Consider the following 144,179-nt stretch of genomic DNA (forward strand, 5'->3'; position numbering starts at 1 on the left):
TTGTGGCCCTGGCATAAGAAAAAAACAGATAAAAATAGGACCTCAGTTCTCCAAATTTGCCTTACTATTGTATTTTTTTAATAAGCATTTAAACAATGTTTTTAACCACAGAAATCAGATACCAAGAAAACTTTCATCTTATTCCTGCAAAAGCAAAATGGAGTTTCTAAGTCATAGCACAGCGTGGGAGAAAGTGTGTTTCATGCTCAGTGGAGGAAGTTATTTTAGAATGTGAATTTCACTGGTATTTCTCCTGTTAAGGTGCCCTGACCCTCTTGACTAAGAGCTGCCCCTGTTAACAGAGCTACCCCCTCTCTGCAGCCAGGCTTAATGAAGCCATAGGCACATGGAAATAGTGGTGGTTGCATGGCCCACACACAGGGCTTCATGCCCACATTTTGGGACTGGAGTCAAGGGAATATGGAAGGAAGCAGGTCCCAAAGCTGCTGCCATGTTGTGCTCCACTGCCCAGGATGTTGAAATGAGCTGTGCCACCCTTCTGACTGTCGTGACTTGGTGCTGCACCATCATTTCCAGAGCTGGTGCTGCGTGTGCAAAACAAAATCAGTCATATCATGCAGAAGCAGATTTCAGCTGCTTTGTTATTCAGTATTTCCCACTTAGATTTAGAGCCAGAGTAGGTTTCAAACATATCAAAACTCCAGTAATTGTTTTCTTCAGATTTTTATCACAAATTGGTAGGTATCTTCAGATTTTTATTCATCTACAATTCCCATCATATCAAGTTGAAGCATCTAAAACATTGTTCTCCCCACACAGTTGCTGTTAGTGAATGGTACAGATGAATGTCAAAATCAGGGATTCTCCTAATTTCTGCTCTACTGCCAGATGAGTAATGGTGACCTGGGATGCAGGGGCTGAGCTGTGGAAAATCCCTGCCTGTTTCTTCAAAACTGAAAGTACCTGGAGATTTTTGTGTCTACACTCAAAACTTCCTGAAAATGTTTTGCACTAGAAGGGAGAAAATGTAACCAAAGCCAGTGGGGAAAGCAAAAAGGGAGAGGCAATGATGATACAATGGAAAGGGGAGGCACAAACTTTCTGCTGTCTCTCTGTGAAGGGGCTGTTACCTCATTTGTTATGCTGCCTTGCTCTCAGAAAGTCCAGCTCCAAATCATCTCTCAACTCTGGGAAATCCCAGCAGATATAAACAGCTACCTGAGGGTGGCTTTGCACCCGAAGAAGCAGCCCTGGAGGAAGCGCAGTGATGGATCTCCTGGCACGTGCCTGCCGGTGCGGCTCCTTCTGAGCTTCCCTCGCCAGCCACAGCCACATCACGGCTGGGCTCACCTGATGGCCTCAAGGACCTGATCCCAGAGGAGCTGCAGCCTGGCTTTTCTGCTGGGCTGGGAAGCAACATCCATGGCAAGGTCTCCAGCAGCAAAAGGAGGCTGCAGGGAGCCTTCATGGGATGGCAGAGAGTGGTGTGCTCTGAGGATGATGTGAGAAGAGCCACAGTGACTCTGAGGTGCACATCTGTTCTGAAATACCCAACATCTGGCTCTGGATGTAGCATGTGGTGGCTGCCAGGGTTAAGGACCATGATGCACATTTCAGGAGAGAGACCCTCCATGCTAAGTGTCTGCACAGGACTCCCCCAGAAGGTGTCCCCTGTGCTCTGGCTGGGTCCCTGGCAGCAGGGACACCCTGGGACAGCAGGTCCCGCTCACGCTGGATGGATACCTGGGCTGTGGGACTCTGCTTGCTTCCTGCCAGGCCCAAGGAGGTGTCATTATGCAAACATGGACACAACAGAAGAAAGCTTAGACCCAGCTTTGAAGTTGAATCTCACTCTTCAAATCCCACACTTCATTCCACTGGGCTCAGTTAAGGGCAGTATTTCTTAAATGAGATAGCTGCAAACTGGGGTGGACAGGGCTTCTCTACCCTGTCTGAGGGGAGATCTCGTTTCAGCTCACCCAGTGTTGCAGAGGCAGGGAGCAGATCCCCCCAGGTGGGAAGAGGATCCCCTCAGTCCCTTGCCCCATCCGAAAGGGCCTTGCTGCTGTGCAGTGTGGAGTGGTGCAGCCGTGCTGGGCTTGCTGGAGCCGTGCAAACGGGTGGAGCTGGGCTGCACTCCCGTAGCGCAGCACCTGCTGCACACAGGGCAGGAGCGTGTTTTGCACAAAAGAAGAACCCACTTCCTTTGTTCTGCACTGCAAAAAGAAAAATAAAATCAGGTGGAGAGCATTGCTTTCCCTCTGTCTTATTCCCAAGGCAGTGTGCACAGTTGTCACCCTGGACATGGCTGTCACCCAGAACTTTGAGCTCTTCCATCTGTTTTCGAGGCTGGTGGTGCCACTTGGGTCATCTCCCTCCTCTGCGCAGGGGCTGGGACCTCGCCGACCCTCCTTTATCCAGGCCCCCTTTGACACAGCGCCGGCACTTCCCCACTCCCTTGGGCTCCATGAGAAGTCTTCCATCCCCAGGCAGGTGGCAGCTGCTGGGCCATCAGGACGTGATTGCTCTTCTGGGAACTGCAGCTCTCTTTTCAGAGCCTGCGTGAGCGCAGAGCCCAGGGGACAGGAGGGGTTGTACAAAGGGCCCGTTTGACTGCTCGGAAAAGTCCTGGGCATGAATTTGCATCACGAACCTCCCCGTCCATCCCTGCCAAGCACTGGTGATTCCGACCGGTCCGAGGCGCTGTGGGCGCCTGGGTGGAAGCCAATGGCATTTTGCTGAGCTTCATCCAAATTTATTTCCTTGACAGTGTTAATTTGTGGAGATAAAACTCTCATGTGGGAGACTGTTATGAGGGTGGGCAGGAGCTTTGCACGGTCAGTGCCACAGTGCCCCGAATCGATGAGACCAGTATTTGTCTCAGATGCAGCTGTTTGTCGTGCAGTGCTTTAGGGAGATTAAAGGATCCACTCGCTGGTGTGGGCTCAGGATTTCTGTAGACGTGACACTTCTCTAATGTTAAATCCATTGGCTGTTTTCACCATCACGATGAAACAGCTCAAGAACATTTGAACCCCACGCAAGTCTGATTAGCTTAACTCTTGACAGATGTGCAAGTAGAAAACCCCTATTTTACTAGGGAATATTTTTAATAATTTACTCAGCAGCTATTCTGTTATTAGCTGACCTTTCCCTCCGTGTAATATAAACCCTCGAGCAACAAAAGTATCTTCATTAACAGATGCTTGTTAGCCAATTTTCACTATTAGTCTTGCTAGGTACCTTCAACTTCTAGTAAATTCATGACAATAATGTGTAATTTCTATACAGATGACTCACAGTACATGAGTACACAGATTAGTACTGAGTCTAATGTCGCTGTTTTAAAACATTAGAAATATTATGCAATTAAATAATTAGTTGAGCTTTACCCACCCAGAGGGAAATATGGAAGTTTAACTTAACTGTAATCTTAGCCTTTGTATTTTTTGGCTTTAGTTTTTCAGTAGCATCCCAAACGCCCCGTGATGGGAATTTCCTGGTTTATTGGGAATTTTTTTTGAGGGATAAAACCAGACACCAGCAAGATCATCAACCACCACCACCACAAAAAAAAAAACCAAAAAAAAACAAAAAAAACACCAAAAAAAACCCTGCAAACCTTAGAACCATTTTAAAAAGCATAAAAATTCCTCTTGGGATTTGAAAACCCTAGTGGTCTCCAGTAAAAAAACCACCATGGTCATAGGTGCTGCTGGTCATAGGGCAGGCTGCGCTTCTGCAAACATTTTGGGAGGTGCTGGGAAGGAAAGTACTCTCTCCATGCTGTAAGACACACACATACGGGGCTGAGGGATAAATCACAGCCCTCCACTGCTCAGCACTCTGTGGGAACAGAGCCCGCTGTGACAGTTCCAGCTGGGACAAGGGGCTTTGCCCCACTTTCACCACACAATATGTCATCTTAATAACAAAAATATTCTTCCATTAAGGGCAAATTGTTTCATTGAACTCAATCTCTGCTCTAAGGAGCCGTGCCTGGTGATGTCTCCATGTGTATGTGAAAGGCAAATCTGGGTTTCACCATAAGCACAGCATGGATTGCACTGGCCACAAGCACAATAAGCTCCTTTGAAAATTTGCCACAACTTTATTGTAAAATCTGCCGTGGTCCGATCGTGCTGCCGTGGCCATGTGCGTGTGCCCGGGCTGAGCACTCTGGACCGCACGTGAACCAGAGCTGAAGTTGTTTTCATCGCTCAGTTGCATTTTACATCCTTGTAGAAGTTTTCAGAGTAAAACCCCAAGTCGGCTCAGATGTCGGGAGCGATTGCCGCGCAGGTACAGTCATTTATCTTCTCCAGTACAGCCACTACTGAGAATATCCCCCACGGCGGCAGTGTGCCTCTCACATACCGAAAGAAAAAAAAAAAAAAAAAGCCCCACCCAGAAAGAACATAGTTTTACTAACCCTAAGGAAAAAAAAAACCCAACAAAAAACAACAAACAAAAAAACCCCAAATCTCACAGTGCTTTTATAATGTGAGCGAATCCCGGGAGGCGCTCACACGGCCGGGGAGCCCGAGTGCCGGACGCGGGCAGGAGGCTCCGCGCTCGCCGCCCCCCAAAAGTCGGGCGAGAGGAGGAGGAGGAAGAGGAGGAAGAGAAGAAGGCGGCAGCACCGCCGCACTCAGGTTGGAGCCCCTGACCTCCCTTTCGTGCTTTGACCGTCCCAGTCCCTCGGGGTCCGCGCCGCCGGGGACGAGAGGCAGCGCTGCGCCCGTCCCGTCCCGACCCGTCCCGGTGCGGCGGTGCTCGGAGCGGAGCCCGGCGGCGGGAAGCGGCAGCGTGCGGTGAGCGGCGTGGAGGACACGCGTCCCGGGAGCTGCTGCAGCCCCGCAGCCGAGGGGACACCGCTGTCACCAGGCATGAGCGCGGATCTCGTGCCCAAAGAGGGGCGAGCGGCGGGAGAGCGTGCGGGGACCGGGGATTCGGTGCTGGAGTGTTCCCAGCTCCCTGATCGGACGAGCATGGGTCACGGGATTTTTGGGGAAGGTTGGGGATTTTTTTGTGGAAGGCTAGGTTCTTTCCTCTCTTTGAATTTTTTTCAGTTTTGCTGCTGCTTTGGTCCTGCCCGAGGGTTACGAAAGTGCTCCTCAGCACTTCTGCCCGCCGGTCCCCCAGCCCTCCCAGTCCCCGGCCCCTCCATTTTTTCTCAATGAAGCTCCAGATTCCCCTCGCAGTAACGAGTAAATGATATCATTGCCACCAGATGAGTTTGGGACCTTCCTCGTGTGACAGGCAATTCCCCTCCCAGCACCTCCAGTCCTTTCTCATATTGATTGGACTTGTGAAAAAACAAAATTAAGAGCAGCCCGTGATAAGAAAAGGAGAATGAGTCACAGCCACTGTTGAGATGCTCTCACCAAAATCACAAGAGAAGCGTTTTTCCAAATGACTCGAGCTGTGTGCTGCTGGGGGGTGGGGGGGGGGGGGAGGCTGGCTGGAGTAGGGGACAGTGCTTTTGCTTTGTGATGAGGGCCAGCTCTAAGGGTGCCACTCCTGTTATCAATAAGCTGCAAGTTTCATGTCTATTCTTATTCCAAGGGAGAGAGCAAGAGCTCGTGAGGCACCGTGGAAATGGCTCTTGTGGAAGACGTGTTCCTGTCCACCAACCTCACCTCCAGCAACCAGAGCAGCTGCAACGTGCACAACCACCACTTCTCAACCAAAGTCACCTTCTCCCTTTTCTACATCATCCTGCTGGTGTTTGGTGCCTGTGGGAATGTCCTGGCCCTCTATATCACCTTCCAGCGTAGGAAGAAGAAACTCAACTCCACCAACCTCTACCTGGTGAACCTGGCCCTCTCTGATGCCCTCTTCACCCTGGCACTGCCAGGCAGGATTGCCTACTACATCCTGGAGTCTGACTGGCCCTTTGGGGACTGGTTCTGCCGGATCACAGCTTTTATTTTCTACATGAACACCTATGTGAGCATCTACTTCATGACCTGCGTGAGCGTGGACCGCTACATTGCCGTGGTGCGCACCAGGCACCCCGGCAGGATTCGGAAGATGAGCCGTGCCAGGGGCATCTGTGTCCTCATCTGGTCCTTGGTGTTCCTGCAGACGGCTCCGCTGCTCCTGCGGCCCATGACGCGAAGGATGGGAGACAAGCTGACATGCATGGAGTACTTCAACTTTGAGGAGATTCCCAATCTGCCCTACCTGCTCCTGGTGGCCTGCATGCTTGGCTTCTTCCTGCCTGTGGGCATCATCTTGGTGTGCTATGTGAGGATCAACCTCAAGCTCTGCCAGACAGCCAAGGAGAACCCGCTGACAGTGAAGAATGGGCACCACCACAGGGCCTTCACTGTCATCCTGGTGGTTCTGCTGGCTGTCCTGCTCTGCTTCAGTCCCTACCACCTCAACATTGTCCAATTCATGGTCAGGAAAATCCTCTACCAGCCATCCTGCCGTGAGCAGCAAGCCTTCAAGATGTCCCTGCAAATCACTGTGGCGTTCATGAACCTCAACTGCTGCATCGATCCCATCATCTACTTCTTCGCCTTCCGGGGCTACAAGCGGAGGCTGCTCCGCCTCTTCAGGAACAGCGGCTCCCTGGCCACCTCCTCCACTGCCAAGACCCCCTCGGAGAGCAACAGCAACAGCCAGCCGCCCGGCTCCAGCTCCGTCTAGCAGCACTAGCCCCTCCCTTTTGCCCTGGCCGGTGACTTATGGACCATCCCTGATGGCGGGAGGCGGAGTCGAGCTGCAGGACCAGCACCTTCAACAGGCTCTATCACTTCCCTGCCTGGAGCCAGGGGCTCTCTCAAAGCCAACCCGTCAGGGACAAAGCCCTGCCTGGCTCAGCATGCCTGGCTCTGTGCTCAGCGCTGCTGCACCTGCCAGCCTGGAGCACGGAGAGGCACCTTTTCATCCCAGCCCCAGAGGAGGCAGCTCGTGCAGCTGCTCTGTCTGGCAAACCCAGCTGGAGGTTTCCCAGCACTGCACTGCACCTCTCTCCCATGCCTGTCTGCACCCCCTGTGGGGCTGAGGTGTGCTGGTAACCCCATGGATGTCCCTCTGTCCCCTTCCCCTGCACTGCCCCTGGAGCACTACAGCAGCATCCCTGCATGCTTCAGGGCAGACAGCATGGAGGAGATGGACTCAGGACTCCAGGAAAAGGCTGGGATGTTATTTGCATGCAGAAGATGGCCTATAGCTCCTTCTCCACACCAACAAACAGCAGCTCTGTTGTCTGCCTGCCCAGCATCCCGCTCCTGCACCAGGGCTCTGCATGGGGCAAGCAGTAAGTGTGGGGTGTGTAGGAGATGCTGGAAAAGTCCTCTTCTAAGGAAGAGGTGTCAGGATGTGAATCTGTAGAGCTCCTGGATGTGCTGCTGCCTACATTCACCATTTGGGTGACTGCTTTTTCCCCAGGGGGCCCTTCCTCACACTTGACCACACTGCAGTTGCCCTGGGACCCACTGCTAAGAAGGGGATCATAGGGATGGCCTGGATCCCAGCCCAGCTCTAAGGCTGCAAACCTCCTCTGGATGTACTCATGGGGCAAGCCTTCCCATTACTCCTTAATTTGAAGGGAGTAGAGAAATAGGGACAAGAACTGAGGGTGGCCTTTTGTGACCTTGACCGACCTTGAAGCTGGTGCACTGAGGAGTCTGAGAGCCCTGCTAAGGGAGGTTGCTTGTGATTATTGCTAGAGCAAGAGAAGGAGCCCTAGGACATCAGGTTCCTGCTGAGGTTTGTGCCTCTCAGATGAGGAGAAAGTTGGCAGGAGCCGAGGAGCAGGAGCCTCCTCAGTTCTTTGCTGAAATCACTAGACTATGATAAAAAACCCACACATGGGATTTCACAGTTCCTGGCATATCTAGTCTTTTGTTTGAAGTTGGAAGGGACAGATACACACTGAGACATTAAAAGGAAAAAAAACTGCTTATTTTACTGAAAAGTATACCTGAAAAGGTTTCATGAACAGACACTTTTGGTTAATACAAATAATTCTTTAAGGTTATAACCTTTTTTATGCCTAGAAAGTTAGTAATAGTCACATACAGCCCTTTATTGTTTTAAATGCACATGAACGAGCTTTTGGACAGTGATGGTTTTACTTATGGTATGGGTCTGAAGGCTAAAGGCATGCAGAAGGCTGACTAAGAGGGATGTCTCAAATAACTCAGGTGGGAAACAAACTCCAGTAGGTCCTTTCTGGAGGCTGAGCCCTCTTCAAAGCAGGTTCAACCTCAGTGCTGACCTGCAGAGGGCCTTTGTCCTGAAAAGCATATTACAGTGGACAAGAAAGAGCTGGGAGGATATCAGTGGTCTGAACACCCTTGAAGGAGTCTGGCTAGGTTGGTAGTTGCTTTACAGTTACATTGCCCTATTAATATGTCTGGGAAGTGATGGCTGGAAGGGAATCTCTGCATCACTTCATCCAACAGCCCTCCCAAAGCAGGACTGTGGCTGGCACAACGTCAGGCTGGACATGGCTTCATGCAGACAAGGCTTAGAAACTCCAGGCAAGGTGGGTCCCCTTGCTGAGGTGACAGTTCCCACTCTGCATTGCCCTCTGGATAAAAACATTTTTCCCACTGTCATGTCTGAACCTCCCCATCCACAGGTGGTGGCTGTTGCCCCTAACATCACCTACTCATGCTATGAAGAGCTCTGCCATCTTTGTAACTCAAATTCCACAGGACTGTGTTGGGGGCTGCCAGTGGTTCGTAGCTATTGGTTTCCATGTGAACACCAGAGCAGGGGTCTGCAGCAATGGCCAACTCCTACTCTAGATCAAGACATTGAGACATTTTGCCAAGCTGCAGCCCACAGCTGAGAAAAAGCCAATCTATGACCAAGCCTTCTCAGGAAAAGGTGAAGTATAAACATAACCATTTGCTCCTTATTGGACTCTGTTTTTCTCAGAAGTACTTTATTAAGAAAGGTACCTCCACCTCTTGCCACCAGTAGGAGCCTTTGGAGTTGGGTGCAGTGCTGCAAAATGCAGGAGGGATCTGGCCTTCCTCCTCTGGATGGATACCAGCCTCGGCTACTTTGCTTCTGAAAGTACCAGCCTGGGGACAGCAGGCAATTAGCTGGAGCTGAGGGAATATCCACAAGATGGAGAAGGGAGGGACTTGGGCAGAGTGGTCAAGAGGAATCTGGGCAAAGGAGAACTCTAATGAACCCTCTCTTGTCCAGATTAGCTTGCCCACCTGCAGGTGATCCCTGTCTGCTTGAAAAGGAGCATTTCTCTAAAACTGAAGAGAAAGCATACACAGCATTTTGTCTAGAGGCACAGTAACATTTTCCTACACTTTGCCATTCACTTGTTCAGTCCAAGATCCTCGCATGATTCTTGCTGTACCCTGCTAGCCCAGCAGCTACCGTCCGCTGCCATGCTTCAACCCACCAGCGATCCCTTGGAATCACAAAAACGCAGAAGCACAGAATCATTTAGGTCGGAAAAGACCTCTGAGATAATTGGGACCAGCCATTAACCCAGCACTGCCAAGGCCACCGTTAAACCATGTCCACAAGTGCAGCACCTGCCTGTCTTTTAAATACCTCTCGACCGGCTCCGCCTGGCCGCTGCTCCTGCCTTGCCCCCGGCTCCCCGGGCGCAGACCCCCGAAGCCCCCGGCTGGGGGTACCCGTGGCGGAGGGAGCCCCTAGGGCGCAGTGCCCGCCCCGATGGTGCCTCCGGGCGAGAGGGGCAGCGCCGGTTCCCGCCAAAAGAGGGAGTCGGAACCTTTGCTCGGTGTTAAAAATACGCCCACGAATCTAAGAAGACGGTGACAGATGAGGCTGTGCTTCCCCCACGCGTCTGCTGCCGCGTAGGAATGTGGCGCCTTTCGCAAGGCGGGTGGTGGTGGCGTGTATGGGAAGCACACGACAGCACACTGGGATCGAAGGCGTTCCGTGCAGAGCTGTAACTGCACAGTATGCAGGTAATTCTAGCTTTTCTGCAGCCTATTGATGCTGTACTGTCTTCTAAGAGAAGATTGCACTTTTATCTGAGGGCAGAGAATACACTTTGTGGACACACAACAATAGGTAATACATGCACAGATATAGGATATAGTATATACTGTCTGCATCAGAAGAATATCCTGGACTGCGTCAAAAGCAGTGTGACCAGCAGTTCAAGGGAGATGATTTTGTCCCTGTATTCAACTTCGGTGCAATCCCACCTGGAACACTGCATCTGGGGTCTCCAGCACAGGAACAACATAGACCTGTTGGAGCAAGTCCAGAAGACGGCCACCAAGATAATCCAGGTTGTGGAGCACCTCTTCTTTGAAGACAGGATGAGAGCCTTGGGATTGCTCAGCCTGGAGAAGGATCCAGGGACACCTTAGAGCACTGAAAATCTAGGTACCTAAAGCCTCCAAGGCAGCTGGAGAGGGACTTTTGACAAGGGCCTGTTTTGACAAGAGCCTGTAGTGACAGGACAAGGGGGAATGTCTTCAAACTGAAAGAGGGCAGGTTTAGATGAGATATAAAGACAAAGTTCTTTACAGCGGTGAGACACTGGAACAGGTTGCCGAGAGAAGTGTGGATGACCCATCCCTGGAAGTGTTCCAGGGTTGGGTTTCATGGAGCTTTGAGCAACCTGGTCTAGTGAAAGGTGTCCCTGCCCTTGGCAGGGGGGCTGGAGAGAGCCCAAACAGAACAGCTTTTTTCCCTTAGCAGTGGTTCCCAACTTACACACCTCTTAAGTCTGTGCTTCAAATTGTCCTGAACTGAAACTATTGCATATCATACATAATATTTGTAAGCCATCTTTGTAAGCCGGTAAAATATTGTGATATAATAACGCACATGTCTACTAAAAATAAAAGCTTCTCATGGCCAAGTAACAAGCTCCAGTGTGATTGACCAGGCCAGAAGATGCAGGCAACTGTTTTCTCCTCAGAGGTGCACCCGTGCCTCTGCCCCACCACCGCAAGCAAATGCCCAGAAGCAGTGAGGGGCAAGCACAAGCTCTCAATCCAATTCCCTTACACAGGTGGTGTGCTCTCATGGAACAGGGAATTGTAAATCACCTGCTGTGGGAAAAGCTGCAGAATCTGCAAGGAGCTGTGTCCTTTCTGAAGGAGGTCTCTCCACAGCTGGGATGGAGAGGTGCCAGGAGAAGTCAGGTTGGCAGGGCTAACTGCTTTGGAAGCCAGAAGCATCTGCATTCTCACATATGAGTGGCTCCAGGGTTTGCTGCACTGCCCAACTGCTGGGATTACACTGCTTTCTCACTTGCCACATGTACCACCTCCTGCAAACTGACCAAAAAAATGTGAGGATTCCCCTATCAGACACCCCTAAAAAAAAGAGTGGATTTTCAGTACGAGATTAGCCATAACCTTGCATATTTTCATTTTCCACATGAAATCCTGTGAATTCTTTTAAAACTGAATTAAGCGCAATGCAACACTCTGTCCCCTTTCTCTCAGCAGGTCTTCTCTTTCTGTCCTCAGTTCTACTTTGCTCCTCTTTCTTAAACTCTCTGGGTTTGCTCAGTTCCACCTGCCTCATCAGTCTCAAGTCCTTTCCTTTGCTAATCTTACGTGACACTTATGGTCCCTACCTATCCTCAGTCAAAAGGTCAGATTCTGCTTTCACTTCATCCATGATCCTGGAATTTTTCACCCGCTTTTAATGTATATTCCTGCTTTCCCCACTGCAACCATTCAGGTTTAGAAACAGCCCCCTACATAAAGGAATGAGTCAAACTAACTTCTCCTTCCTCTTGAAACTCTCCTTTGGAAAACAAATAATGACAGCTGAACTACCAATGTGTTGAGATTCTCAACAGTCGCACCCATTTGTCCAGTTCAACATTCCTCTGCTCCCACTGCTGGTGTCTCACCTCATGTTTGCACCAAACACTGCTGGAAGCACACACCCTCTTTGTTTCAGAGTGGACTTTCTGTGGTGAAAGAATCCCTTTATATATGGAAACAGGAGGAATGTAATCCTACTGAAAATTAAACCAGTATTTTTTAAGTAAATGCACACACATTTTACATATATATATATATATATATATATATATGTATGTATGTATGTGTGCATATATATAAACACATACAGTGTTTGTGTGTTCATGTGAATCTCCGAGTAAAACAATTCATTTGTTCAAAACATGCTCATTTATATTAAATACTGATTACTGTGGCCACACAGTTAAAGAAAGCTAATCGCACGTAGGTTTTTCTTGTGGAAGAATACACAAGAATTTAATTGCACTTTTGTATCAAATCCCTCTATTAGTTCAAATAATGCATTTATTTATCAAACAGATGCAGTTCTCCTCATGGGAATTGTAGTTTGGAGTGTTTCCAAAGCTTGGTGCCTTTGCAATTGCACAGATACTCCAAATACACACGTTTGAGAGAGGGGGGTCTTTGAATATAGACTTTTAATTTTCTTTTAACAAACTCTTAGCTCCACTTAAATTCATTGAACCAATACATAAATATTCTCACTCACTCTCTGTATATATACACATGCATACACACATATATATGTATATATATAATCATATATATACATATACATACAAACAGGAGAGCAAGAAACTTTGTCCTTTGCCCAGTGCCTTGCAGTAAGTTTTTCTGGCTTGTTCTTCTCTTCCAGACAAAAATAACAAGACCTTTTCTCCACCACATATTCCAAAAGGCACTGGTAAGTGCTAGACAGCACAGGCTGGTGCGTGAACCAGCTGCAACAGTCCCTGTGCTCGCTCAGTAACAGGCAGCCTTTAATGCTTGTTTTGAGGGAGGAAAATGTTTTTGGTAGGTGTTGAGACCAATCAATCTCCGTCTTGGCAAAAAGTTAAGGCTTGAGAACCTGAGCCTGGTGGCTTATCAGTTAGATTTACACAAGTATCAACCTCACTGTGGGTGTATTTCAAAGTGTCGCATACCTGTCTAGGAAAGTCCCCCAATAAGTTACTCCAGTGCTGTCTCACAAGATTATATTCCCTGTCTAGTAGGGAAATTTTAACAGCAGCAACTACTTTTATTTCAAAATATCACATCTTGGCTTTACTAGAATTAGACTCAATTTTCTAGGGACTTGAAATCCAATACGTAAAAAAGTATTCTGTCTTTTTCATGCTGCCCAAAAAACATGGCTTGTGTCACACACAGATTAGAAACTGTGTGATGAGACATTCAAAACCGTATCAGACAAACCCAGTGTAGGCTGTGAAGAACATGTTCCTCACATTCCCAGAAACAGTTCATGAGAATTTCACCATCAAATGGAAACTGAGTTGTTTTCCAGCTCTAACGTATGGTTCTTGCATGAAACAGGAACCATTTTCAACAGCATCTCAGACCCTTCTTTTACCACTTTTTTTTTTTTTTAATTGGAAAGCACAACCCTGGAAGCATTTTAAACACAAACTTTTCTCATAATCAAGTAGAATTTTCAATTGACATCACCAAGACCTGCATTTTACCCCTTAGGTTTAACCATGTTTTGCAGAATGCAAAATGGGATTTTCCAGGCAATCATGACATTTGAATCCCCCTGTACAGGCAACAGTGAGGAAGGATTTAGTCTTGGAGAATATCCACTTACATACCCCATATGCTGCTCAACATGTTTTAAAATTCCAAGAAACAAATACTCTTTCTGCTTGTCCCTACAGCAGGGCAATGTCTGAAAAGGGCACGTTTATTTACTCTGGGATAGGTATTTTATTTCCTACAGACAAAATTTGATTTCTGAATTAATTTACCAGTCTTTATTGCTATTTTTGGATAAAATATTTGTGAAGGAAGAATCAGTATGTTTCAAAATTAAAACCTGTACTTGTTTCAAAACATTTAAGTAGTCTGCATATACACGTTATGGTAGGACTTCTTTTTCTTACATGTATCCTTTGCTTTCCAAGACAGCAGGTTTCCAGAGTTCCCTGGGTACAGAAGTGTCTGTGGTCTACACACACATAGCTTCAGCTTCACACAAACAAAACTTTTCAACCTTTTTAAAAAAGTAGACCCTCCCTAAATAATATGATCACAGAAACAAGCCAAACCCTGAAGGAGATTGACCAAAGCCCAAGAGAACACATTGTCTTTCCAAAACCCCCTTACTTAACCCACTGCAAAATACCAAAGAAATACATACAGAATATTGACTTAATTAAAAATTATGTCATGTGCTGAAAGCGGCATAAATTAGATGCAATTTCTAGATAAAGACATGAATGCCCAAAGGACTTTTTTCAGTTTTATCAGTCAATTTAAAAAGGAAAGAGAATTATCTCTCTCTCGCCCTAAAGCTTGTCCGGCAATTTCCTGATATGCTTTCCAGACCAAGTGAGACTGCAATGATCTGTGCTGTGGTACAGAGTGTTCATCTAGATTTCCAAAACATCCCCTATACACCTGTTATTGCCACTGTTACACTTCTTACGACCTACACCTTATTCTAAATGTATGCATGTATTAAATATGCCTGTGTGTATATAAACAGACACATATACACACGCTGCACACACACAAGTACAGACAGAAACACACATGAAATGCATAAGATACCTGTGTAGACTGGTTCCATGGAGTTGCACTTTGGAATCTTGTATTCCTTCAGATTGCTTTTATAGAGATGTTCCCCTCTCTGCACCCCATCTCCTGCAACTCCTAAGCTGCTAATACTGAGCACTTCTGAGAGTCAAGCCAAGCAAGCTGACTGAGGAATCAATCTAAGCTTCAAACCCAGCATGCCACAAACTTGGCACATCTGTCCTGTTGCCTCCTGCACCAGCCTGGGTCACCCCTAATGTGAATGTTCCAGTGGTCAACACTAAGTTGACCAGACAGTGAGGATTCAGCAAATGCAGGGCCATCCTCATCTCTGACACTAGAAAACTAGACTTTTATGTAGAAAGGTTAGCTTTCTGTAATTTTCTTTTAAGACAGTATGTAGCCAGCTGAAAAAACTGAAAGCAGCACATAGGATACTACATACAGCCATTGTTACAGAAGTCACGTCTGAGTTAGCCATGGAAGTCATTCACATCAATCATTCCACTTCTGATCTTATTGCATCATTCGATTCACCTTTATTGCTTCCAGTGAGTATCTTCATGACCCGTATTTCAACAGCAATTCACTCAGTTTGTAAAAATTCAAATTTACAGAGGTCTCTTGCCATAGCTCACCATACACATATGAATTTTCTCTCACCCTATCTGTCTATGATGTACTGAATGACAACTTTTATTCAAAAAGAAATTTGAGAAATAAAATATTACAGGCATTAACAAAACTTTGCAAAGAATGACATAATAGTCCCATAACCCTTTATTGAGTTGAAAATTAAGTGATCTTCAAACCTCTTATTACTGTAATAAAAAATCAAGTACTGTAAAATAACATTTAAGCTTGAGAAATTAGACTTGTAAATGAAGAAAATATGATTTTTCTTGACAGGTAAATCTAGCTCTTATAGTTGCTGGAGCTTTTTTTTCCCTAGTCATTAAGTCTGATAATGTCTAACAAAGATTTACAAGAAGAAACCCACCTATTTTATTTAAAAATAAATTTAGGTGATATCCAGTAACAAGTAGAAACTAAAGTTAATTTGAAGAGGATAACCAGACTAGAAACCACCAAGTGATCCGAAGGCTTGGGAACAGTTCATATAATTTCTTAACATCGCTCTGAGTCACCCATCACGTGGAGCCGTGTCTCTCTTGCTCTTGCTGGCTGACCTTGGTGAGTTTGCCCAGCAGGTGGCTTTGATCCTCTCCCAGGCATGTACAAACCCATTGGGTGAAGTTCCTTCACACACAAAACCATCAATGCTGCAGTAGAAAATTAGTGGCTACATTTAAGTCATTATTTGAAGCCCTCAGAGCTTCTAGAGCATCTCCTCTGGAAAACCCCATTTCCATAAGTCGTGCAACCTGGAAAAGAAATGAAGTAACATCACTTTAAAACCAGAGTTTTATTCACACTGCGTGCACATTAGTCAATAATGTCGGAAATCACTCTTCCACTGATCAAAGACCTATTTGGGACAGTGTGCTTCAAAACCTTGCCACAGAGATGACCACTTTCCGCCACTTAGTTCAAAGCTGATTGCAGAAAATGCCACACCTGCATTTTCCTGGCTGGTCCAGTTTTGAAAGAAGAGTAAAATCCAAAGTCTGGTACCACACATGAAAATTACAGTCTGGCCTGGGGGCTTGCTGCTCTCAACAAGAACAGGATCTCAAGAAACCAACACTGACTAAAACACAGAATTACAGAGCAGATGAGAAAACCTACCCAGAATGAATATTCAGCTCTTCTCCTTCAGAAGATCTACTTCTCCAGAGGGCATTAAAAAAACTCTCAAAACTATTCATTCCAGGTGTTGAGCTTTTTTGAAAGTTAGTCCTAACATAGAGGCAGTACAATACTTTAATTAGTTTAGTAAAATTCTTGGAGGGCTTCTACATATACTCAAAAAAGCAATTTTTTTGCCAAAAACCTCTGCAAAGCAAAAATAAATGACACCTGATGGAAGAAAAACATGGAAAAGGGCACATTAAGATAGTGATTTTGTTAAACCAATAAGCACTTGACCAGCCCTCTTTATAATATCACGTACTTGACACCTAATCTTTGTGTTCTGTGTTAACAGATATTAAAAGCACGATGTGTAAAAAGACTATGCAAATTTAATTTATGGTTAAATACAAATTTAAAATACATTTAAAATCTATAAGTCTCACTTTGGTATGACTGAAAGTCACAATATAACTCATTTACTTTTATAATTAATCTTCCAGAAGTGGAAAAACAAGGTGCGGGAGGGCAGAGAATGGCATGTAAAAGTAACTGTGGCTGCTGGCAGCATAAATCATTCCTCATCCTCCTTCAAAGGGAAGCAAGACCAGACACCACAACTCCTGAACCTGGAAGTCCTGGGCTACAGAAGCTGTCAGAGAGCTACTGCTACTCCTCCTCCTCTGCCTGCAGTGAGCCTGCAGCAGCAGAGTGAAGCAGGAACGCAGAAGAGGCTGTACACAGCTTGAGAGGAATTTTCCCAGGGTGCAAGACCAATGTGCAGCACTAGCACTGAAAGTATTTTTAAAAGAAAGTTGCCACCAAAAGCAGCTTTTCTTTCCTCTAAGACACCTCCAGAACTTTCAGTATTTTTAGTCATCTCAGCTTTGGTGACTTACTGAGAAATATACAAGTGCCAAGTTTGCCCAGAGGCACAGGTCCTCCTTTTCTTAATATAAATACACCACCACAACACATTTGAGAACAGCTACCTTGGATGTCAGAACACCAACCTTACAATCCACTGCACGTTTTTTCACCTTCTTGTAGGGAGAGAGATGAATTGTTACTTTTGACACTTCTGCAACAACAACTTAAGTCCAAACTCAATTTTGTAACCTGTAACTCTTATTTTTCATCTAAGATTGTGGGTTTTTTTATGAGAAAAAGGGCAGGCAGTGCAATAAAAGCTAACCACAGAAACATACTTCAGAAGTAAAGTTTTTATTCCAGTTGCCATGAATTCTAACTTTAAGAAATGGTGGATGGAATTGCAAAATTACTATTTGCAGAAATATTCATCAAGCACCACAGGGAATAGTAATAACAAAAGCCTCTTTTCATCTGAGCATATTTTAACCACAGGAAAAGAATCCAGCTCCAGGAAACAGTGTATAAATGGCAACAGTAACTAAAGGTGCTAAAGCTCCACAAGAAATGCAGAGATTTTTTGTACCACAAGCATTGCAAATGCTCACAAAATTTAATGTGATGAACGGATGAAACCCTTGCATTTCTGCCATTTTAAGACAACTTGTGTCATTATTAGTACAGTCTTGAAAAACTAAAGGTGCTTTAATGAGTTCTTTGCAGGATAACCAGAGAGCCTTGCAAATGACAGCAATCAAGTAAGCCCTACATCCTTAATGCATCAGAAAATATAAGTATATATTGCTTTCATAAATCTGAGCCTTGGGTAAGAATCCAGACTAGCAACTATTTCATTAGTTTTGGCCCAGAAATAGAAGTCTCCATAAGCAGAATTTGCCAATAATTAAAGAAGAAAGCCAACCCAGCAGGGAAAGCTTTTGGTCCATCCCATACTGGCACTGAGTAGGCTTTCAGGACAGCCAAAACCAGGTTTCTGGGCTTTGTCTCAGAATGTGCTTTTTGATGTGCAGTTTTTATTATTATTTTCTTTTTGTTTGTTAGTTGGGGTTTTGTTGATTTTTTGGGAGTTTTTTTTGTTGTTGGGTTTCCCCCCACCCTTTCTAGATGTAGCCCAGGAAGTTTGCAGTCAAAAGTACAGTTAAAAATTTTGAACATTTTGAACACAATCTAACATCCAGTCAAAGCTAGAAATCAGATCATAGAAAAGACTTCTGTTTGAGAGAAGCTCAGTTTAAACTAAAAATGACATTGCTGCTACCAAGTGTTGACTTATCTCCTTATAAAAAAGAAGAAAAGGAAAGAAACCTAATTTTGTTCAAGGGTAGCAGAGACCTTAAACTATAAAATGGCCAATACAGCTAACTGCAGGTAGGCTACAGGCTGGAGAACTTGACTGCATGCAATCAATCCTGAATGCAGGAATAGACTAATATTAAATTCTTAAATTTCTGAGTAAATAATCATCTCTTTTGAGAATAAAACAATCAAAAAAAAAGTCTAGAAGTCTAAATCTATACTTGATAGAAAGGACATAAACTTCTATGTGGTATCAGTATAAGGAATTAGTCGACCACACTATTGAAGGAAACATCCAAGTTTTAGCCCAAGTGTGTTTTACAGTCCACAGCTGGCATAACATTTTTATTAAAAAAACCCAAAATGACTGAATTGGAAACTTAAGCTGGAGACTTCAGCGAAGATGATTTCTACATGACAAATAATGAAATTTATTTATCATTCTTCCTTCTTTGAAACATTTATTTTATCAGATTTGAATAGTTTCCACTACTGAAACCATCAACATATTTAAATACAAAATACAAGCAGTAACACATAAAAGTAAAACTCCCAAGTAGCTCTGTAACTCTGGTTTGGATTGTAATGACAATATGCTGTCTCTGTATTGCGACCATTACCTTATATTCTCATTTTTGCTGCTATAGAAATCATTAGAGAAACTGTGTAAACAGATGACAAAAAAAAAAGTAGAGATTAATTCCTAACCATTTAAAATGCTATTTTAAAATACAAAGTGTTTACCTGCTCTTCAGAAACCTCAGTAGGTGGAGGTATGCCTTGTTCAGATGGGTGATCTTGATAATTTGCATTATGTCTATGACGTAAAGGAGGAAACAGTCTATTCCAGTTAATCATCCCACCCTGAAAGCAGACACTACTGTCAGTCTTTGCAAAAAGAACTACAAATGTTTTAAACAAAAAGATCATCCATACCACATTACATGAAAGTAGATGTTAAGTAAAGTACTTTATTTTAAACAACAAAAACTGCTGTAGTCTCCTATGAAGCAAAAATTGGACTGGTTACTTCTTTACTTGTTAATTGAAGTAATCACTGCAAACTAAGGAAAAGTGCTAACAGAAGGAGGAAAGGATGTTTCAAATCCATTGGGATAGATCTGGTTTAGTACAGTCCTAGGTTTCTGAAGTTGAAAGACAGATGTCTTTACTAACAGGGGTTCGCCTGGCAAGAGGTGCAACAGCAGGTCCCGCAATACTTCACAAAATTGCAGCTGAAGTTAACGAGGGAAAAAGAGTACAAGAAATAAGTGAGGGGAAAAAAGCAAAAGGGGTTTCTCAGTGCATCAGTAAAATCACATCAGGAAACTCAGAATAAACCCAACCTTCAGAACACCTGGGACTTTCATGCAAGTGACTACTTCTGTGACACCGGTGTGACTTGCAGACCCACCACATTTACCTCACTTCCATGTATGAAATATTGTGGCCATGTTCCAGTGCCAAAACATCATGTAACTACATAGTAATAATGCAAATACACAGCAGTAACATAGGCATGGTGCAAGTCACAGAACTGAAACTTCATCTTAACAACCAAGCTTCAACTCTTGTAATAGTAAGATATTTGGAACATAAAGAAGAAATACTAAAATATAAGTTTTATAATTGTCCATAAATAATGAATCCTCATTTCATTAGCTTAAACGGACATTTTGGAAGGGATTTTGTATCACACAAAGCCCATAGATCCTGTGAGCAGATAAGAGTAAACCCCACTCTGTATTTTCTATAGTTGAGACATCTTTTGCAGTCTGTCAGTCTGTGTTGTCCTTTTCCTCCTCCCCTGCTCTCCCTGTTACTATGGAGAAGATCCCCCTCCCTTTCTGTATATATGGGACATGGCCTTCCTTCCTCTAGTTGCTCTATTTTAGTTCAGTAACATTGTTTCTCAGAAGGCCTTCCTCTTACAAGAGTTTTCTCTTTTCTTCTCTCAGATTGCTCTTCCTGCCTTTATGTTCCCTTAGAGCATTAAATACCCTCTGCTCAATCAGATCATCAGCAGCAGCTAAATGTGCTCACCAAAAAAAAAAAAAAAAAAAAAAAAAAAAAAAAAAAAAAAAAAATTTAGCATTCCTGCCCTTTCCTTTGTTTCCTTCCGTTCTGTCCAGAAGAGACCCAACCAGCCCAGACACCACAGGGGGCAGTACAATGGCACACTTAAAAAAAGCATTTGAAGAGTCATGAAGCTTGAAACATCAGCTTGAGAAATATTTTAGTCCCTTCTATACTAGAGTACATGTGAAGATGTAAAATCTCCCGTTTTCAAGACATATATTGCACTGTTAGTGAATTTGAATTTTAAAAAGTATGCGTCTACATTTCCCATAAAATACTTGCTTAACATTCATGGCATTTTGATCAAAGGATTCTGTGTAAGTCTCATGTTAGTCAAACAGCACAGTGTAGTAAAAAGGAGAACTGGTTTGGAGCATAAGCCTAAAGAGAAAGAGGGATCAGATCTTCTACTGACACTACTGCACTACCTTGTGGTCTTGGGGAATCGCATTCTGTACTTCCCCAATTATAATTTCCCAAAACTCAGAATTACGTTACATTTGAACTTTGAATTTCTCACAGTCTACTAAGCTCTACAGTTCAGTGAGAGCACTGCACTAATGCTGCTTTACCTGTTTTTACTATTTAGAGATGACTTGAGGAGAAGAAAGTAATGCTGCCACAAGTCATTCACACTGAATTGGTAAAAATACTAACTGGACTATGACACATTCCTTTGAGGCACCGTAAGTCATACACAATAATATATAGCAAATACAAAATCTGCAATATACATTAATTTACCTTTATCTCAGTGTATCTGAAGACCAAAATAAATGTACCTTTCCAGCAGTGCCCTGAGCTTCAATATTGAGCTGCCTATTCCAGTTTGGTTTTGCATCCTCTCTGTCCTGTGCTCTCTTACCTAACACTACAGACTTGTCTACTTCCTTATCTTTTAAGCTTACAATACAGTTTGCATTAATATACACAGAATTCATTATTTTCAATGAGAACTGCCATTTCCTTACAAATATAACTATTCAGTTTTGAAGGTTTACAGCAGATACCTTAATAAATTACAGATGTTGACTGAAGCATTCAAAAGAGTTTCACATGAAGATCCCTTCCCAGAGAAAAGAGACTAGACAAATTAGATCAAAACTGAGTATTTCAATTACCTTTGGAAACTGTGGTAAACATAATGTATCAGTTCTTAACTATATTAATGAGAGGAAAATATCCAACATTTAATGGTCTGTGAACACTGATGGTTAGGATTAATCCCGACATTGTGGTGCACTTCTCATCTGCGTAGTATTTTAAACTTCACCAAAACTGGGTGCATTAGGATTCTTTATCTTAACTGAAAGAAAATAGTTTTCCTTCACAGTCTTGCTTCTAATTAGATGACACACATCCACAAGGTCAGGCTCAAAAGAGCAGGGATTCAAGGAACTGCAGCAGGAACTATGGAACTGGTAATGTGGTCAGTCTCATAAAGGAAAGGGAAAACTGGGAAGTGCAGTTAATGTCTTAAATCCACAGAAGACGGAGATCAAGGCTATGGATTTAGAGTATAGATGGTGACTGTGCAAAGACCTTCAGACAACCTTAACTATCATAGCAGAAACATGAAGATCTGTTTTAAATTGAGCCATACCAAGCACCAAATAATGTCTTAACATCACAAATTCCAGTTTAAAAAATGCACAGAAGAAGATTTCCAAATCAATATTCATTCTTGCCTTACAGAAATTATTTTGCAGACCTCCCCTTCATAATTTCATGATAATTTCTGTAGTGCAGTGGTTTTACACTGTGCCACCAGACTTACTTGTGAGAAGTCAAGAAGATTTCACATGAAGATATCCAGTATGATTAATTTATGTAAGTGAAGCTTCTAAACAATCTGAGACTCCCTCCTGGGAAATCAGCAAACCATATTTAAGCATTTCACAACATACTTGACCCTCAGCATCAGCACCCAACAGCACAGAGGAGCTCACATCAATCTCCTCACTCTCCACAGAAGCCTTGTCTTAGATAACAAAGCTCTCTGTTACTATTCAAAACTGTTCAAAAACCAATAAGCAGTGGGGATGCTCCAGGGTCCACTGTGTAACTTCCTTTCCTGAGCAGCACTTTCAGTGACAAGTGTGTGCCAGTCTAATCCATTTAGTGAAATCCAGGCAGTTCTGTGATTCCGGATGGCAGTTTGTTATAGTAAGAATTAAGTTCAACACTACATGGTTCGGGGGCTGAGACAACATGAGCCAGCACTACGTAAGGAGGATGCCTTAAACCTCTTGCATCCAGAGCTAGATTCAACAGCTGATAGACTTGGGCTATCTTGCACTGAGATCATCTCAGGCAGTATTGTTCTTGGTCCTGATCTTTGGTGTCAGGGAGCAGCCGGTGCAGGTGTACTGCTGGAGAATGAGGAGCATGGAAAAATTCTAGACTATGATTCATAAAAATGCTGTGCACAATTTGGCGCCTGGGCCCTTGTCTCTGTTCACAACACAGACTTTGACATGTCATCAGGAAAAAGATTTGACAAAAGCACTGCTTCATTAATTATTTGACTAGAAGGGTGACAAGAGAAACCTAAGAGAGGCCCATAAGCCTTTCTTCCTCCTTTAATACTATGCCATAATTTTTTAGAAAAAGTCAGAAGTTTCCTTTAGTTTAAGCAGCACAGACGGGGTGAATCAGCTGATTTTAAGTTCTTTGTTACTGCCTGATGGGACACAAACATACTAAGGAAGTAATTTTACTGGTCTCTAATAAATCACTATTGGAAATGGATTAGAAGAACACTGGTAATGTTGGAACTTCCGTTACAGGAAGACAACAAACTCGTCACAAGTTTAGATGACCAAAGAATGAGATTTATAAATGGAGTGAACTAAAGAAATGGGGAAATGAGCAGCTCTTCATTACAGAAAAGGTTTTAAGGAAATGCCATATTGATTATTTACTCCTGGATAGCTGCCAAGGCTTTACATACAGAAGTTGTGCCTTCTGAAGTCACATCCTTGATTTTGTTGGTTTTTTTTTTTTTGGTTAGTTTTCTGTTTGTTTGTTTGTTTTTTCAATTTGGGTTGTTGTTTTTTCTTTCAGTGGTGCCTGGGCCAATTCTGTTTACAAGAAAGAAGTATCCTCCTTTCCTACAGAATAAGGAAGAAATATCTGGAGCTAGCAAACGTCTCTGATTGTACAGCCTGCTAAAATCTTGTTAAACCACTTCTTTTCAGATAATCTTCTCTGTTTTGAAAAACAGCTCAACCTGTTTCCTACATACATATCTGCCATGGCATATTTTGTAAAAGCATTTCTTATCCAAAGCTTCACAAATGAAAGTGTTGCATTATGGACAATTAACAAATATCCAGTTATGTAGTCTTCAGATATCACATATTTTAATTACATTAATTTCAGAAGAAATGAAAGGCTTTATAAAAATCCTCTTGAAAGTGATACATGTGATTAAGATATTTTGATAATGTTATCTCCTGCAGATGGTTAATGCCAACTTGTCATCTACTTGCACAAACAGGAAGGACCTCCTGGTATGTCCTGTTCACCTTTTTTTAACATAACAACCACTGTGAGAAAAAAAATAGGAAATTGCTTTGCATTTCACCTTTTAAAGTTACATTTGTCAAATATTTCACTCTGTATAGGAGCCTTTACTTGATAAAGACAAAATACTCTCATACTTTTTTTCATATAAAGCTTCATAACAAAATTTACTGAAAACAAGAAACATTGACTTGCTTTTCTGGCATAAATTTTTCAACAATGTATTGACTACAAAGTCCACATACTGATGATATAAATAAACAAACAAACAAAAAGCATAGCCTTGGATGACATGGTATCTGATGCCCTAAACATTGCATAAGAGAGAAAAATGGTGAAATTTCCACTACACTTACTCAAAGTCTAGCCTGCCTCTATTTGTGAGGAAAAAACTCTTCTGGTTTTTGGTTGTTTGGGGAGACTTTTTTTTTTTTGTGTTTTGTTTTCCTCTTACTTTAATAACTTCCCTCTTTTAAAAGGGGTAGAAACGTAACAGTATTAATGTTGTAAGTGTTGTTCTTAACGACAGAAAGAATTTTTCACCAAGTAAAGCACTCCAGCAATTTCTAGTGATATTCTAATTTCCTGGAAACTTATCCTACAGACAAGTCTATTCAGCCAAAAGGCTCTGTCTCCAGCTCTTAGTTTCTGCATCCTGAACTTTGATGCCTGCATTGTCCCTGAGGAGCTCATATGTCACACAAGTTCAGAAATCCACATGTGGTCTTTTCTGAAGCCTGATCAGCTATTTCCTTTGTAATCTAGAAGGAACACCTTAATCTGGCTTCTGAAGCTGCCTGAGAGACAATGGAAGGGATTTCAGTACTGGCATGACACTGGGAGTATCCAGTGTTCTAACTGCTGAAGGCAGGTCCACCAGCATGAGTATGGAGTCTGTACTTGAGGAAATAACTGTACTTCTGTTTTAGACATTTTGCACAAAACAGAGTCAGTTTTAATCCTTACCCCATGGCTCTTTGGATCTGGACTTGTGACACTGAACTGGTACTGAAGCACGACGATTAGACAGGTAATTCTTCACTCACCTCCTATGCAAAAACCTTTTCAAAGAGTAATAAGGAATAAGAAAAGACTGGAAACAAAGTGAGAAATCAGAATTTTAAAATTTGTTCGGATTTTACAAGCTGAGATAACAAACTCTTGGCACAAAGCAAACTCAAACCTAAATCCTCCAAAATACTACATAAGCACATTCCTTAGTATATAAAAGGCTAGTTTGTGATGACATAGGGAAAAAAGCAGATCAGCATCCCATTCTGGGATGTGAAGGTTCATGTACTGTCTTAGGCTGCAAATAGGATTAGCTTCCATTTATTAACATCTCAAAGTCAATATACAAGGGGTCCTATGCAACACTTTGCACCTGCAGCATCTCTTAAGGTATCTGTCCTGATTTCAGCTGGGATAGAGTTCATTTCTTCTCAGTAGCTGGTAGTGCTGTATTTTGGATTCAGTATAATGGTGGTAACACACTGATATTTGGGGGTTAGCTAAGCTGTATTTATCTTAAGTCATGGACTATTTTTTGTGTGTCTCATGCGCTGACAGTGAGGAGGTACACAAAAAAAGGCTGGAAGGCTACATAGCTGGGACAGGTGAACTGAATTGGACAAAAGGACATTCCACACCATAGAATACCATGCCCAGTATTTAAAACTGTTTGAGCTAACCAAAAGGAGGACTGATCCAGGTTAAGGAATGGACTCTGGCCTCTGTCAGCCAGTGGTGAGCAATTTATTGCACAGCACGTTTGTGGGTTTTTAAAAAAATTACTTTATTATTATTATTACTACTACTACTACTACTACTACTACTACTACAAGTACAATTTACTTTGTTTCAATTATTACAGTGTTCTTATCTCAACCTAGTTTTGATTCTCCTTGCTACTCCACCAGGGTGGTGGGGGAGGTGAGAGTGGCTGTGTGGTGCTTAGTTGCTGGCTGGGCTTAAGCTACCACAGCAGCACGTTAAGGAACAAGGTGTGGAACCAGCTCGCAGTTGTTATGTGCGAGTATCAAGAGTTCAAACCAGAAACCCTATGTATTAAGGAGGACCAGGTACTATCTGAACCACAGGCTTCTTTTTTACTACATACAATGGAAAATGGCACTCTAGAAGAAGAAATGGCCCGTCAAGGCTCTCTAAGTGCAGATTGGAAGGACAGTAGAAGCAGACCTGGAATCCAGTAACTGACTGCCCCCAAAACAGATGCCTTATTTGCCCCATGTTCATTAGAAATGAAGGGACAGATACACCTAAAAAAATCCTGCCTTCTGTAAACAGAACTTGATTCAACAACAGTGAATTAAATACTCTGGAAATGTCTGGGGTGATTTGTTACATCATAAGCTTTTTATAAGAAATTTCCTCTAGTTAAATTGCCAGAGGAAGGGAATATAGACTACTCACATAGGAGAATATTATATAAAATATTCTATTTCCCAAACAATTTATTTCCTTTGAAATAAGCAGTGTTTTGCTTTATAAAGTTGTCCAATCGCTGCTTCTCTAAGAAAGATGATTACAAATATTAAACCAAATTCAAAGGCTACGGCTCAAAAGCTGAGTCAAAACAAAAGAGAATTTCATAATTCCAGTCCAAGAGAAAAAAGGGTTGTTCAATATATGAGCAGGGTGCTACCAATGAGTAGGAGATAGAGAAACTCAATCTTGTGATTGTGACAGCTGGCTGTTAATGAGACACACTCAGCTTATTCTAGTTGTACCAGTGTCTGCTGACTCTAGTTCTGTCAGCTTGTGGAATTGCCAACTTCCATAAAAAAGACAGAAATCTGAAGTTTCTGTGGCAGTCTGTAGAGGAAATAGTAATGAATTGTTCATTACCTGGAAATTCATTACCTGTGAAATTTTAAATTTCACACCTAGAAGCCATGAAAGAAATCATACAGCAAAATAATCCAGAATGTTTAGATAGCAATGGGTTATCAGTCGCTCAAATACATTACTGAAATGAAACAGTTAAAAACCAGAGATCTGGAATGCCAACATCGGCAGCATATGCAGTTTTTACACCAAATAAACTCTTGATATAAATCCAAGTTTATTTTCAACACAAAGAAAATAGTTTTTAACAACTACAGAGAATAACCAAGGCTTGAAAATTCCAGAAGAGTGCAAAAAAGCAAAGGATGAGTTTAAGAAACACAGGCCTGAAGGAAAATATATTGTTTTCTCTACAAAAATGGAAGCTGTTATTTCAAAATGTGTCCACACGTGTACATTGGCATGCAGAGGAAGGGAAGAGTGATGGAACACTGAGTCTAAATTTAGCCACAGTCATTACTGCTGCAGCATACAAGCTTCATTCATGGGCTGAAATGAATCTGTAAATCACTCACTGGTTAACACAATTCTTTAAAAATATGATGTCAAATCCTGTGCACACATATCCCAGGAGTCTAGGCACAAAAGCTTTTTTATCCTATTGGTACCCTACATATTTGGAGTTTATGGAAGTGTTGCTAAAGGCAGTTTCTATTCAAATATGTCACAAAATCCCAAAGAAGCCTTAGTAACACAGATTGATTGGAATGGAAATCCAATTAAAAAAAGACACTTGGCTGAAAGTCTCACCCATTTATTCAGGTAAAGCAGTCAGGTAGTTTCCTTCCTGGCAATGATACATAAATTTGTGGAACAAAACAGAAAAGCTGCTTCCATCCAAAGTCCTGGCTGTGAGAGCAAGGGGTTTTGTGGACTTGGCAGTGTATAAAGGTTGCAGAAGGTCTTCATGGTTCAAAATATCTGTTTGAAGGACTTCTTGTTGGTCCTCAAACTTGTGAAATTATTCAAGAAAACTTCAGTGAAGTGCCACCTCAGTACCAGTAGGAGAGCTAAAAAATATTCCCAGGTCTAGCTCTTCACTTTGAAAAAGCAGAATTGGGCTGTCTGGGAGTATATTCACTGGGGGACTTCTTTTCTACCATCATGAATGAGGATAACATTCCTGAGGAAGAATTCTTGAGCCAGGGAAACCTCTGCTCCATTAATCTACTTTTTCCAAGGTCAGGAGTTTATTGCTTAGATATAACCAGAAGGTAAATTACCAATCTAGACAGACAGTCCTTAGTTGACAAAATATGAAACTTGCAAATTGCTCAGGATATGAGGCTCCCCATAATAATAAAGACACTCAGTTTGCCTACCCACAGAACATCTCTCCTGTGTCCCAGGAGAAAGATATCTAATGAATGAACAATTAGAGGATGTCCCTTTGTTATAGAAGTCTAGACTTTGCAAGCAGAAGAATCTCATATATGATGAAGATGGGATATACATATGAGATACCATGTGGTATGAATCTTAGGAGATTCTGGCCTCAGTGAAAATTAATGGCAGCTGGAAGAGAAGAACAAAAAGACAGGAGGGGAAAGACAACACAAGCTTGAAGTGGCCAACAGGGTAGAAAGAGAGGTAGTGTAATTAAGATTTTCATATATGACTGTAGGCTTGTTACAGTCTGGAGCAACCTGGTGAAGCTCTTCCCTGATCCAAGACACTTAAGAGAATCCAAGAAGAAGGCAATATGATGTCCTTAACATGCTCAGCAAAAATGCTTTGCAGATACAAACCCCATTCTTTCAAGATGAAGGGACTGAGGTTGATACACTGCCCATCCTGAATGGGCACAGCAAGCAGTGCTCCAAGAAGCTGTATTTAATGCCAACAAATGGTGCTTCCCACCTTTATACAACCTTCCACCACCTTCCAGATAACAGTCTGTAGTGACATCAGAGCAGCCAATACCACCTAGGCACGGAATCTTCCCTATCTATTCACAACTTGGCTCTCTGCCAGCCTCCCTCCACAATTCTCAATGGGAAGTGAAAGTCAAGTTGACGCCCTGATACCCACACTGGTGCACAGATGCTGCAGTTGCTTCCCTTTTCCCACCAGGGTTTTATTTGGGTTACAGAAAGATAAACTTTACAAAAATGCTGAGAAATAAAGAGATCTAGAAATATAAATATCAGGAGAGGAAGACCAAACTTTTATCAATATTACAGTAGCAAAAGGATAAAATAGCAAATTATTACTGGTGGTCAGACATGACAGGAGAGGACTTCCCCCAAAGTGAAGAAGCATTTTATATAGGAGCAAATACAAAGTATGGAAAACAAGAGAGATGAAGGTGAAGAGGTGACAAAAATGTGGGAGGAAAATGGCACAGTGGGGAATGAAAATGTGACAGTGATATGAAGGGGAACAGAAGATCAGATAATGAGAAAAAAAGAAAAACAGCACAAACTATTTACAAAATAGGAGAGATAAAAGAGTGTGAAAGAAAATAACTACAAAAGTGAAGTTTAAAAAGCAGCAACAAAATGGCAAGCTGATATTTTTAGGGAATAAATACATATGGCATACATTTTATTCTACTGCATTTAAAGGTGAATATAGGTGGTGCTAAGTAATTAATTTAGACAAGATCGTAATTTCTCAGCAATATGCAGAAGAGTAAATAAAGAACACAGTAAGATCTAGAAAGTTTTCTAGATGAACACTACCATGTGTTTAAGGGCTGTATCCACAGCAACTAGAAACCAACACAAAACCAGTCACCATTTAACCACACTCCCCTGAGAAACTATCAGCATAACAGTTTCTAGCAACATATTCAGACACCATGACCACTGAATATTTAAGAACTACAGTGAGGTACATCAAATAACAAACTTGGTGGGTTTATTTTCAAATTCTACCACATGCTCAATCAACTCATTGAAGTCAAGGGTGTTTGACAACCCAGTACTCACACAGAGTTCCATGCTTCAGGTTCCTCCAGACTAGAAGATTTCAGCTAGAAAAAGACTGGGAAAAGTAAAGCTCAAAGAATTGCCAGCAAAGAAATTCTGGGGTGATTGTTCCTTGCTTTTTATTTTTTGTAGAAAGCATCCAGAGTGAATTCTGCTTTGGATAAAAGGCCTTAGTGAACAGCAAGGAAAAAAACCAGAATTATTTACATCTCAGTATCATAGAGGTATACTAAAAACAACTTTTGAGAAAGGCTTTCCTCCCAATTTCTTCCCTCCCCCCCCTTTTTAATTTTTTTTTAATTTAATTTTTTTATGTTGGTTTGCATAACCTGTCAAGCTCATGTTCTTCAGAATGTCTTGTGAAGACTCGAAAGAATAAACTTACTACAAAAAGCATCTATTTAAGAGAGGGGTCTCCCTTATGAGAGGCTGCCAACATTGCCTAGACAATGGAGCCCCAATTAGAAGCACTGATCTCCTTCCATAATGCTACCAACATTCTGGGAAACTGCATTGTCTCATTTCTCAGATAGATGAGCTGAAGAGTAAAGGAGTGGGAGGAATGAGCAGAGCACCTTCTCAAGGGGTAGCTGAACAAAATTGTTGCACAATGGCATAGAGAAGAAAGTTAAAGTTCACTTCCCTCACCAAGCAAAGCAGAAAGTGTAAGAGAAAATGTTAATTTATCTCACCTATGGCACTCTACCTACAGACAGCATATCAGGACTTCAGAAATCCAAACAACATTTACCCAGAATATAATTCAAAGCCCGTTCTGATGGCTGACATGTACTTCACAGCTTTTATTATTTTCAATTTCAAAAAAAAAACTGTCTAAGAAACTGATCTGCATTCTTTATAGCTTCACTCCCACAGGTAAAATTATCATCTAAATTCCTTTCATCTGCAGCATGATCTGTTCCACTCTACTGTCTTCAAATTACACCTTGCCAAATTTTTAAAGGCAAAATAACTGCCCAAATACACCAATCCAGAAAATGGTTTTCAACTTTTCAAATATTATTTTGAGATTGAAAATAGTCTGTTTTTCATTTTTACCACTATACAGCAACATTTGTGAGTGATGCTTTTTCCGATTTAGCTGATGACCAGTAAATTCTGTGAGTGAGTCATTAAAAAACACCATGGGTGGGTCAAAAGCTTTCATGACACACCTTTTCTGAAGAGCCTCTATGGAACATTCATACATTGATCCAATGGCCTTCTGATCACGGGTTTCACAGATTAGCACTACCAGTTAAATAAATGCTCTGCTCAAGTTAAAGGCTAAACATGAAGGTAACTTGAAAGTGTTTCAGCAACTTGTAAAGGGAAGCATCTTACTGATGTTCAAACAGTGTTCCTGCATTTTAGTCAAACCCCTCCACCTTTTTAAAGAATTCTATTTGAAGTCAAACATGAAAAGACATTTTTCCACTTTCATTGTTCACAGCCTAGGGAAAGGACAAGATGAGAAGAAAATGTTATCAACAGCTCTTTTATCATTTACCATTCTGAACTTATTTACCACTTTTTGTAATTACAGAGATATTAGAAAGACTGTCCTTCCTAACTGGAAGTGGCTTCATTCTCACATCTGAAGAAACCTGGCTGCACTCCTCACAACTGCTTGTAGCCCAACTTACAGTTTCAATTCATTTTCTATTACAATGGCAACATTCAAGAATTGAGTAATTTCTATTTCAGTTCTTATGTTATAACTGATTAGCATTTTAATAGGAATGGAGAAAAATAGATTAGAAGTTTCTGCCTGAGGAATAATTTCATCATATTGAAATGTTAAGGAAACAAGAAAAACAGAATTGTGTTATCAGGTACTGGAAACAAAGATTCATACTCCAGTTGCAGGCCAAAGCTTTATGCCATCATACCTCTAATTCTGGGAATGCATTAAGGGTAACACAACTATATTTGTTTGCACTACACCACCCCCAACACAAGAAGATCTCATGTATCAGTACAGAGCTGGGTTTCAGGCAAAGAAAACTCACTGAAGATAGTGAACACATCTAAGACACAGGAATTGAGACACCACTTGCCTTGTCCTGCTGCCCTACAACACTAAGTCTGAGAATATCTGGATTTGTTGGTTTGTATAAAACAGAGAAAATAAAAAAACTTTGCTACTCTGTTCAGTAAGGAAATAAGCCAAGAAGATTAAACATGGCAAATAGAAAGTCACTTGTGGTTTACCTCTGTAAGTTAGAGAATTTAATTTCTGCCCTTAAGAAACAACATATACATCCACAAACAAAGGAATTTCATAGAAAATTTTCAACCTGTCTGAAAAGGCTGCCAACCAGACAGATAGACAGAAGAGTGAGGAGCATTTTGACTTCCTAACTTTACACAATGGCTTTCATTAAAGACCACCAAGAAGTAATCACTTTACCTTTCAGCCTCATTTTTTGTGACAGAATGCCTGGAGTACCACAAGATCCCCACAAGACTGACATCTTTCTCACACCTTGTGAAGCAGTTTTAACTAAGCTATACAAACCACTTAAATGGCTATCAGCAGTACAACAGTGTATGAAAGACTGATGGAGAAAAATTTAAAAATGCATGACTTTTAAGAAACAGGAACAATCCAAGATCTACGAACTAAAAAAATATATATTTCTTATGTAATCCTTAAAGAATGCATAGCAATACCTGCTGCTGTCTTTGCCGCCTCATTTGGGCAACCTGAGACATCATGATTTGACGATCCAGTAACTCCATTCTCTGCTGCCTCTGGATGTCAACTGTTGCTCCCATTCCCACTCGAACTTCATTCGTTGGTTCCGCAGATGAAAAGACTGGTTCAAGAGTCCAAGAAAATATCTTTGCTACCCATCTGGGTACACAAAGAATTTGATGAACTTTTAAGATACTGCTATTGTAGCAAATCCCAGAAATCTAAAATCAAAAACGAAAATGTTAAAAAAACCCTGAAAACCAAAAAACTTAAGTACACCACATTTACTTTGAATTTGGCTGCAGGTAACAGTTGGTCTTTCTGGTTTTCAAAGCACTTTTACTGTATTTACTCATAGTTCTCAGTCAAGAATCAGAGAAGAAAAAGGGGATTTCTTTACTTCCCTACAACTACAAATTGCTTTTTAAAATCTGTGTGGTGCATTGCCTGTGACTCATAAAGCTGCAAAGGGCTTTTTGTTTGTTTTGGAATCTGAGCCCAGGCCAAGTGACCTTTTCTAAAATTGGTCAAAATTAAAATAAAATTTTAATTTCTAGTAAAAGAGCTAGTCAGGGTATGCTGCACGCTGACCTGAGAAGATTAAGACAGCTCTTGAGGATGCTGAAGCACCCTACACACCCCTTCAAAAAAAAAAAAAACCAACCCCCCTTAAAACTTCCTGTCCCCACCACCTGAATCTCTCCTTCTAGTAAAGTTAAAAGCAAACCAGCAGAACTGAAGTTAATTCTAAGACTATGCACACACTCATTCCAAAAGAAGCCCACCTGCCTTACAGGAGGGAAAAAAACCATTTGAAAACCAATACATTAAAAACTGTGATACTGAAAAAGTCAGTTTTTGAGAGGCCCTTCTCCTGCCCATAAGAAAAAAACACATTCTCTGTGTTCATGCTTGCATTAGGGCTTTATTTAATTTCGGATTCTGCAGGAGAAAAAGAGAAATCATGAGCCCCATAAATGGAATTACAGTCATCACTCAGCCATTATTTTGAATGCCATTGTGAAATCACAGCACTTGAGCCCCAAGTGGTCCCATCTGCATTCTGCTTTATGCCACATTTCAGCATTCGTGACTCTCTATTGTCTGTTATGCCACAAGAAATATGCTGTCACATCAGAGTGAAATGAACAGGAAGAGATGTGAATCTCAACAATTCTGTAAACATACCCCAGAAATGAAATTACGCTAAAAGCAATGTAGAAACTCTGCATCTAATGTATCTATTTATTTATTTATTTGGGGCTATTTGTTGTATCTCACTGACATTTGTATAAAGATATGAAATACATTGCTGATTATACAAAGGGAGACAGTATAGGAAAAAACAACATTCTTTAGGAGGGGGGATATTTTTCAGATTATTAACAAGATTATTGTTAAATATCCAATGAGGTAGTGAGACTTCTGGCAAAAACACATTCTGCTTTTGGAAACAATGATTTTTGTTTTATTCTACTTTCATTTTATGACTCATGGTTGGATTTACAGCCCAAGCTGTTGGTTGCTTGACAGCCCAAGTATGGGCTGTCATTCTAAGATGAGAAAGAACAGTTTTAAACTACTCTTAACCTCTTCAGTCTTTCAGTCATGCTATGAGAAAGGAGGTAAATACTATAAAGGCCATAATCACATCAGACTGAAGGCTGCCTTTATTAATATTTTCTGTATTCAAAAAAAGGTCCTAACTGGACAGGGCACTGTAACAGCTTTTTCCTGATCTCAGAGATCCTTTCCTCAGCTCTAGTGAAACTGTTCCAGATGACTGTAAACTCATGACTAAAACTGTGCACATCAACTGGAAACTAAGGTGTAACTATAATCACCAAGGAACAAGAGGAAGAAAATTTGTATCACTTCTGCAATTCACCTGTTTTTAGTATGTACTGCTTGAGGTGTCTGCCTAGCAAGAAGGTCCCCCAGAAGCAAACCCCTTAATCCTGAGGGCGTTAGGTAGATAGGCCACTCACTCAAGAAAACCTAGATTGCACAGCAACAGAGAAAGCAGTTTTTGGGGAGCGAGAATTACTGAACCAGATTGCAAGTATTACATAGACATTTAATCTGATGTTTTCTTCAATGCAAAATGCACAAGCAGCACCAGAACATACAGATTATCTCCCTTCCTTCAACCTTGCTAGGTGTAGGTATAGGTAGTATCATTAGGCTATGGAGCCAGGACCCCTCTTTCATTCCAGGGATTCTGCACACCTGATTGTACAGGTGTTAACTAGGCAGAGAAAGAAGTCCCACTCAAAATACTTTGTCCAACATCACACCAACATTCCTTCACTTCATTCAAATGGCCCTCCTAGATACTGATCTCTGCTCTCTCTTGCCACCTTTGAAAAGGTCTAATGTTTTCAAAAATCTTGAACAGGTTCAAAAAGTCACAAGAACAAAACAAAGGAAGTGGTGATAGGAAAATTTACATCTCCCTGAATATATGACAAATCTTGGCACGTGTCTGAACATACCAACCACAAACAGAATCATTATTTATCAATAATGATATAGCTTGGAAAAGGCCTTTAAGATCATCAAGTCCAATTGTTAACCCACTACTGCCAAGTCCACCATGTATTTAACTGCCACATCTACATGTCTTTTAAACGCCTATAGAGATAGTGACTCAACCTCTTTCTGCCCTGGGCAGCCTGTTCCAGTGCTGGATGAACTTTTTGGTGAATAATTTTTCCTAATATTCAATCTAAACCTTCCAAGGATATTTCCATTTATCTTACTTGGAAAAAGAAATTGACCCTCACCTCATCACAATCTCCTTTTAGGTAGTTGCAGAGAGCAAGTCATTCCAGAGCACTTAACCAGAAGAAAAAGGCTTTATAAGGCTAAAAGTTTATGGACATGCTAAAATGAAGAGCTATTATATGGAAGTATAAGAAACTTTAAAACGCTGCGGTCAGTTATAACCAATTTTCAATAAGTTTTAACTAGTGAGGACGAGATAGCTATTTCTGTATTTCCAATAAACTGAGAATGGAGACATTTGTAGTTAAAAAAGGTCTTGTGATTCAGTCTGGCTCAGTGTCATACTCTCATCTTAATGTCAAGTATTTCCAAAGAACTTCCTCTATAGCTGGTTCATATGCAGAACCTAATTGATATCATTTTAAAAATCATAAGCTTTGACAAAGTATAAAGCAACTTTTTACACTGTTTTTGTTACTGACATTGAGTGAATGTCTAGTGTTTAAGAACATAAAGCAACATTGTTTATTCAATGAAAATAAAATGACCTCAATATATTCCAACTTCAGCACTGTACATCAGATTAAAGGGCTACTTCCCCCAAACAGAGGAGCCTCCACTGTATTTTACTCGCCAAAAGTCACCACAAAAAGACGTTGTGGTTATGTTCACACTGTTAAAATGGAGAATTTGTGGCTAGCAACATAAGGTGCATCTTAATTTCTGTTAGTCACAGCATCTTCCACCATATTGTATGTGGCACAGTGCTAAGAAGAAGAAATGGAGGATGCTGGAAACTCTCTGGCACACTGCAGCATAAAAGTGTGCTTAGATATTTTCAATTTCTTAATGCCATGACTTACTACTGGTACTTCACATGAAGTTTCCTAACCTCCTCCTGCCCCCATATAAAGCCTAACTTCCCCTCCCCTTCCCTCATGTCCTTTCAAAGTTGTACATTTTCAAGAAAAAGGAAGTAGATGTATTTTCTCTGTAATTAGGTAGACCAAACATGGAAGCTCTCCAGTATTTTATATTGCAAAGACCCATATGCTCCACAAGTAGCTGGAGTAGTATTTAAGTATTTAAATATTTAAATTTACTGTACTTGATTAACACCAAAAAAAAAGGAAATGAAACAGAAAAAAAAGTAGACAGCCTGGTGTAGAAAATGATGTTGAAAATTATTTTAACTATCAGAACTTGACATCAAATACTCAATTATTTTGTTCTGAAAAATGTAAATACCTTCATCATATGTACTCAAGACTTGGCTATTTTCAGATACCAACAAATGAAAAGTAAACAGTTTTCTTAAGGTGAAGTGACATTTTTATACCTTTTTTATCTGCTTAATCCTTAGTATGTTCTAAATTGCATACAAGTAGAATCAAAAAATGGGTTGAAGTTTGTGCCAGGATTCTGTATTTATCTTCATTAGAGAAAGCATTTATCAAAACAAGAGAGATTGTGTGAAAACCACCCAAGAAACAAAACTACCCAACAAATAAACCCCACTACACCTGTATTTTCAACATCTGTTAAAATTCTAACAGATTCTTTTGTTTGCATTTCCTTTTTGGAAATTGTTGCAAATACTATAAACAGCCTTTTGCAAGAGTTACTTTGAGAGAAAAATAAGATTATAGTATTTCTAAAGTATTTCTCTTCAATTTTGTTTCCAGTTGATTTGCCTCACAAATTTTCCAGGTACCTTGAAACTTTTTTCTTCGGAGTTCATCAGTGCTTCATTGGTCAGAAGGAATCACTATCAGTAAAGAACATTGTGTATGTGCAAGCATGACTGTACTGCCATTTCAGCGCAGTACAACTATTCTTAACTTTTACTGGTGTCCTAAGCATAGGCTCCCTTGGTCTCTGCCAGTGTTCTGTAGGTGATAATTATCACATTATTAACCAAATCTCTTTAATTAAAAGATCAGGATTTGATTAATCTGATCCAACATAAATATCTGTAATTTAAAAGCCTACTTAATAAGCTGGTTGTTTAAAGTTGGTGTCATAGTCAACAGAGAGAAATGGGCACTCTCAGGATGTAACTCATCCTTTGGCAGATGTCTCCAAAGTAAATACACAGCTGAATTACTCTCATGGATTCCCTCTCTGAAAAATGGTAATGCTGCTGCCAAAAAAGCAAATATTGACAGCACAATCTAATTCCTAATGAACCAGTTGGTATAGCTGACCAAAGAGACCATATTTTGGACACAGAAACTCTTCTTCAGATCTAAGAGAGAAATTCAGAAGTGAAATACAAACTGAAAACCAATATCCATTTTTCTACAGATATTAAGGAGAAAGTACCTTACGACATGTTATTACCTTTTCCTGTCCTTTCTCACTACTTTCTCCTTCTTCCAGACTTGGAAATATCTGCATTTCCCTCCTCCCCAGACAATTACAACCTCACTTCCAAACCAACATCCTCTGTATTCCAGATGAACCAATTCCTTTTTTTCTCAGATGCATTAACTGATGCAGGAATAAGTGCTGGCAGCTTAGTCAGTTGTCATGTGTTCACACCTTGATGTGGGCAGGGTGTCAAATCTCCCACCACAGGGGACATTAGGTCAATAAAGTCAGTAAAATGTAGTGACGCAGATCAAGTCACTTACAGTCACTCAGCTGAACACTGAGCACTGTCCACACACAAATACTGCGTGTTAGCTTTGGGCAGGATTCAGCACATGTGTTAATGTACACGGACTTGCTTGAGGAAGTCCAGTGCAAGGCCACAGAGATGATCAAAGGACTGTGGGAGCATCTTTTACATGAGGAGAGGCTGAGAGAAGTGGGGCTGTTTGGCCTGGAGAAGAGAAGGCCCAGGGGATTTTACCAAAGTAAAGAAATGCTTGAAGGCAAATGAAGAGGACGAAACCAGGCTTTTCTCAGCAACAGGAAAAGGAGAAATGGGCACAAACTGAAACATGGGAGGCTCCCTCTGAGGATCAGGAAACACTTCACTGTGAGGTTGATTGAACACTAGCACCGGTTGCCCAGGGAGGTGGTAGAGTCTGCATCCTTGGAGATACTCAAAAGCCATCAGAACATGGTTGTGGGGCAAGCTGCTCTGGGTGGCCCTGCCTGAGCAGGGAGGCTGGACCAGGTGTTACCCTCAGTGCTTCTGTGAACTGAGTACGTGCTCTTTGGTAGGTATTCTATCAGGAAAGGGGAATCACATCCATTACACACAAAACACATGGTTTTACTAGGTAACTACTTAAGCATAGCCAGAAATTTTTAGTAAATGAGTAGTCTCACTGATATTAGCAACACTACTGATATTTATACTGTAATACCAATGTCAAATATTCAGAAATAAACTAGATCCAACATTTAGCTAACATTTACCTGAATCCACTTACAATCACAGTTACAAAGTGTTCAAAAAGCATCATACTTTGACTAAAGTCCTGCACCAGACTAAATGTGGATGACTGAAGGATATCCAGACTAATTGGAGGATGAAGGACAATGCACAGCCGGACATGAATGTGGAGGCAACTGCATACATCAACAGACTCTGATCAAAGATTCTCTTTGAGAAAGCATATATTTAATATTAATTTTAAGTATGTAGAAGGGATGGTATTTTAAATGAGAACACTATACTATGGGGTAATACAAATGTAAATACAAAATGTTTTAAAACATATTTTAAAACAACAAAAAATTCAGCATGCTTTGTTCAAAATCACTTAAGAAAGATTTGAAAGAGGAAGAAAGACAACAAGAAAATCAATGATTCCTAGGTCTGATCAGATATTAGCTACATAATACTATTTTTAAGACAGGAACTAAACCAATGAAAGTTCAGTTTAATTATTTTGCTCCCCCAGCTGAATCACGTTTCATCCTATATGTGCCAATTCCAAAGGACATGAATTCACTATACAAAAACACCTCAGCTGATTGAACAACTAACAGATAGGATGGATAAAGTTCTTAATAAACAGAGCTCAAAAGTACAATCCAAATACACTTGGGAGCATTTAACAGTATCTGTAGTGTGTGTAAAACTAAGTTAGCCACTTCAAAATTATGAATAATAACTAATGTACTCAAAAAAACAGAACTGAAATTAAAATCATGCACTCAACACAGTCTGAACTTTCTATGTTAACCTTAAGCCGTTAAAGTACAAGCTCTAAATTACAGATTCTCTACATTTTCCAATATCTAAATATAAAAAGCACAACTTTTCATACAATCTGAGAAAAGTAAATTCCAGCATAGCAGAGTAACAATGCAGAAAACTGTTGCATTCAGCTTAGTGAAATCTCCAAGTCAAGCAGTGTTTTAGAAACTTCTCAATTTCAGTTTCCTAAGGTTTGAACTGAACTCTACATAAATTCAAGGCAGCTCACAGAAGACTTGATGGGTTCCAAATTTTGAACTTTATGCAGTGCAGGTCATCTTGCAAACAAATAAAAAACTAACAGGAGGTAAGAAGAAAGGCTAGAACACTAAAATCACAAAAAGGGCCTGAAAGATACCTTCCCCCTATCAAATATAGCCCTAAGCCACTCAGAAAAACTCATGGCATGTGATCTGTCTGATGACATTATCCTAGAAAGTGGAGGGAACTGCATGTCTTTGTGGGACATGTCTTCTGCCAGTCACCAACGTGAGCTTACTTCTTTAAGCAGATGAGCTCTAGCTACGATGGAACCTTGACACATCTCTCAAATTTCAATCCTACCAGAGTATGGCGAGGAAAAATGTAAAGTGGGAATCCAAGAGCTTTTAAAGGGGTGGGGAAAAAAAAAAGGGAGAGAAGATTTCTACATCCAATGAAACATGAATACCACTTCCTAAGGTGCTTTGACTATTTTAAAGGAAAAAAAAAATAGTGAAGAAACTGTTTCAAGCCTTCACTAAACTGAGTAATATGCACTATATGGAAGCACTTCTGTAAACAACTGCTGAAAGAATTTTGGGCATCTCTAGTATGTTTCCTAATTTTATGACACAAACCCCAAAAAACTCCTATCATAAGAAACAAATTTGGTCTGGGTATGCACCAGGCATCATATATTCCTGGCAAAATAAATCACAAGAAACGAAACTAGTCTTATCAATCGTAAGATGATTATAGATTAGTGATTACTAAATTAGTGATTTGTAAATTTCTTTACAATCTACTACATAATTTTTCTCTTCCTTATACATAAGCATCATGGATTTAAACAGCATGTCTTATACAACATACCAGCAACTGATATACCAAAAGTAAAATAATTGATTGTCCAGTTTCATGTGGACAGTAAAGAAACTGCCTTTAAGACTGTAATCCTGTGCTGGTTAAAATTAGATCTAGCAAGATATACCTTATCACAAAGACAGACACAGCAGACCTTCTGTATTCCAATAACAAAACATGAGTTGTAATTACTGCACCTGAAAAAAATTCACCATCAAAACTACAAATTGTCAAAAATTCCCTATCACCAGGCACACTACATCAATGCCTACCTGCCCACATAGACTCATACACTCATTTCTGTAATGATGGCATCACTCAAAACCACTGAAAACAAGAACTCAAGGCAGTATAGTTCCCAGTACCTCTATACCCTGCCTAGAATTCACATAGAAGTTCTAATGATATTTGCAAAAATGTAACTAGAAAGTCAGATCCCATTTAGTCATGTTCAAATATAGGCTGTGAGAATTTAAAAAAACCTAAACCAGGAACACAGTGAAGACAAAGTGGAAACTGACAACAACTCAGAAATTGTGCTGGCACCATCCATTTTAATATTCCACATAAGCAGAAGTGCAACAAAAGCTAAATTACAGAACAGCATCATAACACACTCAATGTGAGTCCCTAAGTGATCTTCAGTGCTTAAAATACAGTGAAGTGGCTACCAGGCAATAAACTAGCAACTAAATATCACACCTGACTTGATGTTTGTGCATTTACTTATCGTTTTTGTACAAATACCTGAAAATTTGAGTCCACAAAGACTAAGGTAGTAAGCTAGAAAAATGTTAAGAGTAGTAAGAATTACATAACATAGGTTGTCAGAATGACTTAACATTAATTTGACAATCTATTTATTTCTGTAACTGTACATATAAATATGTTATCAACCAACTACACTTGCAGTGATAAAAGGCACCTTTATAGTGTTGCATATCCTTCTTCAGATTATTTAATACACTGTGAAACTTTATTCCTTTACCAAGTTTTCTCAAAAGACACCAAATCATAATTTCTAACAGAGAAGAAAAAGAGACTTCTTAATCACAGAAGTGTGGCAGATACGCTATGCAAAAGAAATGGCTGAAAATCCTAACATGAGTTTCTTTTCAAATTACTGCACTTATTACAAAGTCGTGGAGTGCAGCTCTCTGCTTGCTGCATAAAAAAACTGAGACTGAAAACACATTGTAATTAATGATGACTTAATTCATGCTGACTGAAGCCAATAGGAAAACTTGAAATTATTTTTTAGCCATCCTGTGACACAGAAGTAACTCAATTTAATCCTATAGATTTACACCTAAGTAAAACATACTGTTAGCTTGAAATTTAAAAAAAAAGCTAATTTATAAAAAAGATTACTAAGAAAGTTCAGCAAGTTTCATTATATAGAAGAATAAAATTTTATATTAAGAGGGAATTAAAATAAGAACTGCATAACGTATTATGAAAAAAAAAATTGACCTACTCTTTATATGTCTATATAATCAAGTATAGACAGAGCTTCTGTCATCAGGAAAGAGGGAGTTAAAATGCCTTTCCATTTCTTTCCTTTCCTTCCCTCTCTAATGAACACCTGTTTGAAAGGAAGGGCTATTAAAAGAGCCAGCAGTGTAACAGGAAGGGTAGTGTGTTTGGAGGAAGTCACAGATCCTTCACTGGGCACAGAGGCTTGGGCTGATTGCCAGGGGAGATAGATTCTGATTTGTAGTTGCACTGCTTTCATCGATATTTATAGCAAGATCAAATCATGAACAGGCATCACTATTTGCTGCTCCGTCACTCTTGTTATTACTTATCCTAGAAATTCACAGAATATTTTGCAACAGTCAATGCAAATGATAAGAGATCAAACTACTAAGTTGTAGCAGCATTTCCCTCTGAGCTCAACCCAAATTCAAATTAGTGGGTTCTATACAGCAAGGGCATAATTTGAGTTCTCCACCAACTTAATAATGAGCTCCCTTGGAAGTGGTGGCACTCCCGCTGTTGGAAAAGGTTACAATCTTTTGGGCCAAGAAATCAGTCCAAGCTCCTAATTTCTGAGTTTGTAAAATTTAAAAATAAGCTTATCAGTATCTAAAAATCTGACATATTTAGCACAATCTGTTTCAGCACTAAGTGCCTTACTATCAACAACAGAGTCAGAAAGGAAAAAGACAGATCACACCCCCCTTTATCTGACTGATGTGACAAACGTGATTTTGTGCCCCTACTGCCATTGCCATTGTGAGAAACAGCTATACTACAGATCTCCTTGGAGAATAGCAAAGCTTGAAAAGCCCTCACAGCAAAGTTATTAAAACCTGAGTTTTGGAATCAAAGCTTGAGGCTTGCTGAAATCTGAAAAAACAAACCTCAACCCAGGGTACGCATTTTTACCATTTCCTCAGCAATCTCATTTATAGTTCTAGGTGTATGGCTATATCCATGGCAACAGAATTAAATTTATGCAGGGAGCAGTGGTACCCAGAAAATATCAACCACCAATTTTGTCGTCTATCAGTTTATCACCAGCTAGTCAGTGCTTTACATATTTGGAAGTTGAAGAGGAAAACTTTCTACTTGACAACACAAAATGTTACTTAGTAATTTCTGTTCTTTTTGAGTCCAAATATACTGTGCTGATCCCACACATAACAGAGTTTTAAGCAACATATGATTTTTATAACAGTAAGACTTACCAATCCACTTAAGGCTAAAATCCAGATGTAGGAACCAGACGTTAAGAGCTAAAAGACAAGAGCAGTGATTGAAATTTTTATTTTACGAAGTTGTTGCTATATGAACCACTAAGTTGCAATATGGTATAGTTTATGCACTCATCATGACAATGGGAGACGTCAGACTTTTACCTCTGTTAAAATTCAGTTTACCATTAAAAAAGAAAAAGTATTCCAGAAGGAGTAAGTGGAAAAAACACAAGGATCCAACAATTGTTCTCCTTCTACAGAACAATACATTTTATTTTCATATAGCTTACTAAGTATAACAGGATGTCGGTTATAGGCTGCACAGAAAAACAGGTCTGAAAGACAGACTGAAGCAAAGGAAATGACTCAGCAGCAAGAGGAGAAGAGTTCCAAGCAGGCAGGCACTCCAAGTGAAGCTCTCAGACATGCAGTCACAGACAGACTAAGCACCAGCATCAAAATTAAGGAAATAAAGTTCTTACCCAGTGACATATTTGCTGACATGAAATCACAGAAATAAATTGGAGCAAATTTTTTTTTAAATCCTGATAAGTCAACATGGCAGCCCATAGTTTCTAGCAAAGTATGTGACTAGTCACCTGGAGAAGGTTATTACCAACTGGAAAAATGGACTGAAAATGGTAACTAAAATGTTTCCGTGTGATGCTGACTGAATCGTGAGAACACCTTCCCTCTAGAGTTCTGACTACGGAAAGAGTGATTTGAGATAAGGGCAGAGTTTACAAATGAGGAGAAGGCAAATGAGTCTTCCCTCAGGCTCTGTGTGATGGCAGCAACCGTTCAGCACTCAGCAGGGAGAGATCCCGCAGAGATACGGGGCTCAGTGACAGCACTGATCCGCACTGGATCCGTGCTGTGTGTACGAAAGCAAAAGGTAAAAGACATGATGGAAAACAGCCCACACAATATCATGGCTTTCCCAAAGACTGCAATAATAGTGGAACTGATGGGTTCAGAAGAGAGGAAACAAGATTTCTGAGTGATCAAGAAAATAAGGTGCTGGAGCAGAAAGTGAAGGAAACCAAAGGCTGAACAGGAAAGAGGATGAATTAAATGTTCATGTGGAGCACAAGTCAATATTCTGAAACTGACTACTTATTCAAAAATACTCTCTACCACATTTGGTACAGAGTAACTACCATAACTATGGTGGTTTTCCATTGCTCGTGCCAGAGCTACTTTTGAATCCCTAGAAAGTATAGATGTGAGCCTAATTTCTCATAAATTTGCAAATCTCCTATTTCACCATTCAGGTTGTGACACAAGTGTCCATTCATTTCTAAGCTGCTGGATTTGGGGTTTTTAATTGTTTTTTGAATCATTACTACCTTCCTATACCAAGTAGCTATATTTTTTCACTCATATTTCACAGAATAATACATGGTGTTGCTGTGCTCTATGTGACACTATTCTAAATTACCTGTCACATGGTAATGCATCATATACAAATTAGATTAATTTATATAAAAGTGAAATTTAGCCAAAACCTTGATTATTTACTAACAGGCTTACCATAAAAAACCACTGTATTCTACAGCTTTGTTTGAATTCTAATAGACAAGGGAAAAATAAGCAAATTCAAGAATATAAGCAAAACAGAAAGGTGAAAGATAACAATGCTTTAGGATCAGGTTCCATTTTAATCTATTTTCGTCTAACTCATTTTACTGACCAAAAAAACCAAAACTGTGGAATTGTCTATTATATTTTCCCATGTAAGACAAGGTAAGAAAAGATCACTTGCTAACCACTTCAGCATACTAGAAACATATGTATCTCTATGTTTTAGCTGATGGGATAGTTACTAGCTAAATGTATGTTGAATCATGCATGTGGAAACATCAAAATTCATAGACAAACAGAAATACTAACTACATTAGTAGTTTATTAAAAGATGAACAAGCAAGTACATACCATACCTGTAAACCCAGTATGTAGACCAGAGACTTGTTTGTTATAGAAAAGTGGCCCAATACTTGTGTCACCTGCACTCTTGGAATGGAGGAATAAAATGGAACAAACAGCGCAAACACAGGACCCAAGCTGCAAAAAGAAAGGTACAGATGGTTATTAGAATGATACTAACAACAGTAGTGTCAAACAATCAAAAGGAGTTAATTTTAAGTACATAACAATCAAAATGTTACACCACCTTGCAAACAAAGATCTTCCTTGGGAACCCACACTAGGTAACTTCTGGCATTCTAGGTAATAGATTCATTAGCAAATAAGAACAAGTGACAAAAAGTATTTTATTTCCCAATGTTTAGGACTGGAGGCAGAAGAAAAGGCAACATATTTCATCTAATAGCAGATTCTTTACATAAGGCACAGCACACAACAAGAACAGCAGTAATCTCCTACATCAGAACAAATATGATTCAAATGAACAAATCGTAAGAATTTACCTTTCCCAAAAGGTTAAGGAAGCCACTCCACTTATGAAGCCAAGCTCCTGGTATACTCAGACTTAATGTGTTAGAGGGTTGCCAATAGAGTACAGCATCTAAGATGGGAATACTGACAGTTTGATTTAACTTCCCTTTGCCAGTGACTTCCATGGCCCTACAAATAAAACTTCCTTTAGGATCCTCATCTTAATCACAACACAAGATGTTTTTTTAAGTTTTTAAGCCATCACTGGAAGGAGATTCATAGAATCTAAGACTTCAAGCACTTTTTACAATGACCAGATGCCTAGACTGATCTTGTGAATACGAGTCAGTGCATTTCATTCAGACACTCAATTTTGCATATAATCCTTTTTACACAAACAAAATACACCTGTATAAATACACGCAACACATTTTTGAAATAAACTGAAATTATTGAAGTTTTAAGAGTCAAAATGCTATAAGAAAGCAACATGCAAAAATTATTCTTAATCTGAATTTATTCCATTGTAGATAACATTCACTGAATAAATCAGGTTTTATAAGTGAAGATAGAAGAAAAACAAAGAAAAAATATCTTTTCTCTTCTTAGAGAAAAGTAATTTTAAATTATTTATTTCTACTCTGACCAAATTGAGAGAATACCACAACTGTGGCATGCTTTTCAGGTTTTAATGATCCTGTGATAAACAGTGACTCAGACACAGAGATTTCACATGCAAGAATGCACTCAATCGTAAGATGGGAAAGTACAAAAAGGAATTTCCCAATACTGCAAGTGCATTTTAAAGAGATTAGAGAATGCTAAAAGGTTCCCTAAATGTTAATATACATTTATGTCAACAGAGACCACAGAAAGCACCACCCCAGTCCAGAGTAGCTATCAGCTTAATTTAAATTCCAGTGTCTGACATTGCTCAGTACCCAAAAACCTAGAGGAGCTGGAGGAAATTTAGTGATGGGCCTTTTCTCTTAAAACAGTAAGTTCATAGGCACTACAGAGGTATGCTCCTAAAGGCATCAGTGTTTGTTTTTTAGACAGAGTTCACATCTAATATTAATAGGTATTACTCAAAGATCCATTCAGATATCTTTTTTTAAAATGTCAAAACTGGTGCCCTCCAAAATGCTGTGTACAGGCAATTCCACTGTGTGAAAAGTCATTCCAATTAATTTTAAACTTTCGCTCTCAACTTTCTTTATATAATTCTGTACTTTGAAAATTTCCCTTTATTTTCTGTTGCCTTCAGTATTTTCAATAGTTTACTAATGCCTTTTTTTAGAATATCTATATGGGGATGCTGCTTATCTACAGCAGGTCTGTCAGACAAGTTATCCACAGAATAATACTACAATATGGCTGACACAGTAAAGTACAACAAAAGGATGGTCAAGGAAAATCTGGACCCACTAGTGAAAAAAGGGACCCAGTGACAAAGGACAAGAAAAAAGCCAGGGCACTCAATGTCTTTTTTGTGTCAGTTTTCAGTGGTTAGTTTTGCCCTCAGGCCTTGCAAGTCACTGAGCATCCTGTGGGACTGGAGCAACGCCTGCTGTGAAGGAAGACATTTTGGATGCTCTTGAGCCCAGCTGATCACACAGGAGGCAAAAGGACCAGACAGGCTGCACCCCAGGGTTCTCAGGGAGGTGCCAATGCTACCTCACTGAAACAGCATGGTGATTAAGGCAGGTTCCTGACTGGATAACTGCAAATTGTCACACCCATCTTCAAGGAGAGCAAGAAGAGGATCCTGATAGCTACAAAGCTCACCTCTATCCCCGGGAAAGTTACAGAGCAAAGCTCCTAGGAGCCATTGCCAGCTACATGATGGACAAGGCAGCTACTAATATCCCATATGGATTTACCAAGAGTGACTCTGGTGCTGTGGATAAGGAAGGGGAAGATTGCAAATATTGTACACTCTGATTTTAGGATGGCCTTTGACTTGTTTTCTTCTTCAGTCCTTAAAGAAAAACAGGGAAGATATGCACTGCATAAGCAGATTTGAGGGAATCTGGCTACACTGCTGGACTCAAAGGGTTCTGATCAGCAGCACCAACTTTAACAGCAAACACTTACTAGCAGCTTCCCCCAGGGATCCATACTGGGATAAGCACTAGTTATTGTCTTTATTAAACAACCTGGATGATGGGACAGAGTGCACTCCCAACAAGCTAGTGAGTGAAATCAAACTGGAAGGAGCAGCCAATACTTTGGAGAGCAGGATCACATTCAGGTATTCCTTGATGGACTTGAGAAATGGGCCGACATTAGGAATGTTAGGGAGTTCAACAGAAGTAACAGTGGAGTCTTCCATCTGAGTTGGAACAACCTTGTGCAGTGGCATAGACTGGCTAGAAAACAGACTTGCAGATAAGGAGCTGGAGAATCCTTTGAGTGTTAGTCCAGCCTTTGAGTGCCACTTTATCTTTGCAGGAAGTGTCAATCACACACAGGGCAGCATTATCAATATGTTGTCATCAGACCAAGAGAAGTAATTGCTCAGTGCTTCTGAGCCTAAATGTAAATAATTGTGTCCAATTTTAGGCTTCATGCTTCAAGAAAGGTATTAATATACTAGAGCAACTCCAGACAGGATAATGATGGTCCGGTATTTTACCAGGCTGCACAGAGCTACAATCTCCATCCTCAGAGATACAACCTGGACACACCACCCAAAATAACCCATTCTCATTGGACATGTTTTGAACCCAGGGTTGAACTAGCTGACTGCCCGAGATCCTGTCAAACCTAAGCTACCCTATTGCTCTGTGAAAAATCAAAGCCTTATTCATGAAGCTCATGATCACTGGAGGAATTTCTGTTCCTGTATTTCACTGGACAGGTACAAACATCCAACCACATACCGTAAATAAAATTACTGGTTCTTAACTCTTTTAATTATGTTAATTAGTTGTTTGGTACCATATATCAGACTCAACATCTAAAAGTGGAAAACATATTCTTATTGAAGGACTACTTCAGTGTTTTCTTTTCCTTCACTTCTTTCTTATCCTCTTGTATTTGATTTTCCTCTCATCTCTTTTAGTCTCCTTTTCTGTGCTTTCTCTCCTTTTGCAGAGACCTTCACCCCAGCCCTTTGTTCATTATACTATGAGAATATCAGGAACATCCTTTCGTGTGCCATGATTAACTACTACTAGAAATCTGTGATATCTGTGTGCAAAGAAGGGCTATAGACACAAGCATTTTTTGAACTGGGTTTTGGCCCACTTCATATTCAGAAAGCTAATTTGAGTCACATTTTCATAGAAAATGAAACTTTCAAACAACCCAGAAAACTCTAAAACCTGAAAACTGAATTCTAGAGCTTGAACATTCTACATGTCCATCCCAAAGACATACTATAGTAGCCATCTCTACAATAACTATATCCTCCTTTTGAAGAGCACATTAAATTTCAACATTTGAAGTGAAACAGAAACACAGTGACAAGATAGGAACATTCTACATCATATGAATCTATGAGATTGGCTTTGTACAAAGAAATTAAAAAATACATATACAAACAATATCCTTGAAAAAAAATAAATCAGAGATGTAAAAATTGTCTGAGAATAAAAAATCAGGGGCATCTTACAAGAGAAATACACTATTTAAAGTCTAAAAGGGTGACTATTAAATGCAGATTAAAATAAAACATTAGCACTAGCAAATATATGCACACAACAGGAAAATGGTTCTAAAATGCATGAACAAAGGGTTAGAAAGTTAAATAAATGTAGCTTCTGTAAAAATGCTTGCTGCTGTCAATAGTTCTGTGGGATTAAGTTTGCAGAAATAACCTATTTTATTCAGAATGACTCACTGCACTTACTAACTGTGGTGCTGTGTTTTTCTTCATTCAAGTTCTCCAAAAAAACATTAAACTGACAAATTCACAACCATGTATTTTTTAGGGGACTAAAAATATCACTTATAAAAAACAGCTGCAGATAATACAGGCACGCAGGTAGTGCACTTACAATTCAAGTTATTATGTCATTTCAGTGACCTGTGTTCCTACAGTCAGCCCAAACACTGCCATATTACACTTAAGGTTCCAGCCTTTATTCTGAACATGCTAAACATTCACAATAACATTCCTTAAAATTAAGTAACTCTGTGGAATGTGACTACCCTTGATGGTTGTGTTCCTCTACCTGCTGGAGCCCTGGACTCAAAGGACCCTCCTACTGCACCCAATCCTTTTGCTACACATAAGCAGGACAGCCCATTGCCTGAGGTCTCTCAATAGCAGCAAAAGCATTAGGCTTTGTTACCTAATACTCACTAGCTAACGCTAATATTTCACAGGAAAGCAGCAAGAAAGCAGAGAAAAATTTAAAAATGCATCTGGAGGTGAAAAGAAAGGCTCTTCCTGTCCATGGATATCCCCATGCAGAATCCATGCAACTTGCACGTTCATTAAAATTTGAGACTAACCATCTAACCAACAGTTTACAATCCCCTCATGAAGGCAGAAGTCAGACACCTATCCGAAAGTAAGCTTTAGTTTTTAATGCCAAGACTATCCAACAATGTATTTTGTAACCTGTGGGGTTCCATGTTTCTCATCTTGTCTGCCAAAATCTGAACAGTGTTTGTACATATATGGTAAACACAAATGTATGTCGGTACATATATGGTAAACACAAACACCTTCTGACACACAGCAATTTTTTAATTTACATTAATTTAATGTCCAAATCCTGGAGCAGTCAAACAGATATTGGACCAACAGCAGCTGCATCAGAACAGAAAACAAACAGCTAGAAGGATAAATAGTTAGTGAAAGAATGCAACCTGCACCATTTAGCTCAAGCAATTAGCTTGAGCTAATTTTTCATCATGGCTGGATTGGTAGCTAATATACCAGTGTGACTCAAAGGGTACAATCTAGTAGTGTATCTTAATCAAAGGAAGGCAATATTTTATCAGATCAAAGCAGGAAACATATAGTGGTGTTGTTTTATAATGATACAACAATTCTGAAACAAACATTTCCTTTACTAAGAAGCTGGGGTACTAATGTCAGCCCTTGAGCAAAGACATGTCTGCGTATCTCAAAATTTCCCATTTCTACAGCAGACCTTAGGTGCTGGACACAGAACCACACTGTGGTATTACTTTGCGTACATATGAAGCAAGTTCCCTGTGCAATTTCCTTTTAAGCGGTCCTGAATTCTCATTACTTCATTTAAAGCAATTTTACTCTCTGATGAAGCTGAATAATTAAAAAATTATTCAAAAACAAGTAAGGAAAAACTAATCCAGAATAAAAACAATCCAGAATAAAACTGGTAAGTTTTCCCAAAGACTTTCTGAATGTGATGCTAGAAGATGAATGCTCCATTAAGACTGAGGAGCTGAAAGCCCTAGATAGAGCCCTTCAGCTCTTTGGCATCTAAGGGGAATCAAGTCATGTGTACAGTGGGAGTTCAACATAAGAAAAATCAGTTTATAGTGTCAACCAAGTGCTCCAAGTAGGTACAACAGTAGCTCACAAGGCTTTGTGTTCTGCTATAGGAAAAATATTTCCTAGAATACAAAGTAACTTTGCCATTAGGTCTGCATTTACTTGAGGCTTTCTGATGAGATGGACGTGTTAGCAGAGATCCTATCTCTTTACACACCTTCACCACTACAATGTCAGCCAACACCTGTGCTGTGAACACAGCCCTAACATTTCCAAAGAGGCATCCTGCACTCTGCATGGGTTGGACCCGCCAAAAATACCCTTATCATGCCTTGTTGGTTGTTTAAAATCAGGCCACTAAATGAGGTCATGAAACAGTCCTTTGCTGTCATGAATGATCAGTATCAGGTTTTGGGGAAAAGCCCAGGTAGCTCTCAACCACAGCCTCTAAGAGCAAACAAAATGATTTTCCATCTACCTCTAATCTCCAAAACCCTCTTAACAAACACACAATTTAAGTTTTACATTAAAAGTTCTTCACCCAGAAACAAGATTATTTCAGGTACAAATGGGTTAACTCACAATCTGACATCCATTCCCTTCCTACTCCCTAGCCACTCATTCTTGTCAATATTATTTTAGGGGAATCAAATTTGTGTTTTAGAAGCTTTTTATCTTTCATGTATTTACCTTACATTTTTCACTATCATTATTATTACCACTGCTTAAAATGTAATAAACAGCTTACAAAGGCAGACATTTTTACTAATCTCTCAAAGTCCCAGAGTTCTTTAACTCCCTCATACATTTTTGACAGGCATTTCTGTAAATCCTCATCATTATGATACTAAAACCGAACTGGGAATGTCCACAGGCATTTGAGACGTCTGCTTTAACACCACATCTCAGTATGTCTCAGTTTTGAGGTTTCCTCGTGCTGCATCAGATCTCGTTGGTAAGAAGAAGTTCTAAGTATGTACTGATTACACAGCTTTTTGCTGTAATTAAGGTGTTTTTAAATGCAGATGGCATATAAACAAAGTTTTTCTCATATGAGAGGGATTTTCGCTGGTCAACAATTAGTCAAGTAAACCTCTGGGTGAAGTCCCTTCTGCAAAAGTCAGTAGTGCGTAACTTCAGGGGGGAGGTGGAAGTGTTGTTTCTAATTACTCTCTTCGAGCAGACTAATTGTAAAAGGATCAAAAATAGATGCTTTCACATCCCATAAAACAGTAGGCAGCAAATCAAGACCGGCATACAAACAGGGCTGGGACTTTTTTAAGCACTTGAAAAAACCCTACCCCTCCCACAAAAGACTCACGTAATCACTCTTGAGAACAATGTGCAAGGGTAAACCTTCTCAGTCAAGCCATCCTGTTAATGCCCTTAACTGCTCAGAGGATCCAAGAAGCTACAGAGATGTAAGTACAGAAAAGAACTAACTTTTTACTTTTTTCCTTTGCCACTGAGCAATAGCAAACAATTCCAGAAATATCTCCTTTTTTTGCATTATACTGGGTATTTTCATGTGGTAGTAAGGATAAATGATCTTTGTATGGGAAAGGCCCATGGAAGAAATTATCTGATATTTTATATTCCCATATCAATATGCTGCTAGTTAGTTTCCACTTAAAGGATCTGTTGATCTACAGTATCAACAAGTTATTCCAATTCCTTTCTTATAATACAGCCTTCTGACATCCACAGGGAAACATTTCATACTGCCTTAACTTAGACAATTTTTTAGCAACTAATTAAAATTATACTGGTGCAGAAGTAACTACTGTAGAAGTAGTAAGGGAAGCACTGAAGCTCTGAAGTCACTGAACCTCACAGAATAATAGTAAGAGGGAGCCTTAAAACAAATCCATGCTGTGGTTGTGCATGCATAGCTTTCTTTTATCACATGCATTCCTTGTCTATGAAAACAGCCTTTATTATCAGCTCAAAAACTTCTCACTCTTCTCATGTCTGAACATTGCAACAGAGCATTTTAAGAGTTCAAAGCTTTATGAGCTAATTCCTCTTTTAACTTCTAGTGCACATTTCTTTAAAGGTTTTTAGAAGGCATTCTTCTTCTGAATTGCAATGACCAAACATCTCTCTCTTTATTACTGATCTTTAGACATATTACAAATGGTATGATTTTTATACCGCTTCCCAATTTAAAAGGATACATTTTTCCTATTATACTGGCAAAACAAGACAGAGTGTTCTACAGACAATAACTCAACTATCTTTTATCTAAAAAAATAAGAGAGAGTACATGCCTTTGAGCACAAAATACAAGAGATCTGTCTAACATCTTCATGGCTGCTCCTGAAGAGACAAGGCTATTGAAAATTTACCTGGTAATTAGTCTTTAAGAGCTCAAGTCTCATTTCTTTCTGATCAAAAGACTCAGGAGCATGTATAGAGAATGATAATATAGAAGCTGTAGTCTGAAGCTGTAAACCCTAAAATTAAATACTATACCTGTATGGGTTTAATGTAACTTAGAAAAAAAAACCCGAACTCAAATAGGTGTGCATGTTTTCAAGTACTAAAATACAAATCCTCATTTGATTACTTTTTTCTTCTGCTAGAAAGAAAGTAATTTTCAGTGGCTCACACTTTTATTTTGCTTATTTGCTCTAGTTTTAGGCTCTCTCCTTTTTACATTTGGTACACCTAAGCAAGTATAAATTGAAGGGAAGTTAATCATCTTAGCATCAGTACAGCTCTTCATGTCAGTATGAGTTTTTTGGCAGAGATTATTTATGTTAGATAGGTCTCACACTTGTAGAATCCATCACCCTGGTAGAGAGATCCAACAGATAAGACCAGGGTGTACCCTTCAAACTACTTCCACTTTTTCTTTAATTAGTTATGCACTTCAACTCAACTTCTTTTATTTCCATCTCACTTACAGTAGTTTCTACTATTTTTTAGCACCAAATATAACTGTCATACAACAACTGTCATGCAAAATCTATAGTAGTAGACAAAAGCAGGACCATAAAGATCCCACAGTCTTGTGCACTTGCATATTCTGTTAAGCAGTTAAAGAATATTCTAATTCTTTATAGCCACTGTTAAGACAATTTAAGACGCTGTTAAGACAATATTTGGGATTCTCTGACGTGTACATTACAAATTTGGGTTTACTATGCCAACAAATTTGGATCTATACCAAAGAGGGATAAAAGCACTAGCCTGGAAACTCTCTCATCAAAATTAACTGTGGGTTGTGACCTGAGGACTCAATCTTCAGGTCATTAGGCTGACTCACCAGCCTTTAGAACACAAAACTCAGCAGCTTTTGAAAAGAAATTAACAAAAAGCACTAGAAGCATGAGTGATGTGTTAGAAAGAAAGAGGAAGCTTTACGACGTGCCTGTCTCTCATCTCAGCTTTTATTAAACTACATGCAGTCCCCAGTTGCCAGTCCACACACTGTATTATGCACCTTAGGTATATATTCTTTCTATTTTAACAAAGTGTTTTACTATGCAACTTAGCACACACACTTTTTAATATACATAACTTAGTTGAATCAAGCCTTTTTCTCAAACAGAGGAAACACTCTACAATAGAGATCACCTGAACAGTAAAATAGAAATACTAACAGTAAATATGTCTGGTCAATAGAAAAAAATAATTTTGAGATTAAGGAAAAAATTAAACCTACAAAACCAGAGCACTGCGTATTTGCAATCTTCTACTGTTTTAAAACAATGTAAGACCTACACAGATTATATCTATAGAGGACTGTAAGATCAGTGAATCTTGCACAGAAGTCTTTTTCCTGACCATTCTTTTAAAATAATCTATACTCTTTATGCACAGAAAAACAACATTAACCCCCAATATGGTTTGTTAAAGAAATATTGTCCATCTCACAGTGATTAAACCATATTATGTGTAGAGAGCCAGGAGAGATCTTTCTAATGAATTGCTGTGCCTTTTCAAGAATATAATTAGTATCCTTAAATTAGCAACTGGACCAGGGACAAATGGACCAGGGATTCATCTTCAAAGAGTGAAAATTATGAAGAGGCACAGAGAAATCACACGTTAGATTACAATACAAAGTAAAAACCTTCTACGTGTCCCCTGTTCTGTTAGAAAGACAGACAGTGCTCCTCAGCAAAAGCAGGAGATTGTAACAAGAAGAAATTTGATTTAGCATTCAGAGAGCACTTTGTACCACTGCTTGGTACAAAGTACCAAGTACACAATCCCAACCCATGTAATCTAAGGTGTAATACTGCAACTGCTGGCTCACAGCTTAAGTCTATGCTTCTTAACAGTTAAATGTATGTAATATTATGATACTACATATAAAGCTCATCACATACGAACATGTCTGTGAAAGAGAGCTTTGGATTACACAGTACTTCCAGACTGGGGTCACCATCCTGTTCATCAAACACCTTTTGCTGTGGGGATTAAACACAATACAAATGTATAAACATAAAACAAATTACTAATGCCAGTCAAATGTTTTCACACAACATGGATCTCCTACACAAGCTATTTTTCCTTCTTTGATGAGATTACAATGTTGGTTTAGAAAGACACTTGCATAGATTTCAGACATGCTAGATTTTGTAAGCAGTTTGCCATTGTGCTGGGATTTTTTCCCCCAGATGGATGCTATTGCTGTGAAATATCAAGATGCACAGAGAATAGACTAGCAGCTGCCTAGCTAACAAACCTTGTAAGGTAATTGACCAAAGAAACTTGCTGGTCAAAAAGCAAACATAGTGCTAAGACTTGAAAATGGCAAGGGAAAGAACATTATAAAACAACCTGCACTGATTGCAAGCCTGGGCATAGTATTTAACAGTAAAATTAATTTTAAACTCTCCCAGGCATAAGGTCCTCCCAGGTCAAAGCAGAGAGCAATGGCCATGCCCTTACACTGGAGATACCGTGTGACAGAGTGAATCAGAGAAATACTCCTGGATCACAGTGAACTAACTTCACAAACTCCCAGTGCAATGCTACACATGTCTATCTTGCATACATAATCCACTGAGCAGAAAAAGCAGGGATGTAGTGGTGAGTTTGCCTCCAGGCACAGTAATACCAAGAGGCATCTGAAACCCCAAGTCCTGTGTGGGACACAGCTGGGGTTAGAACAGACATCACAGGATCATTTCACCTTGCAGTGAAATATTTGAGAAGCTTACCTCAAATTGCCCAAACCATGAGATTGTGTAAAGGTAGAGACTCAATGAAAACAGCAATTGCAAATTAATTTTTGAGACATTCAAGAGAGAGACACACACTTTTTAACATGGAGGTTGACTGACCAAAGACTAGAGTACAAATAGGCAATTTGCTTTCTCTTCAGTTCTTCAAGACAAACAGCATTTTAGAAAGTATGCTTTAAATGGAAAGTTACCGGAATTCATACACAATAACTAAAATAATATAATCTGAACTATACAGAAGATTACATTAAGTGAGTAAGTGATCTGTGTCACTGAGTGTTTATAGACTCAGAAAATATGAAAACCTTAACAACCTTCTTTACAATACACATATACAGACAGGAATTTTCAATACTTTATACCTTAACATTTTGGCATGTAACTCTAAGCCAAAAACCTCTGGTACTGTTTTCTTAAATTATTTAATTGGTAAGGGAAATTAATATTATCTTTCTTCCAAGTATATGCTTCAAAGTAATATCATTAATAAACCTGGAAAGCCACTGGAAAGGTCTTTAATCCAACAATCTAGAAGAGCAAAAGTTTTAGTAGTGATTCTAGAGGGTAAATTCATTGGTGCATCTGGATTTGGGACAGTAAATGGCCACGTTCTCATGAGTTATTCAGGCACACAGCTCATTAAAATAGAATAATGTCCAGCTAGTCTGAGGTTTGCAGCAGTAAGGATGTAACATTTTCCATTTATTCTCCAATAATGGAAAACTCACAAAAAGTATTCAAAACATTCTTTTTTCAGATACATTCTGTAGAGGATATCATATGATGTATGTATAAGTGGATCACTCAGGACTGCTGCCAAGAAATAAACAGCAACCTGACACAAGGAATAGGGTTTTTTAAAATATATCTTATCTTACTTAATAGTCCAGATACTTTTCAGGAAGAAAATGTTATTTTTAATTAAGCCCTCTCCAAGATTGCCAAGAAAATGTGAAATACCTGCTGAGGTCAGTGGAGTTCATCCAACAACAATTAGAGTTCAGAAGTACAAAGAAGTCACCACAGCTTCAGTGATGCACATTATGGTGGAAGGTATCAACTTTATCATCTGTTTGGGCCACAAAAGAGATAAAATCTCTCTCTCTCTTTTTTTTTTTTTTTTTTTTTTTAATGAATATATTCAGATACTGTAGCACCTAAACACCTTGGTGACTCTCAAAATGTCCCTACATACCCACAGGTAGACAAAACACTAATACTCATCTACAGCATTGTAAAATTGTTCGCTACAGCAACAGTCAAAATAACAGAGGATCAAAAAGAATACTTTTTGCCCTCTGGGCTGACTCACACAGCAAGCAGAAGAGCCTGCCAAGGAGCATAGCTTGGCTGACTGCACATTGATCCATGAGCTGTGCTCCTCCAGCTTTCTCCTCATCCATTTGTGGCCAGTTTGTCCTGCCAGGGAACTGCTCCCAGTATATATCCATGCTAGCACCTTGGATAGACACAAACACTGTCTTAGCTAGGACTCCTTCTCAATATAGCCACAGTTATATGTGAGGATGAACATCCTATTTTGAACAAGTTCTAGATTAATTTATTACATTAAAGATCCAACTTCACAGCACAAAATTAGGTAACATGCAATTTATGAAATTCTACTATTGATGTAAAAGACTATATATTTTAATGAATATACAGGTTTTTTCCTAAACTACAGTTCAATGTGTTTGTATAATAGATATTCTACATTTCACTAATGTTTATACAAAGACATATGAATGGATGTGACAATTATGTGCCCTATTTTTGAACCGAAACTATTACAATTTTAAAGGAAAAAAAAGCTCTTAATATGCTGTATCTAGTTACTGCAATTGAACTGTTTATCACAAATCTTAGATTTTCCTTTCCTAAATATGTTGACAAAATTATTTTACCTGCATTGCAAGAAAGAGATTAATAGAAGATAGACATGATGCTGGGAGTGTGAACAAGAATTAGAAGCATTTAAATATGAGAAACAAAACAAAATACCTCACTGACTCATATACAGGCGCCTACACAAACCCACACCATTTTATGCAAAGCCTGTTACACTTAGGTAAAACAAAATCCATCCTAAGCACTTCTACAAGGGAAAAGATGGGAGGAAATAATACCATAACTATCCTCAGGATAATAACTACTGCATTAATTAATCACCAAACACATTAACAACAAGACAGCATGAACAATGCAGACTTAACTAATATAAAATTACTGACATTCTTAAATATGCACTACAGCTGGAGTTATTATTTACTAGACTAGTTCCTTTATTCAAGGCACAGAACTCCCACTTCAGATTTGACATACAACCCTGAATGCAGTATTCCCATATCTTGAAAGACAGCACTTACTTCACAAATATCTAAGAATCAGAACATTGTACATCTGTCAGTCAGAAATTACTCACCTGTCTTCTATCTATGGAATGCAGCAAACACAGACTTAATGTACTACCCGGGAGACAAATTTCTTCCTTAAACATGTAATGTAACTAATTTACATCTTTTAATACACATCATCCATATCCATTACCGTTTACAGGGAATCATTAATTGTGGACACCCTGAAATAAGCAGAACAATCTCCTCAAATCATGAAAGAAAATACTAACCTTTAAATGCTTTCACAAGTTAATAAATGAATAATAAATACTTTCTAAAATGTGTGGTTTAAATCCCTTAAAACTGAGAGGTATTTCCCAGAAAGACTTTTTGGAAGTAGAACAGGCTGCAGTTGCTTGTAAATATTGTCTGTTGAATGACAAATCTTCAGAAATAGCATAGACATGTTAATTAAAGGTACAAGACAGACCTAAAATTCCAAATACAACAGCTTTTATCTTCAGGTAGTATTCTTTGTTAAATAGAAGCAATCTTGTTTTGATTGCTGTTTAAATTCATAAATGGTGCCTCTAAGAGGCACCCTTTTTTATAACAGCTGCCTGAGGAGTAACATGAAATGCCCCATCCTTTCTGAGCTTCATGCTTACATTACACAACTGTCAGGGAACAGCAGACCTAGGAAATGTTTGCACGGTGAGCAGTATCAACAGAATGGGGTTCTTCCCATTTCTGAAATTCTGCTGGATCATTTTAAAATATTTTTAAGCCCCCCCAAATCACTGCCACTTTGCAACTCTTCTATGCTACTTATGAGTGGGCAGATGAAACAATTTCTAAAATCTACTAAATTAACAAAGTGTAAAATAGTTCACCTGCACTACCTCTCTTTAGCAGGGTCATTAAAGAATGATTAAAGTAGTAGTCTTAATAATTTATGTATGCAAAAAATATTTGAATTAGATTACAAAAGCCAATTCTTAGAACTAGAATTAAACAAGTTATTATGGTTGGAATCTATGATCTTAAAGGTCTTTTCCAACCTAAATGAATCTATGATTTTATTATAATGTCAATATGATAAGAATGCCGAGAAAAAAAATTCTCTAAACAAGTTAAAGCATCACAGTGTGAATTGTCAGGAACAAAAATTCCCTTAAAATTAACTAAAGCACGTTTAAAACATTTTGTCTGCTTATCTGATTCTTGGAGACCTCATTTGATGCTTTATCATGTGGTTTCTTCAGACTCTTTTTTCCCCTCAGGTTGTTGACTCAGGGAGTCTCCCACCTCCTGAGCATCTACAGACTTCACTTTCCAAATATATTACATCCCTGGTTTATTATACTTCCCATTGTCCAATTTTCTTTATTAGAGAAGCAATTGGGATCAAAGTAGAAAAGCCAAAAGGAGGCATCTATTTGTTTGTTTTCAGATAGAGTCTTGAAAAGTATTTCACAGCAATGAAGTTTCATTTCATTTTTTAGTCTTATTTTGCAACAGAGGCTGTCCATTTTTACACAGATGCAGTTTATCTACATTTCTAACAAAATGTTCCCTTTCGTTGGTTTTTTTCCTCATGTTAGGTCTACTGAGCTTCCTGTAACAACAGTGGTTGCAGAAATGGACCCTTTCACAGCCTCTGAGACCAACATTTCCACTTGTGACTTATACGAGCACAAAGACACAGCACGGATATTACTGTCTGTCTTCTACGGCTCCATCCTGATTCTTGGGGTGCTTGGAAACACCATTGCCCTCACTGTCATTTTTAAAAACAGAAAGAAGATCAACTCCACTACCCTCTATTCAACAAATCTCGTCTTCTCTGACCTGCTGTTCTGCATTGCCTTGCCAACCAGGATCGCCTACTACGCCCTGGGATTCCACTGGCCATTTGGAGAAGCGCTGTGTCGAATCACCGCGCTCTTGTTCTACATCAACACCTACGCAGGTGTGAACTTCATGACGTGCCTGAGCATTGACAGGTTCTTCGCTGTAGTCCACCCTTTCCGATACAAGATCAGAAGGATTAAATATGCCAAGGGCATTTGTGTCTTTGTCTGGTTTCTTGTATTCAGTCAAACGTTCCCATTACTTATACAATCCATGTCACAGGAAGAAAATGAAAGGACTACATGTATGGAATATCCAAACTTTGAGAAAATTGAACATCTACCATTTATACTACTTGCCGCCTGTTTAATAGGGTACCTTATTCCCCTGGGGATTATTCTATTTTGCTACTCTCAAATCAGCTGCAAACTTTTTCAAACAGCCAAGGAAAATCCACTGACTGAAAAATCAGGGATAAACAAAAAAGCCATCAATACAATCATATTTGTAATTATAGTGTTCATCATCTGCTTTACTCCTTATCACGTTGCAATCATACAACACATGATTAAGAAACTTCAGCAAGAACCCTTGTGCACTGAAAAGAAAATTTTCCAGAAGTCACTCCACTATACTGTATTTCTGATGAATTTTAACTGCTGCCTAGATCCTTTCATCTATTTCTTTGCATGCAAAGGATACAAGAGAACTGTACTGAAAATACTGAGACGACAAGTGAGTGTATCAATTTCAAGTGCTGCCAGGTCACATCATGAAGAAAGCTCACGTGACGCAGGAGAAACGCAAATGACGGTACTTGCTAAATCTTCCAATGGAAAGCTACCAGAAAAATAAAGTCTGTAGTACACCACAGTGAACCAAGACTAAAAATCCACAGTCCATAGCAAAACCTCTTAGTGCTCCCCTACAGCAGCTTAAGTAAAAATCTGTTTCTCAGGATGTCAGGGAATCAAGGAGTGATGACTAAAAAAGATTTGTCACAGGACAGCAAGAAAACTCAGCATTATCATCTTCTTGCTGTATCCTTTTGACTGATCTCTTATTTTTTCCGGGAAATATGCACCATTGCGGATGTTCAGATTCCATGCAGCACATACATATGCCCGGATGTTACTAACTCAAGCAGAGCCGAATTACAGTTAGGATTGAGCACAAATATAGCTTACAATTCAGACCAACTACAACCAGAACATCTGAAAATTTCAAGATCTCTAGCTGAGTTCCAATTGCAGCAATGGTTTTGTTGGTCCAGTCACACAAACAGAGGAAATAAAATTTTGATATAAAATGGACAACTTCTTTGCTCATTTGACTATTACAAGTACTTAGTTTATAGCTCTTTGGAGGTGAAACTACATTTTACAATGTGTGGAGCACAAATGCCTTATTGGACAATTCACATAGAAAACATTGTCAAATATAACACATGAAAAGCTAATTAACTGTTTGGTTCTCCCCAACATTGAACATCTCCTGTATGTAAAATTACTCATCTTCACAAGGTGTATTATCACTTTAATCCTTTTCCTAAAGGAAAACTTTCCCTTTTAGTGTTTATTGTAAAAAGTCTCTCTCTACTTCTGTTGTATATAGATTATTTATGAACACGAATTGAAGCAAGAGACTGTAATATGAAAACTGCACCATTTCAGTTAAAAAACAGTGATACAGTGTTCTTCAGAACTTCTGCTGAAGTCAGACATGGACATAAGACAAACACTTTAGAAACATGAATAACGTTCATAGTTGAGACCATTCAAAAAGTAAATTAATGGATTAATTCTGATGGTGTGAGATGGCTACCTCTCTTTAAGCACTGTTTACCTGAGAGATCAATAAATGAGAAGAGCAGAATTGGCTGGGAAAGAACAAGTTTTCCCATCATGCCTTCATACAGCATATCTGGGATCCCTTTAGGCATGCTGAAATTGGCTCAGGAAATAGACCAAATGACTTAAACACATCCTGCTGGAATCAGCTCAATACCAGCTGAGAATCCAGGATGTAAGCCCTGGGTTCCTGCTGATGTGTGCCCTTCCGTCACGTTTCAGTTTCCTTCCCTACTTTATTCCTGGCCCCTCTATCTTTTTTTTAGTGTTCTATCTTATTAATATGCCCTCACTGGCCAACACAACTTGGTAACTCAACCACAAGGTTGTGATGGAAAATTAAAGAGTGCCTGATAATCATCAGTAAAAGCTATGATACATGTGAGAACAAATGTTATTTATTTCAGCTGTATATCTCTGACATTGAGATTGTACTGAAAGTCAAACAAACATATTACATTTGTCATCTTTGCAATTCCTTCCTTCCTCACATGCTGACCTCTACCTACCTGCAAACACAGAAGGATCATACCTGATGAGCAGTACGGAAACATTAAATTAACAATTAATTTTTTATGCCAAAGAAACCACAAAACCCCCCATATTTCATACCACTTAGACTGCCAAAATTGAGTTTCTAATTCTAAAATACTAATTCTCTCTTTTCTAATTCTAAAAGACACTATGCAGCTTCAGAAAAGCAGTGTAAGAAGAACAACTTTTATCAGGAGAAGTTCTACTTAATTCTGTATGTTCTAGCGGTTCTGTTCTTGTCAGCTTTTTAAATAAACTATTTTAAAACATTATTTAAGAATGTATTCCTATTGAATTGAGCAAATGGTAAACAGATAAAATCATAGACAGACCACTTATGAATACCTAGAAATGGTAGAAATAAAATATATGTATTGTTAACATCTCACTAGTACAAGCTGATTTTATTCTACTAAATTCTACTAATTTATTCTACTAATCTAAAAAAGCCTACTATTCTAGGCTTTTTTGAGTTTTTAGTATGCATTTCATCTGTGATTATAAAATCTTAAAGAAGCCTTTTTTATATTTGTCTGTAAAATATAACTTAAATATGTATTAAAACATTATATACTGCAGGTAACTACACTCTTCTAAGTGGAAGCAAAGTGAAGATTTCTACTGAACATCCTTCTCTATCCCCATTTTCTCACGTTAGCAATTCTGTTATTTTCAATATTGGATTTTGTTTCTAAATCACATTAGCATTCCCAAATAGCTAACTTTACATCAAAATACTGCTCTAGCATGATTCCAGTTAGCTTTATGTTTGAGAAAAGCAACTTTTTTCTCATTATTGAAATACTTCTCAAATGCAGAAGAAACCAATAAAATAAAAACTTTGAAAAGCTAAGATAAGCTCAGTTCCCTGAAAAAGTCCTGCAAGCACTGACACAAATGGACAATGACAATTTATATCTGTGGCAGCTGATGCCACTGCTTCTCCTCACTCCTTGTCACGATGCACTCGCAGCTCAAGCACACTGGTGTCAATGAGGAGACTCTTTTCTGTTATCTGCCAAAAGCAGCAGTTAGGGATTCACTGGGTTTGGGACACTGCACTGAAGCAAAACATTTAGAGAGCATCTGTCCTTTTCCTTGTACCAGCTGTGGCATGGGGCTGGCAGCCATCACCAGAGAGATGGTAACAACCTGCTGCATGGGACCAAAGGAGAACAGTGAGAGTAAAAAGTTACAGCTGTTCTCAAATAACTGGTTTCCTCCGTGATGCCCTTATCCAACTTGTGGCTTGAAGTAGTGTGAGCTTTGCAAGAAGAAATAAGCTTTTTCTTTGGGGGAAGCTTTTCATACATTCGAAGTAATGTTCCTTTCTGTGTGAAAGGCTGGTAAATGGTCACACAGACCTGGGACTCTTTCATGCTTTTCACATACAAATTAAGCAGCTGCCAAGTAGCTGTAGGTGTAAATGGCATGCTCATTGTGGGGATCTGACTGGAGCATTTCAGAAAAACTGGGTCTGTATTTGGAGGGTGAAGCCTAGTCAGGATCTTGAAACACATGCTCTTGAAAAAACAACAGAATCTCTTTTATCTCTAAACTTTGGAGTGTCAGGCCGGGCAGTTGCTAAGAGGACTCCAACTATGTGGAGTCCCAGTTCTAGTACTAACACTGCATGTCCACTGCTGACATCTCTCTCAAATCCTACCTGGTAGGGAATGTGACAGAGCATATAGGAAGCAAAAATTATTACGGTGGCCAGTTGGTACATTTTGGCTGTCTCTGTCCAAGTCCAGAAAAGAAAGCTGGATAGACATCTACTGTCAAACACATGATCAAGTAAAGGTGCACCATGTGAAAAATCCCAAAACACACACACTTCCAGCAGAAGAGCATCTAGTGCCTTCTTTTCTTTCACTGAGAACACAAAACTAAACAGTAATAGTGCAAGTACCCTCAGCTGCCTTGGACTCTAAGGTATTGAAGACTAACAGACCGTGGAGATAAAGAAGGTAGTCTTCTGTGGCTTACAGTCCCAGCAGAAGAGGACAGGTATTTCGCAGGGGATTGCTGTCTGACTGTGTGGAATGTGGCTCTGAAAGCTATATAGATGAGGAATCTGTAAGCAGCATGTTCATCTAGCAAAAGACAGTGACAGCAACTGTCTGAAGTTGTATACATGCTACCACAAATAACACAGTTCTTGAAAGTGGTTAGTGACTCCTTTTAAATCAGCAAACTCATTAGTGTAAAATAAAGGAATGTTTTGAGCTTTATAAAATAGATATTCCATTTAAGACTAACATTGTTCTGAAATTTAAAAGCTTTTACATAAGCAAGGAAAGAAGAGACTCCAATAAAACGATGAGACAGCCTGCAACACAGGAAAAATAAATAGCATGCAGCTGAAGAGAAAGAGAAGAAAAGCTTTGCCTTATACGACCACTTCTGGAGGAACTGAAAAGCAGTGACATACTCTGTTCTCTTCTATCACCACATCTGTGGTACAGAGCAGGGGAACAACTGAAGATAAACTAATGCTTGTATTCAGAAGTATCCCACTGCGCTGGCTCAATACAGAACCAGTGTGTCAACAGACACACAAATTATTTGAAAAACAACAAATTCATCTGAGTGCAATATTTCCTAATACAGTCTTGGCTAATCTGCAGCCTGCAGACTAAGACTGTAGTACAAAAGAGATACAAAAAATCTGCCACGCTGTAACACTTTTCTGAAGAAAAATGGCAATTACTGTTTGTGTAGTAAATGCTAAGATATATTTCCTCAATTTTTTTCCCCTCAGAATACTCCCTTGGCTTCCTGCAATGTCTAACTTTGGACTTCCTGAGGCAGATGTCTCATCTTCGCACATGACAGCTCTCAATCAATGTTTTCTTCCATCAGTCTGTCTGGTCCCTTTTTGAACTCAAATAAAATACCTCAGACTGCAGTGTTTTGCAGCAAGAAGTTGCACAGAATAACTACCCATGGTGTCTGGAGCCATTTTTGTTCACTTGTGACACCTGTTAGTTTCATCTGAAGTCCCTTGCTTCTTGTACCAGAAAAGAGTGAACACAGTGACTCCCTATTTACCCTGCCCACAGTACTTGTGATTTTACAGACCTGCATCAAATCCCTTTCCTTCAAGTTATCTTGTCTCTTCTCCTGTGAACAGTCAGATAAAAGCTGTTCACCACTTCATTCAAACTCTAAAAGAAGGAAAGAAGGCAAGTATAAATAAAGAATGGGAATCCAGCTGTATTTGTGCTGTGTGGCAGAAGAGAACAGGGTATCTCTATACACACAAGATCAACAGCATGCTGATCTACTTTTCTTACCATATTAGCGTAAAGGTTCTCTAAACTAGGATCTTACCCCATGACTGACAAATTTGGATAACCTTGCTCCAAGGCACTAAATAAGGAAGAACTAGACCTCAATGGGTTGGAAAAATGGACTCACATGAACCTCATGAAGTTCAGCCAGCCAAATGAAGAACTGAGCTAGAATAACCCCACGCAATAGTGGAGGCTGGGCATGACCTGGTTAGAAAGCAGATTGGCAAAAAATTCTGGGCTCTGGTAGACAGGTTAAAGATGGGCTAATAGTGTTACTTCATAGCCAAACATGTATGGGACTGTGTTTTAAAAGATTTCTTTCCCCTCCATTTGGTACTGAGATCACACCTGGAATTCTGTACCAAGTTTTGGGTTTCCCAGTAGAAGAAAGATACTTGGCATACAGGAACAAGCCCAGCAGACTGCCATCAAGAATGTGGAAGGAGCTTGCAGCGCATGTTACCAGAGGAGAGGCAGAGGGAACTGAGATGGTTCAGACTGAGAGATGTAACTGCTATCTGCAACTGCCTAATGGGGAGGGATACAGAAAAGATGGGAACACCCAGTAACAGGCAAAAGTTGCATCAAGGACCAATTAAACATTAAGATGCATTTTTTCATCATGAGGTTAGTCAGACATTAGGAAAGCTTTTGATATATCTGTCCTTAGAGATACTCCAAACTTGATTTGACACAGCCATGCTGAAATTGGTACTTCTAGGGCAGGGCAACATAATCCCCCAGTGGCTCCTTTCTACCTGCATTCTTTTACGACTAGCAAATAGGTGCAAGTTATACAGGAAAGCAACATGAAACTCAATGGCCTTGCAGTAAAACTAGCAAATTACATAACTTTAAAATCTTCTGGTCTTGTCCTCTATGAATGCCCTTAGCAAAATGCTGTCATTAGCATCCTCCCAAAATACAAGAAAGGTCAAAGCATGGCATAGATTTCTTTTCACAAAACTGCATTCATTTTCCCTCACTGCAAAAGTATGAATTTCTCCTCTTCCTCTTTTGTTTTCCTCAGTTGTGACAGATGTTGTGCAAAAAGCTAAACTAAAAAAAGAAAGTTTTGCACCTGTTGTAAGGCAGCAACATTGTGGTTATCCTATCCCCTCCAGAAAAGTATGCATTGTCTTATACCATGCAAAAGGAGAGCTGTGTTCCTCCCTCTAATCAGCTAAGCTTAGCAATTTCATCCTTCCTGTGGCACATAACTTTCAAGGGAAGTTGTGGTTAGTTTAACTCCAAGGCAGCCTATTTTAAATATAGAGATGCTGATTATTCTCAACTCACCAGCCTCAAGAGCAGCCACATAGTGTTTTATTGGTAGCTACTAAGTACTAGATATCTTAGTATCACAACTCTGAAGTTGGACAGTTACAGCAACTTTGTCTAGAAGTAACAATGACAGATCATTGTCCCCAGTGGGATAGGGAGAGGTGAAGCTCCCCAGCTAGCTGCATGTGCGAGGCATTTTTGACAAAAAGGGACAACTGAAGATTCCTCACAAGTTATCAGACTATAAAGATAACTCTAAGCCAATTCTTTATTTTTTGTCTTTCAAAAAAATTAATACATTGTATTCTCAATGCCAGCTGTTTGAAACAGCCTGAACACCCACCAGAACCGTACTTCATTCACTCAGATGGGGGCAAACCAACTATTTTAAATTTGCAAGGAGTAGCTACCAGGATAATCAAGTAATCTGAAATTACTGACATAATAGATTACATTGTATTAATATAATTAAGCAAAGGTGATTCACACTTCAACTCCTTTTAAGCCAAAAGCTAGAACAGAAGCTCTGAAACTAACATACTCAGATACTAGCACCAGAACTAATGACCACAAACACCAGGGGTGACTGCAAGATGAGCAGCTCACAACTCCAGGTACAGCCAGGGTACCACTGCCCCTCCTTGCTGTTCTCCTGCACCATTTCAGCTGTTCAGCCAGACCCAAATCCCAGGCCCTCAGCCATACCCAAGAGCACAGGGAGAGCTGCCCACAGCTGGCAAACATAGAGGCCAAGCTCATGGCTGAGACTACTGCAGATGGAGAGCCCAGGGTCAGGGAAATGCCTCCTCATGTCTGAACTGGTTTTACTGCCCCACAAAATGTCTCACTACATTTCCTCCAATGCATGAGGAAGCTGAACTTGGAAAAATTAATTCCTCTGGCTACAGCCCTGCCTTCCTAATAGTGTGGCTGCTGGTGGCATGGAGGCACTTAACTGTACAGATCAGCGTCTCTATTGAAGTAGTGAAGCACAACTGCCATCACAATCCCCTTGCAGCACTTCTTGTGCTGCAGCTTGCAAACTCCTGCTGAAATTCTGTGATTAATTATCAGATTTGTAATTTTAAAATGCCCACAAAAATTTTTTTGGAACAGAAATCAATAAAGAGCTAATACCATAAGTACTATTTTATGATAGCATTTTAACTACAGATGAAGTCTCATTTTTATATGGTTCAGATAAGGTCTTCATAACACACAAAAAAAGGAAAAAAAATTCTCAGAAATCTGATTCTAATGCTCTTTCAAGAAGTACCACTTTCTAGTCCCAAACAAAAACAGGAAACAAGTGTGCCTCACTGGCCACAGACCCACGAGCAGAAAAACGTTTTATTACTCTCTTTTCACAATGTTACTCAACTTTGTGAACACGTCAAAAAAGGTCTAAGCAACTAAGAACTATGACTTATACTCCATTTCATCTGATCATACAACACAACTGCTCACAGCAGGATTCCTCCATATACCGGATGCTGACAGCACTAGCCTGGGAAGAATGTACCTGGGAAGAATGTCAAGTTGTACCAGCAAGACACACCAAGAATTGCAGAGCACCTCAGAACTACAAAGAAAATTTTATTTTAGTTAAGCAACCTTTGCTTAGAACAGCAATACTTCTTCAATTGGTAAGAAAACATAAAATCAGCTGTATTTTGGACCAAAATGTTGGCAGTTGCAGAAATAACCTTATAAATAATGATTTACCTACTGTACCAGACAGCAGTGGATGACTATTTTGTGAAGAGGCAGTGACCCACATAACTACTGGTTGAGGTGCAGGCCTCTGTATCATGCATACTACATGATCACTACTTAATCAAGACACACCTAATCAATGGTATAATTAATCATTATATACACAGTCAATACATAATTACCCAATGTGCACTCAATGCACATTGGGTAAATGTGTATAATGTAATGTCTCATTCATATGAATTATTATCTGCAACAGTTTTATGACTGCAGCTTTATTAATGATATGAGTGCATATTGCTCAAGGGGGTCTTGAAAGCCATGTCCTTACTCCATGCTGGGTTCTGCCAGTGACTGATCAATCTGTATCGTGAGAAGACCCTGAAGGAATACAAGTGATGTCAGAGCTGGTGAACCTCACCACAGATGGGATCTGCACTGTGTGCTGCCCCTGACCCGAGGTCCAGCCAGTGCTGTAACATCTCGTTGTTCCCAGCATTGGAAAAGATGTAGGATTTCAAAACTTGCTATTGGCTTTTCTAGGCTATTAATGAACAGTGATCTGCCTTGCAAGTGTTTGTGCCTTTCTTACAGGGATTCAGTCCTTTCCTTGGTGCAAAAGACCTCCTTGGTCTTTTATTTATCACCTTTCCAACTGCAAATACCAGGAGGATAAGGGATGAGTTGTAATTCCTTTTCTCCAAGAAGTATTCTATCAAATCAAAAAGACCAAAGCCACTGTCATGGGTTGGCATTTTTCTGAGAAAAAAACGCTGAGTTTTCACCTCCCTGTCAACCTGTGATAGCCAATAAGTTGAAAAACTTAAATAAATTAATTTTTGTTATGAGCAAAATGAAAAAACAAACTAATGATAAGACTTTGTGGGGAATGAAAAAGGAATAAAAACATAAGCAAATTACTAGTCATGGAAAACCAGCGAGTGATCTTAAAATCTGTGAGAGAATCAAGCAGTGCTCTCTCTGAGAAAAACTGTAATCAAGCAGTGGTTGAAAGAAAACAAGGAATATGAATTTGAAAAAATTCCACCTTTTATGGTCTAGGGATGGTAAAGAACACACAAAAATGAAACCACCAATTAAAGCTACATAAACTTGGGAAAAAATGGCTAAAATTTTTTATGATTCCTGTGCTTCATATGTAAAAGCTTAAATATTGGTGTAAAAAATTCACAAACACATCAGAAGCTAAATAAACTTGTGTTTTATTTGTTCAAAACAAACGAGTGAAATAAAAAGCTCCTTAAATATAAAAATTTAGATTTTACTATTTGAGAACTCTTATCTGTGCTTCCCAAAAAACCCTACTTGCTGGTCTTTGTAACAACACCAAGCAAATGAAATACTGTGGGCAACGTCACAATTTGCTCTCCCCACTTGGTTTCAGTTTTAAGCTTTTAATACTTTTCAATAAGCAAAGATTGCCAGCAGAATGGTTAAAATTATCTTCAAATTAATGTTTTCCACTCTTAATATCTACCTCCCTCTTACAAAAACTGTTTGTATAGAGAAACAATTTCTGACTAAAATGTCAGGTTTTTATTTTAAGTATGTTATTACAGAAAAAAAGTCTGCTTTTATTTTTTTCAAGTTTTGTTGAAATACAAATACAGCAATTTATCTTTTCCCTTCTTTTAATTTTTTTTAGTAAGTTCATAATGTTGGGACATGATGCAACTCTCAGCAGCAACATTCCCCCCTCCAGCCAACTCAACCCAAACTTCATTATCATTTCTGCTTGCTCACATATAACAAGAAAAAATCGAAACCACCTCACCAAAGCACATTTCTTTCTAATCTGCTACCCTCATTTTAACAGACAAATACTAAATTGTTCAGAGACATGCAATATCTCATCATAATATGCCTTCTGTGGAGTTTATTCATAACAACTACTGCTTCTAATAGCCCTTGTTTAAAATTATCCACTGAAGAAATCCCATTACAGCTCATTTATCTTCAAAAAGAGTCAAGACACCTGGCATTATTTAGCCAGGTTGGCAGAGACACATGTAATGTTTACCTCCATAAAATGCTCACGGAGTACTGACCACAGAGACTAATCTTGCTGCAGGGCAGACCAGTTTTCAATTGGAATAATTAGTTCTCAGATCTCTAACCATGCTTGGTACTTTCCACCTAAGAAAAGCAACTAAACAGTAAGTGTGAAAGTGATCAGTGCTTGCAATTACAATTGCCACTCAATACTCTGAATTTTAAAAGCACAGCTCATTTCAGGGAAGCCTTTCAAAGATGTATCATCTTATTTCCAGACATATTCAATCACTGGTAATTTTTTTTTACTTTTTGCCAAATTACCTCCCACTGCTTTCATCCTCTAAATACTGTCACTGAACATGAGTGTGCCTATCTGAAAGGTACAATAGCAGATAGACTTCACATCCCAGCTGCAAGGCAGAGGTAAGTATCCTAATTAATGTGGAAATTGCCACATTTCAAGCTCACCCTCAAAATCCTCAGCAAATCTTGACACCACTTAAAAAACACCTGATTATGCATTTGTTATTACATCTGATATGCTGAATGGCACAACTTCGTATAGGGTAGAGCTTTTGGATGATAATGACTCCTCTTACAATCACTAAAATCAGGGCTTGTGATACACCACAGAGAACCCCAGGTCAGAGGTTATGATCTTCTGCCTCATCTACCCTCATCCTCTTCAGGGGTTGCCGACTCTGCAGCAATGCATGCCTTAACATCAGGCACCCGAAGCTGGGCTGATGTAATCAACTGTGAATCTTGTGGTACAAAACAATGAAAAGAGAAAGTCCCATTTTATCTCCCAGCTACATGTTTCCATCACTTTCCTTGCTCTGGTGTTAGTATGCATCCACCCCAGAAGTGAGCAGGTTTAAAAATTTAAGCTGGTGGGAAATGATCCCTGACAAAACATAAGCATATATATGTTTTATTTTCAAACATTATCTCCTGATAACCACTGCCTGTAAGAAGTCAGATGACTCGTGCTTCAAGTGGTAGATAGTAAAGTACAGGTGAGAGCCAATTGGTTGCTCTGTAAGCAGCAGCCTACACTTCAACCAGCTCAGCCCTGCTACAAAACTGCACCTTCAGCAGGTGAAACTAAGCCACGTGTGCTTGTTCTTGCTGCCTCCTGTGCAAGGCACTGGCAGAGGAGTGGAGAACACGGCTGGGAACCATGGTTATGGTTTGAATGAGTTCCACTCTTTCCATTAGTTGAATGCAAGTCAGAGCCCTCTGTTCAGGTGCCTCAGACTCCCTTACACTGACCAAGTGTCACTTTGCAATTGATATGGGTATTTTTTGTCTACCATTGCTCTGTCTCTTCTGCCCCATATGTTAAGATCTTCCTATTTCCCTCAAGAGTCTAAATGTTTGGTCTCATTTTCTGATCCTGTCCCCTTACTTTTTCAGCTCTTTTCACAGTCAGTCCTATATTAAGCAGAAATTAATTTAAATGAGTCCCTGCTATACATATTTGGTGCAAGATTTTTTTTTTTTTAATGGGATTAATCAATGACAGCCTGGAAGTGCATTACTTAAGCACTTAAGGACAAAGACATTTCAGCTTAATGCCAAAAAGGTGGGACTCCTGACTGTCTACTCCTCTTGTTGGTTAAACATAGTGTGGAAGGAGTGAAACAACCCTAACTTTTCCATTTGCTTATCTCAAACTTCCGATACACAGAAGGAGTTCAGAAGCAGATCTGAAGATAGAGATATGCAGATGGATAGTACAACCCTGTCTGCAGTTATAAGCACAAGTCCTTTTTTTCCTTTGAATGAATATTCGCAGGAGCATTCACTGGGATTACTGCAAACACTCACTTCTTTTAACCACAGCCCCAAAAAAAGTTATTTGAAGAAGGAACGTAGTGATCCCACTGTGCAGCCCCAGCCTTGTGTTTGCCCTGAGCTCCCTTGTCACCTCACAGTCTGCTGTTTACTACGGCAGTCAGTACAGAGATAGTTATTGCACTGAAGAAGCAAAAAACACTCCTGAACAACCTTTAGAAATATAAAAATAGAAAAGTGGTTAATGTCCAGGAGGTGAAGAAATGCCCCAGTTCTAAAAAAAAGAAGGGTTTAAATGAAACACCAGCAGGTTGATTTTCTGACAAGTGATACAGGAATGTGGGATGAATTCTGAGGAGAATCTTTAAAAAGAAAAGAGGAAAAGTACAGGATGTTCTACTGTTTCAGCCACACAGGCTTCAATATTCTTTCAAGCTTGTGGCAAAGCACACAATGACCAAAACACTATCAAAAGGTGAAAAAAGCTGGTGACCACAGGTTCAAAGAGCTGTGGTGTGAGGAAAGACTGCATCAAACAAACATCTCACTAAGAAAAAGGATCATTAAGTGAAGGCAAAACAAACAAAACCACCTCTCATCAAGCCCTTGCTAAAACCCCTGGTGACAAGAAATAGAAAAGCTCTCCACAGAAAGGCACAGAGATTAATGCTGAGTATTGCTTTATGGAATCAATTTTATTAAGTGTACAAGACAGAGAAATAAAAAAGTAAAAAAACTGAACAAAAGTTTTAAAATTGAGAAATGTATTTTGTCTCATACCAATGGGAAATCAGCTCATTTACGAACTGCAAAGGAGTAAGTGCTTCTTCTTGACTGTTTCTCACTTAAGGACTTAGTGGACATGCTTTACCAAACCCAAAAGCTATCCCCAGGCCAGAAAAAAAAAAAATAAAAATAAAAAGCAAAGAAGTAGACGTGGTGTGACTGCCTTGTTAGCTGAGATAGTCCTGAACAAAAGCTCCCTCTCAGATGGAATGCTGTCATCACGGCTAACTCATCTACATCCTGACCAATCTCTGTATTGTCAGAAAACTGGAAAAGGTCCCCACATATCTGACTGGTTCCAGAAGAGAGGAAAACATTTTTAAAACAGCTCTGAGAAACTGTCTCAGATTTCCTGCTCATGACACACCCAACTGAAACACTCGAAGTCCCACTCAGTAATTTGTCAATACATAAACTCAGTTCCACCAAATGATCAGTATCCCTCACCAAAGCAGGAGAGTGATGTGTCACCCTTCACGCCTGTGTAATACACCAAGGTACTGCCGGCTTTAAGCTGTACCTGGATGGACGAAGGGACCACCCAGCCAAAGGTGTCTGCCTAGCTGATATACAGATAGGCAAACTAAAGACACATGGTCTCTGTTCCTCAAAAGATGTCAGAGGAGGTGCCTGATTTAGGCCATAGAAATCTGTGACTACACACCTGGTAATGATGACAATAGGCTAAAATCCCATGGGCACTGGTTTTACCACCACTGTAAACTCTGTCTCTCTCAAACTATGCCCGTGTACAAGGCAAGCAATGAGCAAAGCACCACGTACGGACATGCTGCCAAGGGGCTCGCTGAAGGCACTCACATACAGAAGGCTCTGAGGCTGCACACCCCAGCCTGCCCTCCAGGCCTGGACAGGGATAGCCTGGAAGCAAACTCATGCTTCTGTGGCAGACAGCCAAGCCTTTTATAATCTTTCTGAATCTAAAAGAGAGCTGTCTAGCAGATCTTAAGGATCTTGACACTTACTCTGGTAAACTGCCATTTGTGAGGCACTCTACTGAATCAAGAAGAGAGGGCAACCTCATTTAAGATAAGCACCTACTTCAAGAGGCCCTTCAGATACATATAACCTCAAAAGTGGAACCTTATACTCGGAATGATCCAACTTGTAATGGAGATTAGCTTTTAACTCTAATATATATATGTTTTTATTCTGCAAACTTCTTGCCTTAGAGAAAACATATTTGGTAAGTAGTGATCCAAGACCCTGGCATGTTACACACCTGAATTTCAAGGGTTATGATTTCATTGACTTGCTTTTCAACATTATTAGTTTCACAGCTGTTCTTACTTCACCTGAGAAATACTTTCAAAACATGCAGATGCTACCTGAACTTACAGCTCCCATAACTTCACCTGTTTAATATTTCCTGGAGTAAAGGAAGTGCAAAAAACCACCTGGGTAGCATCAGTCTCCCAGAATTCTTTGCATGGACAAGTCTGGCTACATGACAACTGCCTGTGCTGGGGAGGGAGAGGTGGGCACCACACATGAATGAGAGCTGTAGCCTTTCCTACCATGTCCTGATGTCTGATCCTCCACTGCACTATGAGCTCCAACATTTCAGCACAGAAATCCTGCTTCTCTCTACTCTACTGATCCCACAAATGGCCCACCTCAGTATGTGATGGGATGAAGAGGGTCTTCACTCCCAGCTCCCATCAGATATAAGCATTACATGATCTTATCAGGATCTGTATTTAGTATAATGCTTGGGCAGAGTGGAGCCAAAGTGGAGCAATTAATGTTGACCTACATGGCAAAGCACACAAGCTATTTTTGCCTCATTTACTATGACCTATTTTCATGGTAGAGACAATAAGTTGAAGCTAAATAGAGAATGTGACTCATACATCCCCTGTTCAATATTTTAAGTGTAATTCTGTACAACAGTTGAGTTATTGGCTACTCCTCAGTCCTCTTCTGCAGTAAATATTATTTGTAAATGTTGTGCTATTTTTTAGCTGAGCCATTTTTTAACTACTTTTGTATTCTTGGTAAAAAAAATCAAATTTCTTCTAACCACATTATGATGAGGATATTGTAACAGACATCATAAAGGGAGGTTTTAATCTTTATCTTATTCACACAGTTTGGCTTACTTCACAATACTTGAACATTAAAATGCTTCCCACCATTTTAGGGCTTTTTGGTCAAGAAACCATTCACACCTCCTTGTGATTCATGGCTGTAGTTTGACTTTTCCAATGAGTAAGTACTGTAAGGCACAAATTGCTGGCAGGAAACCCTTTAGTTTGTTCATGATAAAACAGAAACAAAATAGAAAAGCTGTAGCAGAGAAAGTGATTTCTTTGCAAAACAAACTTCCCCATTAAGACCCCCATATAACCCTTTTTCTCAACTACAGAGCAAGGTATTTGAAGCAAAGTGATGACTAAACAAAAGGAGAGTATTCAGTAAGCATAAAATAAAAGCAAAGAGGAAATTTTAAAAGATCTTTTTACTTATACCGAAAGTCTTCAAGGTCATTTAACTCTGAAAAAGAGACATTTTTATTTCTGAATTCTTTAGTGAAACAATTGCAGTACTTTTTTTACTAACTGTACACAATACTTTCTGTTTCATGCACATTTGTTTTTTAAAGTCTCAGTCATACAACTGTATCTTCTCAGATACCACTGGACTTACTGAACCAATTTCTGTTCATTACTTTGGTAAATCAAGAGGGGTTTCTTTAAAGCATCAGTCACTGCAAGACCCCCTTTGTGAAGTTACTTCATTAACCTCCTCATCTGTCCTAGGAGAGCAATCATAGCACCACACTATTTTGCACAAGGCTACAACAGGCAGAGTATCTCCTCACACTAATGATGTCTTCAACTGCTCTGAAGAATTATTCATTAATTTTTCTTCCTTCTTCCTCCACTGCAAACAAATAATTAACTGCTCTACAAATACAGGGAGAGGGAAGAGATTCGAAGAACTTCACTGGAATGGAAACAGTTAATTCTGTGATGGAGGAGGATATCATTTACATGAAAGGATAACAGATCCTTCAAACAAAATGTAGCAATCTATGCTTGTAGCAGAACTAGACAGGAGACAACTGATGTTTCTAGGATGCAATGACTCCTTTAAGCTTGTTTCCCTTCAGATCAAATGACAGAGGGCACTGCAGTGAGCCAATTTGCAAACAATAGCTGAAATGATAACTTGTACAGAATTATTTGGCACAGACATCTACAGTTAGATGCAGGATTTCCTTTTAAATTCCAAAGGGACTTCCACATCCCTGTCTTTCTTTACTACGGCTAAACATGACGAACAAACAAGGTGTTCCTAACTCCGGAAAGAGGAAGAGAAGAGAGGGGAAAAAACCCCCAAGCTGCCAGTAAAGACAGAAAGAAAGCTTGATCATGCCCACGTGGACCGAAAATAACCTTCAAGGGTCAACTGCTAAGTTAAAAAGGAGGCCCCTATTCCCACATAGGAAAGAAATCATTGTTTATTCTCATGAAATAATTTAATAATAAAACTTTCAGAACACTCCTTCTGAAAAAACAGAATGCTGTGCAAAGAAAGTCGTTGCTATTGTGCCTTATTTTAATGAAGACATATCAGACAAATACAACAACAAAATCAGGAAGAGGGTAGCTTAAAAACCACAGAGTTTCTTAATTTGTATTATTAGTTTATATCCCTGTGCTATATGACAAAGCCAAAAGAAGAATGGTACATATTTCCAGTCTTTCTTCTCTTCCTCCACTAGGTGTCTTCTAATTCTTCACTTTTTCAGGGTAAACTCAGACTATGCACAGTAAGAATGTCTTTGCTTACAACTCATTCTCAGAATTTTATCTTAATGTACAGAATTAATTAAACAGAAATGCAAAGGGAAGACCTGTATGAATGTAACTATTTGAGAAATAACAGAATTTGAAGTTCCACAACTATGGGAACAATCACAGCTTCCATGTTCACGTGGTATGTCCCTTTCATAAGAGAGACAAAGTGGCTTTCATTCTTTATAATCAGTTTTCCTGAAAAACTGGCTAAGTAGTGCAGGTGTATAAAGGAATTAATCCATCAGCCATTTCTGCTGTTCCAAAGATGAGTTGCTATGCTTGCTGAAGATCCGCAGATGGCAGCATTGATGCAGTAATTAGTCCTCACCACAGCCGAGGCCAAAACCATTTCACCCAACCGTTTCTTATTTGAGGCTAAACCCCATTTTTCAGAGTCAGAAATCTTAGCACCAGGCAGTACAAGCACTGGGCCAGGAACTGTCAGGCAGTTAAAGAGAAGTGAGATCCAGGATCACTACTACAAGACACTGTGTCAATCACTCATTCAATAACTGTGACATGTTAGGCCCCATTACCTTGGAAATAAACTACATCATCCAGTCAGTAATGAACGCTGTGAACCATGGGCTGCTGGTACAGTTCTTATGGTTACCTCCATATACTGCCAAATTTGAAAGAAGAAGGAATACAGAGATGTCCAACATCCTGCCGCCTTTACTGCCCTTTCTTCTCTCACTGTTCCTTGTTCAAAACAAGCTTTGCACTCCCTCTCATTTCTGCTATTTGGGTAAATGATATGAATTTGGTGGCCTCAATCATCAGACAGCACATGGCTCAGTTACAAGCAAATGAAGGCAATGTCCCAGATGTTCTAAGACTAAAATAAAAAAGCATTGACAGGCAGTATGATTTGGAGGCAAAGGATGAAAGAAAATGGATGAAAGAGGCAAAGGCAGAGAATACAGAACACACAAGTCCCAGTTCAGTTTCACTGCTCCAAACTATCTTAAAACCACTTTTACCAACACAATCTCTACATAAGGAAAACAGCTGCTTAAATTATTGAACTTCAGATTTATGCCCTGACTTACTCTCCTAGGCCTCTTGTCATGATAAACCTCAGGATTTTCAGCCCCTTCCCTTTAATGTGCACGTGTGTATATGTGTGTGTAAAACCAGATATAATTTTTGTAGCTGAACGGTTCGTTGGTAAATAGAGTCCTCTGACTGGACCTAGCTCCATACTTGAAAAGACAGTGACTCTGAAATCACCTGCTTGCAGCCAGCTCTGCTGTCCACCATAGCCAGCTCAAAGCACAAGCTGGCCTTGTCCTGATGCTCTGGTGCACTGAGCACTCACACTCAGCAGCTCTTTCATTTCCATCCAAGGACAATGCTGAGCCTACACAGCAAGCAAACTGGCCCAGCAGAGCTCCTAACCAACCAGATTCACTGCTGTGCAGCAGGCACCGGGCTGCTTTGTCCCAGTCTGGATTATGTCAGCCCCTTTATCATCCTGATGCTCCTCTCGTGTCACCTCAACTCCACCACAGCCCACCAAGCTTCACAACCCCAACACACTGCTGCTTGTTCATCTCTGCCAGGGACAGGTGGTGCAGGCAGAACAGCATTAGAAGACTGTCACTTCTGCAAAGCAAGCTACCTGCCAGGGCTGGGCAACACATTGTAAAGCACCCTTGATTTTAAGTGCTTATTCCAATTCACACAGCCCACTCTCACTTCAGGTACTTTTGATGAAACCCTTCACTGGTCTGCTAAAGCCTATGTAGCAATTTTTAATGGTTTAATTCCTGATAACATCTACTTTGGCTAGTTACTGACAGAGCTTGTCCAAACTCCTGAACTCTGGAGGAGTCAGAACAACTCTCCCTACTCCTGCACTTGACTTCATCAAAGGAATCTAGTACATTCAGCTCCAAATAAAGACATTTCTTTTGAAACACTAACTCTATTCCTGGGAGGCGTATCAAGTTTCAGAACAATACTGCTTATGCACCTGAGACCTTTAAGAGCAGTTTAATAGTAAAAACATCACATACCACATACTTAGTAAGGAAAGAGTATGTGAAAACAAAAACTCTCCTAGACACTTCCAAACTCAAACTAACTAGTTCCTGACAATGCAGGTTAAAAAAAAGAAAATAAACAAGTTGAGCATTCATGTAGGTTTAAAAAACTATGAAATATCTGTCATGAGAATGATGCACTTTTTGAATTAGTAAAGCTGCTTCCCAAAAAACAGAACACAGGAATTTGTCAAAGGCAACATAGGGTCATCAATGAGCATGGAGCTTTGTTGGTATTTGCCATGAGCTAATATTAGACTATGGACATTAAGATTGCTGGTGTGTAAAAGACCACTGTCTCCAGTCCACTACCCCACTGTCACAGACATCTCAGAGATTCAGATTTTCATTAATTTTTGAAGTATTTCAGAGTATTTCAAAGGCTGACTGACAGTGATAAACAGATGAACTACAGGCCAGATGTATATTTTTAGGCTATTTAGTGACACAGGGTGTGTCCTGGCTGTACGAGAGGTGGTGCAGGGGGGTGAGGGAAGGGAGGAGGGGTAGGAAAAAAACCCAGATGAACCCAGGAGAAGAAACATGGAATGTTGATTTTTTTTTTTTTTTTTTTAGGGAAAAACCAAGATCTCCTTCCTCAAACCATACCATGCACTAACAAAACAGGGAAGAGAAAGCAAACTATGACAGTAAATCAAGACATGTCAGGTACAGCTAACCAGGCTGCAGTTCTCTTAAGCTGCTCCCTTTTCCATTCCTTCAGCTCTGCTGCAACTGCATTTACACCTCCTCACACAGACGAGTGGGAGAGGAGGAACAGCTATGCCATGACGCAGCCTCTGAGCAACACAAGCAAAACTGGAAACAACTGCAATAACTTTATGCATTCAGTGCCAACTTTCAACCAGTAGTTTATTCTTCAGTATTCACTATGGTGAACACAGGATGGGAATAAAAAATGAAGCCAGTTTTCATCAAGGTTGAGAACAGTAAACCAAAAGTGCATGTGAACTCACCCACACCAGCAAGCCGGTAAGTTAACAAATTGACATGGGAGAGTTGCTTCCTGCACCACTGGTGCAGTGAACCATGCAAGAAGCTTCAGTTCTTTCTTTTCAATAGAACCCAACAGTGGAAAGTTTGAAAGGAGAAAAAGAACATGAGCTCAAGCCAACTCCTTACCAAACTGAGGCAGAGGGTAATCCTTCTGTCCCACTGTGTGCAGAACTTCTCTGTATCAGCTGGACAAAGCTTACATTACACAGTAAGTGAACAGGAAAAACAGACTTTTCTGTACCATGACTAAACCACTGAAAGACCCAGCAGTACATTAATTCTGCAAAAGCAACAGCATGAAGGCAATCTATTCAGTCCTGCACTTCGAGGTTGTTGCAAGTGATCAAACTCATTTCTTCTGAGGCTTACTGCCAGTTAGTGAAGACACCAGAACAGACCACATGCACTCTGCCTTATCCCCAGACAGGAAGTACATTGGCTTAGCTTTTAACTAATTAAAACCAGCTTTAGCACAACATAATGCAATGACAATTACCTTGTCTACTGCTCAAACTTCAGAATAGCAAAAGAAGACCCCAGATGGAATTGAGAATTTAATCAGCAGAAGCTGGAGTAGAGGAAGTACTCACCCATCTGTGGGAAACCAATGCAAGGCACTCATTTCTAGCTGATAGAACAGCAAAGGAAATAAGAATAGAGCCAGGTGCTTCCTACAGCAGAAACCAAAGTAACAGGGGAATGCGGCACTGCAGAAGCAGCCCACTGCCTCTCACAAACCACAGGCAGTGCAACTTTTGACTTGGGTGTTCACCTCCAAATGCTTATCACCCTGCAGCTGCAGCCAGCTGAGCACCTAGACAAGGACAATGCAACTGCTGGTACTGCAAACACCTCTTTTCAGCCTCCTGCTGCCAAACAGAGCTACTGCTCCACTCCTGGGGGAAGGCCTGCCAGCCTACAAGCAGCAGAGAGGTTTGGCTGCCTCTTCTCCACCAGCAAGGCTGTGAAAAGCCTGAGTGAAAGCAGAACACACACTGACATGCTGCAGCAAACCACATGGATAGCTAACCTGCCAGCAAACTCAACTGGGCTGCTGTCAACCACCTCTGTAAACTGTGGGATTTGATTCCAGCTGCCCTCGCAAGGCATGACTTCCTTTGCAGGGTCAGAACATCAGCCACCCTCCAGAAAAAATGACACAGCTACAAGAGGTCACACTTTCCACCCTCCCCCAAGCAGACAACAAACCAAGAGACAACTCACAGTATACAGGTTCTCTGATCCCAAACGTAACATCTTCCTGCTTTCCATTAAACCCAGAATCACTTGTGTACTTTCTCTTTTGCTAAGGGAGGCACTAGCTGTCCACTTGCCCGTTTTGGCATAAACATAAACTGCATAAACATAAATGCATAAACTGTATTCACAGTGCAGATCAGCTTGGAAGGTACCTCCACATGGAAGGTACCTCCACACTTCTGTATTTTTTCCCAAAATAAAATACTCTTGCCTAGGAGAGTTCAAAAGAACAGTTCTCTTCCAGAAGATATACATATGGCACTGAATTTCACTGAACTGTTGAAAACAGTGCTTTGTTCTGCTGAAGCATGCTCTGGAGTTGCTTTACTAATGATAAAGCCACTGAAGAGTTTTCAGCACTGGTTAGTCCTTTTAAGACACTCCTTAGTCATAAAATATTAAGCACTTTAAAATAGATTTCTATTTCTCTAGGGTGATCTGGGTAGGACTTGCAGCTCACTGCATTTAAAAGGCCTTTGGAATGATCATAAAAAAACAAGTTGCATATTAGTTCACCTGAACAGAAAAAAACCCTAAATATTTAAAGGTAATCTACACACCAAAAATCATATCCAGGTCCCTCCCTCTAATTACTTTAACCATCACACTGACCTATGCAGACACCTACATGCTAACACAAACCCATTCAGCTGAGATAAATTACATTACTCCAGTAGAGAGGGGCTTCTTTTCCCTGAAGTTATCTTGAGCACTAAGTGAGGATCTAGATTAGATCTACTAAGTGACCTATCTACATTAGTTTTATAGTCAGTGAAGAAAGATGTTCCCACAAAGAAACCTGATTCTGGCTATTTCTGAACTGCAGGACTTTGTTGCTTCTGACACCAAGTGAACATCCTGGCAAATTCTTGACAACATGTCAGGTGGAGACCAAAACATTATTGCTCCCCTACTCAACACAGAACTCTCTGCTACCACCTCCCAAAGACTGCCAGCCAGAGACCTGAAGCAGGAAGCACTCTACAGAGAATACAGAATGAGCTCCTTCTCTGAATTGCCTTTCTAAAGGGTGGATCTTTTCGCAAGTTGAGAAAGAGAAAACATAGGAAGTTAGTTTTATTTTTCTATAATCATTTGTGAATACTCCCATCCCACCTAAGGTATCTGTTGCAGTGACACAGCTGAGAGATTTTACTCCATTTTAACACAGGCTATAACCTCTCTTCATACAGCATTTTTCAGCAAAGCTCTTGAATAAGCATGTTATTAATTTAGACAGCAAATAACATATAGAAATATTGCTGCTGAGTTAATAAAATGTTGTAAGGACAGGCATAAACAAAGCTGTGAAGCTGTATATTCAAGTGAATCAAACTTCTCATTTCAAATGCAGTGACTTTCTGTCACTTTCAGACTGACTACTATCCAAGGCAATATAAATAAAATGGGGATTTCCACAAAAAATCCACTAGACTGTAGTCTACTAAAAACACATTTACACTGTGCTTATTAGAAACTTTTGCATAACCAAGATGTGTATTCTTGCAGATACCTTTCTATGGAAACTTTAACGTAAAATATATTTTCACTATACCACAAACATGTAAAAGTTGAAAATATAACTAGTACAACAGCCCAGTCTGACCACACTGGAAATAATACAAAAGTTTGACTGATGAAAGGTAATAGAATACTAGTTTACAGACACCACACCTATGTGAAATAGTAACTTTTAAGTATGACCAATAAAAGAGCTCAAAACCAGTGAGATTACGTCATTGTTTCCTGCCTGAGAAGAGCAGCTATTTTAGCTAAGTGAAGCTGAGCAAAGAAGAGGAAGTCTAAACCTTCTTCAGATTTGAGGCCATGAAAAAAGCATCTCTGAAGAAATTTTGTAGAGCACAAAAGGTGAGTAACAATCCCTTATGTTATGCTAACAAAGTAACTTGGATGTTCATACATGTTGCTAATAGATTTTGTTCAGAAGCAGAACATGGGCATTAATTCTAGAACTAATGAAAAGATATTTAATTTTTAATGGACTTTCAAAATATCAGCAGCATTCTATAAATAACATTTAAAGAAAAATAACTGCATTTGTAATAGCATAGTACCATAAACACTGTTGTTTAGAATTTTAACTAAAATTTTAAAAGTATGCAATAAATGAAAACATTGGTAAGTATATTTATCACTAAAAGAAAAATGTTTGTTTTCATGAAACAAAAACCAGGAGATCATGTTACTTGGTATCTCTGTGCTTCACTGAAAGCCAAGTTTTCCTCAGGGAAATGCAAGCAAATATAAGGGACAGACAAAGTAAAAAGGGGGATTGGGAAGAGAGATACACACATGGCCCTTTAAATGGAACCACTGTGACCTAATTCGCATTAAGAATCTGGAGGAAAAGATTTAATTGTGATTTTGCTGTGAACGTCTTGCTCTCATACAGGGCACGTGGCTGGCCTTCACAATTCACATTAGACATTCAGAATGTCAGTCATCATTAAAAAAATTAAAAGATTGATAAAACATACAGACAAACAACAGAGGAATCATTCAGAATTAACACAGACAAGTCTTCCAGCAGCCAGTGACTCCAAGGGCCCTTCAGCAAGTGCTTTAATCAATATCAGTAAATAAATGTTCCCATTATGAAAAATGGCAACTAGGGCAAAACTACCCACCCAGAGGCACCCAAAGATCTGCTTGGGCTGACCTGGGAGATATCAACCTGAACTCCAAGCAGACAAGTACCAACGAAAAAGCAAAATATCTCAAATTGTGTATAAATGCAGACAGGTAACACCTGCTTTTTAAAAACCTCAATATTTCTTCTGTAAATAAATGTTACATTTTAGGTTCTTAAAAATTAACTGGCATGCATTTAAACTCACAAAGTTGGGAAACAGTCTCCAACAACCAAGCAAAAAAAAAAAAACAAAAACCAAAACCCAACAAACGCCTTCTGTTACAGCAGGTCAGTTCTTTGATATATCTCAAAACCGTCACAAACTTGAAATAACCAGCAAACAAGGCATGAAAAGAAGATCACACCAGATTCAGCTTCCTCTCTTCCCATCAACATCAGGCTACTGGTTATTTTGAAAACATGACCTGACCAGAAATAATTACAGTCACTGCAAGTCCGAAGGAGACAAGAGCAAAATCAAAACTAAAACCATGATGTTTCTTAATATTCAAGTGAATTATTCTACCTGTCTTACACATTACTACTCAATTCACCTGCCAAATCACTCAGGGTATTGGTAGTTCTGAACTGTCAAACACAATCACTAGCAAGAAAGAAAAAATAACAGAACAAAAGAGAAAAAAAGCCCACTTACAATGTGCAAGGGCAGGGGGGAGGTGTATATTAAGCAACATTTGGACAATTTTGTGCAACAGTACTGAAAGTGGAACAGTGTGCCAGATAATATTTTAACTATGCTGCTAGCACATGCACAACACTTTTTAGCATATGCCATCTAACTTTCAACAAGGTTTGCTAGCATTCTTTAATTATTTTATTTTTCTTATTTTTAGAGTTCTTCATGCAATGAGGAATTTGAGAGGCATCTATACAGACGCCCTCCAAACCTCCTTTTTGTATTACATACATGGCTTTTCCCATACAAAACATAAATTCTGTTGCATGTTCTAATGTCCTCATCTGAGCACAAAACACACCTTTTTTGTTTTGTACAGCCAAAAAAAGAAGACCTTGAAGTTAAGGGTTAAATATTTCTATGCATAACTTTAATGTATCTGTAAACTGGAGAACTGTAAGAAAATTAGAAGCCCAAACTTTATATTTCAAGGCAGAAACTAACCTATATAAAGATTTAACAGGTCATATTTAAGTTAGTTACTCCATGGCACTCTTCTCAAAAGCAACTGGTATTTGCCAGTGTCAAACCAGGATGCCAGATTAATAAACACTGGTTAAATCCCCTATGCATTCCTGTAGCACTGAGAAAGTACTTGGTAACATTACAGAGAAATCATTAACCAGATGGGCAGTAGCAATAAACCTGGTTTTTAATGCATTCTTCACATCTGGAGATAAAACACACAGGAACTATGCACCCTTCTGCTCTTGAGAGCCATTCTGGTGCCTAACAGATACTGTAGAACTTCCTTGGCTGTTTGTCACAAGTGGGAAGATCAGACAAACAACTAACTTGTTCCTCCTCCTCCTCTTCACAAAGCTGCCACAAGACTGGGTAAAAGGCCAGAGAAGAAGAACCCTCCCACATAAAATCATGAAACTGTGATCACACCAAAAGCCAGGAAAGTGCTGGGGGCGAGGGTTAAACAAAGCACTCATGCAAACACCAGGTAAGGTCTGCCATCCTTATGGGCTCCAGAGAAAACCAGGGATCCTCTCCTTCAGCTCTCATCACCTCAGCCTGCACAGTGGCATTTCAGATGTCCAATTCCTATGACCAGGAAGCTGGATGAAGGAACATAACTGTGCTCTGGGGTAGCTGGCTACCAGACAGCAACCTTTTCCTCCAAACTAATACTGTTCCCATATGACCAGTGCTGCTTCCCTCCTTTTTACTTTTTTTAAACAGGAAGTCTATTAATCTATTAATTTTATTTGTCTGTTGGGTGGGGGATTCTCATGTCCTAGGATTAAATACTGTATTAGAAGCCATACAGATACTCAAAGAGTTTTTTTTAAGTGTCTTTAATAAGCAAGCACCTCTTCTTTTGGGAGTTAAGTAGGTCCTACACAGATAAAAGGCAAAGTCAATACTCTTTGCATATCCAAATGTCACTACGTGCCATGCTGACTTGTTTCTATTAATAACTAGTTTTAGTAAAAAAAATTTTTTAACAGAGACAGCTTGAAGAAATATTTTCTTTAGAAAGTAGCTGTCGTAGCTCAAATACAACTATTTCAATCTAATTACCAGCTACTGATGCACGCCTGAAATGCCAATCTTGACTTTTTGATTCCTTATATTAAAAGGCCCTGTAAGTAATTAAAGTATTTTATTAAAACATGCTTATAAATACTATTTTCACAAGTCTGACAATACATATGTTTCCCTCAGAGCATGATAATGTATTTGCAGTCAGAAAAAGCAATAAAACTAGCACATTTCAGAGCTAAACAATAGTTTCATCACTAAACACCATCCTAAAACAATCTTCCTATTTGTTTTAAAGACAGATTTTATCTGACTGAGAATAACTTCCCATATTTTATCTAATTTTAGGGGATTTATGGAGTGCAATAACTACTCTTAAGTTTAATTAAACTATGACACCAGAAAATTCCCACCCAGAAGAATACAGGATTTCATCACTGGTCTTCTACAGCTTTGTGTTCACAGTGGGATTGTTGGTGAATGCCACTGCACTATGGGTGTTCAGCTGCACTACCAAGAAGAGAACAACTATAACTGTATATATGATGAATGTCGCATTACTTGACCTGTTTTTTATATTTTCCTTGCCTTTTCGGATAATCTACCACGGGACAGAAACGTGGACTTTTGGAGATACATTCTGCCGGATCCTCGGCGCTTTCACTGTGTTTTATCCAGCCATTGCTCTGTGGCTGCTCGCTTTTATCAGCGTAGACAGATTTATGGCTATTGTCCAGCCGAAACATGTCAAAGAACTAAAAAATACAAAAAAAGCTGTGCTGGCTTGCACTGGAATCTGGATAATGACCCTCTCAACAACATCCCCATTGGTGTTTTTAAGGTCTGATCCAGATCAAGCCTCAAATTTCACCACCTGCATGAAAATGCTAGATATCATCCATTTGAAGGAAGTAAATACACTGAATTTTTGTCGCTTGATTTTTTTCTTTTTGATCCCCTTGCTTATCATGATGGGGTGTTACCTAGTCATTATTTATAATTTTATTCACGGCAAGACTTCCAAACTGAAGCCTAAGGCCAAGGAGAGATCCATAAGAATTATAGTTACTCTCATTGCCCAGGTACTCATCTGCTTTGTACCATTCCACATTTGCTTTGCCTTCCTGATGTTGCAAGATGAAAATACAAGTTACAATCCCTGGGCAGCCTTTACCACCTTTCTCATGAATCTCAGTACATGTTTGGATGTTATACTGTACTACATTGTTTCCAAACAATTCCAGGCAAGAGTCATCAGTGTAATCCTTTATCGCAATTACCTTCGAAGCGTGCGCAGGAAAAGTTTTCGAACTGGAAGTGTAAGATCACTCAATAATATGAACAGTGAAATGATATAAAAAGAGAAAAAACATCAGGGGACTTTTACAATGTAAACAAGGAATTCTTTTTCCAAATTCTAGCACTTGGCTACACAGAAGGATGTTCTATAACCAAAGGTAACATATGTATTTGTTGCATTGTAAATATGACAGAAGCAGAATAATAATTACACTTCTTTTTATTTGCTCAACATCGTTTGTTGTTGCACCTGAAATGAACTAAAACCTAGCATCAGTGTTAAACTTTCCAATGCTTTTATCACCTCAAATGACTGTGAATATTGTGAGATATGAAAGTGACTATTAATATAATAATATTAATAAACAACACTGAAGAATTATGATGCAATGCATATATGAATTTTTATATCTGCATAATCAAATGCTCCTGAAATACTGTATATCTCACATTTGATGACCATCAAAGGGTAAAATGGTCAAACTACCTGTGGGTATGATGTGCTCATTTATGACACCTTACTTTTGCACGAAGTATCTTTTTACATATAGGAAAATATTAATTTCTCCAGACACATTAGCAGCCTATGTCCTGGCAACAAACTCTAGGTAACAAACACGAGTAACTGCAGTAGCTACTCAGCTACTCTTTTGAATACTCACACACTACAAAAAATGTATTTTTATAATATCAAACACGTGCTTTTTGTCCCTTATAAATCAGTCTTTAGATACTTTCAACAGATGCTCTGGAAAAGCAGAAATAAAAAAAAGGTCTAATATGGTGTTTAATATTAACAATCTTACTCCAAGAGCTTTTATTATTACTTCAGAGTGTGAAACACATGGAAACTGAAATCTGTGTGATCTCACCTGCCAGAAGCTTAACCATAAAGGGTTGCAAGCTCTGTGGTTCTATTGTAATATGCAGATCTTTTATTAAGTGCAGAAATCTCAAACATAGGCTATACAAAACTGAACCACTGAACACCTTAAAGCTGTAAGAACTTCAGCTGCAAGCACGAAATGGCGTAACAAGCTCTGGCACTCAATTTTTGAAAAACATACAAAAAACCAATGCAAAATGCATATGAATTTAGAAGTGAACATAAAGCACATGACTTACAGCTCTGTTGCCTTTCTAATTTAAGACAGAAATCAGCACCACCTGATTCCAGTTTTTACAAATTGAATGGATCCAAACAATTTAGACTGAACAAATACAGAAAGAATTCATGTGCTGCAAGCCATGTTGCAATCATGTTAACAGAGGAAATGAGACTAACGTATTGGAAACTAACCATCGGATGGATAAATTATAAATTAAACACAAGTCATAGCTAAGAAATAAATGTTTGAAATTACAATAGTTGTGCCAAGAATGTTTACACTTCAGTTCGAAAGAGGATTAAATTAATTTGAAGTGTTACATGAAGAAAGCTTTTTTAAAATAAAATCTTCAGAAAACAATCTCTTGATAATATATCTAAAATAACCAATTCATTAGAAGCTACTTACAAACCAGAAGGCAAGCTGTTGATGGTGATGCCAAATATGTACTGAGTGATTTCTACAAGGAGAAGATCAAACAAAGCTGAGAGCATCCAAGCGCCCAGTAAAAAAGACTGGAAAGAAAAAGCTTAATTTGAATCAATTCAGCAGTTTCAAAATAAGGTTTTAATACACCTCTAAATATAAGAAAAAATAAGAAAACCTCTATACTAGTTCAATTAAGATAAATTCAATCTTTAACACAATGTAATTCCAGGTCTACTTTTCTGGATAATGAAGAATCAAGAGTAAGATTGTTGCCAAAATTAAATTCAATGGGTCTGATATCTTACAACTGATACAACTGCAAATAGAAATTAGAATAATCCACCAACTGCAAGGTATTATCAATATAAATTTAAATTTATTAAAACCAAATTATCTTTAAAACCCTCTAACATATATTTCTATACAACATACTAGAAATAAAACTGCAGTATTCATCAAAAAGTACATGATTGAACTATATAAAGAAGTTTCTATTAAAAACCCTCAAAACTAGAACTTACTGAAAATTTTCTGCTGCCATATCTTCTTTCAAATATTCGGAAGTTGTAAATGAGCAGACTGCTGCAGAATGTGTCTTTCAAATCAAGACATATTGTTCTTCCACATACAAGTCTCCAAATCTGGAAGGTTAATATCATCATGTTAAGCCACTCCTCCTTCACGAAAATTCTTTACAGAATTTGTGCTCAGAGAGAATTCAATACTGGAGGCAGGTAAGAGAATTGCAGCACAGTTAAGGAGGCAAATACAGAGAATAGAATGTTATGAAGAGTCTCTTTAAAATATTTTCAAAGCAGATGTCTAACTGTTAAAATAAATAAACAATTGAAATTAACTCAAAATACACTTTGAGTTTCCTAGTTTACACTTAGAAATAAAAATGTAAATCACAACCCTAGTGAATTTAGACTTATAAAAAAAATTTTTGAAGCAACCTCTGGATACAAACTAGTACATTGTAACTGTTCTAAGAAGGTCTAATCAGATCAGCTTGCTGAGGCCGTGTCAAGCTGAGTCTTGAAAATCTCTAAGGATGGAAACTGTTCCTCAGTTCCATCAGTCTTACAGTAAAAACCTTTATCTTCAAATGGGATTTCTTGTATTTCAATTCTTGCCCATTGCCTCTTGTCCTTTCACTGGGCCTGGCTCTGCCTTTTTTGCTCCCTCCCATTAGGTATTTACATGGACTGATAAGATCTACCCTAAACCTTCTCTACCCCAGGTTAAATAATCCCAGCTCTCTCAGTCTCTCCTCATACGCCAAATGCTCCAGCCCCTGACCAGCCTGGTGGCCCTCCACGGGATTCTCTGAAACATGCCAAAGTCAATTTTGTACTCAGGAGCCCAGCACAAGGGACAACGCTTCAGACTGCTCTCACTGAGAGTAGAGATGATCACCATCCAGGCCTCCTTGTCAGGCTCGTCCTACCTAATGCAGCCCAGGATGCTGTTTGGCTTCTGAGCCACAATGCTGCATCACTGCTTCATGTTCTATTTAAGCCTCCACCAGGACCCTCAGGGCTTTTCCTGTGATTTCCAGCTGCTCAGCCCACAGCCTGTACTGGTGCATGGTGTTACTCCTCTCTGATGCAAGAGTTTGCATTTGCCTTTGCTGAACCAAGGTTCCTACTGACCCTTTTCTCTCTCTAAATGGCTGCAGAACTAACAGGTGTAACAACTACAAATCCAAGTTTTACATCACCCATGGAACTGTTGAGAGAACGCTATGTCCTACTGTCCAAGTTATGAAGACACTAAACAGTATTGGCCCCAATCCACTTCACTCACCATTCTCACTACCCCATGTCAACATGCCCATTTTTAAATCCTAGCCTGAGCACCACCCCTCCTGAAGCCAAGACTGGCAGGGCTATGACCTTGCAGCTGAGTTATTTCATGACACGCACTGACTGAGCAGCTCTCACAGACTATGAGCCTTACTGCTCTTTGCTTCAGCCAGCTTAAAATATACACAGATATGATGTAATGAAGATCTTTTACACACAGCATCTTCACTGCTCTTGAGGGCCCTCTGTATGGAGACAAGGACCTTTTGGTTTTAGACAGCACATATTTTGCCTTCCAAATCAAATGTATTCTTCAACTGTTCACTTTAATTCGTGTGCTCTCTACCAGTTTTAATAACTGTAAAAATTCAACATCCAAAATGTCTGTTCATTCCTTGAAAAAATTCCTTTCCATTAAACACATCCTTGAAGGTGAATTTATTCTAAACAAATTTTGTTTTAAGAATTCTCATTTGAATATTAGCACCAGAGAGGAGTTAAACAATCTGCTCTCTCTGATCTCAGAGGTACTCAGTGATATAGTACATAGCTTGCTCCAAAGGCTGTGGAACGATCTCATGAAATAAAAAATCCAAACTCACAAATTCCCCAAAGCACGACAATAAAAGTATCATAGTTTTTACAGATACTTGCAGGTGTTTATGGTTAAGACACAGTAGAGATGTTTTCTTTGAATAAAATGCAGCTACTACTGTTTTTCAGCAGATCAAACATATGGAAAGAGAGGATTCCTCTGAAGACAAATCTCAAAACAAACAAAAAAAACAAACCTCATACCCACATAATTTCCATTTAAAACTTGAATGGTTTCTCAGACTTTTTCATTCCCCTCCTCAAACACTTGGCTGTAACACTTTTAAAAGGCAGACATCATTTATGTATTTTCACTGCACAGCATCAGCAAGACACTTGGAAAATATGAGTAGTGCTCTTGCAGAGTTATAATTTATTATTACAATAAAGCTCTTGTTCTTGACAAGAAAGATTACAGAGAGTACAACAGCACAGAGCATCACTAGCTAGGTCTAATAATCTTTTAAAGCTTACAGGCTACAGCTGGCATCCTCAAAGACAATAATTTGACTACATACCTTTTGTTTGATGCAATTGTAAAATCTGTGGGGTAAGATAAACACAGAGGCATTTGCTGACCTTTCTCTATTGAGCAGTAGTTTCCACTTCCAAAAATTAAAAACACCCCAAAACAAATAACCACAGAACTAATCTAATCGCTTTTAAGTGCATTATTTCAACATTTAGAGCTGATACTATAGGATCCTTGATTAAATTTAAAATAAAATGTTACAAGATACAATTCCTAAAAGATAGAGTATCTTAATTTGAAACAGGAATGAGTATGAAATTAACCAATTCAGCCAGTTACTGAAGAGCATGACAAACTCCCCCATCATTTGGAATTTTCAATTTAGAAGCAGCAGTTCTATTCAACATGCAAAGTTTAGTTTTCCACAACTAACTACAACAGTTAGCTAGAGAATAAAAATTATGGCCTCTGTTGCAAAAATAAATAATTTATAATCAGCATGCCTAATCAAAGTAGCTTTCTTCAGCCTCAAAAATTAGGCACAATAAGATACTGATATTCATATCAAAATACTTGTATTATTAAATGGGTTATGTCACACTTCATTCACAGCAAGTTTACAAATGGCAGTACCTGAAAGGAAAAACAACACAAACCAAATAATTTCCCAGACAAGAAAAAAAAAATTAAAAGCTATATTGTTTCAGATCAGTTTTTCTCACTTTTCCAAAAAGTAGCATACTGGGGTCACATAAAAATGGTGAGAACAAGTTGGTCCATAGCAGCAAACAAAGGGAAAGAACCAGAGGACAAACAGACTGTGGGGGAAAACTGCATAGAAAACTACAGTCTGCAATCTCTTTTCACACAATGTGAACAGACTCTTACCTGAAAATCCTCTTTTACAGCTTGCAGGTTATACGCAAAGAACTTCTGATAATGTTGGAAGAGCAGAGTCAATAGAATCGAGATGGCACTTGGGACAAGTAACAAACTCTTTGACAAAGGCGCTTTATCTTAAAGACAAAACAAATAAACAATCAAACAATTTTAAGAGACAAGTCTTTCACATTCAAAAAGTGACGTATTTAAACAGGTGACTGGAAGACATAATAGCAGTGACACCACCTTGACTTTTTAGCTCAACAAATTCCCAAGTTCTCAAAAACTTGAGAATAGATAGGAAGAACACACTAATCAAAGGAAATGTTTAGAGATATTAATGACAGTTAAATATTAATCAGACATTTTGTTTTCAATATTATCTTATGAAATTGGCTACAATTAAACCAAAGTTCTTTGCACCTACTGAGGTCATGTCTTCCTATACTGCCCTCCTAAGGCTCAATCACATTTCAGGAAATAATCACTTTTTTCTAGCAAAATATACATGCACATCTAGTTGAATATTTCTGTTTCCTTTTCACTAGGCATTAAGATTAGCTTTTTCTTAGAGGCTATGAAGCAGGAACCACCTGAATAAATGGACTTTCTCACCACTGCACTTAGATCCACCATTCAAGGAAACATATCTAAGTCAATTAACGTGATACTCATCTTCCTTCTATTCAATCACTACAATTATTCATAAAGAAATTACTAGAATCAGGATGTTTGTGAAATCAGAACTTCTTTCCCTCTAGGGGCATCATTTTCAGAAAGGACACTCAGAAGACAGCAGGCAAAGAACAGCGAAATCTGCAATACACATTTCACATTTACTAAAATTTGCCAGTAGTATATCCAGCAGGAGCATAGCCAGCAATTCACCCTAACCTGTTGGTGCAGTTGATGCAAAAAACCACAAATTCTTGCCCAACAACTCAAGCCAGCACAGAGACTCTGAAATATTATTTATTCTATGACTTTTCTCCTTTTCACAAATGCAACCTGAATCACATTTACTTCCTCTCCAAACACCTCAGCTATGGTACAGAATCCATTCATTTTCAGACAACTGTTTTTGCAGGGTACTACAAAAATCCATAGTTCTGTTGTCATTCTTCTTAATATAATAAAAGGAGCAATGAGATTACTTTAAAAGTACTAACGGGGACTAAAGAACAGGAACACAGCAGGAAAAAAACTGCATTAAACAGTATAATACAATAAACATTTACTACCTGTCCAGATTAAAGTGAATACCATGAATGATTTTTTCAACATCTGCTGCACACTAGAACAGTGAACTTATAGAAAAAGCAGATGGCAATAGGCACCAAAGAGAAGATTTAAATTACGGCACAATCCCACTGCCATCAAAAATATGGCTCTTGCTACATAGATCAAGCACTGCCATCATCCAAGTATTAACTGATGACATCAAGAATGACTTTGATGGGCACTGTTAGCTGTCCACCACCTTGAAGTCTGCAGTCTTCTGATGTTCACCACGGGAAGAAAACATCTCTATGTGTATCATAATGAAAACTTGTACTTACAACTATTAATTCAGTCCACACCCATACCTTTTGAGTTCATTATTTAAACATGCAGCTTCCATTTAAGCAAGTATGGCCTTGAAGAATCATCCTTTTATAGAAATTAGGCAGTGATTTGGATTGACACAGGTGGATGTCTATGTCTATGTACTATGTCTATGTACTATGCTAAATATAAGCTCTACTTTTATGATTGTATGAGACACCTGGGCAGAAAGTCTGGCTGATTCTTTTTATTAATGCAAGAAAACTGTCCATATTTCAATCCAGTAGCTTTCTTTGGGTATTTTTTTTCCCTCTCCAAAAATAAAGTTTATATTCTTTAGATATACATTTTTTTTAATTATTCATGCCTCTAATTCAGTTGGGCTTTTCAAAACCACCTGAAGCCATCAAAGTACTGTACAACACTAGGGAGAAAAAAGAAGCTGGAGTTTCCTGAAAGCTTCTACGCAGACAATGCACATAGATATTAATTTGAAACCTCAAGCAATATTCCCTGTATTAACTTAGTTAAATTAACATTTCTGAATGTGAAAAGGTCTATTTTATAATCAGGATACATATTTTTGATACTTAGAAGTACAGCCTAATTCAGATGAATTTTAATAGTCACAACAGTAAACATTTCTGAGCCAAAGTTGGATAAAAATTGTTGTTTTACTATCAAATGCATTTATGTTATTTCATTAATTTTAAGAATTTTTCACAAGAACTAATTAATCCTATAAAACATTTTACATAAGGATCACATTACCACAGACACACATGAGAACAAAATCTCGGTATCCCACCATGACTATATTTTTCTATACAGGCTTAATATGTAGCTTTTACTGCAATTTTTTTATTATTAGGTAATTCTTACATTACAAGTAATATACACTGAAATACTTCATCCTACCAATTTAATTCTTAATTTGAATGCTTTCAAAAATAACCAACCAACAGAGCCTTATCTGTTTTCTCCAAAAGTGTGAACACACATTTTTATTAAAAGCCTCCTTTTAGCTTTCAGCTTAGACACTTTAAACCCTGATGCAGGGAAAAAATACTTATTATTAGACATGCCATCAAGTGAAAAACCACAGAAGTACCTAACCCATGAATCTGACTGTCACCCACAGGGAACATCACGTGAGTGATGGAAATTTTTACTCTCCAGCTTCTTATAATGTCATCATGGTTGAGAAGTTTATTCTTGTCTGGTGAACTTGAAAAATATAATAATGCATCCTCTGAAATTCTTTTTCCAAGTGTTTCACTGCACAGTGTAGCAGTTTGCTCAACAGCATATAGATCTTTCTCAAGGACTGCTGTGAGGTCACAGGGAAGAAGCAACCTTCCCACAACTGTGGAATGCCTCAACCATGTCAGACCAAAAATGACAAACAATGCCAGATTTTGCACAATCAGGCATTCTGACATCCAAGTCAAATTCCTAATTTACAATGCAAAGGTAAAATTTGGAAAGCAGAATTTTAATCCAATGAATGTGCAACCATGAGATGGAAATAGTTACCACAAACCTACTGGGGCACCAGTCTGCTGGCAGCACCAATGCAGATGTTCACCAGAAGGAGAAAACACGGTCTTCATACCACATAGAGAAAGAATAATGAAAGGATAAACACTCATTTTGACCTTGAAAGTTAAAATATATCAAATACTGTCTTCAAAGATCTTGGAATAAATTTGTGATCCCAAAGTGCTCCTTAAGTGGCATTTCTTTCAAACAACAGGCAGTTATAGCACTGGTGCTGCACCACATCTACTGAGCTTCCACCTAAGTACACATACAAATTTTGTTAATAACCACCAGAATATGCCCACGCTATGATGAAGAGCAAGGAATTAAGTTCCACTACAGATCTTTGTTTCTTCCTGGTACAATGGAGAAGTTCTCCCCCAAAATTGCCCTCATAATCTCATGGGCAAGTGTCCCAAACTTCATGCTACCAACTGTGCAATGCCAAGCTGATCCTAAAATGTGACATAAATGAGAAAACCACTTCTAAGCCTCCATATTCCACCCCTGCACTTATTACAAAGCCCACAGATCCTCTTCTTCCACAACCTACTACTCTGCTGGTTGCCAGTGCATCTTTTACAGTACAGAGAGTGAAGGATACAAGTGTCCATCTGTCACAAACAGAAGGGGAGGTTTATGGCACAACTGCCCGAGTTGCAGCTTCAGATATCACCACTGCACTAAATGCCAAGAATGAGAAGATACAGCAACAGATACAGTTTTTGAAATTATTTCCTGTCCCTGCCTGTTCACTGCTCACAGATGAAGGGACAGCAGATGGGCACAGCAAAACAAGCAACCAGACCAAGCTACTGTTGCAGAAGAGCTCTTGCAGGAACAACTTCACCCTCTCCAGGCTCAAGACTCAGGTGTTGACTTGGGAGAGGACCTCATTGCCAGCTGATGTGAAGTGATGGGCCAGCTGATGAGCAGTGGCTGCAGAAGTTCAAATTAGCTCAGGTCAATTTCTGTGGGGATCCCTACTGAGCTTACACCACAGCTGCAGACAAAACATGCTGTGTAACAACTTTTTTTTTCCACTGTCACCCACAACTTTCCCAAACCCAGCTGCTATCAGGCAGGCACGTCACCTTCACACAGACCATTAACTGCTGGGGGCTACTATAATGGCACAAAATGCCCACAAACCAGTTTTTAAATGCTTATACACGAGATCCATGAATTAAACCATAACTGATACACATCTGAATACACAGTACTTCCCAAATGCACTTACAGAATCTGCATTTTGAGTGGTTGCTTTTCCTGCATTAAACCACCATGGAGATATCAATCTATTGTATTCCAAGACCTGTCCAAGAACCTGCGGCAGGCTCACCAATCAGCAGTGATGTTTGTTTGCAAGTGAAAACAGTAGGAGTATCACTGCAGGAACAGTTTTTCACCAAATGCTTCTAAATTCAATCCAGAAACTGAGAAGTGAATAATATTAGTACTAAGAAAGTTAATAGAGAAACCTGTGATCATGCTTTAAATCTTTTTTTTAAAGGCACAGGCAAGACTGTAATCAAACCACTTGCCTGTACATTTACTGTTTAGAAAACTTCTAGGTGTAGCCTAGGTCACAAACTATTAAAAAAAAAGGAGATACAAAAAGAAAAAAAAAAGAAAACCTTTGTTTCTAAAGCAATACTTGAAATATAAACTGAAGGTTGAAAGTATCAAAAATACTCAACCCACTCAGCAAACTTTTCTTCCTTCCAACCAGACAGAGATGTTACCATACTACTTTTAGTATACATTGTCAGAAATATCAGGCATGGCTACACCACAAGACCACGTCGAGTTCCCCACAAGAGCTTGAAACGAAATGAGCTACTTCTGCAGAAGCAGAATAGCCACAGTTTTGTGGCCTTCATCGCTGTGCTGCTTCCAGGGCTCACACTAACCAGGCTGCACAGTGGCATGCTGATGTACAAGCTAATTTGCTTTCCCATATAGTACTGTACTGCATAATACTGTTATACACAAGTCTTATGTATTCAGTATGTTTCATTTTTCCTTCAGTCATACCACAAAGCATTAATTTACATAGCTTTATTATTTTCCTGATGCCTCTGCATAACAGAGTTCATTCCTGCCAGTTATGCAAGCAGAGGAGTAAAGAGATCCCTTTTTGCCTTGGGGATTTTTAACAAATTGCTAGCACTGCACTACAAGGTTCACTGAGGTAAAAGCCTAAGTTGCACTAGCAAGTTCAAAGGGCTCTCCTCACTCCTACGACAAGAAATAGCTTGTATGCAGTAGTCAAAGTAGTCAAATATTTTCCAGATGTAACAAGTGTATATGCTTTAAAAGATGGACTCAAATGTTACCTTAATAATGACTAACTCTTAACAGACTTTCCTACTAGACTCCTGTGCAGTACATAAACAGCATGAAGAATATTGAGAGGGGATTTTACAATGTCTGCAGAAAGGTTTCATGTTGGTCCAACTGCTTTAAATTGTTGGTAAGGCCTTTGTGCCTTATAATGGAAAGCCTTCCTGTGTATCATACTTTGCTCCTGGGACACAGCTTCTTGGCAAACTAAGCAGCACTACAGTAAAGCAAACAGCCAAGCCATTCACACACTCATGTGAGCCTTTGCAGAACTGCTCAAGTGTTTCAGCAGCATTGTACATGGGACCGAAGCCACCAACACAAGCAACCAGCCTGGGTCTGGCATCACAGCCCACCTCTCAAGCACACCTAGAGCCAGGTCCTGCCAGGATGCCCCCTGAGCACATTGCAATGCTCTTTGACAAGTCAGCTCAGCTGCGTTAGTGTTCTGATAAGCCATTTGCATATATCTGCACTGTGTCTCCTACTAGTACTCAAGAGCCACTGGCTCTTTTTTCCAGAGCGTACCAGCTCCTCCAATATTCCAGATAACAGAAACAGTTTCCACAGCAGAGGCAAACTGTCTTTGTCCTTTAAGAAGGTGGTGTCCTTTGTTTCCTGGCTTCCCTATCTCACAGTCATACCATGTACCAGGTATGTTTATTTTTACTTTTTCATCTCCTCATCCCAACGTTACAGATGTTAATCAGTCTGTCAGAGGTGGCACAGCAGGCTGCAGGAGCCTTCAGTGTGACCTGGCATGATCATTGCTATTGCTGTTGAACCAGGTGTCCACTTATTTCATTCAGGATCACTGATAAAGGTCCCATTGTCTACTGACACTGCCTTCTGCCAGAGGTTCCCAAGCCCCAGGGGCAGAACACACACATACAGTTCTCTGGTGCAACATCAGACACCAATTCATTAACTACCTGAACCATCAGATTCAGTGCATCAGTGACAGAATCCCACACTCCTGCTGCTACTGCAGCAACTTCTGCTACACACACAGAAACAAGTCTGAGGGCACAGGGACACCTGAAACTGCCACAGTTGTGCCCTAGGTGAGCATATGTCACTGCACCTAAATCCACGCCTCTACTGGAGTTTGTCAGTGCACCCATACCAGCCAAATCTTACTGTAAAAACCCACTTTAGGTCAACAGGTAAGTTCAGTAAGAACATATGTTGTATTTGGTTTTGAGAAGGGAAAAAAAAAAAAAGCACAATACTGATTATGGAGCTGTGTCAGGGAAGGTTTAGGTTAGAAAGGTTCTTTGCCTAGAGAGTGACCAGACACTGGAACAGCTCCCCAGGGCAGTGATCACAGCACCAGCCTGACAGAGTTCAAGAAGCATTTAGACAATGGTCTCAGGCACATGGTGTGATTCTTGGGCTGTCCTGTGCAGGGCTAGAAGCTGGACTTGATAATCCTTCTGGGTCATTTCCACATCAGAATGTTCTATGATTCTCTGATTTTCTTTCTGCAGAATGACATATTATCAAGGTTTTTTTCCCTACCACACACATGTTTCTTATAACAACCATTTCCCACTCATCCTTCTGATGGATCAAACCTGGAAAAACTTGTAAATACTGACCATGACTTTCCACCCATTCAGTCTAACAAGGATACTCTTCCTCCTACATTCTCATAGAATTATGCACAGACACATGCCATTGAAAAGTCCCTCTACAGTATATATTGGGGGGCACAGAGAGAGATGAAAAAGCAGGAGCTGAAAATCAAGGCACAGTATTATCAGATCCATCTGAAAAAGACTCTTCCCTTCTTTGGATTCCTCATACAAAATACAGCTACAATTAACACCCCTTTTAAATGACAGAATTATTCCCCCCCTAGTCAAAGGGTGCTTTCACACTCAAACTGATTTCATAGAATCACAGAATCAATTAAGTTAGAGAAGACCTCTGAGATCATCAAGTCCAACCATAGTGAACAAACACCATCTTGTCAACAAGAGCATGGCACCGAGTGCCACATTTTAGTCTTTTCTTAAAAACACCTCCAGGGATGGTGACTCCACCACCTCCTTGGGCAGCCCATTCCAATATCTAATTATCCTTTCTGTGAAGAAATTCCTCCCAATGTCTAACCTGAACCTCCCCTGGTACAGCTTGAGGCTAAGTCCTCTGGTCTTGTCCTGTCGCTGGTTACCAGAGAGAAGACGCAACCCTCACTTTGCTTCCTTTCAGGTACTTGTAAAGACTGATAAGATCAGCCCTGAACCTCCTTTTCTCCAGGCAAAACAACCCCAGCTCTCTCACCCACTCCTCATGGGACATGCATTCCAGATGCTTCATCAGCTCCACTGCCCTTCTCTGGACATGCTACAGCACCCCAATGTCCTTCCTAAATTGAGGGGCACAGAACTAGAGACAGTACCCGAGGTGTGGCCTCACCAGTGCTGAGTACAGAGGGACAATCGCAGCCCTGGTCCTGCTGGCCACACTATTGCTGATACAGGCTAGGATGCCATTGGCCTTCTTGGCCACCTGGGCTCACTGACTCATGTTCAGCTGGCTGTCAACCAGCACCAGATCGTTTTCCTCCGGGCAGTTTTCCAGCCACTCTTCTCCAGATCTGTAGTGCTGCCTGGGCTGGTTGCGACCCAAGTGCAGGACCCGGCACTTGACCTTTTTGAACCTCATACTGTTTGGTCTCGGCCCATTGATCCAGCCTGTTCAGATGCCTCTGCAGAGCCTTCCTGCCCTTCAGCAGACGGACACTCCCACCCATTTTGTAAGGAGCACGCAGTTAGTCAGCAAAGCTTTATCATTTGTCCTCGCCTGCTCTTAGGACTGTGGTGCCCAAGTCCACACTGCAGCCAGGTCAGCTCCTCACTGCTGCTTCCAGACGCTGCAGATTCTGTGTCCTGTAAAACAAGCTCAGAGCCAACCCCAGATACCTGTGAAGTCAGTTCAGGTAGGACCGGGACATGAAATTATTTACATGTACTGTGCATAAAAATAAAGCTAAGCAGAGCTACGGGCACGTCAGTCCTTACGTTTGCCTTGTCAATAAACTGGTTTTAAAAAAATAAGTCTAATTTCACATTAAGAAAAGAGGGTTTTTTGCTTTTTTTGATACGTATCTTGGCATGGAGGTCTCTATAGATGTATGCAAATACATATAAGCACACAGAGACAGACTCACATGGACATGCACACACCTACACAGGCAGACACACACACACACACAGACACATACACAGACACACCCGCGGCTCCTCCCGCCGTCACATAGTTTAAAAGTCCAACCAAGAGAGGACCGAAGCCAGCGGCTCCCCCAGGGCCGACGGCGGCAGCGCCACCCGCGCTCCCACCCCTGGCCGCCGCCCTCCCCGGACCGCGGCGGGGCCGGTACTCACAGAACCCGTTGGAGCCGGTGCTGGTGAACATGGCAGCGGCCCGGCCCGGCCCGGCCGGCGGGCGCGGCTGGCGGAGCCCCCGAGGTCGGGCAGCCCCTGAGGAGCCGCGGCGGGCCGGGGCCGGGGCCGGGGCCGGGGTTCGGGGAGGGCTAAGGCGGCCGCGATGGGCCAAACGCCGCCGCCAGGCGACCGTGCGGCGCCCCCTGCCGGGCCCGCCGGGTGAGTGGGGGCGCGGGCGGCGCTTCGGTGTGCGTGCGTTATCTGTAATTACTCCTGCCTCCAGAAATGGGAATAACTTCTTTCCACTGAGGGTGGCAGAGCACTCGGACAGGCTGCCCGGGGAGGGCGTGGGGTCTCCCTCTCTGGACACATTCAAAACCCCCCTGGGCACATTCTCGTGCCACCTGCTCCAGGTGACCTTGCCTTGGCTGGGAAGTTGGACTAGTCTCCAGAAGCCGCTTCTAGCCCTAACTATTCTGTGATTCAACGCGATTTAAATTTTAAATATGTAGTTGCCTTGAGGAAGCCTGGCTCCTTACACTTGGGAAAACTCTGGCCTTCGAGGTTCACCGTGATTTGGGAGTCCAGCAGGTAAATGTCTCATTAGGAGCTGTGGGTGAGCTGTCATTACAGCTAACGGAGACAGAGTTAATACAGACAGCAGAGTTTGGAAAGCTTTTCAGGTGGCCAATTGAAAGTGTCTGCTTTAGGATCAAATTAATTCCTCCCCAGGCTCCACCACGGGACCACATTGAAGAGATCACCATAAGCTCTGATGGCACATCAGACTCCAGCTCTCTAGCAGCATGGTAGGCACCCAGTATGAGGTAAGCTGAATTCCCGATTTCATAGGAGATACGGTATCATAAGGCTGAAACTATTAGGGCACCAAATTTCGCTGACATTTTCAATGAAAACATAGAAGTCAGACTTTACTGAAATAAGTCATGCTAGGCATTTAAAAAGTTGGCAGTGCTTTGCAGCACAAGGTGTGTGAGCTTTGTGTTCATGTGATGATGGAACTGCAGGCCTCAAGTCACATTTACCTTACTGCAGTACAAGACTGAAAACCAATGCCGCTCTGGAACTGCAAAATATAACTTGTCAGCTAGGTAACAATTTTTAAGTAGGCAACCAATAATAAAAAATTTTAGGTAAGTCATATATTTCTTATATTCCATAAATTTTGTAATATACCATAAAAATGCATTTTAATAATTGCATTCAAATGCAACTATTAGCTAGCACTCAGAAATGCTGAGTTCCTGAAACTTTGTAAACATAATCTCTTAAACACTGCCAAGGGGACATAAAACGACCTTTTGCTTTGGCCCACAAAGACTTCAGCTAAGATCAGCGTATCAGCATGTATTTTTAAAATGGCCAATTTCCAGCACTAACTTCAGATTTCTGTTGCTCGCTTGTTCTCTCTGTACAAGGCCTGCATCAGGCAGGTGGGATTGGAACTCACAATCCGCTCACAGAGCAGGAGGTATATCTAAACCTGCCAGGAAGAAGAGACAAAGAGATAGCACATTGGAAATCCTGACTTATCCCAAGCTGAGGTTCTTTCCTCCGAAAATAATCTAAATTGGATTCACAGCATGAAACCCGTCACATACTTTGTGTCTTTGGCTACAGAAAACCTTACTCTCTGCTGTTAAAGCACAGCTGGAAGAAATGATTTGCTACAGAAATTTTCCTTCTTTCTTTCAAATGCAAATGACTCTGGCTGCTGTGTGCTACATATGCAAACTCTGTCTTGCCAGTGCACTGCTGAATGCCTGTAACCACACAAAAGTGACAGGCAACCCTCATTTCTAAGGAATGGAAGGTTCCTCTAAGGAGGTGCAAAGCCTGCAAAGCTTGTAATAGCTCCAGCATGAAACCTCTTTGGGAAAAACTTGGGTGCCTTCTGAAGCTTTAGGGATCTAATGAGGTACTCATGGCTTAATTAATTACCATTTTGAACTTTTTTGACTAACCTCCACTTAAAGTAATTAATCCTTTTTGTGGATCTGGCTTTACTATAGGTGAGGATAAAAGCTATCCAGTATCCAAACTTTTCCAGTATTGCCTGTGTAATAGGTTTAGGAATGTTGTTTCAGCGCTGAAGATAAAGCTTGCTTTTTTTTCTTTTCACAGTCTCTCAGAATCTAGTGACAGAGCAATCATTATTTAGAAGTTTACAGTCCTAAGAGCCAAGACCTAGTATTTTTCTGTTTTATAGGCTCTGCTTTGAAGATTTCCCTAGATTGATGTCCTGCAAGGTAATCATATTAGAGGGATTCTCCTCTGCAACGTCAGGCGCTGGAATTGGATTCAAGTCATAATCACTGAACATACTAGAAACTTAGGCATGTATTCCACTGAATGAAGATGCATTTGGGAAATATTTAAGGGCCATTTTGACAGCAGTTCTGTGGACTAGTTATCATTGACAGATATAGCAAAGCTGGATGAGTAGCAATAGCTGGCAAGCTTCTCCCAACAGCAAACCAAAACCCTTGCAGATTTGTCAATACTGTTGGAATACAAGGCAGCTGGCTCTCAATCTATTTGCTGCTATCTTATAAATGTCTACAAATACATTATGGAGTCTGTGAAACCCCTGATGTTTTTATCCCTTTTTTTTTTTTTTATTATGATGTCAATTTTTCTGAGATTACAGCAGATGAGATCCACTATGTATTTTTGAGAAAACTGCACACCCCTTGCTAATAATTATAATTTCACATACTGATTGAATAGTAGAGGAAATGTAGTTTTTGCCCTCAGATAGAGTGCCAAGAAGAGAGGTATTTTTATCACAACACTGTCACTGTCAACTGGTAGCGTGTCATGAGTATTAAGCAAATTATTTGCATTGTTGAAGTATACAGTGCTGACTACTTTGGAGTTAAATGAAATCATCAGTCCTCATGCTTGCCTTGGAACATATCCCAGAATAGGAAGGCCAGCACTTATCTACTAATCTACTCAGAACAAGCTTAGAAGGCTTTGACACTGCTCAAATGTCAGCTTGAATATCTCCCATTTGTTTATTACATCTAGTTAGTGGGGTCAATGTGGTATGGTCAAAAGAAAGTTATTTACATTTCCTGCTCAAAAGAAAATCCCAGGAGATTGGAATTCAGATTTCTAACTATTTTCTAAGATGATGAGGTTGCTTTCTTCTCTGAACTTGTGATGTTTCTGAAGCAATTCTTAATTGCTCTCTAACTAATTAATCTCCAACAGTCAGATGCTCCTCTGGCAGATAGAATGAAGGACAGCAGCAGAGTAAAACAGGATGGAAATGTAATACCTTGCTTAGGAATTTTCTGACTAAACTCAGTGCAGGTTAAAGATTCTGCAGGTTAATTGCAAGTGTTCTCTGTCTCTTTGACATCTAGGGTTTCCGTGGCATTCATAGTAGCTCTTGCTACTACAATTACCTGAAATATTAACAGATACATTGAGAGGTTAATGCTAAATTTAATTATTTCAGTAACTTCTCCCTACAGTTTCTAACCTTTGTGTTCAGTTACAGAAGATGTTAAGGAAAACATCTGTGCAACACACATACCCTGCAAAAATCCAGCAGCAGTGCAGCTTGCTGATAGCAGCTTGCATAGGAACAGGAGGAGGGAGAGAAGGCAGATACTCACTCTGCTGAAATCAGACTGATTTGGCCTGTACCTTTCCAAAATTAGTGAATTTCTTTCACTCATTCAGAAGTGAACAAGACTTTATACTGCAGCAGACCTCCTGTCCTCTTAAAGTCTAGTGTGTGTTTATCATTTTACTACATAGTTTTGTGTTTTTTTACTGGAGCTAGAAGATACAGAATGTTTTCTAGCTTAGTTCTTTGCATGTAGAGCTGGTAGGCATACTGTTGATAAGGAGCAATGGAGTTGCTGAAGGAGTATTGGGCTTTGTTGGTTATTTTTGCAATTGATTTTGCATCACACTGTTATAAAAAAAATAAGGATACTGAAACATGTTTCATTAGTTAAGGTTCTAGCCATGAGATTTTTTGCAAAACTTAAAATGCCGTGTTAAACCTGAATGCCATGTCAGTGTCTGGTAACATGGATGTGGGCAACTATTGCTTCAGTAACTCAAACAGATCACTATCTTGTTTTTCAGCCGGATCCCCTGAATGGCAGGCAATGACAGTGCACTAACACTTTAAGGTACTGGCTTATCTGGAGCTGAGCCACATACAGTTTTACATTACAGGTCTTAACCATCACTTCCCTTTCCCTTTTAACCATCAATCATGTGATCCTAAGCACTGGCACCAAATGCACCCAGATGTTGACATCTCTGTGTTCAAGGTGCAGCACCAAGCACTTGATCAGAAGCTCAATCTCTAACTACTTGTAAAACACTGCCTAAAGGTACTTAAATTCCATGTCACATTTATTTTCAATAAATTTATTTCAATAAAGGTTGAGATCCTGTGAAAAACAAGAACATATGGCAGGCATAATCAGGAACCAGATCCTAATACAAACATATTGGGAAGCAAGGTTAAGATAGAATATTAAAAATTCAGATTAAAATCAACAATTAAGAAGCATCAGAACCAATCTGCCTATATTCATGTTTTATTTCACTTAGATGAGACTTCTTGTGAGAATTAAAAATGCACTGGTCTCGCTGCCCTTGTTTGAGCAGCTGTTGCTGCATTTTAGATCACTCATTTGAAGGCCATTAATTTACTGCAAAGTAAATTGTGAAACATAGTAAGCATTAGCAAAATGATAATGTTTAAGCACAGTGCTCAGAAGACCCAATTAAGGAATCCATTAGGAGGGCAAATAATTATATATAGCATTGCATAATACAATGTACTTTGCATATCTGTGTTCTCTGATGCATACAAGAGATCAAGCACTAGTCATCTATTTCACACTGAATTTATGTCAAAGAGTACCTTTGAGATCTGGAGCATATGCTAAATTACCCAAGATAACTATCAGTGATAGCAAAAACACTAGAGCCTTTAAGATGCAGAAAATTATTTGCATTGTTCCACACAGGTATGACTGTGCTGAAATTGCCTATTCTGAAAATCAGATGTTAGAAGATATTTATAAGGTTTTTAAAGGCCTTCCTTCTCCCTGATAGCTACTCATATTTCTCTATTTCTCAGATATTCCTCATCCTCTTGCTTCACATCCATATTCTAATGCTATCTGTGTATCGCCACACCGTGCAAAGATTATTAATCACCTGTGTTTACACTTGGAGGCAAATCTGTGTTTAAGGGAATACCTGATGAGCCACATCATGATGTTATCAGGCCTGTAGCATAACACTGCTAAGAGATTAAAAAAACCAATAAGGCTTTAAGCAGTTCTCATTATCTCAGTTGTATTTGAGTTAAATTTGAACATGAAGGAATAGTCTTGTCTTTTTTTACCTACTTACTGAAATCAGAAGAAGTTTGTGTTCATATAATTTTATTGAAATACAGTGATCTCTCAGAAGATTTTGTAAAAGAATAAATAATGTTCATCCCAGCAATATGCTTGCACAATATTTGAAATAGAAATATGTACACTTACAGGAAATAAGCATTCCCAGGTTTTCTTTTCTCCTCCATAAATGTTGGTAATGGCAAAGTTAGGTGTCAAAAAGCTTTAGCATACAAAAGTGTAAAATTTTGCCCAGCTGTGTCCTTTAAACGGCCGTCAGAAAACCAAACTGCTTTTCACTATCAGAATGAGGAACTACTGTAAAAACAATCAGTGTATTCATAAATAATGTTTAGGTACAGTAGGGCTATTAAAAATTGTTTATTACAATTGTTTATTATAATTATTCTTGATTCTTTGCTATACTTTTTCCAATATGGATCATTATCTGTTTGCAGCTACAGACATTGTAATGCTAGTTAGATTTCTAAAACTGAAGATTGGATCTAGTCAGAGACTGAAATATAAAACTCATTAAATGCAAAAACTGGCATTCTTACTGCATAACTGCCTTCTCTGCACATTGGAAGTATTTCTTGTTTACTTGCTGAACACAATTTAACATACTTAATACATTTCTAAAATGCCTAGAGCGCTTTATAAATTGGGGTACAATAAAAATCTGTGGTTGTGGGGCTAGTTGTAGTAGAAATCACCAACAGTGGCAAAGAAATCTTTTCTGGCATGATGACTCACTCAGCTGTGATTTTGGGCTCTTCCTCACCTCACCCAGGAGGTGGGACAGTGTCACTTTCTGGTCAGCTGGCACCACAGTGAGAGAAGTTTGCCACTGAGCTCCCAGGACAGACTTGACTGGGGTGTTAAGCCAGAGAAACCAGCACCGACATTTTGTATCACCACAATTTTCAAAGTAAACCCCAAAATGCCTGGCTGATGAAGCTTCCAGGGGATCTTCCCACATGGCCTTCAGCCTGGACAGAGCAGCCTGGGCTGCAAGCCTCACTGCTCTAGTGTAGCTCCTCTGAAGCAAATGCAGCTGCACTGAGGAAAAATGAAACAGTAACTGGGAATTCATTGCAAGAGGAGAAACTGGAAGGCCCTTTTTGAAGAGGTGTGTAAAACACACCATTAATCTTTTCTATTTTACATGTGCTGGAGCTCTTGTTCCTCTTCTGGGAACACAGGCAGTGTTGGGTAGCTGGGTAGCTGGAGCCCAGACATGTCCTCCTGGCTCATATATTGATCTGGCAGTTGTGCTAAAGGTTGAGGCCATTTTTGGCCCTTAAGAAATAGTTATGAAATACTAAATCTGCTCATACTAAAGCTCAAGTTTATTGCTTTGTCCCTACTGTAAACTAAGTTAGCAAACTTTTCAAGTGGGAAAAAAATAAACCATCAAAGTCAATACACTCCTTTATATGTACCAGACATGCATTCACTGCAGCAGTTGTTTCTGAGGTATGTATTTATACTAGTAACTATACATTTTCCACATAAGTCATTTTACACAGGTGACAAGAAAGGGTTAGTGCACATATTTCATGAGTACATGAGGACGGGACACTGCTGTTGATTAATTTTGTATGTGAATGTAAATTGTGAAGAAAGTTTTCTCAGCCATTCTCCTACGATTTTGATTCCAAATTCCATGGCAGTTAGTTCTTCCACAGCAACATGGTTAAGGTCTCAACAAAAAATGATTTTAATTTGTTGTGCAGTCAATATGAGTAAGAGCTGATATGTTTGTGTATACAGGAGAAGCAGCTTTTCAGCTGAATTCAGCATCAATGATTTCACTGGTGACATGTACATTTGGGGGCAAAAATTAAGTGTTTGTATCCTAGGCTGTCTGACACAAACCCCAGAAATTTTGCTTGCTTATAAGTTAATTGCTTTCTTCTGATGGTCGTTGTGTTGGTAGACACCATGCTTAGGAAAAGTACCAATTTGGGGCTTAAGTATCTGCATTTGATGCAACAACTGAGATGTGTCAGTACATTCTGCTCTAAAACAGGAAAGAAAAAAAAATGCTACCAAAAAAAAAAAAAGAAAAAAAAGAGCATGCCAGCCCCAGGTGATTTATGGCCTGATTCACAGTGCCCTGAATTCATCAGCCAGAAGCCTGCTATGTTTTCAGCAGACTTTGGCTCAGATGGGTGCACTTTAAACTTCCAAACCGCAGACAGTGCAGCAGCAAGCTGGGGCAGATGGAAAGTGGCCGTCACAGCCGGGATGATTCAGGGAGCAGATGGGCTCTGCCGCGCTCCGCCTTTGTTTTGAGAGGGGAGCGGGAGGACACGGAGCTGACATCCAGTGGGAGGCCGCCTTTGCTCTACATGGATGGCGATGGCATGAATGGAGATACTAAGGCGAGAACAAAAAGAGAGAGGAAGGGAGTGGTCCGAGAGGAAGGCTGGGTGGAATGTGCGGAATTAGCACAGGGTGGAGCAAGAGACAGGAGAAAAAAACAGAGGCACACTTGGGGTTATGCAATTTGGCAGGTCTTAACCCCTGACACAGGCGGAGGAGGAATCCATAAAAAGCTCTGAGGAGGAGAAGTGGTAAAGGGGATTGACAGGAAAGGTAACACCAATAGCATGGTGGTCTGTGCAGGGTGGCATGATGACTTTAAAAAAGAGAAAGAAAAGATGAAAAAGAAAACAAGATAAAGGAAAATACTAAAAGCAGCATTACTGAACTATCTTGAAGAATTCTTGTTGCTTTGCATGTGGTGTTCACCGAGCCTCTTTCTTTTCTGTGAGTTCATGCAACAAAAAGGTTTCCTGAGCTGCACTAACTAGGGTGTTCTGTATTCTGAGTAACTTCATATTCCACATGAGGTACAAAAGAAGTGCAAAAAGTGTCTTTCCTGTGTAAAATGCAAATATTATAGGACCGTGTGGGGGTAGGCAACACACAGTAAAACCCTCCAAATAATGTGCAGGTAAGTAACTTTTCTTGCAGAGTACTTGCCAATAAATATTTCATGTACATGCACACAGAACTACAGTACACACAATCCATAATCTGTGAGCTAAACTAAGGAGGTGCTGGGAGGCTGCTAAAGAGATCAGGGAACTGCTCCAGCAAAAAAACCCAGAGTTTAAAAAGTAATTTTTTTCTACTATTGATACTTCTGTCATAGAAAATGCTTAATCAAAACCTGGGCTGATCACTGACTATGTCATAGTAATGGCACATGCCATCAGCAGCTTCAGCCTATGGAATGAACTCTTCTCTGAAATGAGCAGAAAACGGGAAGAGATCTCATTGTGCTATGCTAGAAAAAAAAATTCTACTATAATTTAAAACTCGATTTTATAGACTTTGAACTGAAATTTGATGACTCACCAGTGTTTGAGCACTCTTAAGGAAGTTTCAAGGTTCTTTGAAAGTAAGGGGCTAATACTTTCTAAATCCAAGGAGCATGAAACTTGGCTTTTCCCTTCTCTGCAAGAAGCACAAGGAAGAAAATCAGTAAGTGGATCACTTAATTCAAGTGACATTGTGCAACCAGCTATGGTAAGAATGTGGGGTGGGGCCTGAGAAACACGATTGACGTGGAAAATTAGAAAAGGTGTGTGTCTTTCATCACGTATTTGGTTTCTTCATTTTGTCTTGCTGATATAGTAACAACAAAGATTATCTTCTCAGACATAGCCATAATTAAAAAGACATTGGCCTGGATTCAAGATAAGAATGTTTCAGACTTTGAGAACAAAACTGAGATTCAAAGGGGTTGTAGATTAGTCACTGCAGAATTAAGAACGTCAAGGATTTAATTAGAATGTGGAGAAAAAAATCATATAGAGTTTCACAGTGGGTAGAGGTAAAGGTGGAGTATTTTCTCTTTCCTATGTTGTCACATTTAAGAGGTAAGCTGAATTTGTGAGAAAAAAACAGAAAATGTTGCCAAAATCCAGGTGCTAATATTGTCTTGGCTAAACCACAGCAATTATGGTCCCTCTGTCAGCACCCTGGCTGTCTTTCCCACAGATCTGAGGAATGAAAGAAATTTGAAAAGATTTAAAAATAATAATTTAACCAACCAAAAAAAAAAAAAAAAAAAAAAAAAAAAAAAAAAAAAGCATGTTTAAAAGAAGTTCTTGATTTTGGCCTATTTGAGAAGGTGATTAAACAATAGATGTTCCTGTCTCCTACAAAGCTTTATTGACCAATAACCCTTCCCCCTTAAATCACAGTGTACAAATGAGTGTCTTGGTTTTTATTCACAGTATAACAAAATGGGGTAGCCTGACTGATAAATCACTTCTAGGCCTAGGAATCTTTGCCAACAGCTTTCACAATCAAACTGTCTTCAGACCCAACAGGGATTATTTCATCTCTTTCCTGCTGTGACAGTGCTCATAATTTGACTAATTGGTTCTGCATATTCCCACTGCCCAAACATGAGGGAGTGGGCTGCTAATATGGCTCTGTCACAGTTTCTTTGCACAGGTACCTGGTCTTTCAATCAGCTGAGCTGCTCTATGGCAACAGGGAACCCTAATTAAATTGTGTGGGTTCAAAAGAATGAAAATGGAGGTGTGACCTCAGATGCTTATACCACTTTAGATACACACAAGTCTATGGGGCCGGATGGGATCCACCCAAGGGCACCAAGGGATTTGGCAGAACTTGTCACCAAACCATTTTCCATCATTTACCAGCAGCCCTGGCTCAGTGGAGAGGTCCTGGTTGACTGGAAGTCAGCAAATGGGATGCCCTAATTACTAAATGTAACACCTATCTAAGAAGGGCCGGAAGGAGGATCTGGGGAACTATAGGCCTGACCTCAGTGCTGGGGAAGGTCACAGAACAGTTCATCCTGAGTGCTGTCATGGGTTATTACATAATTAATATTACTGTTCTCCCTTGCTTCCCTGAAGCAGGTTGTTACAATCTCTCTGGTGATGGCTGCCAGCAGCGCAGCACAGCACAGCTGGTAGAAGAAACATACAGGCTGGCTATTAGGAAAATTTTCTCCACAGAAAGAGTTGTCAAGCATTGGAACAGGCTACCCAGAGAAGTGGTTGAGTCACTAGAGGTATTTAAAAGACAGGTAGATGTGGCACGTAGGGACATGGTTTAGTGATGGACTTGGCAGTTCAGGGTTAATGATTGGACTCAAGGATCTTAGAGCTTTTCTTCAACCTGAACCATTCTATGATTCTATGACTCCATATGATTCTATGATTTTATGGTTCTATGCTCTATGACTTAAGTGCCAGGGGCCAAATGCCTCATCCACTCTCCTCCTATGTCAAGTGACTTTTTTTTAAGGCTTCCTGTGTGGAAAGTCTTGTGCAATAGCTATGAGACATAATTTGAGTTTAATAATTATTTAATATCTGCCCTCTGCATGGACTTTCCTATTTTACAAGAAAAGCTGTCTTGAGTTTTAGTTTAATCTAACATAGAATAACTTTTGCACACAAAACACCAGCAAGAGACTCAATACTATCACTTGGTGCACAACATCTTTCTAGCACTCATCGTTTCAGGCTTTTCCTTCATGTAAACACATTTAAAGAATTTTTCATAACTTGTGCTCACCAACCAAGAAGATCCTGGGAACAAGACAGTGATGGTAAAGAGGCTGCTTTCCAGCCCAAGTTTACAAGTGGAAATCAAATGTGAGGCTAAAGTGTTCACTCACCCAGCCCACCATGACCTCCATCAATACCACCTCCAAGAGAAGCGTCACCTTGCACAGGAGTGAAACCCTGTGGTGCTGTCCTGCTCAGCTATTTCATGACTTACACCACATGACCCATGAATATAGCACTCAGATGGGGTTATTTCTGCATTCCGGGTCAACATCTTGGATGGTTAGAGGAGGATTTCTCCTTGTCTATTAGCCCCATGACTAGGTTATATGCTGATTGTACTTCCTCCTCAGTTTTGGCTGTCCCTTGTGTAGACAAGTACTCAAAAATAATGCAAAGGTAAAGGTTTGATTCTCCTCTCATGTTAATGTGATTTTAGATTTTGTTTTGATACACGTGTGTGTGTGTGTGTGTGTATGTATACATATACATATATACACACATGCATATATTTTGCTCATCACAGCTTACAGCCCTTAAGCATAGAAATATTTGTTTGGAGAACATGTACAGACAAGCTGGTAGCAACGTGTGTTTCAGTACCTGCCTTTGCCATTCTACCTTAGTACTGCAGGTGCTGCAAAATAGAAAAGCAGCCCAGATGTATTACAGCATCCTGTAACTTTATTATGAGATTTAGTACCTTCTATGACCTTCTTTTATGTGAAATCCAGATATTTTCAGAGAATTTCTACTTTTATGTTTCCAAAGGAAAGGCTTTGAGGCCTTGACATTGCAAAGAAAGATTTGAAAAATGTGGTGCAAGTTGGGCCCAGAGATTCAGAAAGAAAACACCAAAGCAAATAAAAGGCACTTTATTATCTCTGGAGCCTTACTCATGTGTTTTGGGAAATGCAATTAGCAGTATTTTGTAGGGTCACCTCCGCCCTACTTCACTTATGCAAACAATTGTAACAAAAATAATAATTATAAAGCATTACTACTCTTATTTTGTAAAAGTAGCAATGCTCTCTTACTCAGACCAGCTATGCAAAGGATAGAGCAATGATTCTGTTTTGTTCTCTTGAAATTTTTGGGCAAACTGATAGTGATGTCAAAACACAGCTAACTGACACAGCTCTTCTTTGGGGAGATGAGAAGGAGTCAGAAGCAGCAGACCAGAAGATTATTAATTTTAAGAAATTAATTGTGGCTGTGTACATTAAAAATAGCCTATGTATGCAGAAACTCTGTGCTCAGAATTTGTGTTCACTTTTCTAGGTATTCTGGGCGATATCATCTAGCCATTGTCTTGGTGTGCACAGCTGACATCCTGCTTTCTGTGTGCCCCTTCTTAAATGGAGATAGAGAGGCAAGAACTCTTCAGAAACAATGAAGGTGCCCATAGGGGCTGTTCACTTAAGAGTTGAACTCAAGGATCCTTCTGGATCCTTTCCAACTCAGAATATTCTATAATTCTTTCTGTGATTCTGTGAGGCAATTCAGTTTGGATAAAATGTCAAAAGGATGAGGTACTTTTGAAACAAACCCACCAGCCTCACAGGACAAAATACTGCATGACTGGAACAAAGAGCAGAATTGTTCAATGGCATGGAAAATGAAACAATATAACAAGTCTAATTAAATCGGCCAACAGTTTCTTTAATGTGTAGGCAAGGTTGCTTTCAAAACAGCCATTCTCTCCCCACCTGTCAAAATGAATTTCAGAGTTGAAAGTCTCATATATTTGATGTAGATCATTAGATGGACTAAAAAAATAGAGCTCCATCCATGAATTGCCTTGAACCAAAATCACTTAATTGCAGTTGAGAATTTGCCCTCTTCCTCCTCCAAAACTGAGAAAAGATGTAGCTTCCTCTTATCACTTTATACAAAAACCATCTCACTTACAAAATGTGTGAGTTTTTTAAACTCTGTTAAAGTTCATTCTGTTTAGGCATGCAAATCTCTTTCCTGAACACAAACAAGACATGCAGATATAATTTTCCTTGCAACTAATTCACCCTCAGAGTTGTGGGTGATTAAGTGTCTTTACCACATTTGATTGGCAGAGAAATAAGCACTTTCAAATATTTTGTAATTGGGCTTTGGTTGGGGTTTTTTTATTTGTTTGTTTGGGGGTTTTTTGTGGTTTTGTTTGTTTGTTTGTTTGTTTTTGTTTGTTTGTTTGTTTTTTCTAGCCTTGTTAAAAGCTTAGTTACCTCTCTTGGAACTGACTTCATGAACACACTAACGAAATACTTCTCCGAGTTGTTTTGTTTTGTTAAGCACAGCTAATTAATGCAGTGAAGTACAACTGAGTTAAGTAGGAGAATCACCGCTCATAAATAAAGATAAGAAAATTATAAGAGGTATGACTGATATGCATGTAATTACCTGCTTGGGAGGCAGCCTGATCTGGAAGAACCTGAAAAGATTTGGGAGGCAGGAAATCCTGTCTCATCATCCTCATTCCACCCATGACTTGTGCTGCCACAGGCAAGTTGCTCTGCCTCTCCTTCCCCACAAGGTTGTCACTCAGTGACAGTCATGTAAGGATTTATTAATGAAATAGACAAAGCAGCTGAAACCCTCAAAGTGTGATTTTGGTATTTGTGAATATTAGAATCATAGAATAGTTTGGGTTGGAAGTGACCTTAAAGATCATCAAGTTCCAATCACCTGACAAGAGCAGGGACACCTTTTGCTAGACCAGGTTGCTCAGAGTCCCATCCAGTCTGACCTTGAACACTCCCAGGAATGGAGTATCCACAATGTCTCTGGGCAACCTGTTCCAGTGCCTCACCAGCCTCAGAAAGAAGAATTTCATTCTCAAATCTAATCTAAATCTACCCTCCTCCTCCAGTTTAAAGCCATTCACCTTTGTCCTATAACTACAGGCCCTTGTAAAAAGTCCCTCTCCACCTCTCTTGTACCCCCTTTTAGGTACTGGGAGGCCACTACGTGGTCTCTCTGGAGCTTTTTGTCTTCCAGGCTGAGCAGCCCCAACTCTGTCAGCCTGTCTTCATAGAAGAGATGCTCCAGCCATTTGATCACATTTGTAGTACTCCTCTGTACTTGCTCCATCACCCTTACCTTGGGGACCCAGAGCTGGATGCAGCACTCCAGCTGGGATCTGAGCAGAGCAGAGTAGAGGGGCAGAATCACCTCCCTTGACCTGCTGGCCATGCTGCTCTTGGTGCAGCCCAGGATATCCTTGGCCTTCTGGGCTACAAGCACACATTGCCCATGTTGAGATTCTCATTCATCAGCACCCCAAGTCCTTCTTTTCCTGGCTGCTCCATATTAAAGGAGCCGCTCAAAATTTTCTTTCACCATTCTCCATATCTCAGCCAGAAGTGAGGAAACAGAAACTCTTAACTTCTCTAGTGATTGCTCCTTGAATGTTAAATAATTCTGACTTTTGTTACTCTAAAGTATTGGATCATGAAGCAGATTGCAAGAAATGAATATTCATGGTAAGGTGCATGATCCTGAAGAGAGTGTTGCCAAAGAGCTGTCAATAGCACAGAATCAAGATCTTATATGTCTTTCAACCATGAACAAGAAATCAATGTCAATCCTCAAAAAAAAAAAGTTTAATATCTCAGTGATTGCCAACTAATAATCAATAAAACCGTTTTTATAATGTTATGTTAATCCATAATTTTACTCAAAAGCAATGTTTATAAAAGGATCTCAATGTCTGTTTTGTAACATTTCACTCCTACAATAGATAGAGGAAACAAAATCTGAAGATGGGGAAATCCGAGAGGAAGTAAACTAGAGGCTGAGTCAACACTGTAACCTTGCAGTCAAAGGGTAGGTGTAAAATCCTGAAATGCACACATCAGCTGCAATGAGCTCTGCTGATCCCAATCCCCTACGTGAATTTTGACATATGAGGGAGATTCCAGTTATTTCTACAGCATGCCTCGATATTCAGGCCTTGCTGTGTGTGAGGTGTCTTAAAAACACAGCTGGAACATCTGTGTTTTCCCATGTTACTAGGCAACTACCAAGTTGTAATACTCTTAATATTGTCTCATTTAATAATACTTAAAGTCTGAAAACATCACCTTTCTAACCTATTAGGGTTTAGTAGGGACCTGGTGAGAGGATTCCTGCGTGAGCTCGTTCCAGGAGTCAGTGCACAGGTTTTAGGGCACAGGAGGAGGAGCAAAATCTTTTCGGGTTCCTCACAGCACAGCCTGTAAATGCTATCTCTTTTCAATGTATTTAATTCAGGGAAGATTTTTACTGCCACTCAATTAATCTAATTTATTTAGCTTATGCAAGTCACCTTGCATATGTGCCAGGCTATGGCACTGTGGCTTCTCTTGCCTCTATAACTCTGTAACGTTCATTCACAAAGAAGTCTTGAATTTCCTGTTGGGGTGGATAACTGCACCTTTAGAAGGCTGAGAAACGAATAGGTTTACCTCTTTCATAGTTTTCTGTTCTGAGTCATCACTGAGCAAACACTGTAGTGAACAGAAGAAACCAAGAAAATGTCTAAGCAGGACAGAGAAGCTCTATATTGGTCCCTAAATGCTGAAAATGTCAGGAAATGTAGAGGATAAGCAGGGAAATTTTTGACCTTCATCTGAAAGGAGAAATCAGAGAGGTATTTGTAAAAAACTCAGGCTAATAAGAGGTATTTTACCTTTCTTGTTAAAAAATTATCTCACCCAGGTTCTTGAAAGATAATGACTGTAACAATATTACAGCTGCAGCAAAATGGAAACCAGCCAGGTGCTGGCTTTGTTTCTGGCAAGGAGCTGAAGCACTTTGTACCTTTGATACTGTTCCATGAAACCAGGGGTATGAATCATGAAAGGGTAATACAGATTGTAAAACTGCAGGAGTTAAGCATTTAAAAAAACCCCTCTTTTCATTAGGAGGTGGCTAAAGAGGGTAAAAGACAGGAGAAGGTTGATTGATCTCAGGCTGACTGTTTTGAACAGTTGACTCAGATGAAGCAAGGCAATTTGGAATAGGAACATGAGACTGGAAAGCTGGAAGACTTGGGTTAAATGCTAACAAAACAACTAGAATTTGTGAAACAGAGGAAATTACCTAGCCCAGCTGGAACATACAAGAGGACGGACAAAAGCCTTCCACAGATGCCAGACATGGAGATTTCAGAGGTCTCCAACAGAAAAACCAAGAACCAGAAAGACAAACATGGGTCAAATTTCAAATCCTTTGGTGGGGGGAAAAAAAAGGAAGGAGCCATACACATTGTAACAAACAACACCAGCCAACACAATATCTGGCATCAAGATGGTGGCGTAAGATGTGCCCAGGATTACATCACTCAACAAGAGCTTGCCAGCAGTAGCAGGTTGCTCTCAGCAAGCTCTGAGGGATGACAGCAGCCCTGCCGGCTCACAGGAATGCTTTGTGCTGTACAGCATGCCAGGGGAATGAATGAGTGAGCAAAGCAAGGGAGGAAAGAAGGAAGCATTGTTTGGAGAACAAATGGGATATTTGCACTCAGGTGTGTGAGCCAGTGTGATACCAAAGACCACTGGTTCTCGGGAATATCTCCAGCAGTAAAAGGCTGGCAAGGGAAAAAAATCTGTTCCCACCCTGGCTAGCTGGTTGTCAATAAGAGAGATGCACTACCTTGAGGAGAACGGCTTGGCAGAAAGTCAGCCAGGACGATAGGATGGTAGTAGCAAATCCATGTCCCTCTCCCTGCAACACTGAAAGGCCTGAAGCAGGAGACTAGTGGTGTGTCTATTGATTTTTGCTGCTCACTCTCTGTCTAGGTGAATTAGGAGCCAGGCTAGTTGAACAGAAATGTTCAGTAACCTTGGTAAACTGACCACAAATTCCTGGAGGGAATTACCTACTTGCTGCTGATGGCTTTGCAAGCATCCGCAAAGCTGGGGCAGGGCAAGAGGGCTGGCATACAGGGACTGACTCCAAAACTGGAAAACCACAGGATTACCTTTAGCAAGAGGGAAATGCATAAAATGCCTGCCACGAGAAAGGTGCTTTTATCAAGGTTGGTGAGACTACAGTAATGGTGGCGGGCCCAGGCTCTCAGTGATACTACTCAGCCAGGGCTAGGAATGCTGCAGACTTCACAGGATCTCTGGCATTGTTCTGTGCAAGATGTGGCATTTCCTGTATTTCATAGCAGCTGGCAATGCATGGGGACTGTCAGTAAGCAGCTTCTGCACCTAAGTGGATAAAGTGCACAGGCCATACCTGCAATTCAGCCAACCATGTGTTGTGCACTGTGTATCTGACCCATGCAGGCCCTGTAGCCCTGTAGCCATCCAGACTGGCTCTGCATCCCAAGGCACTCAGTTGGCCAGGCTATCTTCATTCATGCTGTGTAGACAATCCACACATCCTACAAGGCAGAGTGAATAAACATGGCCTTTGTGAGTCACTGTGCAGCCCAAGAATGGAATCTGTGGAAAGCTTTTCAAAGACTCACAGTTATTGCAAGAAAAGCAAAATAACTCTTTTGGATTTTTTTCTGACCTCATCTGGATGTGGATGTGACCAGCCTTGGCTTCTGTCCAATGTTGCCTGAAACAAAACTATTTGTCCCATGAAGCCCTGTCTAAACTCAATCTATCACAAGTATGACAGCAAACATTTTAAACCACACTTACAGTCATTTCTTTGACATACCCTTGGACTCTGTTGTATCAACTGCTGACAGAGTCAAGGACCTGACACCTGTCTGGAGGTGGCCTTTCTTGCTTTTTTTTTTCCTTTTCTATTTTTTCTATTTTAGTCACCTACTAATATCAGAGCTGTTAACCAAAGCAGATGTGATTGTCTCAGCTGTCACTGGGATGGAAGTGGCATTGTAAATAACAGGATCCAGACCATATAGTACTTTAAAGATCCAATTGCAGCAAGCCAATATACAAGTAGTGACAAATAGGAAGCCATTGCAGCCTTTCAAGCATCAAAGCAGAGCTTTCACAAGGACTATCACCATTGTCAGCTATTTCATTCATACCTCTGAGTACTATCTTACATGGAGTGTGCTGCAACAGCTCCTTCTCAAAGCTGCATGTTCAGCTTTAATGAGAAAAGGAAATGGTAGGCAGAAACAAAGTAATTGAACTGCCACAGTTATGGCAACCCTAAGAGCAGCTGAATCAATGAGAAGGGAAAAAGCGTATTGAGGGTAGTGAAGACTTTCAAAAGGAAGAATGTCACTGAGAAGGGCAAGGTTAGAAAAGCATCATTAAAGCTAGAACTAAGGGTATACACAAAGACCTGATCAGTCTGAAAGAAATTATCTTTACAGAATTAAGCATATATTTAATTTGACTTCTGAACCAGCTTACACTTAACCAGTTTTCCAGTATGAACAGTAGCTGTTCTTATCAGAGCACATATGCCCTGAAAGTTTGTGTCAGTGTCCACTGTATATCAACTGACCTGTCCACAGAAAACAGTTCCTTTAACAAAATCATCGTGCTTTTGATATCTAGAAAAATGAAATATAATATGCATTTTGCATATCTTTATATATTTATAGGTAACTGATGACTACAGCACATCATCTGTTGGTGAGAGAGTGTTTGAACAGCTAATTTATTTTATATTTGGACATACAATGTTAACTCAAGTCTGATTCTGCTAGCAATTCTAATACCCAAACTTCGCAGTTTTTAGGATTCTTACCATGTTTTCCGACACAAATTTTTATTTTAAGGGGGCTTTCAGAAGCACAGTGCTTTTTATGGCAAGTAAAACTGGCAATACTCTTAAGATCGACTTTAACAGTAATCAAATAACTGATTTTGCTAGATGTCAGTGAACATTATATGATCTTTCTTTAATTTTTATAATAACTTACAGTTTATTTTTCCATATTATATTAAAAACTGTAAATTGAAATGCTGTAAAGTTTTTTATGTATTAGAATCAGAACTAGTTCTGAGTAAAGTCATTCTCTGACACTTCTATTAAAAGCTTATTGACAACAAACTATTATATAAAGTGCTGTTTCATTTTACCAGTCAAATAATTGAAGTACACATAAAATACTTTAGACCCTAATGTTATTAAACTGTAGAAAATATGTCAACAATCCACAGAATTCTATTAATTCAAATACTAGCTTGAGTAACTTTCCAACATTTTTTTTCTTCCCCCTTCCTTTTTAAAAGTGTACGAAATCCAGGCCTGGTCTAAGGACTCCCAAAGACTACACAGTGAGGGTGTGTTGTTCATGTGTATCTCTGAGTATAAAACAGAAGAAAGTTTATTCCATTGTGCATCTCCAAATGAAAAATACAGAAAAAACCAATTTGAAGTGCCAAAGGAAATTACTACACAGGAGGAGTTCAGATCACAATCCTATGTTTGTCTTGTAAGAAGCACGGGTTACATGCACTGTCCTGACTTCATTGGCACAACTTTATCAAGAAGAGGAACTACCCTGTGATTTTAAAAAATTCTTTTTGATTGTATGCTGTGGGCATGCCCCATCAGTATCCCTGCCAAGGTTTCAGTTTCACACTTTTGTCCTCCTCAGGCTATAGCTTGGGAGGTAATCTCACAAAGGAGAATGGAGGGTAGGAAAGTTAGGTAACTTAAAGATGGATGTCCATATCTATACCAGTTGCATTTGGCTTCCTTTAGCATTGATGGTCAGAAAGGGACACCTGCAGAGAGCAGGTCATCTCCCTCTAAGGCAGACAGCCTAAGTAGATCCAAGAAAGTGCCCTCTGGAGACACTTCTTGTTGTCCTTTATCTACATGGTGGGGTTTAGGCAACTGTTTAGGTAGTGAATTGTATGTACCCCAACTTCAATGTCTGCGTTGTTTTGAAAACAAAACCAAGCCATCTAATCTACTTGGGCCTTCACCCCATGGAAGTCACATGCAAAGCCTATGGTGGGATCCCAAGGTTACTGGAAATTTGCAGCTTCCTCGAGAATGCAGATGTAGCTCTCCAGGACTCAGCATAAACCCAAACAAGCTCACACCCCTTCTAGCATATGCCTGGCTATTGCTATAGCCAAGATGGTCTCTGACTGTGCTGCTCTCAGGGTACTCTGATGGGGCATGACAAGGGCATTCTGCCAGCTCTTTCCCACCTGAAAACAGTTTTATGATAATAAAAACCACAGCTTTAACAGACTTTGTTACCCACTTGTATGAAGACAACTCACCTAGGCCATGGTAGAAGCCAGTGTCTGATTTTGCAGTATCCAACCACCACAGTAGTTTCTCCTCAACATTTTTCACCAGTACACCACATCTGGCACAACCCAGTGCCTCTTCCATGGAGTGCTGCACACCTAACTGACTTTGCCACACTAGAGTTTACACTGGCATTGCCACACCTGGAGGTGACACAAGGAATGGCTTAAGGCAAGCTCAGCCTGTGGAAAGGTTACTGGAGAGCTGTCTGGGAATGACATGCAGTGGTGGCAGCTGGGGGCCGTGTATTGCTGGGAGGAAGGATGTTGCAGGGCTGCCCTGGAGTGATGCTCACATCCCACTAGGTTTCATTAGCTCCTCTAGCTGCTAAACAAATTATTCTCCTGTGTGGAAAGGCACAGCCTGTTTTCTAGGACATTCAGTCTGCTCTTTAAATCACAGTTACTCACTCTTTCCAGTCTAAACCAAAAAAGAGTTGTGGACAAGGGAAGAGTTAATTTTCAAAGCAGAGATGACACAGGGCACTAGTACTATAACCATTTACCTTGATTCACTGGAGCTTTATAATATTGTGATGTGGTATTATAAAAAAATGGACGAAATTCAGATTTCAGGTTCATTTTAACAGCAAGTAAAATGTTTGGCCTGAAAACTTGCCTTTCTGTAGGCTGAATGTGCTTCCGTGCTAGCAGCTTCCAGGAAACTCTTAGGTTACAATTACAAGAAGTTAAAACTGCAGCAGCAAGATTGTTAACTGGAAGTCAGAATTTCCTTTACACCATTCCTCTTATGCTTAGTCCTAAGGCTAGCTTAAATACTTTGTTTCTTTTCCTTTTCTGTTACATTGTTTTGGTATATTTGCTACTCAGTTATTGTTTTGTTTTCTCTATCTGATCCTAACCTCTAACTGTTCTTTGGTCTGGTTCTTTTACCTTACACTGGATTATCTACCTAAAGCAGCATTTTCCAACAATCCTTTCAGGTTATGGCACCTTTTCTTTTAAATTTATTATGAATGTGTCCAATTCCTGAAACAGGTAAAAAATATTTTGTACTCCTTTCCAGGTTTCCTAATTACATGGCCAGTAATACAAAAAAAGAATGTAAGCAGGAAAGACAGTGATAAGAACTGACAAAAAAAGCATTTGTTCTGGGGAATGAAATTGAAATAAATTTCATAAACTAAAGGAAGAGAAGAAAAGAAGATAATGGAGGGATTCAGTTGAAAGATACAGGGATTTTTCATAAAATGGTATTTTAGACAATTAAAAATTATGAGTAAAGATAACTAGAGCATCGTAGAAAATCTAAAGAAAGGCACGAGGCATGATTTAATAAGTCTTCCAGTCATGGAATCTAGGGATGATGCTTCAGGACAGATGGTATCCCAAACAGATCTGTGCTCTGCAAACTTACATGACCCCTTTTCTTTAAATTAAGATGCAAGGAGATGACCCTGAGAAAGTAAGAAAGTGAGAAAGGGCAGAGCTGGAATGCTGACTGAATGAGCCACAGGGACAGAGGACAGTTTGTTTGATCCTCTCTGTCTGCTATTTGAACATAGATCTGAAAGATGATAAGGGCTGAAGACACTGTCCAACACATTAGGGGTTTTTCTGAAAATAAATGGAAAGCTTGTTGAAAGCAGGAGCATTTTTATTTAGTGGAATTTTACTCACTGTTATAGGATTGAGCAACAATGCTGAGAAACGGAAACAAAATTTGTGTCCGAACAAACACAAGGCTTTATGTTTGCTCACGTATTATATATGTAAAATATAAAAATAGCATATTTGTTTATATGGTTGCTTGCATCACAAATACGAGTTTTACAGGCGATTTATCACTGCTGCAGACCCTGGAACGTGCCAGTAAATCTGTGGCCCTGTGTCTCCTTACAGCTGCTTTTGTATTTGGAATATAAGCCATGTTAACTTCTGAAGGATTTATCTGTTTAGAGGACAGCTGTGAAGTGTTTAGGAGAGAACCTAAGGACAAGGTGGCCCCAAAATAAATCTGGGTTTGGCTGCTCCATCTTCTAACATGTGAGACTTCTCTACAGAGAAAAAGACTTCTGATGGAGAAGACAGAGCCTTCCAGGGACCTCCAGCAATTACTTCCCCACTCTACACCACAGGCTTTGAAGGCTTTTTCTCTGTGAATTTGTCTTGTCTAACAAAAGAAAACAACACAGTATATTGGTGGATGAATGGATGGAATATGTATTATTAAAAAGCAGCCAAAGCATTCCAGCAGATGCCCATTTTTCCATGAGTTAAAAAAAAAAAAAAAAAAAAAAAAAACCAAAAAAAACCCCACAACAAAACAACCCAAAATAAACCCAAACAAAAATGTATTACTCACATTGTTTAATAGGCTTCTGGAAGGCTCTTAGGTTTTATAGTTGCTACAGATACTACTACACATAACAAGACAGCTGTAGCTTTCAAACAGACAGTAACCCAATCATTTTGTTGGTAACTAATTTTGAACACACATGCAATTAAAATGAAATGCAAGGCCTGTTTGGTAGTTCTTGGGGGACAGACAAGTAACACATAAGTGATGTAAATCCTATATAGCAAGCAAGAGCAGTTTTAAATGTAAATTTCTTTTCTGTTTGTTTGTTTGCTTTTTTTGAAACAATGTAAGTACATATGAAACAGTACATCAGGAAAATCAAGGACATCAAACCTAAAATGACCTTTTTCCTTTGTCCTTGCAAAGGAAGGCTGACAAATGTTCACGAGCTTCCATTCATCATGTTTCATTGGAAAATAGGAGACAGTGGAATCTGATTCATTCACTCACAGGGATCCTCCTCCAAGACCAATGTGCTTAACAACTAAACAAAATTTCAACTGTCCTTCTAAGAAATCTGATTTTTATCCTAAGTCACATTGATCACTAGTCACATTTGAAAGGTTTCAGATAAGGATTTGAATTATTATTTTGATTAGGAGATGTTACTCTTTGGTAGTATTGCACTAGGTTATAAATTCAGTCTGTCATATAGTCCAGGACTGATTATGAAGTATTTAACTTCCTTAGTATTTATATTTCTTAGAAAGATGTCTGACTTTTCCCCTTCTGTTCTGTTCTGTACTAGTCATGGTAATTCCAGCATTCCATTTTACAATTTTCTTATTTACACCACATCCACAAATTCATTCTTGCAGCTGTTCCCCATGTGATTATTTCTAGTAGTATCATTGTGGTTCCCCGTGTGAATAAGGCTTATTGTTGTGGTATACCATCATAGGCTACAAATATGCAAAAATTATAAAGGGACAGGAAACCTTCAAACCCTTTAAATATTTTCTTTTGGTTTTGGATATGTACTGTGTACTGTTTTTCAGGTTTCCTTGGCTTTTTTTTTTTTTTTTTTTTGTTTGTTTGTTTGTTTGTTTTTTGTTTGTTTTGTTTTGTTTTGTTTAATTTTGTTTTAAGATTGCCCTACAGCTATTTAAAAGTTGCTTTAGAAAGTTTAAAAACTGATTCCACTGAGTTACTTTACGTAAGCTAACCACAGCAAGTAGTTAGCAAGCAGCTTCAAAATCTGCCAAACCAAACCCTTAGCCAGTAGAAATTAGCAATTGTGCAGTTATTTTTAATAACTGTACATTGTATTAAAATAGAAATCTTTACAATAAAATATTCTAGAATAATTTTATTTTATGACAATATACTGCATTTTCTTGTGACAGTGTTTCTTATTGTGACTAAGTTTATTATAAATGACAGCCAGAAGAATTGGCAAGGAAGAAAGCACAGGAACCAAATCCTAGCATTTTAGAGCATATACTTATACCAGAGAAACAAGCTCCTAAACACACTACTTGAACAGATACTGGACAAGCTGCAGTATACAGAAAAAAAAAAAGTGTTTTCTTTTTCTTGTGAACAACATATGGTGAAAGCTGTTCCCTGATGCCAGTAAGGATCTCTGCTGCATCAGTTCCTCTGCCCTGGAGGTAAGAACTTGAGCTTTAGGACTAACCTACAGTGTAAACAATTACTGCTCAGATGCTTTGCTGAATACAGATCATGTCCTATTATTTATTTCTCAGATCATGTCTTGGAACTGTATCTAAACTGACCTTGAAACAAGGAACACTTATCCAAATTCTTTGAGTAGGAAGAAGTTACCTACTCAGAATGGAAGAAATGTGAGCTATGCTGAACTAAGGGAATGAGCAGCAAGTCAATAATGGAGGATTTGTGTTCGCACAGACTACTTTGAATTACAGTGTCTGCAGGAGACCTTGTCAGTGCTTTTATGTGTTAAGACGTTATCAGCCATCTCCTCTATGCTGTTCTTAGTTTAAAGTGGGTGGGGAATCACAAACATTAACACTGCAAGAAATGTATTACTGATTTTTGTAGTAAGGGATGCAGTCTCATAATAATAAATACTGCACATGAATACTGATGAAGTACCAGAATTATTCTGCAGTTTTAATGGAAACATCTTTGACAACATCAAAGAAAGACTGATTACAGATAAGAAATCCAGGAATCAGCATATGGTCTGGCTTAGCTGAAAATCTCTATCCCTACTGAGAAGAGAAATCCTCTTCTAAAGGTTTCAACAATCCTTATGCTGATGATAAAAGAAAGATGTATCCCACGGTAGGCTCTTAAGCAGCTTCTGGTGGTCATGGCACAACATGAAGCATCTCTTAAAAATACACAGCAATCCTAAACAGCAGTTCATGGAAAATTGTGAAGGTAAATAAACATTTTAAATTGTAAAAGTTAAAACCCTAAATAATTTAAAAATATGAGTTTATTGGTACAAAACATTATGCATGTATTTTTACTTTCGTTAAGTGTAGGCTTTTTAAACTTGGTTCAACAAAAACTATCTAAACTGAGTTTAGACAAACCAAAATAAACTAAAACAAAATCAGAGCAGCAACTCAGAATTCCTGCATCAATTTTCTATCAGGTTTAAAATCACACAGTTGTCATCCTCCATTGGATATAGAAGAAAACTATTTGGAACTCAGTTCATATTGCATGACTAACTCTCCAAAAGATGTTAGCAATACTCATGGGTAGAGTCTTACAACTAATGTTGAAGAAGGAATACTATGCCAGAAGCCTGAATGAAACTGATTGACTGATAAACTGAAAGAAGTGTCATAATTGTCTTAGGAGACAGTAGGAAAGACAGAAAGTGAATTATTTTGTATCCTTGTGAACTTGCACAGGAACATATTTACATAGAACTATAGTTACCCTGGTTGGAGTTCAGCCAGGTCATGGGAGGTAATATCACCTCTGCTTTTAAGAAAAAAAGAAGCTACATTTATGCTGTGCAGCATTGCAGAGAAAGATTTTGTTTGCTTATATTAATTCTGTAATACCTCTGCTGAACATGAGAAATAAAATTGGAAAAATGAGCTTTTAGAACTGCACATGAATGGGTAGAACGATCATGTAATATTTACTTGGTCCTTCCTCATGTTTCTATTGGCAGGGTTACAAGAACTAAGGCTAAAACACAGAGTTACACTGAAATTAATGACATCATTCTGCTAAACAGGCAATGGATGTAGTCTTATGAACAGTAACATGCTGGAAATTATGGAGAAACTTCCACTAAATGCTCCTTCCTTTCACCTCATGATATAGCCAGATTTCCAGGTAAGGAATAGACTAAACTGATTTTTGCATTTCCATTTATGAGCAGCAGAAACATGTATGTGCTCTTTTTACTAATATAATTGAAGGAAACAACCTCAAAGTAATTTATGGTATATCTCCTCAGTGGAAATACATATTTATTCTACCTTACACTAACCAGCTGTTTCCAGGTATTTGCATTTAGGATTAACTTTGTGGACCTAAGGACACCATCTGATAAAAAAAACCAAACATGTTATCTTAAAAAGGCATACTGTGGATTTCATGGAGGAGAGGAGACCAGTGTTGTATAATCAAAGTAATTTTTAAATGCTTGTACCTTTCTGTACATAAACTTTGGCATGCACTTATGTTCCACTGGGGGTGGTGGGGAAGAACTAAATGCTGCTATTCAGAAATCTCTGCGTGGACTGCTTGTATAATATTTGGAAGGGTAAATTAGCTGTATCTGGGACAAAGTCAGTCAGCCAGATGCAGCAAAAACACTCCATTATTCTTTTCAAGCTTTGGGAGAATTTTAAAAAGGAGCTCAAATGAACCTACTGCAGCACATCATTGAATGAGTTAGTTTGTTTCAAGATGCTAAAAAATCTGCCTATCAGCAGTATTGTTTTAAGTTAACTTTTACAGGTATAGAAAACTAGTAACTCATTTTAAATTGCTGATAAAATGTTATCAAAATGTAGCTTTTTATGCTGCTGCCTTTCAGACTACCAAAAAAAAAACAAAAAAAAAAAAAAAAACAAAAAAAAACAAAAAAAAAACAAACCCTCAGAAAACCCCCTACATCTTCTCTGGATTTTAACATCCATTCTTAAGTTGTTTATTATTTGTAAAAACTCCAGATTGTCTGTTTAACTAATATTTAGTGAGTACACCCTTGCTTCCTCTGATCTTTTAGCACCTACTCTGGCCATATCATAGAATAAGCTGAGTTGGAAGGGACCCACAAGGATCATCAAGTCCAACTCCTGACCCTGCACAGGATGCCCCAACAGTCATACCATGTGCCTGAGAGCACTGTCCAAAGGCTTCTTGAGCTCTGTCAGGCTGGTGCTGTGATCACTGCCCTGGGGAGTTGTTCCAGTGCCCAGCCTCCCTCTGGGGGAAGAACCTTCTACCTGATATCCAGCCTAAACCTTCCCTGACTCAGCTTCATGCTGTTTCTTCAAGTCCTGTCACTGGTCACAAGAGGGAAGAGATTGGTACTTTCAGTGACCTTTAGCTCAACAGCTCTTTCCCAACGGAAAGGATTTTCAAGCCAGAAAGGTTATGATCATTTTGACCTCCACAGCAACAAAAGCCAAGAAATTTTATAATGTGAGCTTTGCTTTGAGTCCATAACTTGAGGGATAACTCAGATCACAGGATTTACAAAAGCCATTGAATCTTAATTTAGAAATTGGGAAATAGAGTTTAGTGGGTCCTTAGGGATAATACCAAATAACTCCTCTTGTGGCTAAAAGAGAAGGATGTTACTCTACATGAGTATAATTTCACCTGCCATTTATTAGTTCTCATTGTCATCTTAGCTGACAGATTAAAGAGACTTCTAATATTTGAAATTCTCTTGCAAATCCTAGTACATCATGATCAAGGTTTTGTATAAGCTAGACAGATGCTTCTTCATTCTCTTACTGCAAGGCATATTTCCTGGCTTTTCCAGTTTGTCAGTCATTTGTGTTAAAATGCAATACCACTATTTCAATAAAAGTTTGATGAATGCCATATATATATCATCATTACTACTTCTTAATATTCCTTCACTTTTAAATCCAAAGTTTGTACCATAAGCATGAATCTTCTTGAGTTGTTCATAACCACACTATAACACCTCTATAATTTGACTTCTAAATATTCTTTGTACTTAGATGCCTTTCTTTCCTATAAATATTTATATCTGCATCTATTTTTTTTTTTTTTTGCTCAGATAAAGCTATGTTGAAAATTTTGTATAAAAATATTTTTGAATAGAATATTAGCATTCAATAGAATATACCTTAATGTCTTCATAGAAACTCATAATTATACAGTGACCCTTGCCAGGTAAAATACTAATCCCATTAAGCAACAGGCCTAAATTTCAGCAAAACATGTTGATGTTAAAAAGTCAATAATTCTTTAATTCCTACATGCGATTCTTACTTTTGATTTTCATGATTTTGTCAAAAAGTCTCGTTATGTATTTTAGCTCCAAACCCACTTCGCTTTGCACTTCTAATGGACACCAAATCAGTTTCTTTTCTTCATTTTTAGGAAAAAACACAGGTTGATTATTACAATGAATGATTTAGAATCCTATAAAATTCTGTGCCATGACTTAGTTGGTCTTGAAAGTTTAAATGTTCTAAGCTTTACTGGTTGCTATTTAGCATCCTTACTGAGTACTGATTGAATAAAACATTTGCAATTACATCCATGAAGTATTACTGCATCATCCAGGTTTCTATTTAAAAATAAATGCTTTTATGCATTGTTATTGTTACTGAAAGTTGTGTATTTCAAAGTAGCAGGGAAACCATGCCATTGTCTAGATAATTTTTTTTCTTGATCCTGATGTTTTAAAAAGATTATTCCCCTTGCCCTTTAGGCAATGATCCAAGACTTTTCATTCCTATATTTAGCTACTATTAGTCATTCACATTGTTTCACAACTGTAATTCACCATTTCTGCTTATCAGCTTTCATATTTTCCTTTTGTTTTATACACAGAATTGTCACTTACTTTTTCTTTCTTTAACTGAATGTATTTAGCTGAAAAGAAACTCTGATTGTCATAACCTCATTTTTGGGATATCCTGTATGGTTTTCTTAAGTAAACGATCATTTACCAATATTCCTACATATATATACCTATACAGGTGTCATTCAGAGTTTTTTCAGACTTGGAACACTGCCATTTTTCCAGGAAAATGCATAATACACATAAGAACTATTTATAGATAACAAACATAGCTAAATTATGCAAATATAGTTAAATTATACCATTTTATATTCAAGAAACCATTAAAATCTCTAGATTAAACTGTTTTTATTTTGGTCAAAATTGTCAGAATTTAAAGCACCTGAGAGGTCTGAAAATAACATATTATTTAATTTTAGAAAATAATCATCTATTATTTATAAAAAATCTAGGGCATGTTTACTTGTGGAGGTTTGAGATCTAAACATATCCTACAGATTGAGATACAAAAATCAAAAAGATGATCATAAGATAACTCATTCTAGCTAAATGTTTACATAACTGCTCATCCAATTCTGTATTCAGATAATCTCTCTCACCAGTATGCAATTTTCTGATCTATCAGCCTAAACATTGACTCATAAACACACCAGGTCTTGGACTTGTGAAAACAGAAACTCTAGTGATTTTTACTGAGCCTGGCAAGTCACACTCTCTGCACATTACGTCTTTCTTAAGGTATAAACTAGTTTGAACACTCAAGTTGTGACAGACATCCAACTAAAAAATCCCAGCTCCTGCATTTGAATAAATGAGCCTTTGATGCAGGTCTGCAGAGTATCTGTAGGAAAGATCCTTCAAGGACAAAAACTGTGTGTAGGATACAAATTTCTTCATTTGAACATTTTTTATCCTCTGTCTTTCTGAAGGAATTACCTCAATTACTTGGAATCTTATTAGTTACAGATGTATCTGTGAAGCAGCCAAAAAAGTAGGCCCTTTATCCAGCACTATGTGCACCCTCATACACAAACACTTTGTGCTATTTTTTTCCCACCTGAAAGCCCCCTTACCCCTTGTCCACAGCACTCAGTCCCTCCCTCCATCAGTGGTAAGCTGTATATTCAGTGTAGGGAAGTGTTGTTACTTAATATAAAAAGGTGCTTAAGAAGATAAAGGTGCACGAGCTCTAATGCTCTCAAATGCTCCAGGCATTTAAATGTGTCTAATGCCTGCATACCTTCCAGCAGTGCTGCCAGCCAGGCTCTCAGCAGGAATTCATGGTAATTAAGCATGCTAGAGGCATCCACACTTTTAACACAGATCCAAATTCTTAGGGGTGGAAAGGACTTCTGGAGATCATCTAATCCAACCCCCCCCCCGCCAAGGCAGGGTCACCTGGAGCAGGTGACCTCCCTCAGCAGCCTGTTCCAGTGGTCTGCCACCCTCAATGGAAAGACATTCTCCCTGGTCTTGAGGTGGAAATTCTTGTGTCTATGGCCATTGCTCCTCATCCTGTCACTGGGCACCACTGAAGTGTCTGGCATTATCCTTTTGACACCTGCATTTGAGACATTCATATGCATTAATGAGATCCCCTTGCAGCCTTCTCTTCTCTAGACCAAACAGGCCGAGCTCCTTCATTCTCCCTCCTAAGAAATGCTCCAGAGCCCTCATCACCTTTGCGGTCCTTACTCAAATAAGGACATGTGCAACTTTGTCTACAAATAGGTACTATTTGTGAGGGCAGAAATGTAAAAAGGAAAGCCTCAGAGAAAAAGCTGGAAGCATGAGCAGCACACAGGCTCATACCACATTCTGGGTCCTGCAGCTCCAGCACCCATTTCCCAGGGTTTTGGACTCTTTCACTTACACAGCTCCATGTGCATGTGTGTCTACAGTACAGAATAATGTAATGGACAAGGCTGGAAGGGAGCACTGTGGGATGTCTGGTCCAACATCCCTGCTCAAGCAGGGTCATCCCAGAGCACATGGCACAGGATTGTGTCCAGGAGGTTCTTGAATGTCCAGTGAGTGATAACTCATTGAGTGAGAATCATTGATAACTCACTGAGCAAGTGATAACTCAGGGAGTAAGAATCTTTAGCCTCTCTGGGCAACCTTTTCCAGTGCTCGGTCACTTGCACAGTAAAGAAGTTCTTCCTTATATTCAAGTGGAACTTCCTGTGCATCAGTCTCTGCCCGTTGCCTCTTGTCCTGCTGCTCGGCACCACCGAGCAGAGCCTGGCTCCATCCTCTTGGCACCCTCCCTTCAATACTGACAGAGGTTGACGAGGTCCTGTCTCAGTCTTCTCGAGGCTGATCAGGCCCAGCTCCCTCATCCTGTTCTCATACGAGCGATGCTCCGGTCCCTCACCATCTTCGTTCCCCGCCGCTGGACCCGCTCCAGGACTCCCTTGCACTGTACTGGACACGGCACTCCAGATGCGGCTTCACCAGGGCTGAGCAGAGAGGCAGGATGCCTCCCTGCCCTGTGCAGGTACAACCAGGAGCAGCAGCAGCCACCGCCGGGGCACAGCACGGGCAGGCAGAGCCCGGCCGAAGGACCGCGACGGAGCCGCCGCCGCCGCCGCCACTCCCGCCGGGGCGGGGCCGCTCGCCAGGCGGCAACTTCCGGCTCGGGCCGGCCCCGCCCCGCCGCGGCCCCGGGTCCGCGCTGGGCCAATGAGGGCGCGGAGCCGCAGCCGGGCAGGTAACCCGGCGGCCAATGAGAACGGCGCTGCGGGAACAGGTGGGCACGGCGAGGCCCCGCCCCCCGCCCCGCTGGCGGCCGCGCCAATCGGGGCAGGGAGGGAAGCGGGAGGGAGGGGCTGCCCGCGGCACCCGGCCCCGGCGGGGCTGCGCTCCCTGCCCGCCCCCCGACGGCCACCCTCGGCTGTCCGGCTGTCCGTCCGTCCGTCCGGCGGCCGCGCCGGGAGGGCTGCGGCGGCCCCGCGCCGAGGGAGGGAGGGAGGGAGGGAGCGCGGAGGCAGCAGCCATGGCACTCGTGGCTCCGGAGACTCGGAAGTTCACGCGGGCGCTGAGCAAGCCCGGCACGGCGGCCGAGCTGCGGCAGAGCGTCTCGGAGGTGGTGCGCGGCTCCGTCCTCCTGGTGAGTGCGGCGGCGGCCCAGGCGGGGCTCCGGCCCGGGGCCTCGCGGGGCTGCGGCGGTGCCCCCGAGAGGGGACGGGCCCTTTGATCCCTGCCGGGCTGTCACGGCGGCGGGCTTTGATCCCTCGCGGGCACGCGGCTCCTCGGCTGCTTGGGCGGCTGCTGCGGCGGGCCGAGGTGCGGTGCAGCCGCAGGCGGGGCGGGCGCTCCCGGCCGCGGGGGGAGCGCGCCCGCCTTGGGATGCGGCGCCCGGCGGGCACGGCCGGGCACTCCCGCCAGCCCCCCGCACACTTCACCTGTGGAGCGGGCAGCTGGCGCCCGGCCTGACGGGACCCGGTCGCTTTTGCGTGTGTCGAAATAGCGGCGCGAAAGTGATTTTTCATCTTGCTGCTCCCTACTCTCTTTACAACTAAGATGCAGTTTTTCGTTGTGTCGTGCGGAATGGAAGATGAGCGCTGGCAAGTGTAGCAGGAGTGTTTTAGTGTGTTGTTTACCCCGGCTGTCCTGTACCGTGCTCGCACATGGTTGCTCCTCTCTCCAGTGCACAGTTGGGCGCGTTCATTTAGTTTAAACTGCTGAAAGTAAATTTGTGTAAATACTTGTCTAAACCGGGGGTTTTAGTTTAGAGACAGCTGAGAGGGGATGTCGTCTGTGCATATAAATATCTCAAAGGCAGGTGTCAAGAGGATGGTGCCAAACTCTTTTCAGTGGTGCCCATTAAAAGGACAAGGAGCAATGGCCATAAACAAGAATTTCCACCTCAAGAGGAGGGAGAACTTCTTTCCACTGAGGGTGGCAGACCACTGGAACAGGCTTCCCAAGGAGGTCGTGGAGTTTCCCTCTCTGGAGACATTTGAAACCCACCTGGATGTGTTCCTGTGTCACCAGCTCCAGGTGACCCTGCCTTGGCAGGGGGTTTGGACTAGATGATCTCTAGAAGTCCTTTCCAATCCTAAGAATTTAATTCTGTTAGATGCTGTACTGAGGCAGCAGGTGATGACATCTTAAACAGCCTCAGTAAGACTTTCCAGGGTTTCTCTTCTGGGACTCTTATTCATGGTATGCATTTGTTTTCTTTGTGGTTTTGTTATCTTCAAGGGGAATGTTTCAGTAAGCATTTAACTCTGTGTAAGTGAAGAAGTTTTGGTGCTGGGATTCCTGATACTGGAAGCTGATCTGTCCTTTGTTCTTTGCTCTTGCTAAGTATGATCTTGTCTTTTTTTAAATGTCCTGTTGGGTCAGCGTCTTGTCGTAGTTGTGTGTTGTGAGAGTAACAAATGCTCTAGCTGTGATTGAAAGACAAATACCTTTTTTTTTTTTAAGACAATGGATCTAAAATTAAATTGCTCTTTAGTTACCTATGCATCACAGAATTTATAAAATATGCAAAATTCGGAGTCTTCCTGGGTACTGACAGCTTTCCACAAGGTGCTAGCACGTTTACGTGGAGTGAACATCCAAATATGTTAACACTTCTCCAGGGATCAAGTACTTTTTGAGAACTGTGGAAAAAGTGTATATGTATTTTAAAATACTTCTTGTTTTGGGGAAGCACAAAGGAGATTTAGGTATTTTCATGACATAAATGTTTTGCAGCAATCTGCAACCCTGCTATTCCCTCCTCCACCTTTAGAAGGTTTTTCCTTAGTTCACTTATGACTAGTGTCAGTGAGTTGGAAAATATTCATATGCATCTTCAATTAATTCAGGTTGACCATAATAATGGTCAACCTGGATTAATTAAATTATTAAGTACATAATAGGTTGATAGGCACATTATGCCAGGTGTTTTTAAGCTGTCACAAGAGTATATTCTGCAGAATTTTATGGAGGTTAAAGAAATGATGGTGCAAAGTAGTGCACTGTCTTGATCTTATCCTGGATAAGGTCTTCATCAGCATTTTAGAAACAAAAGGAGTGACTTACCATTCATGGTGATTTAATGTTCATGTCAGGTTTTTGATCCTTTTATGTTAACTTGATGCATGAAGCTGAATCCCCATCTCCCTCACATACAGTCTTGTGCTGAAGTTCACCTTCCTATTTCAGCTATATTTTGCCCCACTGCTATGTCTCTCTTACTATAAGTGCTGTTCATTTTATCACTGAACTCCAATGTTCTCGTGCACACTCTGTTTAAGTAATGGAATAAAAGGCTAGTAATTGCAGGGGTACATTTACATTTTCTACCTCCTGTTAATATACTGTAACTCTTTTTGTTGAACATGGATGTTTGGAATGAAATAGTACTTCTTTAAAGGGGAAATTTTGCTGGGATAGTATTGTTTTTTTGCTATTGAAGACTTAAAAAAAAAATACATCTCTAAGTTTTACTGTTTCTTATCCGAGTTTCTGGGCTTTGTTATCTGAACAAAGATATCTGGGCTTTTTTTATCTGGTGAAAATACGAGTCTTACCAGTGTTACAGTAGTTGTGGAATACTCTGTTCAGATGTGGGTCTTTAAAGAAAAGGAGACCCACTTTCCTTCCAAAGCTGCCTCTCAAAGCTCTTTGATATAGCACTTTCCCAGGATTTTTTCAACTGAGTTGTTAACAAATTGTCTTGCTTAAAACATAGTTCAGCACTGGTAACTAACGGGATCTTACTGTCATCACTTGCTTATGAGCAAGTGCTGAGGTTTTCCAGAACTGAAAAACTCCTGTTTGCCATTGACTAGTCGTGCTGTATAGACTCTGGAGGTAGGAAAGAATTAATTCCAACTAGTAGTTAATGGTGGATGATCTGTCCAGATCTTTACAGCCAACTATTGCTTTGGACTGTACATCTCTGCAGCAGAATGTACTGAGTAGTGATGCAAAACATCCAGTCATTACTTGCCGCAGCAGATAAATGGGAGCTACAAACATCTCTGAGCTTGGGTAGATTCTACAAGTTGCTATTGTGGCTACTGTTTAGCAGTTCCATCCATTTTTACAATCAACAATGTATGGCTAGATTAAAAAGGAAAAAGAAAAACTCTGCCCATCTTTAAATGGGGTTTATTATTTAAATGGGGTTTATTAGAGCACATTACTAAAATATGTACTTTTTTTCCCATTCTATTAATGTCCTTGAGATTATATTGATGAAGGAGAACTGAAACCAGCATGTCAGTAGGATAGCATATATCTTAAATTTTCAGATTGCTCTTCATTGGATCTAAAAGTCAAAGACTTTCAGCCAGCTGACAGACTAAATAACTTGACTGTGTAGTAAAAAAACATGAAGCAGATGTGGTTTGCCAAGCTAGTTTTCATCACAGAATGAAGCAAGCTCTCTTGTCAGCATTTGACATCTCATATGTTCTCTCTGTTAGATAAAGTTTGCTGAACCAACAAGTACAGTTTGGTTGGCTGAAATGAAATGTTTTTATTTGGCAATCAGCTTTTTACTGTGTTGTAAGGCACATAATGTATTTCTTGATTATTTGTATTCAGATTTTGTATTTTCTGCTTGACAGTAGCATCCTTGCTGAATATCCTCTTGTGCATTGTTGATGTTGTTTTGACTTCAGACTTGTCATGTGACTTAATTTGATGCTTCTGGCCACCCAAATACATTTATGTCTGAGAGGGAAAATTATGGGGATGACAAGTGTGTCTCTTAAACCAGCAATCTTGCCAAGAGCAGTTTTCAATGCAGTTTTAGTATTATGCATAATTGAAAGTGATGTCTTTAAGTGATGATGAGTTACTCAAAGCATGTTGCATACAGATCAGTGTCTCATTCAGTAGTATGTTAATGATAAGTCATCTCAGTGACAAAATTACTCTACATTAGGGTTATTTATAATAATATACCTATATTAGAGCTGACATTTAAGGATAATAAGCAATTAAGATAATGTTTGACCTATGAAATTTGATCTGCTTTTGCCTAGCTGTGAATAAAATGCCTTTGTCAAATATGCAGCTAATAAAAATGTTTAAATATGCCAAATAATGCAACAAAAGTTGTTTCCCCCATGTCAAAATTAATATCATACAGAAGAATTTTGCGATATGGGAAAATAGGATGAAATCTGAGAGATTCTCAAATTGCTCTATACAGTTCTTCTTTTTGGATATGTAAAATAGATTTTAATTATTTAAAGACTAGAACTGTATCTTAAGATAGTCATGGGCTTCATACGTTAAGTTCAGATACCTGATGGAGCTCTTGAGTTCTAAAACTCTTCCAGAAATTCAGCTTTTCAGACATGGTAGAAAATCAGTATATCACAAAGGCAATGCTTGAATCTCTTACTGATTCTTTGTTCTCAAATTATTTGGTATTCTTTCTTTTCCATATAAGAAAACTTATGTCAGCTTTGTCCTTCTAGTCCTGATCTCTGCTTCCTGTGAATCTCAACTCCATAAGAAAAGATGGTGAGGTGCACTCTATGCTGTATTATTGCCAAGTTTTTAATACAGCGTTTCCCCCAAAATACGGGAGGATTATGTAGTATTTATTTTGGGCGGGCATTTTCCTTTCTGATTCCTGTATCATTTCATATACCATTTACACAGAGGGCTTATGTGCTTCTCTCCAAAGCAGCTTCTCTGTATCTGATGAGCAGAGTATTTGGATCCTCATGAACTGCCAGATTCCAGTTGTAGTGTGTCTAGAAAAGAGGGTCAATGGCTTCCTTTAGGAAAGTAGGAATTCAAAAGTGGCATGTAATGCTAAAGGGATGAGGGAGACTGGGATCTTTTAGAGCTGATGGGTACAGAAAAGCTGGAAACATGGATGAAGCTTGAGCTTTCTGTACATGGAATGTGAAATTGTATACATAAGGAATTTGGAAGCGGCAAATCATTATGAATGGCTGAGTGAAAGCAGGGAGATGTGAACTGACAGTCAAGATTTTAAAGGAAAAATCATTGCTGGCAATGAACATCACCATAATGTATTTCATCTTGTAGGAACGTGCTAAAAATGGTTATGCTAATTCAGTCACCCTGAACTGCTGAACTTTCTTTACCTGGGGGAAAAAGCCTAGTACTTGACCCTAAGAAATTATTTTAGTTTATGGTATGTACTGCTTATCCTTTGTAAAGGAAATAAAAATTCTCAGAGAAGAAGATCTTTTTAATAAAGGTGCTAATTTTATTTTTGCAAAGTGCAATATATAAACCTTTTTGATTGGATACAGGATAGTAGTTAGAACACTTATTTCTGGAAAGTCTTAATACTGCAAAGAAGACTTACTGGGTGTGATAGACATATCTGTGGTTGTAAAGATTCAGAGGATGGACTCCAGTACTAAAGTTTCTATTAAGAAATACCATTAAACTTATTTGAATTTTAAAGAACTTGCTCAGGAAGGCAATTTGAGAGACAAAATACAGGACTGTTGATTGTCTGTGTGAACACGCAGACGTTTAAACTTTCAACAACATTAGATTATTCTTGTAAGGTGCAATTTCTTTCTTTATTATTTTCTGGAATTTTTTCTTCCCTGCTAGACAAGGATAATTATGTTTAAGATAGAAGAATACGTGCTTTATATAAGTAGTTGTTTCTAATACAGCAAATGTCAGATGTACCTAATGCTGGTTTGGGTTTTCTGTCTTACGCAGTATGGGATACCACAGCATAGCTTATCTTTCTTCTCTTCCTCCTACTCATGCCCTTTAATCCTCAATCAGGATGTTTCTATCTCAATGGAAGTAGAACTCATTACACCTACATTTAAATCTGGGACTTTCACAACTCTGTGATTATTATTTTTTAAGACCTTGTGCAATAAAATTAAAAGCATGTATCTTACCTAAAGTCATTGGTTATGCTACATTATGCTTCAATGCAAATGCTTCAAAAAGGTCTGTAAGCACTCATCTTGAAAACTAGACTCTTAGTGTAAACTGTCTGTTTCTGTTGCATAGGTGTGAATGCTCAAGTAACTTTTAACCCTACGTGGTCATTGGGCTCTTTTGTGAGTAGTGTGTCCCTGAGATTAGATGACCATCAGAGATATGAATGTGTATTCAAGATCAACAATTTGTGAACTTGTCAATTTTGTCAGATATTTGTATTTTTGAGGTAACTTGGCAATTCTGTTAAATTCATGTGGGTCTGCTTTAAAAATAATGAGAGGTTATTCATACATTGTTGAAGCAAACAAGGGGAGTTCAGTTTTCAAGACAGCAAGCAGCTTGATTGTGGCCTCCTGAGAAATGTATAGACTATATGGCTTTTATTTAAGAATTTTTGTAATTGTTAGAGGTGTTTTGATGCCACTGGTTCTTTATGGAGATAAAAGGTATAATAACATCTCCTGTGCTGGTGTCCAGGAAGCTCTCATTTAGATCTTAAGTTTCTGATGGTGGCTAAAGAACTTACTAATGCAATGGCTATAAAAAATAATAAGTATTAAAATAATATATATTAATATATATGTAAACCTTTTTTCCTTAGCTAGTGTTTATTTTTTATTTTGAAATTGAACAATCTCAAGTACTTCATTGGACTTGGGTACTCCATCATTTTTACAAGAGTGAAGACAAATCCATTTTCCCTTGCCCCTCCTTAGATTGTCTGTGTCCTTGAAAAGCATTAATTATGCAAGGCAGAAAATTTGCAGTAGTAGTCCATGAATTACACAACACTTTTCTCATTGAAGTATTTTTGAAATTACTTACTTCTAAAGACAAGAAGATACTCCAATAATTCTGGTCAGGTGGCTTATTCAAGACCTTAATTGAGAAGATAGATAGATAGATAGATTGCTTGATTTGTGAAAGGTGGCTTACATCCTGTCTTAGTCCAGAGGCACTGATGTCTTTGGTCTCTTAAATTTAATAATCTATGAGATAGTGGTAGGTATTGTGTCTTGAGAGAGCTACAAGGTTGTTTTTTTTCTTAATTTTATTTTACTGTAAGTAAAGTGTTTTTTTTTTTTTTTTTGTGAGAATGAAGGTGAGCATGTATAGTCTCAAAATAGAGATTTCTTCTGGCACTAAAAATGTAATAAATTAACACATATTGAAACCTAACCCTTTTAACATTATGGACTAGATTTCTTGTGTTAAGCAAGGGCTAGAATTCCATTGGTGGAATGGACTCTGCTGTGGAACAAAAAATGTGCTAGGTTGTCTGAAGGTCTTCAGAAAGTTGATCAGAAGCTCTGAACAGGGTTTTATGAAGAAAACTCTTGTGGACCACAAAGGTTTGGTCAGACAAATCCAACATCAGTTGCTGGTGTTGTCTTCTACTTACACTCCCATTGTGACAATTTGGAAGAAATAACAGCTTTCCAGCAGATACATTAAGAAAATAAAAAGTCTTAATGTGACTGCAAAGAGTGAGGGATGGGTTTCTTTGTTAGAGTAAGGATGGATGGCTGCACCTCTTACAGCAGTTTGTCACCTCCTCACCTGTGCCCAATGAATCAGATATAAGAGGAGGAATGGGGAATCCAGGTATTTTGTATTCTCCTGCTGAGTCCAGAGATTCCTAGCAGTTCGAGTGAGAAAAATGAGGGAGAAGAAACCAAAAGCCTTTGTTAAAAAGTCTGGATCTGGCACCTGAGGCTGGTGAAACTAACCATTCCATTCTGTGATTAGGCAGTGTTACCTTGGGCCTAGTGGTGAATATCCAGAATTAAAAAAAAAAGCAGGTAAGATCTCTCCAAGGGATGGGATGCACAGGAGTGCCATGGTTCTGTCACACAGTCCCAGGCTGCCTGAGCCTGGAAGGGACCTTTGGAGGTCATTTGGTCCAACTCTCTGTCTCAAGCAGCAGCACCTAGAGCCAGTTGCCAAGGCTGTGTCCAGGGAGCTTCTGAGTATCTCCAAGGATGGAGACTCCACAACCTATCTGGGCAACCTGTGCCAGTGCTTGGTCACCCTCACAGTGAAAAAGTGTTCCCTGATGTCGAGAGGTAAGTCTTGTTCAGGTTGTGCCTGATGCCTCCAGCCCTGTCACTGGGCAGCACTGAGCAGAGCCTGACTCTGTCCTCTTTGCACCCTCCCTGCAGCTATTCATATACATGGATGGGATTCCCCTGAGCCTTCTCCAGGCTGAACAGTGCCAGCTCTCTGATTGTCCTCATGGGAGGGGTGCTCCAGTTCCTTAATCATCTTTATGGCCCACTGCTGTTCTCTCTCCAGCACATCCATGGCTCAAGCAGATTGCAGGCTCCTCAGACTGGAGTACTTGTTGGTGTCAATGTTAATGGAGGCTTTTTCTGGAATTCTGGTTTTAAACTCTGAGTCCAGGCCAAGTTTGGCATTGAGGCCCTCTCTGAATAGAAAGGCCCATTCCACTAGAGAACCAGCTAGAATTTTTCTTCAGTTGCTGATGAAAAGGATGCCAGGTGTCTTTAGAACAACATTTGTAATTCAACCCCTGCAACTGTGTCCAAAAAAAAAAAAAAAGAGCATGAAAGTTCTGGGTCATTTTTCAATCTGGAGACTGGGAGGAGGAAGAAATAAGTCAGCTGAGGCTGCACATTGCGTAAAAACTCAGATTCACAGTATTTCCATGGAAAGGTTAAATGCAAAGCAGACCTTGTTTTGTGCAACATTCTCAGTAAAGATAGTTCAGAAAGAAAGTGTCAGCTTTATAATTCTGAGCAAATCAAGGAAACATGATTTAGACTGTCTTTTTTTTCTCCTAACTGTATTTATAGTACTCATGGAAAATTTCCTCTAGTAACAACTCTAGGAAAGAATACTGGAAAATAAAAAATGTAGGACACTGAATCTACAAAAGTAGTCACTTTTCAAAATGATACCTTATTCTTCTAAACTTGTTTAAAGTTTTCAGAGAAGAATGAATAGTGTTAGTCCTTACAAGTCAAAATCAAATAGTCCCTTTTGAAATTTCTTCTGCTAAGAAACATATTTTTTTTTCATGCAGTGGAAATATCAAGTGACCTCACATAAAATCAGCTAAGCTTCCTAAATATGCTTTAAAACACAACTCTTCCCCAAACCCAAATAAAAAAAGAGAAACAATGCCAAACCACCCAAAATAAAAAAAAAAAAAAAAACAAAAAAAAAACAAAAAAAAAAAAAAACAAAAAAAAAAAAAACAAACAAGGAAGATGAACACATAAATGTAGTCACAACAAACCTGAGAAGGAGTAATGCTGATCCATAGCTGCTAGGGTTCAGAGGAGCCTGTAATATAGATCCATCAGTGTAAATAAATAATCCTGAGCTGCTGCTTTGTGTACTTCTGGGTGCTTTTTGATACTCAGGTGGAGCTATTGACTTAAAAAGAAATGGCATGTTGACAGATACTGATCTGGGTTTGGAAATTTGAGGCATAGCTGAAACTGTTTTTAGTACTTCCAGGTACTCTGTGGATGGGGAGGAGTTGCTTGTTGAATTCAGAGATAAGACAGAAGCTTATATTTTGACTACTATAAAATTATTCTCCCAACAAAGAGTGGGAGAATTTAAATCAGAATAGATAAAGCTTGCATAATTTGAAGTTGAGAAAGCATTTAAAGATCGGGTTACATCAGTGCAGGATGTAATACATTTCACTTGTTATAACACCCAAATTGTAAAGTAGTTAATTTCAGGAGCCTGGAATTCCATGTGACTGAGTTTATAGACATAAAATTTGGTTTCAGCCTGCAAATCCAGAGCCTCCACTGCCTTTGGATGCTTTAGTTTTCATATGGAGATATATGATCTTGCTACCTTACTGGTTACCCAATGCACAGCTGCCCTTCATAGGCTGAAAGGAGTGCTGAAACATACATGAATGAGAAGGTAGGTGCTCCACAGGAAGAGCTGGGTATTTTCCATGGAGAGGACAATGTCAAGGTAAGTTCTTGTTCTCATTTTAACAGATTGGTCAAGAAATCAAAAGTCAAATGGAAATGCTGTGGGTATCAACATACAGAAAAGAGGCTTGAGTTTTAAGGTGATGGAAGGGTTGTCATCCATTCTCCAGTTTGATCATATTGACAATACTATTTCACACTCTGTTCTTTAATGTTGCATAATGGTCTTTGTATCCCTTGGTTTCAGAAGAAGTCCTGTTCTTCACCAGGGTGCTGATTCTGACAGAGAATCTGCTTGTCCTTCACTTCATGCCTTTCCAGGTTTCTTTGTGGCCATGTTGGTAAGGGACTACCAGGCAACAGAATGACACAGAGCTGAAGCTTTGTGAAAATAAGGTAGAAAGTGATTTCCCTAGCCCATGTCTTATTTCTCCCAGCACAGTAATGTTGTCAAGTGGTATTTCAGATGTCTTTCTGCCATGCATATTTGCACGCGCTTGCACTGTGCTGTGTCATGTTGTCTGATCTGGTAGGTGGTTTATGTGAAAATTGTAGTAATATATTTGTCTTTGAGGGATATTCAAGGAGGCCACACTCTCTGTTTGCCAGTCCAAAAGGGATTTTAAATCTGTGCTGGTCCTCAAACGTCAGTGAGTTTAAAAAGAGCATTCAGGTTAATGAATAGATGACACACATCATAATTATTTGAAGGATGCTATTCTGGTTTTCTTCAGAAATTGTCCTGGGATTTTTGCTTGCCAGGCTTGTTATCACT

General features: G+C 39.7%; 4 protein-coding genes and 1 long non-coding RNA gene across 8 annotated transcripts; 4 read left to right on the forward strand and 1 right to left on the reverse strand.

Annotated features, from left to right (window-relative positions):
- The first annotated feature begins 5,562 nt into the window (after positions 1-5,562).
- LOC128804169 (G-protein coupled receptor 183-like) lies at positions 5,563-6,621 on the forward strand. The gene has a single exon (XM_053971724.1). It carries the CDS (start codon positions 5,563-5,565, stop codon positions 6,619-6,621), a length of 1,059 nt encoding a protein of 352 aa, XP_053827699.1.
- Positions 6,622-14,991: 8,370 nt separating this feature from the next.
- On the reverse strand, positions 14,992-102,223 carry UBAC2 (UBA domain containing 2). 2 transcript variants are annotated; one of them, XM_053970265.1, is made up of 9 exons: positions 102,100-102,223; positions 93,281-93,408; positions 90,040-90,159; positions 89,498-89,604; positions 45,119-45,242; positions 43,170-43,217; positions 32,501-32,746; positions 19,161-19,280; positions 14,992-15,862 (listed from the first exon to the last, which is right to left on the reverse strand). In XM_053970265.1, exons 1-9 carry the CDS (start codon positions 102,128-102,130, stop codon positions 15,755-15,757), a joined length of 1,032 nt encoding a protein of 343 aa, XP_053826240.1. In that variant the 5' UTR covers positions 102,131-102,223; the 3' UTR covers positions 14,992-15,754. The 2 variants fall into 2 exon arrangements, with proteins under 2 accessions (XP_053826240.1, XP_053826239.1); XM_053970264.1 differs by lacking the exon at positions 102,100-102,223 and adding an exon at positions 95,931-96,067.
- On the forward strand, positions 52,393-63,114 carry LOC128803366 (G-protein coupled receptor 183-like). Its single transcript, XM_053970266.1, has 2 exons — positions 52,393-52,433; positions 60,154-63,114. Exons 1-2 carry the CDS (start codon positions 52,393-52,395, stop codon positions 61,256-61,258), a joined length of 1,146 nt encoding a protein of 381 aa, XP_053826241.1. The 3' UTR covers positions 61,259-63,114.
- On the forward strand, positions 87,074-88,290 carry GPR18 (G protein-coupled receptor 18). The gene has a single exon (XM_053970267.1). The coding sequence runs from the start codon at positions 87,074-87,076 to the stop codon at positions 88,037-88,039; it is 966 nt and encodes a 321-aa protein (XP_053826242.1). The 3' UTR covers positions 88,040-88,290.
- Positions 102,109-104,714, forward strand: LOC128803368 (uncharacterized). 3 transcript variants are annotated; one of them, XR_008435703.1, is made up of 3 exons: positions 102,109-102,183; positions 102,832-102,926; positions 104,330-104,714. It is a non-coding gene; the product is annotated as an uncharacterized LOC128803368 (long non-coding RNA). The 3 variants fall into 3 exon arrangements; XR_008435705.1 differs by lacking the exon at positions 102,109-102,183 and adding an exon at positions 102,243-102,318; XR_008435704.1 differs by lacking the exon at positions 102,109-102,183 and adding an exon at positions 102,626-102,690.
- The last annotated feature ends 39,465 nt before the right edge of the window (positions 104,715-144,179 follow it).

Source organism: Vidua macroura, chromosome 2, assembly GCF_024509145.1.
Source record: "Vidua macroura isolate BioBank_ID:100142 chromosome 2, ASM2450914v1, whole genome shotgun sequence".
NCBI classification, from domain to species: Eukaryota; Metazoa; Chordata; class Aves; order Passeriformes; family Viduidae; genus Vidua; species Vidua macroura.

Bases quoted from the DNA above. Each gene is read 5' to 3' on its own strand.
- LOC128804169 (XM_053971724.1), top strand. From the start codon at position 5,563: ATGGCTCTTGTGGAAGACGTGTTCCTGTCCACCAACCTCACCTCCAGC.
- LOC128803366 (XM_053970266.1), top strand. From the start codon at position 52,393: ATGCCCTTAACTGCTCAGAGGATCCAAGAAGCTACAGAGAT. The intron at 52,434-60,153 runs GTAAGTACAGAA...TCCTCATGTTAG, and splicing joins ATCCAAGAAGCTACAGAGAT to GTCTACTGAGCTTCCTGTAA.
- GPR18 (XM_053970267.1), top strand. From the start codon at position 87,074: ATGACACCAGAAAATTCCCACCCAGAAGAATACAGGATTTCATCACTG.
- UBAC2 (XM_053970264.1), bottom strand. From the start codon at position 95,967: ATGTTCCCTGTGGGTGACAGTCAGATTCATGGGTTAG. The intron at 90,160-93,280 runs GTAAGAGTCTGT...TTAACCTTCCAG, and splicing joins CTGTAAAAGAGGATTTTCAG to ATTTGGAGACTTGTATGTGG. The intron at 89,605-90,039 runs GTAAGTTCTAGT...TTTTCTTTCCAG, and splicing joins ATGGCAGCAGAAAATTTTCA to TCTTTTTTACTGGGCGCTTG.